The sequence below is a fragment of the Schistocerca americana genome, chromosome 9, assembly GCF_021461395.2.
Source record: "Schistocerca americana isolate TAMUIC-IGC-003095 chromosome 9, iqSchAmer2.1, whole genome shotgun sequence".
NCBI lineage: Eukaryota > Metazoa > Arthropoda > Insecta > Orthoptera > Acrididae > Schistocerca > Schistocerca americana.
Genome location: NC_060127.1, coordinates 81,624,903 through 81,769,081, shown reverse-complemented (window position 1 = coordinate 81,769,081; position 144,179 = coordinate 81,624,903). Strand labels below are relative to the sequence as shown.

At 40.9% G+C, this 144,179-nt stretch overlaps 1 protein-coding gene across 1 annotated transcript; it reads left to right on the top strand.

Annotated features, from left to right (window-relative positions):
• The first annotated feature begins 49,642 nt into the window (after window positions 1–49,642).
• On the top strand, window positions 49,643–138,652 carry LOC124550676 (forkhead box protein N3). The gene is made up of 10 exons (XM_047125400.1): window positions 49,643–49,681; window positions 52,168–52,264; window positions 84,106–84,392; window positions 88,587–88,799; window positions 96,143–96,267; window positions 105,772–105,916; window positions 106,091–106,289; window positions 120,058–120,143; window positions 127,897–128,093; window positions 135,745–138,652. Exons 1-10 carry the CDS (start codon window positions 49,643–49,645, stop codon window positions 136,196–136,198), a joined length of 1,842 nt encoding a protein of 613 aa, XP_046981356.1. The 3' UTR covers window positions 136,199–138,652.
• Window positions 138,653–144,179: the final 5,527 nt, after the last annotated feature.

Here is a 144,179-nt window from a genome sequence, read left to right as displayed (position 1 = left end):
TCCCGGGGGAATTTAGCTGCTGAAACATGGAATAAATCTCTCCAGATAATTAGTGATGGTTAAGACACATATTCAATAAGATAACTCATTTTAACCGAATATTAAACATTATTATTCACAATTAAATCAAAATTACGGAAATGATGAGCTTATGTTTATACGAGATAGAAGAAGAATTGGGTAGAAAGAAGGATCCAAAGAGAGCCCTTTTTTTAGTTTTTGCAAAACAGCAATGTAGTTATTCCATAGACTCTGACATTTAGAGTCCAAGGATATACGTACTTCTCAGTATGCAACTTAATAACACGATAAAGTCAGGAGTCTTTGTCGTTAACATATAAGAATGTAGTAGCGCTTCGTGTAACAATTGACATCGAACGCATGTCTTCCGCGTGCAAATTTATACCGTGAGTGCACGAAGTGCGACGTTTGACAACTCAAATGATGTCTACTTCAGCGTTTTCAGTGACCAAGTACAGCGCCGCCTCCTTGCTCATGCTCACGAGTACAACAGGAGCCGTGTGCAAGCGGCTGCACGCGTGCGTTACTGATCTGATGAAAATACAGGCGCACTATTCCACTTCAACTGGCTCCCCAAATCACCCGATATTAATTACAGGGGAAATTCCTGGACATATTTGGAACAGCGGGTAGCAATGTACATACCCGCAGTTTGACAACTGGACAAGATCTAATGATTAAGGGGTGCCCCAGTTTGATACTGAGTTCATGAAGAAACTTCTGGGCTGTGTTTCTTTCAGAATTGCGGCTACGGTTGACTAAACACAGTGTTAGCATGATGATAAAGAGCTCCAGATGGTAACGCAGTTCTAAGCAAAGAAGGGAAAGCAGAAAGGTGGAAGGAATGCATAGAGGGTCTATACAAGGGCAATGTACTTGAGGACGATATTATGGAAATGGGAGGGAATGTAGATGAAGATGAAATGGGAGATATGGTACTGCGTGAAGAGTTTGACAGAGCTCTGAAAGACCTAAGTCGAAACAAGGCCCCGGTAGTAGACAACATTCCATTAGAACTACTGATAGCCTCGAGAGAGCCAGCCCTGACAAAACTCTACCATCTGGTGAGCAAGATGTATGAGACTGGCGAAATACCGTCAGACTTCAAGAAGAATATAATAATTCCAATCCAAAAGAAGGCGGGTGCTGTCAGATGTGAAACTTACCGAACTATCAGTTTAATAAGTCACGGCTGCAAAATACTAACGCGAATTCTTTACAGACGAATGGAAAAACTAGTAGAAGCTGACCTCGGTGAAGATCAGTTTTGATTCCGCAGAAATGTTGGAACACATGACGCAACACTGACCCTACGACTTATCTTAGAAAATAGATTAAGGAAAGGCAAACCGACGTTCCTAGCATTTGTAGAGTTAGAGAAAGATTTTGACAATGTTGTCTGGAATACTCTCTTTCAAATTCTGAAGGTGGCAGGGGTAAAATACAGGGAGCGAAAGGCCATTTACAATTTGTACAGAGACCACATGGCAGTTACAAGAGTCGAGGGGCATGAAAGGGAAGCAGTGGTTGGGAAGGGAGTGAGACAGGGTTGTAGCCTATCCCCGATGTTATTCAATCTGTATATTGAGCAAGCAGTGAAGGAAACAAAAGAAAATTTTGGAGTAGGAATTAAAATCCATGGAGAAGAAATAAAAACTTTCAGGTTCGCCAATGACATTGTAATTCTGTCAGAGACAGAAAAGGACCTGGAAGAGCAGCTGAACGGAATGGACAGTGTCTTGAAAGAACGATATAAGATGAACATCAACAAAAGCAAAACGAGGATAATGGAATGTAGTCGGATTAAATCGGCTGATGCTGAGGGTATTAGAATAGGAAATGAGACGCTTAAAGTAGTAAATGAGTTTTGCTATTTGGGGAGCAAAATAACTGATCATGGTCGAAGTAGAGAGGATATAAAATGTAGACTGGCAATGGCAAGGAAAGCGTTTCTGAAGAAGAGAAATTTGTTAACATCGAGTATAGATTTAAGTGTCAGGATGTTGTTTCTGAAAGTATTTGTATGGAATGTAGCCATGTATGGAAATGAAACATGGACGATAAATAGTTTGGAGAAGAACAGAATAGAAGGTTTTGAAGTGAGGTGCTACGGAAGTGTGCTGAAGATTAGATGGGTAGATAAGGAAACTAATGAGGAGGTACTGGATAGAATTGGGGGGAAGGGAAATTTGTAGCACAACTTGACTAGAAGAAGGGATCAGTTGGCAGGACATGTTATGAGACATCAAGGGATCACCAATTTAGTGTTGGAGGGCAGCGTGCAGGGTAAAAATCGTAGAGGGAGATCAAGAGATTAACACACTAAGCAGATTAAGAAGGATGTAGGTTTTAGTAGTTACTTGGATATGCAAAAGCTTGTACGGGATGAGTAGCATGGAGATCTGCATCAAACCAGTCTCTGGACTGAAGTCCAAAACAACAACAACGTCGTATCGCAGACACTGTAGATTTCCGATGTATGTTTAGTAGGATTACTTTGAGTGCCAGGAATTACCCGATTCGTATTTATGCCAGTTCTCTTAGTCCATCTTCTCTTCCCTGCTCTCTCTCTCTCTCTGTGCGTCTGCTTCTTCCCTTCGCCATTCTCTATCTCATTGTGCTCCCCTCTCTCTCTCCATCTGCTCTGTGCATCTCCTCCTCCACTCTCCCTCTCTCCCTTAACCCATCTCTACCCTCCTCGTCTCTCTGTGCATCTCATCTTCGCTTTATATGTCAATCTGCTTCAGTTCCTTTCCTCTGTTTATCACTTCCTCTCCCCCATACTCAATCTCCTTTTTCCCTCCCCCAGTTTCTCCCCCATCGTATCCCCCTCCCCTCTATCCATCTCCTCCTCGCCACTCACTCTGTCCATCTCCTCCAGCACCCCCCCCCCCCTCTATCTTCCTTCACCCATATCCTCCTTCCGTGTCTCTGTGTATTTCCTCCTCTTGCCTTCCTCTGTCGATCTCCTCCTCTCCCCTCTTTGTCTGCTCTTCCCTCTCCCCCCCCCCCCCTTTTCTCTCCAAGATTACCTCCACCCCAACAAGAGGTTGGTGGTTTTTACCCCCACAGTACACCTTTCCAGACAATGATACGTGTACCAAGTGGTTGAAATCGATGCATAGGTTTAGGAGGACCTTATTATCCGCGTATTTGCCCACATATACACCTGCCACTTATGACATACATCTAAGATATTTCACACACATCTCATTTGTATCTCTAGAGAATTTCGCTCTACGGTATCGTTTTCATACAGTCCAGTGTTTATGATGTCATGTATTCTGAACTAAGTGTTGTACAATGACACAATTTTGTAGGCACTCTCAGTGGTGTATGAGCATACTGTCCGCAAAGTGTGTCGTGAATAAACCTAGTGATAAATTAAAACGTCATGCTTCATGTGGTAATTTTACTATACGAACAGCAAAAATGTAGTACGGGATAAACTACTCTTTTTTTAATCATTTTCTGGGGGTTATCAGCGAGAAAAAGTTTCGTAAAGTTCGAAATTATTTGTGAACTTTGCTCCAAGTCGCTAAGAGCTCTCTAAGATTCAGGGATCGGTTGGTAGAGGACGTGTTCTAAGGCATCAAGGGATCACCAATTTAGTACTGGAGGGTTGCGTGGAGGGTAAAAATCGTAGAGGGAGTTCAAGAGATTAACACACACTAAGCAGATTAAGAAGGATGTAGGCTGTAGTAGTTACTTGGAGATGAGAAAGCTTGCACAGGATAGAGTAGCATGGAGAGCTGCATCAAACCAGTCTCTGGATTAAAGACCATAACAACAGCAGCATGCTGGCTCCTTTCAGTGATTAATTTTTTGCCCGGCGCGCTTATCCAGACAGTCATCTGATGACTCCGCAGCCAGTCCTCCGTGCTTAATCAGGGGCAAGCCGTGGCTTTGTCCCGGCGCGCCCGTGCGGTTGTCGGCGCCAGCGGTGGGGCCTCGGCACGCAATATCCGCATGAGAACGGGCACGGCGAGCAGCCGGTGCTGTTAGCTGAACTTCCGCACGCGTTGCGTATGCCGCTGGCGCGCCTGCCTTCTGCTTGCCGGGCAGCCGCCCGCCGCCCGCCGCGTGCTGACTCCACGGCTCACGGGAAGGCCCCTATAACCTCAGCTTAACTGTCCGCCATGTTTTCCCCAAAGTATAGAATATTCATACTTGTTTACATACATCTACATCCATACTCCGCAAACCACCTGACGGTGTGTGGCGGAGGGTACCTTGAGTACCTCTATCGGTTCTCCCTTCTATTCCAGTCTCGTATTGTCCGTGAAAAGAAAGACTGTCGGTATGCCTCTGTGTGGGCTCTAATCTCTCTGATTTTATACTCACGGTCTCTTCGCGAGATACACGTAGGAGGGAGCAATATACTGCTTGACTCGTCGGTGAAGGTGTGTTCTCGAAACTTCAACTAAAGCCCGTACCGAGTTACTGAGCGTCTCTCTTGCAGAGTCTTCCACTGGAGTTTATCTATCATCTCCGTGGCGCTTTTGCGATTACTAAATGATTCTGTAACGAAGCGCGCTGCTCTCCGTTGGATCTTCTCTATCTCTTCTATCAACCCTGTCTGGTACGGATCTCACACTGGTGAGCAGTATTCAAGCAGTGGGCGAACAAGTGTACTGTAACCTACTTCCTTTGTTTTCGGAGTGCATTTCCTTAGGATTCTTCCAATGAATCTCAGTCTGGCATCTGCTTTACCGACGATCAGCTTTATATGATCATTCCATTTTAAATCACTCCTAATGCGTACTCTCAGATAATTTATGGAATTAACTGCTTCCAGTTGCTGACCTGTTATATTGTAGCTAAATGATAAGGGATCTTTCTTTCTATGTATTCGCAGCACATTACACTTGTATACATTGAGATTCAATTTCCATTCCCTGCACCAAGCGTCAATTCGTTGAAAATCCTCCTGCATTTCTGTAAAATTTTCCATTGTTACAACCTCTCGATATACTACAGCATCATCCGCAAAAAGCCTCAGTGAACTTCCGATGTCATCCGCAAGGTCATTTATGTATATTGTGAATAGCAACGGTCCTACGACACTACCCTGCGGCACACCTGAAATCACTCTCACTTTGGAAGACTTCTCTCAATTGAGAATGACATGCTGAGTTCTGTTATCTAGGAACTCTTCAATCCAATCACACAATTGGTCTTATAGTCCATATGCTCTTACTTTGTTCATTAAATGACTGTGGGGAACTGTATCGAACGCCTTTCGGAAGTCAAGAAACACGGCATCTACCTGTGAACCCGTGTCTATGGTGCTCTGAGTCTCGTGGACGAATAGCGCGAGCTGGGTTTCACACGATAGTCTTTTTCGAAACCCATGCTGATTCCTACAGAGTAGATTCCTAGTTTCCAGAAAAGTCATTATACTCGAACGTAATACGTGTTCCAAAATTCTACACCTGTTCGACGTTAGAGATATAGGTATATAGTTCTGCACATCTGTTATACGTCCCTTCTTGAAAACGGGGATGACCTGTGCCCTTTTCCAATCCTTTGGAACGCTACGCTCTTCTAGAGACCTACGGTACACCGCTGGAAGAAGGGGGGCAAGTTCCTTCGCGTACTCTGTGTAAAATCGAACTGGTATCCCATCAGGTCCAGCGGCCTTTCCTCTTTTGAGCGATTTTAATTGTTTCTCTATCCCTCTGTCGTCTATTTCGATATCTACCATTTTGTCATCTGTGCGACAGTCTAGAGAAGGAGTCCAATGCGAGTGCTGATTTCTAATTAAGTGTATTGAAGAATTCGTCGTAAATGTGGGTGGCTGCTCAGCTGCGAAAACTGCACTGTTACAGAATTGTTTTCCGCATGTTTAGATTTCCTAGCGACCCAGAATGAAGAAAAAGATCAGCCATAGTGTGTCGGAGAAAAAATTGGGAACCACCCGGCGCTCAGTTGTGTATTGTAAATATACGTTAATAAAGGTAGTTACATGCATGAAACCAGTTTCTTCACAGTCTAAAGCTGTACTGAAGCACTTCATCTCAAAATTTTTCGATTCCTGTGATATTTTCGCAACTGAAAAAGTAGGAGGAATATTTTTGACGTATAATACATCTTATCATAAACATACATACAAAAAGTGCAAAGCGATTTAGAAAATATTGCTGTATGATGTGGCAGGTGGCAGTTGACGCTAAATAACGAAAAGTGTGCGGTGATCCACATGAGTTCCATAAGAAATCCGTTGGAATTCGATTACTCGATAAATAGTAAAATTCTCAAGACTGTCAATTCAACTAAGTACCTGGGTATAAAAATTACGAACTACTTCAGTTGGAAAGACCACATAGACAATATTGTGGGGAAGGCGAGCCAGAGGTTGCGTTTCATTGGCAGCACACTTAGAAGATGCAACAAGTCCACTAAAGAGACAGCTTACACTACACTCGTTCGTCCTCTGTTAGAATATTGCTGCGCGGTGTGGGATCCTTACCAGGTGGGATTGACGGAGGACATCGAAAGGATGCAAAAAAGGGCAGCTCGTTTTGTGTTATCTCGTAATAGGGGAGAGAGTGTGGCAGATATGATACGCGAGTTGGGATGGAAGTAATTAAAGCAAAGACGTTTTTCGTCGCGGCGGGATCTATTTACGATATTTCAGCCACCAACTTTCTCTTCCGAATGCGAAAATATTTTGTTGAGCCCAACCTACATAGGTGGAATGATCATCAAAATAAAATAAGAGAAATCAGAGCTCGAACAGAAAGGTTTAGGTGTTCATATTTCCCGCGCGCTGTTCGGGAGTGGAATGGTAGAGAGATAGTATGATTGTGGTCCGATGAACCCTCTGCCAAGCACTTAAATGTGAATTGCAGAGTAATCATGTAGATGTAGATGTAGAAGTGAATAATACTTAACCGCATTTCTTACTAGGGTAATGCCAAAAGTAAGGTCTCCTATTTTTTTTGTAAGTACATGGGCCTGTTTATTTCTACAATGGTTTACATCAGTTTACAGCTTGAACATTTAGCTATTTTTCGACATAATCACCATTTCTGTCGATGTATTTTTGTAGACGCTGTGGCAGTTTTTGTATGCCCATGTCATAACAGCTCGCCGCCATGCTGTTCAGAAAGTTTTGAACCTCTTCTTTCACCTCGCCGTCGAAGCTGAATCGCTGGGACCACAATTAACGCTGACAGGTACTGTGAGACTCTGAAAAAACTCAAATGGCCATTTCAGAACCGGAGAAGAGGAATATTCGAGCAAGGGCGTACACATTCTCGATGACAAGGAACGCCCACACATCTCTTGGCAAACCGTTGCTGTCCTGCAACAATGTCAATGGAACATAATCACCCACCCACCCTATAGTCCTGACTTGGCGCCCAGTGACTATCACCTGTTCCCTAGGTTAAAAGAACATTTGGCCGGAAAGCGATTCAGCTCCGACGACGAGGTGAAAGAAGAGGTTCATAACTTTCTGAACAGCATGGCGGCGAGCTGGTATGACATGGGCATACAAAAACTGCCACAGTGTCTACAAATATCCATCGACAGAAATGGCGATCATGTCGAAAAATGTTCAAGCTGTAAACTGATGTAAACCATAGTAGAAATGAAGAGGTCTATGTACTCATAAAAAATAGGAAACTTTACTTTTGGGATTACCCTCTTATATAGGCACGGTAGAACGAGTAATAATTCAAATATTGCTATAGCGGTTTGTGAGGAGACCTAGACAAGTACCACAACCTCCAAAGAATAAAGTTTTTGCAGCAACTCAACAAGCAACAAACCTATCATGTAGTACGTAAAATAATACTGGTTAAATGATGCTTGAAAGTATTAATAAAAATTCGTTTCACTTAAGATAAAACTGTACTTTCCCCCACCTCTGTACAATAAAAATCCGGCATTTCTTAAAGTACCTCCATTTGAACAAAAAATAAACACCTCTTTTACAAGGGGCTATATACTGGTAAAACTGATAAAAAGCCACAGGTTGTTACTGCATAATACCCATATCTGAACACACTGGTGCCGATTTCTTAACTCATTGCATTTAATATTTACAAACTATCACGCAAGTTCCAGCCTGCGTTTCTGTAGCTGTATAATATTATAAGGGGCGTTCTAAAAGAAACTAGCCGGAGGCATAATTACAGAAACCAGCACCTCTGTGTTGGATGTATAGACCTTGGCTGTTGAGACACCTGTCCCACTGTGACACAAGGCGGTGAATGGCTGTCTCATAAAATTCCCGGGGCTGCGATGTTAACCAATTCCGCACGTACAGCTGGACGTCGTCGTCAGAGGCGAATCGTTGGCCCCTGTGCTGACGTTCATCTTTGACAAAGATGGCCCCCCTTCTGATTCACTTCCTGCAGCACGGGACAACAGTGAATGCCCAGTGTTACTCGCAAACCTTGACCACCCTTCGCCAAGCGATCAAAACAAAACGACCAGGCAATCTCGCCCGTGGGGTCATTCTGCTCCACGACAATGCAAATCCTCTTACGGCCAATACAGTCGCGGCACTCTGCAGAAATTCAAATGGGAGGTTCTCGGCCACGCTGTATACAGTCCGGACCTCTCTCCCTGTGATTACGCCATTTTTGGTCCCCTTAAAAAGGCTTTGAGGGGCAAATGATTCACCTCGGACGACGACGTCCAGCTGTACGTGTGGAACTGGTTAACATCGCAACCCCGGGAATTTTATGGGACAGCCATTCACCGCCTTGTGTCACTGTGGGACAAGTGTCTCAACAGCCAGGATCAGTACTTCAAACACACAGGTGCTGGTTTCTGTAATTCTGCCTCCAACTCGTTCTTTTTGAACGCCCCTTATACATTTCAATTTTTATGTTATATGAAAACGACATTCTAAATGTCTCTCTAAGCATTAATTATTGTTGGTTCACTTCATACATGCTATATGAAATATATAAGAAATATGTAAAAAGTTGCGTGAATGGGTTAACCACCCACAAGGTAAACACTGCTGAATCCTCAGAGACGGGGAAAACATGGCGGACGATTCAGCCTGTTACATAGGAGCTCTATGTCATAGCTCGCCTCTGTTCTGGCACTTCGGGAACTTGCAGACCAATATATGAAAGGGTTGCAACTTTAATAGTGGCAACTATTTATTTACAGCTCGTAAAAAATAGATACGTGTTTGAAAGTTGTTATGACCTTCAAAGTAGTCACCAGCATTGTGTATAACCCGTTGCCAGTGATGTGGAAGTCCTAGGATGCTCTTAGCAGTGCCAGTTGTCTTGACAGTTCGAGCGCCGCGGTCTGTTGCCCGACGAATTTGTAGCAGTTCCGAAGCGAATGCCGTGAAGTGTTTCCTTCGGTTAAGAAATCGGATTGAACTTAAGAGGGCTTAAGTCAGGGGAGTGCAGCAGGTGGTATAGCACTTTGCAGCTCCATGAGTCAAACAAATCAGTAACACCTTTCACTGTACGTGCTTGAGCATTGTCCTGCAAAATGATGGTCAGGTCCTGCAGAAAGTGTCTTCACTTCTGTCTCTAAGCTGGTCGTAGGTCGTGTTCCAAAAATGAACAGCATGGAGACAGAAGTGATGACACTTTCTGCAGGACCTGACCATCATTTTGGAGGCCAATGCTCAAGCACGTACAGTGAAAGGTGTAACTGATTTGTCTGACTGATGGGGCTGCTAAGCGCTATACCACTTACTTCACTCCCCTGACTTAAGCCCTCGTAAGTTCAACTCGATTTCTAAACTGAAGGTAACACAACACGGCATTCGCTTCAGAACTGCCACAAATTCGTCGGGCAATAGATTCTTTTATATACATAAATGATCTGACGGACAGAGTCAACAGCAATTTACGGCTGTTTGCTGATGATGCTGCGGTGTGCGGAAAGGTACTTTCGTTGAGCGACTGTAGGAATGTTAAAGATGACTTGCACAAAATTTCTAGTTGGTATCATGATTGGCAGGTTGCTCCAAATGTAGAAAAGTGTAAGTTAATACCGATGAGTAGCAAAAAGAAAACCCATTATGTTAGACTAAAGCAATAAGGTGTATTTAAGTGCTAGCAGTAACATAGTAAAGCGATATGAAATGAAACGAGCACGAAAGGACGGTAGCAGGGAAGGCTTCTGTTTGTTGACAGAATTTCAGGATAATGTAGATCAGCAGTAAAGAAGGCCGTGTATACAACAGTAGTGCGACACATTCATGAGTAATGTTCAGGATTTGCACCATGTCCGATTAAAGGAAGATATAGAAGTAATTCAGAGGCGGGCTGCTAGATTTGTTACCGATAGGTTTCACAAACACACAAGTGTTACGGAGATGCGTGGGCAACCGAGATGGGAATCCCCGGAGGAAACGCGAAGTTCCTTTCGAGGAACACTGTCGAGAAAATTTAGGGAGGTGGCATTTATCGCGAATCTCTTGCCCAACGTAAAGTCACGAGCGACTGGAAAAAAGCGCAGGTGACGCCTGTATATAAGAAGTGTAGAAGGACGGAATTACAGACTAATTACGGAATTACAGACCAATATCCTTAACATCGGTTCGTTGCAGGATTCTCGAACATAATTCTCAGTTCGAATATAATGAATTTCCTTGAGACAGAGAAGTTGCTGTCCATGCATCAGCACGGCTTCAGAAAGCATCGCCCTTTTTCTCACGTGATATCTTGCGAACCATGGATGAAGGCTATCAGACGGATGCCATATTTCTTGACCTCTGGAAAGCGTTTGACTCGGTGTCCCACTGCAGACTCCTAAGGTACGAGCATATGGGATTGGTTCCCAAGTATGTGAGTGGCTCGAAGACTTCTTAAATAATAGAACCCATTACGTTTACCTCGATGGTGAGTGTTCATCGGAGGTGAGGGTATCATCTGGACTGCCCCAGGGAAGTGTGGTAGGTCCGCTGTTGTTTTCTATCTATATAAATGATCTTTTGGATAGGGTGGATACCAATGTGCGGCTGTTTGCTGATGATGCTGTGGTGTACGGAGAGGTGTCGTCGTTGAGTGACTGTAGGAGGATACAAGATGACTTGGACAGGATTTGTGATTGGTGTAAAGAATGGCAGCTAACTCTAAATTTAGATAAATGTAAATTAATGCAGATGAATAGGAAAAAGAATCCCGTATTGTTTGAATACTCCATTAGTAGTGTAGCGCTTGACATAGTCACGTCGACTAAATATTTGGGCGTAACATTGCAGAGCGATATAAAGTGTGACAAGCATGTAATGGGAGTTGTGGGGAAGGCGGATAGTCGTCTTCGGTTCATTGGTAGAATTTTGGGAAGATGTGGTTCATCTGTAAAGGAGACCGCTCATAAAACACTAATATGACCTATTCTTGAGTACTGCTCGACTGTCTGGGATTCCTATCAGGTCGGGTTGAGGGAGGACATAGAAGCAATTCAGAGGCGGGCTGCTAGATTTGTTACTGGTAGGTTTGATCATCACGCGGGTGTTACGGAAATGCTTCAGGAACTCGGGTGGGAGTCTCTAGAGGAAAGGATGCGTTCTTTTCGTGAATCGCTACTGAGGCAATTTAGAGAACCAGCATTTGAGGCTGACTGCCGTACAATTTTACTGCCGCCAGCTTACATTTCGCGGAAAGACCACAAGGATAAGATAAGAGAGATTAGGGCTTGTACAGAGGCATATAGGCAGTCATTTTTCCCTCGTTCTGTTTGGGAGTGGAACAGGGAGAGAAGATGCTAGTTGTGGTACGAGGTACCCTCCGCCACGCACCGTATGGTGGATTGCGGAGTATTTATATAGATGTAGATTTGAAGATTACTGTAGACCGCTCCTACTGCCGCCAACGTACGTTTCGCATTAAGGACCACGAACTTAAATTAGGGCTCGTAGATACTCCATTTCCCGTCGCTGTATTTGCAAGTGAAAACGGGGAGGAAATGACAAGTAGAGGTATAACGTATCTTCCGCCACATACCGTACGGTGGCGTGTAGACTACAGATATAGATGTACGAGAAGTGCCCACCGCCACGCACTGGTGGCTTGAGGAGTACAGGTGCGGACGTAGACGTTGCTGAGGGACCGGTTCGTTGTTCGTTATAAGAGCGCACCGCGACCAACAGAAAACTGTCTGGCTCAAGGTAGCCAGTGAGACAGTTGGCTTGCGCAGTCTCTACTGATAGGCCTGAACCAGTATGGTTGTAAACTGTACCAATACTACAGTTCCCGGTAATTTAAGTCGTCGTGAGGCTGGAATGTAGCGGGATAGCTGGGACGCCAGAGAAGGTACTCTGGGGATGCGAAGCGGTGCTGTTGCCGCTACCGCATCTAACCCCGCTGGCGACGTAACCGGGGCGTTGCCATGACGACGCGCTGCCGCGTCATTCCCCCTACCACGGCGCCCGCCGGCTGCAGCCGGACACTGCCTCTAGCCCCCCTCCCTCTCACGCTCTCTCTCTCTCTCTCTCTCTCTCTCTCTCTCTCTCTCTCTCTCTCTCTTCCATTTATTTCTCTCTTTTTCCTCCTTTTCATGCTTTCGCAACCACACCCGTGCCTCATCTGCTCAGCAACGCACTGCAAAATCCGCGAAACAGTGGGCACTTGTTGCTGTTGTAACACTATTGAACGCACTTCCCGTTCCTTCCTATTCGTCCCAAAGTCTGCAGTGTTGCAAGGAACGGTCAATAATTAACTGGACAGATTCCACTAGTTTGGGAAACCACTGAATATTATTAAAAGCAACTCCGTGTCCGCCGAATTGACGAAATCGGGGAAGAATCACTCCAGTTCACTGAATGAAAAAGATGCAAATATAACCTGTTTTACGTACAGTAATGGCTTTAACTCGACATCATGATGTAAATATTTCTCGCCTTCCTCAATGCTTACTTGGTTCGTTTGTCCCAGAGCGTGCTGGAAAGTAATACCTCCGAATTTATATGTGAAAACTCTTAAAGCTTTTTAAATAAATCGAACGCTTTTAACATTCTACACCACTATTTTGCATCTCTGCGTAGTTGCAGCCCTCTGCCGCGAGATGGCTCCGAATTGTAGCGTGTAAGATGGCGGTGTGTGACGAACTATGTTGGTAGGTGAGAAATAGCGTGATGTGTCGTGTTTGGAATTCAGAGCTCGTCCAGTCATGGAGCAGCCTCCCCTCCATCAAGATAATGCCAAGCATCACACAAGCGCTGTGAAATCTACAACAATCCGACGCCTTGGGTTCAGTGCCATCGATCACCCTCGATACTGTCTCGACTTGGCCCCATCCGATTTTCATCTGTTTCCAGAACTTAAAGAACACATTTGAGGACTTCTTTAGCGATGAAGCGGTACATGCAGAAGTGAGGTTGCAGCTCCGTCAACAAAGTCAAACATTCTGCAGCGACAGTACCAACAAACTGTGCCCTCGCTGGGAGAAATTTGTTAGTCGCTATGGTGACTAATTATAAGAAATAAATATGTAGACATGAAGAATAAAAATGTGGAATGTTAACATGGTTATTTTTTTTGAAAAAAGGTTTAGCACTTTTCACATAAAAAATTCGGTGACTTTACTTTTCAGCACGCCATAGTACAGCTTGCCACAGTTGTGCGTCCCCTACAGTGCGTTTAACATTTATTAAATGTACACTACTGGCCAGTAAAATTGCTACACCAAGAAGAAATGCAGATGATAAACGGGTATTCATTGGACAAATATATTATACTAGAACTGACATGTGATTACATTTTCACGCAATTTGGGTGCATACATCCTGAGAAATTAGTACCCACAACAACCACCTCTGGCCGTAATAACGGCCTTGATACGCCTGGGCATTGAGTCAAACAGAGCTTGGATGGCGTGTACAGGTACAGCTACCCATGCAGCTTCAACACGATACCACAGTTCATCAAGAGTAGTGACTGGCGTATTGTGACGAGCCAGTTGCTCGGCCACCATTGACCAGGGCAGCAGTCGAACATTTTCTGTATCCAGAAAGGCCCGTACAGGACCTGTGACATGCGGTCGTGCATTATGTAGGGTTTCGCAGGGTAGAGCCACGGGTCGTAACACATCTGAAATGTAACGTCCACTGTTGAAAGTGCCGTCAATGCGAACAAGAGGTGACCGAAACGTGTAACCACTGGCACCCCATACCATCACGCCGGGTGATACGCCAGTATGGCGATGACGAATACACGCTTCCAATGTGCGTTTACCGCGATGTAGCCAAACACGGATGCGACCATCATGATGCTGTAGACAGAACCTGGATTCATCCGAAAAAATGACATTTTGCCATTCGTACACCGAGATTCGTCGTTGAGTACACCATCGCAGGCGCTCCTGTCTGTGATGCAGCGTCAAGGGTAACCGCGGCCGTGGTCTCCGAGCTGATAGTCCATGCTGCTGCAAACGTCGTCGATCTGTTCGTGCAGATGGTTGTCGTCTTGCAAACATCCCCAGCTGTTGACTCAGGGATCGAGACGTGGCTGCACGATCCGTTACAGCCATGCGGATAAGATGCCTGTCATCTCGACTGCTAGTGATACGAGGCCGTTGGGATCCAGCACGGTGTTCCGTATTACCCTCCTGAACCCACCGATTCCATATTCTGCTAACACACATTGGATCTCGACCATCGCGAGCAGCAATGTCGCGATACGATAAACCGCAATCGCGATAGGCTACAATCCGACCTTTATCAAAGTCGGAAACGTGATGGTACGCATTTCTCGTCGTTACACGAGACATCACAACAACGTTTAACCAGGCAACGGCGGTCAACTGTTGTTTGCGTATGAGAAATCGGTTGGAAACTGTCCTCATGTCAGCACGTTGTAGATGTCGCCACCGGCGCCAACCTTGTGTGAATGCTCTGAAAAGCTAATCATTTGCGTATCACAGCATCATCTTCCTGTCGGTTAAATTTCGGGTCTGTAACACGTCATCTTCGTGGTGTAGCAATTTTAATGGCCAGTAACGAATCGCTAGGCGATCCGAAACTGGTCGTGGTAAATAAAAATTGGAAGCGTCACAGAAGGCGATTGGTTTCATCACAGTCGTAGAATTTCTCATCCATAATAGATAAAAGTTTCGCATCCACGTGTTTTGCAGAGGGTTCACATAGTCATATTATTTCTCGATCGTTCCACTCTCGGACAGCACGCGGAAAATGTCCACATCTAAATGTTTCCATTCGCAGTAAGACGACGCGAAAAGCGGTAAATCAGTGGGAATACAAATACCTGTAAAATACCAGAGTCTGCTTCCGGAGCAACTTAGAAGGGAACTACCGCATCAAAGCAGTTGTATGCAAGACAGGCGCCAGACTGAAATCCACTGCATGAGTCGTCAGGAAATTTAATTCTCGCAAGGAGGAGACCTCTCACAAAACCCTTGACCGACAACTTCTAGAGTCGGTTTAGGAAACTTTCCAGGCAACATTGATGGATGACACAACGGTGAAGTGCGTAAAATTACCTAATTTTGCATATAAAATTCCACACTTTTATTTCACAGTCGGTGATTTACACATGCTGGGTTGATATTCATCGTAAAAGCGTGGGAAGTATAAATTGCTTCGACATTTTGGACACGGATATAAACGTCGCATTTTTAGAGTTACAGCGTTGTTTTAAAGTTTAGCCGCGCGGGATTAGCCGAGGCGCTGCGGTCATGGACTGTGCGGCTGGTACCGGCGGAGGTTCGAGTCCTCCCTCGGGCATGTGTGTGTGTGTGTGTGTGTGTGTGTGTGTGTGTGTGTGTGTATGTGTGTGTGTCCTTAGGATAATTTAGGTTAAGTGGAGTGTAAGCTTAGGGACTGATGACCTTAGCAGTTAAGTCCCATAAGATTTCACACACATTTGAACTTTTTTTGTTTTAAAGTTTCTGCTGAAGGGAAACTTGGTTTGTATTCATAAAAGGTCCTCCCTCATCGAGCAGTCTGGCAGCAAACCATGCGTAAACAGTCATTTCCCTAAATATTGGCGAGGATAGCTGGTGGTGTGCAGTGGGATGTATTTTGATGCCGTCTTCTGGCTATGTCATTTCTTGTTTTCTCCCGACGAGCCGATTTTAACTACATCGCCGGGAACCTGTTCTTCGTAGGCAGCTGCCGAGCGCTGTTCGAAAGTCAAAATGAAACTAACAGCATACCTAATCCAGGACGCTTTAGTTACAGTCCTGCTTGGAAACCTATTTGCAGAGTCCTCGTGGACGCTATTGGCGAATATTTCAGTTTATTTGCACCACAGGTAAAGTAAATATTGGAAAGAAGAATAGTTTCTGCCCAGGATTATCATATTGTAGTCTCCCGTTGCACCAGCCGCTGCCCGGTAACTGTGGTAACATAAATACCTCATGCTTCTCCCGACACGCGTCAGAATTTTTGTAAGCTTTGTACATCTGTAGTTTCCACGTATGCCACTCTCATTTCTGCCCAAGCCCTGCATATACCATAAATCTGGACGAAATCGCTGATGACGTGTAGGCGCGGCGCCTTCGTAAGTCATTCTTCTCGCGCACTTGCGGTTGGAACGGTACCGAAACTACCCTCCACCATTCACCGTAAAATAGTTTGCAGAGTACAGGTGTAGATGTACGCGAGTGTGTGAACGTTTTGGCTTTCTTCCGTTTCGGTGAACGTAGTGCTTCTCTCACGGGATACTTGGTAGAAGTTGTGGTTTAAATCAGGTCTCCAAACTGCGGCCCGTGGGCCGAAACCGGCCCGCGAGGGCCGGTAAACCGGCCCGCGTTAGCTGGCCGGACATCCCCGGTATCCGGCTCGCCAAATATTTGAGGTGGTACCTATACTGCCAACAACTGAGTTTCGAGGCCTACCGCGACCAATACACCGCGACATTGACGGAGCTCTATCTTTGCAAAGCGGAAGGTCGTGGTTAAACTTGGGGCTATCCACAATAAACAGACAGACCACTCTCCGTGCGATAGTGGAAAAAAAAGGTTAACAGACTAGTTTGGCGAAAACATTTTAAGCAAAAAAATTCTTTGCATTTTATTCTACTCAAGAGGCTGGTGCAAGTCTTTCAAATGGACGCCACTTCGGCGACTAGCCTTAGTAATCAATCATTATGGAAGACGCTTCTTAAGCGAGGTTTCACTTTCTTTACGTATTTCGATTTTCAGTTTTTCCTTGCCTCTTCGAATTCAAACCTACTAGTACAGCGCATAAAACACTAAAAAACTCGTGAGACACTCGCAACATTGATACAATCACGCAACAGAACTATCAAATATATGCTCTGGCTCTGCTACTCGCTACAAGACTACATAAGTAAACTTATTGTTGCGCTGCTTGAAATAACAATGCGTTGACATACTCTAGCTCTGTTACGTCTTGTAGTAATAGTGTTGCTAATAGTGATTTTGAGATTTCCTTAATTTTGCAGGACGCTTTCGTGAAGAATGTGCAGTGACATACTTTTTTGTCGGTGAAATTCGAAAGAATAAAATATGCCAGAAATTCGGTCAGGTACGTCCACCAATCAAAATTATGTATTTAAATAAGAATGGTAGTTCGTTTCAGTGCTAGCTATTCCCACAGCCTTAGATTTTTGCGATTTCATCTTTCCTTTAGCCTTACATTACGGTGATCATGGAATGCTAGGGTTCTTTAATCCCACTAGGTAGATATTGGCCCTTATGACTTCGTGGAGGAATCAATGTGGCCCGCAGACTAAAACGTTTGGAGACCCCTGGTTTCAATAGTCACGTCGAATCTGCTACACAAATAAGTCAGCGTCCGGAAATGCCTGTCTCGCATCCACCCTCCGAAACTTGGTGTGTGTAGACGAAGCGGAAGCGACGCTGCCTCCGTGCGGTATGCGACTGATCCGAAATACACCGCCGCCCTTCTCGACGTCTCACGGTTCTCCACGGCATACCGTCGGCCCCATGTTCCTGATTTCAGCCCGGAAACTGACATTCGGGAACTTGATCTTTTCTTCAGTCATTTTCGGTCGTATTTCCCACTCTTCTGTTTTCCAGCTATCTAATCTACACTGTTTTTATAAAGAGACAATTCGTTTAAAGTTGTTTCCAAAAATCTCGAGAAGTTCGTGATTGATGAAGGGGAAGGCGGGGCAAGATGGGGAAGCTAACTTTAAACCCATAAAAAAAGGGACAAAAATAAACAAATTCAAGTAGGTTTGATTATCATTTGTTTACTTAACCATTGAATTACAATAGCATGCAAAGAAACCTGCAAACGTGTTGCATTTAGTTAGAAATATCTCGATTTGAAACATAAACTACCAATTCCCCGTCTTGCCCAATATGCGGGGTAAGATGGGGAACTAGCATGAATTCATCTCTAAAGCTTAAATAAGGACTGGAATAACGAAATCATATGACAGGCGAAATACCCACAGACTTCAAGAAGAATATAATAATTCCAATCCCAAAGAAAGCAGGTGTTGACAGATGTGAAAATTACCGAACTATCAGTTTAATAAGTCACAGCTGCAAAATACTAACGCGAATTCTTTACAGACGAATGGAAAAACTAGTAGAAGTGGACCTCGGGGAAGATCAGTTTGGATTCCGTAGAAATGTTGGAACACGTGAGGCAATACTAACCTTACGACTTATCTTAGAAGAAAGATTAAGAAAAGGCAAACCTACGTTTCTAGCATTTGTAGACTTAGAGAAAGCTTTTGACAACGTTAACTGGAATACTCTCTTTCAAATTGTGAAGGTGGCAGGGGTCAAATACAGGGAGCGAGAGGCTATTTACAATTTGTACAGAAACCAGATGGCAGTTATAAGAGTCGAGGGGCATGAAAGGGAAGCAGTGGTTGGGAAAGGAGTGAGACAGGGTTGTAGCCTCTTCCCGATGTTATTCAATCTGTATATTGAGCAAGCAGTAAAGGAAACAAAAGAAAAATTCGGAGTAGGTATTAAAATTCATGGAGAAGAAGTAAAAACTTTGAGGTTCGCCGATGACATTGTAATTCTGTCAGAGACAGCAAAGGACTTGGAAGAGCAGTTGAACGGAATGGACAGTGTCTTGAAAGGAGGATATAAGATGAACATCAACAAAAGCAAAACGAGGATCATGGAATGTAGTCAAATTAAGTCGGGTGATGCTGAGGGTATTAGATTAGGAAATGAGACAATTAACGTAGTAAAGGAGTTTTGCTATTTAGGGAGTAAAATAACTGATGATGGTCGAAGTAGAGAGGATTTGTAGACTAGCAATGGCACGGAAAGCGTTTCTGAAGAAGAGAAATTTGTTAACATCGAGTATAGATTTAAGTGTCAGGAAGTCGTTTCTGAAAGTATTTGTATGGAGTGTAGCCATGTATGGAAGTGAAACATGGACGATAACCAGTTTGGACAAGAAGAGAATAGAAGCTTTCGAAATGTGGTGCTACAGAAGAATGCTGAAGATAAGGTGGGTAGATCACGTAACTAATGAGGAGGTATTGAATAGGATTGGGGAGAAGAGAAGTTTGTGGCACAACTTGACTAGAAGAAGGGATCGGTTGGTAGGACATGTTTTGAGGCATCAAGGGATCACAAATTTAGCATTGGAGGGCAGCGTGGAGAGTAAAAATCAATAAACTAAGCAGATTCAGAAGGATGTAGGTTGCAGTAGGTACTGGGAGATGAAGAAGCTTGCACAGGATAGAGTAGCATGGAGAGCTGCATCAAACCAATCTCAGGACTGAAGACCACAACAACAACAACAATGACGATAAGGTTTTGAAACACGGTTCTGCGAATTGTAGACTCAGGTATTACGTTTTATTTAGGCCTCTTACTTTCACATAGTACACAAGTGTGGACAGCCTCGTCATCATCACTTTCTGTCCCTGCACAAGTGTCGTGGGCCCAGCGTCCGCAGCTAAAACACCGTATCCAGCCTCCTTCAGAGAAGTCATAGCTGTACAAACCTTCTTCACTCTCTTCCTCGTTGTCATTCGACCTCAGTTTATTATCCCTTGAGCATGAAGGGGTGGTTAAGACGTCAGTAACGTTCGTCACTTTTTCGTTGTCATTGTGTCCTTTTGGTGGTATTCCAGGTTTATTAAACGTCTTTGAGAAGAGTTTTCGTTTACATACAGCACGTTTGACGACTCCTTTTCGTTTAATTTCTTCAGATAGTTCACTCCTATAAGGAGATTCGGTTAAAACGACGGGTTTTCCACGCCTGTTAGATGGTAAACACACTAGTGATTGGTCCTAATTTTATTTACAACTGTATAGCCAGGATTAGCACGTTTCTTTGACACATGTCGTTCAATCGTTGTCTGTGGCACGTTGAACTGTCGAGCAGCCCTGAAAGAGCCCATATGACTTTCTATAACAGCATTTACAGCGCCTTCCATTGACTCCAATCACCAATCTTGCCTAGACGCTTGTCGCCGATACTTGCGAACCATCTGGAACGTACTATTGAGTCAGATCATTCCTGGTAATCTATATTATATAGTAAATACCATATTTCCAATAGTCAGTCGTTAAAGCATAGCAAGAATACTGACTTTGCACGTTTTATGTATTTTTATTCACCATATAGCCTAAGGCATAAACGTTGGGATAACGAATACCATTCTATTTACCATTGTATTCAACGTATAATGTACGTGTTCAGAACCCGCAGCGAGGTAAACACATGAGACGATAAGAACGTAATGGTTGGACAAATAGTAGGGGCAAGACGTGGAAGCTCCCCATCTTGCCCCACCCCGTCTTGCGCCCCTACCATGCTGTCAGGTTATGTTACGCCTACATGAACACTATTTAGTGAACATTGACCAGTGACACAGCAGTTTACTGTTAATAAGACGTGCTATTCAGTGCTATATATACAGTCTGGACAAATGTTCACGAAACACATGTTTTAGGACCTCGAAAGGTGTTAAAACATTGCAAATCAGTACAACAGTTGTACGTACCTTGCAAAGCTCACAGAAACCGCCGCGAAACTAAGGTTCAGCAATGTCAACACACTGGGACCTGTGTATTGTTGATGTTGACGTAGCTATCCACAGATGGCAGCACCCTAACTGTAGATTATAGCCCTTCCCAGTCTTATCCCACCTCCCCGTCTTGTCCCGCCCTCCCCCACTTAAAGCTTTTGCACAATATTCCAATACCGTTCTGTTCCAAAAGTCTCTCCGCAGTGCCGTATGATTGCTAGCCGCGCGTGCCGTATGCCGCAGTGAATATACCGAAATGAAACTCGGTGAAATACAAGTTATTAATTTATTGAATATTCATTTTTAGTTACAAATTTTCACATTAAATGTTGAATTGTGTATTCAACAACAGGGGGGGGGGGGGGGACACTTTCAGTTCGTCTAATCATGTTTCCAAACACAAGCTGTAACATTTCTTCTGTAACAGAAGCAGTGAAAGTGGATTTTGCAGTTCTCAATTCATCGATGGATTTTGGACGGTTTTTATAGACAGTTGCTTTCGCTGCACCCCAGAAGAAGAAATCAGGTGGTGTTAAGTCAGACGATCGTGACGGCCAAAGTCCCAGTGATATTGAGACGCGAGCTGTATGCGCGGTTGCACCATCTTGTTGAAAATAACCGTTCAGTATTTCACGTAACAGGAGTTGTTCTATTTATTTATTTATTCGTATGGTTAGGGCCCTCCGTCGGGCAGACCGTTCGCCGGGTGCCGGTCTTTCAATGTGACGCCACTTCGGCGACCTGCAGTCGATGAGGATGATAGGATGATGATGAGGACAGCACACCACCCAGTCTCTGGCGGAGAAAGTTCCCCGACCCATCCGGGAATCGAATCAGGGCCCAGAGGATTGACACTACATCACGCTGACCATTCATCTACCGGGTGTGGACGAAGTTCTCCTATGAATGAATGGGTACAGAATATCCTTGCAGTATCGTTGTGCAGACGAACAATCACACGGCACGCTCGGCGGCTAACAATCATACGGCACTGTGGAGAGACTTTTTGAACACCCCTATACACAGGGTGAGTCACCTAACGTTACCACTGGATATATTTCGTAAACCACATCAAATACTGACGAACCGATTCCACAGACCGAACGTGAGGAGAGGGGCTAGTGTAATTGTTTAATACAAACCATACAAAAATGCACGGAAGTATGTTTCTTTAACACAAACCTACGTTTTTTTTTAAATGGAACCCCGTTGGTTTTGTTAGCACATCTGAACATATAAACAAATACGTAATCAGTGCCGTTTGTTGCATTGTAAAATGTTAATTACATTCGGAGATATTGTAAACTAAAGTTGACGCTTGAGTACCACTCCTCCGCTGTTCGATCGTGTGTATCGGAGAGCACCGAATTACGTAGGGATCCAAAGGGAACGGTGATGGACCTTAGTTACAGAAGAGACTGGAACAGCACATTACGTCCACATGCGAACACCTTTTTATTGGTCTTTTTCACTGACGCACATGTACGTTACCATAGGACGTGGAGGACGCATAAATTGGCCAGCCCGTTCTCCTGATCTTACACATCTGGACTTCTTTCTGTGGGGTACGTTAAAGGAAAATGTGTACCGTGATGTGCCTACAACCCCAGAGGATATGAAACAACGTATTGTGGCAGCCTGCGGCGACATTACACCAGATGTACTGCGACGTGTACGACATTTATTACGCCAGAGATTGCAATTGTGTGCAGCAAATGATGACCACCACATTGTACATCTATTGGCCTGACATGTCGGGACACACTCTATTCCACTCCGTAATTGAAAACGGAAACCACGTGTGTGCGTGTAGCTCACCCCTCATGGTAATGTACATGTGCGTCAGTGAAAAAGACCAATAAAAAGGTGTTAGCATGTGGACGTAATGTGCTGTTCCAGTCTCTTCTGTACCTAAGGTCCATCACCGTTCCCTTTGGATCCCTACGTAATTCGGTGCTCTCCGATACACACGATCGAACAGCGGAGGAGTGGTACTCAAGCGTCAACTTTAGTTTACAATATCTCCGGATGTAATTAACATTTTACAATGCAACATACGGCACTGATTACGTATTTGTTTGTATGTTCAGATGTGCTAACAAAACTAACGGGGTTCCATTTAAAAAAAACGTAGGTTTGTGTTGAAAACATACTTCAGTGCATATTTTTATGGTTTGTATTAACCAATTACATTAGCCCCTCTCCTCACGTTCGGTCTGTGGAATCGATTCGTCAGTATTTGATGTGGTTTACGAAATATATCCAGCGGTACTGTTAGGTGACAAACCCTGTATGCCGAGTGATCAAAAAGTCAGTATAAATTTGAAAACTTAATAAACCACGGAGTAATGTAGATAGATAGGTAAAAATTGACACACAAGCTTGGAGTGACGTGGGGTTTTATTAGAACCACCCTATATTGCTAGACGCGTGTCAGATCTCTTGCGCGCGTCGTTTGGTGATGATCGTGTGCTCAGCCGCCACTTTCGTCATGCTCTCTATCTACATTATTCCGTGATTATTCAGTTTTCAAATTTATACTGACTTTTTGATCACCCGGTATATTCGGCACTGCGGAGAGACTTTTTGAACACCCCGTGTGTGTGTGTGTGTGTGTGTGCGTGTGTATATATTAAACGACATCGTACAGGTTTTATGTTAAAATCGACTACGAGGAAGAAAACTTCTGGGTGAAAATGTGCGGTTTCGATTTTTTTCTCTCTCCTCATAGTCAATTTCACTTACAGACAGGAAGGGATGTAAACCATTACTCAGAATGCTTGTCCCATTTTATTCTGTCTCCCTGTACAAATTTTTTTAAAAACTGTACGCGCGACAATGTGCTGACTTGTTTTCTTCCTCGCCATAACAATGTCGCATTCAGGTGATTCATGGGAACAGGTTTGCAAGTGGCAGTTCCGCAGTTCCGCCAGTGCAGCACCCTTTTATACAGTGTGCACGCGGCACCAACGCCATCTCTATATCGCTATCCCACGGCTTTCGTCACCTCATTGTACCTCACAGTCTTCTGAGAAAAACACTTTCCTCTTTCAAATAGAGGATAGAGACTCGGACATTTTCCCACAAGCCGGATGGCATTTTTACATGTCATTTTCACCCATTTCACTTACGAATGAAAGTTCAAATGCGTTTAACTTCAAATCATTCTTCATATGTCTTTGTAACGTCGACTATGGAAACCACATTTCGTGTGATCGTTTACGGATAGACTGTTTTGGCAAAGTTCGACAGATGCTACAGCCTCCAGAGGCGTTGGTGGTCGTCCTGAGAGGGGTTATCTTTTATGTAACGAACTGCAAAGAGCTTTTTCTCTCACCGTAACATTGTTGGTTTTGGTGGGGAAGGTTTCTGAAACCTTACAGTGGAAAATCATGCTGAATATTTCTCATCGATTTTCCTCTATAGGGTCGTTCGTGAGCTCACATGGTGATTGCGATTCGTTCCCCCATGGTGTAAGTGGGCTCATCAGCCATGATCATATGTACAGCAGCACACTAAGACAGAACGATTCACTAACATCTGTATAAAACATAAGGGGCAATAGGTTTCAATGATAATGCTCTATCTAGAGACGCATGGCGTAAAACATCGGAAAATCAGAGCGTTGCCAGGTGCAGTCCTTTTTCTCGAAATGACAATTAGCTACTGACAGGATTAAAAGTTTTCTCATAATTCAAATGAAAGTGCTGGCCGGAATTCGCTACAGTTATGGATGAATTAAATATACAAATGTGTGTAAATATACTCAGGGCGATTCACCTCCCCCGACCATGGGTTTTATGCAACCCGCTACTTTTCAAAAACGACGGGCGAGATTTTCGCAGTCTCTCGTTAGCTACGTGTAAACTATTAGTACTACAGGGAAAATGAAGAGGGCATTTTAATGTAATTGAAGGTTGTACTGGGATTCGTTTTCGATGGAGGCAACGGTTTTCTGGTTGTTCAAGAAAAATGCGTTAGAAGATCACTGCGGTAAGTTACAAGGGAACCTTCCCATCGCACCCCCCTCAGATTTAGTTATAGGTTGACACAGTGGATAGGCCTTCAAAAACTGAACACACGTCAATCGAGAAAACAGGAAGAAGTTGTGTGTGGAACTATGAAAAAATAAGCAAAATATACAAACCGAGTAGTCCATGCGCAAATAGACAACATCAAGGATAGTCTGAACTCAGGCGCGCCGTGGTCCTGTGGTTAGCGTGAGCAGCTGCGGAACGAGAGGTTCTTGGTTCAAGTCTTCCCTCGAGTGAAAAGTTTACTTTCTTTATTTTCCCAAAGTTATGATCTGTCCGTTCGTTCATTGACGTCTCTGTTCACTATGATAAGTTTAGTGTCTGTGTTTTGCGACCGCACCGCAAAACCGTGCGATTAGTAGACGAAAGGACGTGCCTCTCCAATGGGAACCGAAAACATTTGATCGCAAGGTCATACGACAACCGTTTCCTCCACAGGAAAACACGTCTGATATATTCTATACGACATTGGTGACGGCATGTGCGTCACATGACAGGAATATGTTGACGACCCACCTAACTTGTACACTTGGCGAATGGGTAAAAAGATTCTTCTACCTTGCCCGATTTAGGTTTTCTTGTGGATGTGATAATCACTCCCAAAATAGTGATGAAAACATGAGTTTGTCATACAAACTGCAACAAATGAATGCAACAGTTTCACAGTCGCACAGTTTTCCCTGTGCTCTGTCAAAACATATGTTTTTGACGTTTTCAAATTTTTCCGTGTGTAGACCGTCAAATCCTGCATATATCCAAGCAAATCTGAACATGTCCTGGAATTTTGGAGAGCGAAGTTGATTATGTGTGAGTACCTGAACTTTGATAATTGTCTGAAAATTAAAAGTTAAACTTTTCACTCGAGAGAAGACATGAACCAAGGACCTCTCGTTCCGGAGCTGCTCACGCTAACCACGGGATCACGGCGCTCCTGAGCTCACAGTATCCTTGATGTTGCCTATCTTGGGCATGACTACTCAGTTTGTATATTTTGCTTATTTGTTCATAGTTCCACACAACTTCTTCCTGTTTTCACGATTGATCTGTGTTCAGTTTTTCAAGGCCTATCCACTGTGCCAACTTATAACTAAATCTGAGGGGGGTGCGATGGGGAGGTTCCCTTGTTAGACCGCGCGGCTTGATTTTATGTCTTTAACATACATTGTTGGACACACAACGTGTTGTCAAGCTTAAAGTTGGCCATAAATTAAGAAAAAGTAATCGCATTTCGTGGGGATGTGACGGTCCTTGGTATGCGGTGACGCAGGAGTGTCATACCGTCACGGCTAGGTGATTTACGCTTGCGAGAAGGATCAGTAGCGACACCTCAGCTGAATACGGCGTTCCCGCACACATAATGGGTTGCGTGTGTCCTGTTGGTCCTCTGCCATGTGTGCTATGTCGGCTGACTGTGTCTAAATATTTGTGTTGGCGTTCACTTCTATCGGAGCTCGTTCGTTCGGTCGTGCGTGTCGCCGTCATCCCCGCACAGCAGAGTGGCTGCGATGGAAACGTACGGTTAAGCACTGAGCTTGTAAGCGATGTTGAACTACTGCTGTCCGTGTCAGAGAAATAACCCCACCCAACTTCAGAAGCCCATTTTCACTAGCTGCTGCTGTAGTTCTTATTTGCATCACCGTATTGCACTTACGGACGCATATGAAAGATGTAGCACAGAATAAACGAAACTGCTGCCCCAAATTTGTCTGCTTACCTAGCACGTTCAGCTAGTGGGAGTAACCTACGTGGGGCGTTTGAAAAGTCCGTGCAAAAATAAAAGCTACTTACGTGTTTGGGGTAAACCTTTTGTATTTTTCGACATAGTCTCTTTTAGACTTATAGTCCGCAGCTCGTGGTCGTGCGGTAGCGTTCTCGCTTCCCGCGCCCGGGTTCCCGGGTTCGATTCCCGGCGGGGTCAGGGATTTTCTCTGCCACGTGATGACTGGGTGTTGTGTGATGTCCTTAGGTTAGTTAGGTTTAAGTAATTCTAAGTTCTAGGGGACTGATGACCATAGATGTTAAGTCCCATAGTGCTCAGAGCCATTTGAACCATTTAGACTTATACACTTCGTCCAATCCTGTTGTAATTTGTTGATCCCTTCCGAATAATAGGAATTGCCAAGTCTGCAGAATAGCTATTAGTTGCTGCAGTCACCTCCTCGTTTGAATAAAATCTTTGTCCCGCCAGCCATTTCTTAAAATTGGGGAACAAATAGCAGTCCGAGAGAGCCAAGTCTGGAGAGTAGGGGGGATGTGAAACGATTTGGAATCCTGTTTCTATTAATTTTTCGACCACAACTGCTGAGGTGTATGCTGGTGCATTGTCGCGATGGAAAAGGACTTTTTTGCGGTCCAATCGCCGGCGTTTTTCTTGCAGCTCGGTTTTCAAACGCTCCAATAACGATGCATAATATGCACCTGTAATAGTTTTACCCTTTCCCAGATAGACGATGAGTATTATCCCTTGCGAATCCCAAAAGACACTCGCCATAACCTTTCCGGCCGAAGGGATGGTCTTCGCCTTTCTTGGTACAGATTCTCCCTTGGTAACCCATTGTTTAGATTGTTGTTTGGTCTCAGGAGTATGGTAAGGTATCCATGTTTCATCCACAGCGACGAAACGACGCATAAAGTCCTGCGGATTCTTCCTGAGCAGCTGCAAACCATCCTTACAACATTTCACACGGTTCCGTTTTTCGTCAAGCGTGAGTAATCGCGGAACCTATCTTACGGATAGCTTTCTCATGCCCACATGTTTATGCAAAATATGTACCCGTTCATTCGAGGTACCCACAGCACTAGCTATCTCACGCACCTTAACTCTTCTGTCATCCACCACCATATCATGGATTTTATCAATTATTTATGGAGTCGTAACCTCCGCAGGGCGTCCAGAGCGTTCAGCATCACTTGTGCCCATATGGCCTCTCCGAAAATTTTGAAACAACTTATTAACTGTTCTAATCGAAGGTGCAGAGTCACCGTAATGTTTATCAAGCTTCTCTTTGGTCTCCTGAGGCGTTTTGCCTTTCATAATGTTTAATCACCACATGAAATTCTTTTTCGTCCATTTTTTGACAATCACTAACGCAAAGAAATAGACCAATATGGCTGAAACTTACTGTGCGTTCTTTCCAAAGATGCTACTAAGTATGACCTCGATTGCGCCGGTGTTGCCATCTCGGACTTTGCAAGGACTTCTCAGACGCTCGTCATATGAAGTAATTTTGCACTTGTCTGCACATTCCTCTCTTCCACCGCTCAAAGCATTCTAGCCTTTTGTTGTCTTCACTTCTCCATCTCTGTAGTAAATACCATCATTCCCCCTCCTATGCTCGTCATATCCTTTTGTATGAATTTCCGTTCTTTCGAAAGTCTCCGGAAACTTCCATGCCTTCCGTTCTGCGCTCACACAAATTGTGTGTAACACAGTTCCCCACAGTCGTTTAATGAGCAAAGTAAGAGCATATGGACTATAAGACCAGTAGTGTGATTGGATTGAAGAGTTCCTAGATAACAGAACGCAGCATGTCATTCTCAAAGGAGAGAAGTCTTCCGAAGTGATTTCAGGTGTGCCTCAGGGGAGTGTCGTAGGACCGTTGCTATTCACAATATATGTAAATGACCTTGTGAATAACATCGGAAGTTCACTGAGGCTTTTTGCGGATGATGCTGTAGTACATCGAGAGGTTGTAACAATGGAAAATTGTGCTGAAATGCAGGAGGATCTGCAACGAATTGACGCATGGTGCAGGGAGTGGCACTTGAGTCTCAATGTAGACAAGTGTAATGTGCTGCTAATACAGAGGAAGAAAGATCCTTTATCATTTAGCTACAATATAGCAGGTCAGCAACTGGAAGCAGTTAATTCCATAAATTATCTGGGAGTAGGCATCAGGAGTGATTTAAAATGGAATGACCATGCCGGCCAGAGTGTCCGAGCGGTTCTAGACGCGACCGCTACGGTCGCAGGTTCGAATCCTGCCTCGGGCATTGGTGTGTGTGATGTCCTTAGGTTAGTTAGGTTTAAGTAGTTGTAAGTTCTAGGGGCCTGATGACCTCAGAAGTTAAGTCCCATAGTGCTCAGAGCCATTTGAATGCCCATATAAAATTAATCATCGGTAAAGCAGATGCCAGACTGAGATTCATTGCAAGAATCCTAAGGAAATGCAGTCCGAAAACAGAGTTAGGTTACAGTACACTTGTTCGCCCACTGATGGAGTACTGCTCACTAGCGTGAGATCCTTACCAGATAGGGTTGATAGAAGAGATAGAGAAGATCCAACGGAGAGCAGCGCGCCTCGTTACAGGATCATTTAGTAATCGCAAAAGCGCCACGGAGATGATAGATAAACTCCAGTGGAAGACTCTGCAAGAGAGACGCTCAGTAGCTCGGTAAGGGCTTTTGTTGAAGTTTCGAGAACATACCTTCACCGATGAGTCAAGCAGTATATTGCTCCCTCCTACGTGTATCTCGCGAAGAGACCATGAGGATAAAATCAGAGAGATTAGAGCCCACACTGAGGGTACCGACAATCTTTCTTTCCACAAACAATTCGAGACTGGAATAGAAGGGATAACCGATAGAGGTACTCAAGGCACCCTCCACCACACACCGTCAGGTGGCTTGCGGAGTATGGATGTAGATGTAGACTATATTATTACCATATTTAGAAACAGCTCAACATTTGACTGTAACTGGCGAATAAACAATCCCTGGAGCAAGAGTGCAAATGGCACGACACGCCGCGAACGAGTAAAAAGGGACGACAGGTTCAGCACCCGCGCGCTTCCTGCTAATTCGCACCAGAGCGATGTTCATAGGTCTCGAGGTGCGTGCTAGGATAAGCTAACATGTTGCACGAAGCTGAAACTATTGGCTTGGAAGCCTTGGGAGTTGGAAGTCTCGAAATCTTTGAATGGTGCTAGTAGGCAGTCATTATACCTGACTTCCATTTCAAGGGGATCTACACTCGTCACATCGAAACTATTGGACGACCGTTAATTTTAAGTTTAGATGCGCCATATTTCGTGGCAGCAATTGACCGCAATGGTGTTGCTGTCAACAATGCTGCAGTGTGGCTGCAATAGACGGCAGTTCTGCGGTATGGCTGTATAATATTGCTAATATATAGTTGGTAGTTGCCAACATATGCCGAGGTGTTGCTAGTGTTGGGTGGAGAACAAATCCTGCTACATCTACATTTATACTCCGCAAGCCACCCAACGGTGTGTGGCGGAGGGCACCTTACGTGCCACTGTCATTACCTCCCTTTTCTGTTCCAGTCGCTTATGGTTCGCGGGAAAAACGACTGCCGGAAAGCCTCTGTGCGCGCTCGAATCTCTCTAATTTTACATTTGTGATATCCCCGGGAGGTATAAGTAGGGGGAATCAATATATTCGATACCTCATCCAGAAACGCACCCTCTCGAAACCTGGACAGCAAGCTACACCGCGATGCAGAGCGCCTCTCTTGCAGCGTCTGCCACTTGAATTTGGTAAACATCTCCGTAACGCTATCACGCTTACCAAATAACCCTGTGACGAAACAGTATCTCTGCCCGTTTCTGAAAATGGGTGGCATTCATCTCACGCGAGGTGAGGAGAACCCTACGTCATAGTGACGTAACACTACGTCATCGTGAAGTAAATAACCTAAATCGACTACATGAATGCGTTTATCGATCTTTGCAGTTGTACCGATATCGTCAAAGCTAAATATAAATACATTTGTACAAACTAAGTGACATGAGTTATCTGTTACGCTCATCCCAGTTGAATGAATTATTAAGCTGTAATCCCAACAATTTGAGATGGGATTGTGTGTTTCATGAACGTAATGAATGTCTGAACGAAGGAACCATAACGAAAGTAAAAAAAAGCTTTGTCATTTAAAAAAAAAATCCGATGAGTCATGCATAAAGCGTGTGGATAGAAACGTGAAATAATTAGTTATTAAGCTGCAATCCAAAGAATGTGGGATGTTATTGTGTGTTTCATGAACATAACGAGTATCTTAATGAAGGAATCAGATCCATAACGAAAGTATCTAGGCATTTTTTAGTCCGATTAATCGTGCATAAATTATGTGGATAAAAACGTGAAATAGGGAGAAATTAAAGTGTTTCGTATTTTTATAAAAGCCAATGAATTGTACATAATTCATGTGGGCAGAAACGTTAAACTGAGTAACTGAAATTCGAAATAATTCCGAATGTTGCTGGAAATATTAAGCCATCTAGTTCCACTTAATTTTGCCTTCATGTTGTAAATCAACTAAGAACAATGAACAGTGCAGATTCAAGACGCACACAGCAGTCGATAGGACAACTCGTGAAACTCACGATGACGTGTGCCTACGTCACGTTGACGTAGGGATCTCCCCACCTAGCGTGAAATGAATGCTACCCTCTGAAAATGATTCTTCTCCTAGCACCTTTCTTTCCCACTTCTCTCACTGACAGCGCTGCAGTTCCGTAAGTGAGCGAAACCAACATCGTTTAGCTTTTGTTCGAAAGTTTGCACCACTCGTATTGTTGCTATTTGTTGTATGATGAAATGGAGACGTGGACAAACGAGAGAACTATGAATTTTATATCTATGGTTAATCTGTGACCACAGCTGTGGCAACTCGGGAGTAACGTATACAAAGCCGCAATCACAAAAACAGAACCGCAGGAGCTGGTGCAGTGGTTAGCATGCTGGACTCGCATTTGGGAGGACAACGGTTCAAAGCCGCGCCCGACCATCGTCATTTAGGTTTCCCGTGATTGCCCTAAATCGCTTCAGGCAAATGCCGGGACGGTTCCTTTGAAAACCGCACGACCGACTTGCTTCCCCATCCTTCTCTAATCCCATGGGACCGATGACCTCGCTGTTTGGTACCCTACCCCAAATCAACCAACCAAGCAACAAAACCGGTGGCAAGCTGTTGCTGATGAACTTATTAAGCGTTCAAAAATTCCGATGTCTTCGGACCTATGCGAAATACTATGTAAAATGTTGCATCGGATAAACGAAAGCGCAGGTGGATCTTCATTCACATGGTTTGCATTTGATGCCATCAGTTACATACTATCTCGAGACGTACCAGAAGTGTATAGTGGTGTGTGTGCTGGACAACAAAAATAAAATAAAAACTGTTCTCTTATTTCAGACTTTACTGACTTTAAATCTTTCAGTCCTCTTACCAAAGCATTGCATACCTCTGGTACCAAGAGGTTTATTGACGATTAGTGTACATAGAAGTGAGAAACATTGAACTAATGTACGTTATCACCAGTAGATAAAAACCGAGGGGTGATCGCCAACCAGATTGTAACTGGTGTACACTCTCCCGTTTGAATGGGTTTTAGCTCCCAGACCAACTGCTTGTACGGAGACACTTGAAATCGTGTGTCGCCTTTCTGGTAAAATTCTGGTACAGTTACGAATCCAGCATCAGTTCACTACTTAAATTATGTGAAGCACTCCGCTTAATTAAAAAACAACGCGTCCACAAAACTGCGATTTCTCTCCCGGTCTCTAAATTTTTCCGTGTGTGATGTGAAAGATTAGAGCCGCACTCACTTCTACTAGCTCGCAATCGTCCAGATCGTGGCATTATGGCCCCTTGTAAAGACTTCTGGCCGGAAATTTGTTAAAACATTGCCGGTCAGTAGTGATCGGAAGTGTTACAGCCCAGGATGCTGCAATTCCTAAGGCCGCAATGTTCTCAGATAACTTTCTCCAGACGTGTCAGAAATAAGGAGTCCGTCGGAGTCTACTCATGTAATGCGGTACATAATAAGGCTCTCTCTCTCTCTCTGTCTGTCTGTCTGTCTGTCTCGTCCATGCCTCTCTCCTTCCTTTAGAGAGGTCGTATCTTCATACAAAATATCGGCTTAGTTCATCGCGTAAGTTGAGATGTAAGCTCTAACAGTGAGACAAGACATTCCACACGTCACCTCTTGCGTGGCTCGTTCAAAGCCGTGCCAGAAGTATCTAATGTATACGGCAAAGGCCACAGTTCTACAGAAGAGATAACAATGAAGACTTTCTCGGTGGGCAGATTTCCAGCGGTAATAATGATCGTTTACAGTGATAACTTTTTCTATGGTAAGAGTGCATGAATACAAAGCAAAATTCGCTCTCTTGGGTTATGCGAAACGGGGAATGACCGGTAGTACGAAAAGCTGAGTATACTGACAAAAGTCAAACTCGTATATTATGCCGTTGGAGTGGTTAGTGTGGTTCAAATGGCTGTGAGCATTATGGGACTTAACATCTAAGATCATCAGTCCCCTAGACTGAGAACTACTTAAACCTAGCTAACCTAAGGACATCACACCATCCATGCCCGAGGCAGGATTCGATTCTGCGACCGTAGGGGTCGCGCGGTTCCAGACTGAACCGCCTAGAACCGCTCGCCCACCCCCTCCGGCTGCGCGCCAGGTACATATAGTTTGCGGCCGCGAGCTCGGCTCCAGTTCACCACCAGCAGTGGAGGGTGAAGCTTCGAGAATGCCAACCACTCGTGCTGGCGAAGCGTCAGAAAAATCAGCAGATGAAAGTCGGCTGAAGAGCCCGAGACGGAAGGTAACAGGCAGTTTGTCAACAAGCGGCCACGACAGTCTTAACAATTTTGTATCTTGTGGTTAGTGCCACATTACATTGGGGTCTACACCTACATCCACATGATTACTCCGCAATTCACATTTAAGTGCTTGGCAGAGGGTTCATCGAACCACAGTCATACTATCTCTCTACCATCCCACTCCCGAACAGCGCGCGGGAAAAACGAACACCTAAACCTTTCTGTTCGAGCTCTGATTTCTCTTATTTTATTTTGATGATCATTCCTATCTATGTAGGTTGGGCTCAACAAAATATTTTCGCATTCGGAAGAGAAAGTTGGTGACTGAAATTTCGTAAATAGATCTCGCCGCGACGAGAAACGTATTTGCTTTAATGACTTCCATCCCAACTCGCGTATCATATCTGCCACACTCTCTCCCCTATTACGTGATAATACAAAACGAGCTGACCTTTTTTGCACCCTTTCGATGTCCTCCGTCAATCCCACCTGGTAAGGATCCCACACCGCGCAGCAATATTCTAACAGAGGACGAACGAGTGTAGTGTAAGCTGTCTCTTTAGTGGACTTGTTGCATCTTCTAAGTGTCCTGCCAATGAAACGCAACCTTTGGCTCGCCTTCCCCACAATATTATCTATGTGGTCTTTCCAACTGAAGTTGTTCGTAATTTTTACACCCAGGTACTTAGTTGAATTGACAGTCTTGAGAATTGTACTATTTATCGAGTAATCGAATTCCAACGGATTTCTTTTGGAACTCATATGGATCACCCCACACTTGTCGTTATTTAGCGTCAACTGCCACCTGCCACACCATACAGCAATCTTTTCTAAATCGCTTTGCAACTGATACTGGTCTTCGGATGACCTTACTAGACGGTAAGTTACAGCATCATCTGCGAACAACCTAAGAGAACTGCTCAGATTGTCACCCAGGTCATTTATATAGATCAGGAACAGCAGAGGTCCCAGGACGCTTCCCTGGGGAACACCTGATATCACTTCAGTTTTACTCGATGATTTGCCGTCTGTTACTACGAACTGCGACCTTCCTGACAGGAAAGCACGAATCCAGTCGCACAACTGAAACGATACCCCATAGGCCCGCAGCTTGATTAGAAGTCGCTTGTGAGGAACGGTGTCAAAAGCTTTCCGGAAATCTAGAAATACGGAATCAACTTGAGATCCCCTGTCGATAGCGGGGTGTGTGCATAGTTTTGATCAGTAGTGTCTTTTCAGCGCAGTACAGATACAAAGATAAACGTTTGATGGTGGGGGGGTTAAGAAAGGAAACGCAGTACTTTTAGTATGCAACAAAACACTGGAGACCACGGCTCCTATACAGAAAATATCATTTAACAATGTCCGAAGTTTTACCGTTCACCCAGTAAATGCGTGCAGGTACGCTCGAACATTATTCCTGCTCACTCCGGTGGAGATGGAAAGGGGGGAGAAGGGAGCGTAGTACTAAAATAAGGTATCATCCATAACGCTTCACCATGAAGCGTACAGGGTAAGAATTTAGGTGTTAAATGCAAGATCTACTATCCGCCCTGTGCCTGCACTTCTTTCGTGTAGGTCAGTATGCGAAGTGTGCTCCTAGGGACTGAACCCTCAGACCAAGCTTATGATCCCAAACTCGGCGCATTTGAATAAAATGAGATAGCGAAACCGTCTGGCAATGCGCGCCACAGCGACTCTGTTGAAACTTCTCCGCGCGTACCAGGCGTTTATCACCAGCGTTGCTTTAATGGCTGCCTTTAAAACGTTTATACCGCTCATAAAGTCGTGTACGGCTCGTAGAATACGCCTGCTGCCGCACGGTCTATGTGTACTTTCCGAGTATTGGTTTCTACTCCATTTTTGCCGAATCACCGTTCATCAGCGTAAAATTTTTCATAACCACGGGACGCGCATTTGTATAGGAACCTACTGTTATTTTTTTCTGCACCATTTGTTCCGCTGTATCTGAGTAGCTTCGTAGTCTCCATGTTGCACGATGTTGTGCTATTCCGGGCTGAAGTTGAGTAAACTTTCAGTAGTAACTGTGTCCACTGTGACTGTCTGGCATCATACTTAGCCTACACCTTCTGCACAGATCATAGGCCGGTACCGTCCTAGGCAGTCTGCTCATAATCAAGCTGCGCGTACCTGTTTATCGCGTTGAACGTCGCCATGTCAAAGCGACGAATGACGAACATCTAAAACATACGAGGCTTGCCCAGAAAGTAATGCACCAAATTTTTCTTTTCTTCAACAATACTTTACTGGACATAACGAGAATTATATACACAAAAGAATGGTGTTTTATCTCTACGCTCTTTTTCCACGTAATCTCCATCCCCTTCTATGACCTTCCTCCAGAAATTTGTTCGTCGCTATGGTGACTTAATTGTAAGAAATAAATATGTAGACATGAAGAATAAAAATGTGGAAAGTTAGCAAAGTGAGGTTTTTTTTTTTTTTTTAAAAAAAAAAGCTTAAACACTTTTCACATAAAAAATTCGGTGGCTTTACTTTTCAGCACGCCGTGGTACAGCTTGCCACAGTTGTGCGACCCCTACAGTGCGTTTAACATTTATTAAATGCACACTACTGGCAATTAAAATTGCTACACCAAGAAGAAATGCAGATGATAAACGGGTATTCATTGGACAAATATATTATACTAGAACTGACATGTGATTACATTTTCACGCAATTTGGGTGCATAGATCCTGAGAAATCAGTACCCAGAACAACCACCTCTAGCCGTAAAAACGGCCTTGATACGCCTGGGCATTGAATCAGAGCTTGGATGGCGTGTACAGGTACAGCTGCCCATGCAACTTCAACACAATACCACAGTTCATCAAGAGTAGTGACTGGCGTATTGTGACGAGCCAATTACTCGGCCACCATTGACCAGACGTTTTCAATTGGTGAGAGATCTGGAAAATGTGCTGGCCAGGGTAGCAGTCGAACATTTTCTGTATACAGAAAGGTCCATACAGGACCTGCAACATGCGGTCGTGCATTACCTTGCTGAAATGTAGGGTTTCGCAGGGATCGAATGAAGGGTAGAGCCACGGGTCGTAACACATCTGAAATGTAACGTCCACTGTTCAAAGTGCCGTCAATACGAACAAGAGGTGACCGAGACGTGTAACCAGTGGCACCCTATACCATCACGCCGGGTGATAGGCCAGTATGGCGATGACGAATACACACTTCCAATGTGCGTTCACCGCGATGTCGCTAAACACGGATGGAACCATCACGATGCTGTAAACAGAACCTGGATTCATCCTAAAAAATGACATTTTGCCATTCGTGCACCCAGGTTCGTCGTTGAGTACACGATCGCAGGCGCTCTTGTCTGTGATGCGGCGTCATAGGTAACTGCAGCCATGGTCTCCGAGCTGATAGTCCATGCTGCTGCAAACGTCGTCGAACTGTTCGTGCAGATGGTTGTCGTCTTGCAAACGTCCACATCTGTTGATTCGGGGATCGAGATGTGGCTGCACGATTTGTTACAGCCATGGGGAGAAGATTCCTGTCATCTCGACTGCTAGTGATACGAGGCCGTTGGGATCCAGCACGGCGTTCCGTATTACTCTTTTGAACCCACCGATTCGATAGTCTGCCAACAGTCAGTGGATCTCGACCTACGCGAGCAGCAATGTCGCGATACGATGAACCGCAATCGCGATACGCTACAATCCGACCTTTATCAAAGTCGGAAACGTGATGGTACGCATTTCTCCTCCTCACACGAGGCATCACAACAACGTTTGACCAGGCAACGCCGGTCCACTACTGTTTGTGTATGAGAAATCGGTTGGAAACTTTCCTCGTGTCAGCACGTCGTAGGTGTCGCCACCGGCGCCAACCTTGTGTGGATGCCCTGAAAAGCTAATCATTTGCATATCACAGCATCTTCTTCCTGTCGGTTAAATTTCGGGTCTGTAACACGTCATCTTCGTGGTGTAGCAATTTTAATGGCCAGTAGTGTAAATTTAAACGTCATGCAAGATGCAGCAGTTCTTCGCGCACCCCTTGTTTATGATGTCATATCTCCTGAACTGTGATAGGTAGTTGATTCGCACCCCCACAGCCATTGTCGCCTTACAGTAAGGGCTATGTGTACCAAATTTAGTTGAAATCGGTCCAGTGGTTTAAGAGGAGATGTGGAACATACACGCATACATTTTGTAATACGCACGGATTACGAGGTCTTGAAAATACTGCATGTCAGTGAAAACGTAGATTCAGTCGTCCTCGATTCCAAAAGACATTGGACACTGAAGCGCATAGTCGCCAGATGAACAATATTCGATCACACACAGCAGTATAATAAGGAATACAGAGTGATGGCATATTGAGAAACCCCACAAGTCTGTTTTTTTCCCAAAATTGAGTTATCGATGGTTTTGTACGTTTGACATATAAGCCGATTATAATATAGAGAAACCCCCAAATGTTCTGGGTTTTCTATCTTGTTATTTAGCCATTGTATCACCTAAACTGAAGAGGAAACCTCACATGTACAAAATTTTAAGTAGTCGGCACTGTTTTAAACAGAGGGAACAATCTCTATTGCCTCTTAATCTTTTGTTTGATCTATTTATATTGTTGTTGGTGGTAAAATGTCAGTCATTGGTGGTGCTTATGACAAAGTCAGGATGTGATGAAGAAGAGGAAGAATGCAGTGAAGTTTCCCAAATATACAGCCGTAAAACGAGCAAGAGTAAAAAATAAAGCATATATATATCGGAAAGGAGTCAGAGTGCAACCAAAACAACATGGTTATGACTGCAAGTGAGCTCTAACCTGAATCTTAATATTGCTTCAGAATTAAGGTTCAGTTACCACTGCTTCTAGGGCAGTCGCGGTAATGCTGCATAACAGGCGTACTGATAAATTCTTCAAGAACATACATGAGGTTAAAGAGATAAATGAAACAGATACTGCCACCCCAAGCCTTTCGATTGATTTTGTGCAGAACCTGCAGTTGCTTCGTATACCTGTTCAAGGTAGGTTTTACTTGCGTGTACTTTCAGTAAATGTCTTTAATGTGCCCGATTTACGCAGTAGAAGCGTCAGGTTTTACCTCGATAATAACACGTAGGAGTCCAATGAAGTCTGTTCATACAAATGAAAATGTTGGACAACACGTTAAACACCTTAACTTGTTCTCCAGCCCCTCTGGATGCTAAAATAAAAACCATTCGGCAGTGAGATTTTGTTTAATGCTTGTGGCACAGGGAGATTTCAGGTAATCACGCATTATTTGTTTGATAGGGATTTCAGCATGAACCATTGACCTTGCCGTTGGTGGGGAGGCTTGCGTGCCTCAGCGATACAGATAGCCGTACCGTAGGTGCAACCACAACGGAGGGGTATCTGTTGAGAGGCCAGACAAACGTGTGGTTCCTGAAGAGGGGCAGCAGCCTTTTCAGTAGTAGCTGGGGCAGCAGTCTGGATGATTGACTGATCTGGCCTTGTAACATTAAGCAAAACGGCCTTGCTGTGCTGGTACTGCGAACGGTTGAAAGCAAGGGGAAACTACAGCCGTAATTTTTCCCGAGGGCATGCAGCTTTACTGTATGGTTAAATGATGATGGCGTTCTCTTGGGTAAAACATTCCGGAGGTAAAATAGTCCACCATTCGGATCTCCGGGCGGGGACTACTCAGGAGGACGTCGTCATCAGGAGAAACAAAACTGGCGTTCTACGGATCGGAGCATGCAATGTCAGATCCCTTAATCGAGCAGGTAGGTTAGAAAATTTAAAAAGGGAAATCGATAGGTTAAAGTTATAGTGGGAATTAGCGAAGTTCGGTGGCAGGAAGAACTTGACTTCTGGTCAGGTGAATATAGGATTATAAATACAAAACCAAACGGGCATTGCAGGAGTAGGTTTAATAACGAATAAAAAAAATAGGAGCGCGGATAAGCTACTACGAACAGCATAGTCAACGCACTCTTGTAGCCAAGATAGACACGAAACCCATGCCTACCACAGTAGTACAAGTTTACATGCCAACTAGCTCCGCAGATGACGAAGAGATTGATGAAATGTATGATGAGAAAAAAGAAATTATTCAGACAGTGAAGGGAGGCGAAAATTTAATAGTCATGGGGGACTGGAATTCGATAGTAGGAAAAGGAAGAGAAAGAGAAGTAGTAGTTGAAAATGAAATGGGGGTAAGGAATCAAAGAGGAAGCCGAAGCATAACTTAATCATAGCTAATACTTGGTTTAAAAATCGTGAAAGAAGGTTGTATACGTGGAAGAGGCATGGAGACACCGAAAGGTTTCAGATAGATTATGTAATGGTAAGACAGAGATTTAGGAACCAGGTTTTAAATTGTAAGACATTTCTAGGGGCAGATGTGGACTCTGATCACAATTTATTGCTTATGAACTATAGACTAAAACTGAAGAAACTGCAAAGTTGTGGAAAATTTAGGAGATGGGACTTGGATAAACTGAAAGAAACAGAGTTTGCAGAAAGTTTCAGAGAGAGCATTAGGGAACGATTGACAAGAACGGGGGAAAGAAGTACAGTAGAAGAATGGGTAGCTTTGAAAGATGAAATAGTGAAGGCAGCAGATGATCAAGTTGGTGAAAATACGACGGCTAGTTGAAATCCTTGTGTAACAGAAGAGATATTGTATTTAATTGATGAAAGGAGAAAATATAAAATTGCAGTTAATGAAGCAGGTGAAAAGAAATACAAACGTCTCAAAAAATGAGATCCATAGGAAGTGCAAAATGGCTAAGCAGTGATGGCTAGATAACATGTAAGATGTAGAGGCATATCTCTCTAGTGGTAAGATAGATACTGCCTACAGGGAAATTAGAGAGGTCTTTAGAGAAAAGAGAACCACTTGTTTCAATATCAAGAGCCCAGATGGAAACCCAGTTCTAAGCAAAGAGGAGAAAGGTGGAAGGAATACGTAGAGGATCTATACTAGGGCTATATATTGGAGGGCAATATTGTGGAAATGAGGTAGATGAAGATGAAATGGGAGATATGATACTGCGTGAAGAGTTTGACAGAGCACTGAAAGACCTAAGGCAAAAAAAAGGCCCCAGGAGTAGACAACATTTCATTAGAACTACTGATAGGCTTGGGAGAGCCAGCCATTACAAAAGTCTGACCATTTGGTGAGCAAGATGGAGGAGACAGGCGATATACCCTCAGACTTCAACAAGAATATAATAATTCCGATCCCAAATAAAACAGGTGTTGACAAGTGTGAAAATTACCGAACTATCCGTTTAAAAAGTCACGGTTGCAAAATACTTAACACGAATTCTTTATCGACGAATGGAATAACTGGTAGAGGCCGACCTTGGGGAAGATCAGTTTGGATTCCGTAGAAATGTTGGAACACGTGAGGCAATACTGACCCTACGACTTATCTTAGAAAATAGATTAAGAAAAGGCATACCTACGTTTCTAGCATTTGTAGACTTACAGAAATCTTTTGACAATGTTGACTGGAATACTCTCTTTCAAACTCTGAAGGTGGCAGGGGTAAAATACAGGGAGCGAAAGGCTCTTTACAATTTGTACAGAAACCAGATGGCAGTTATAAGCGTCGAGGGGCATGGAAGGGAAGCAGTGGCTGGGAAGGGAGTGGGACAGGGTTGTAGCCTATCTCCGATGTTGTTCAATCTGTATATTGAGCAAGCAGTAAAGGAAACAAAAGAAAAATTCGGAGTAGGTATTAAAATCCATGGAGAAGAAGTAAAAACTTTGAGGTTCGCCGATGACATTGTAATTCTGTCAGAGACAGCAAAGGACTTGGAAGAGCAGTTGAACGGAATGGACAGTGTCTTGAAAGGAGGATGTAAGATGAACATCAACAAAAGCAAAACGAGGATAATGGAATGTAGTCAAATTAAATTGGGTGATGCTGAGGGGATTAGATTAGGAAATGAGACACTTAAAGTAGTAAATGAGTTTTGCTATTTAGGGAGTAAAATAACTGATGATGGTCGATGTAGAGAGGATATAAAATGTAGACTGGCAATGGCAAGGAAATCGTTTCTGAAGAAGAGAAATTTGTTAACATCGAGTATAGATTTAAGTGTCAGGAAGACGTTTCTGAAAGTATTTGTATGGAGTGTAGCCATGTATGGAAGTGAAACATGGACGATAACCAGTTTGGACAAGAAGAGAATAGAAGCTTTCGAAATGTGGTGCTACAGAAGAATGCTGAAGATAAGGTGGGTAGATCACGTAACTAATGAGGAGGTATTGAATAGGATTGGGGAGAAGAGAAGTTTGTGGCACAACTTGACTAGAAGAAGGGATCGGTTGGTAGGACATGTTTTGAGGCATCAAGGGATCACAAATTTAGCATTGGAGGGCAGCGTGGAGGGTAAAAATCGTAGAGGGAGACCAAGAGATCAATACACTAAGCAGATTCAGAAGGATGTAGGCTACAGTAGGTACCGTACTTCGAGATGAAGAAGCTTGTACGGGATATGGTAGCAGGAAGAGCTACATCAAAACAGTATCTGGACTGAAGACCACAACAACAACAACAAGGAAAACTAGAAATGTGGATAGGATATATTTTCTGAAAGGATATTAATTATAGAGTCCACCACAAAGATGAAATTTGAATTGAAAATACAAGAAACAGAAGAGGTTCTAAATTTTAAGGAATAGCCTCCTAAGTTCAACCGAAAGAAGGCTATTTCCCTTGAAAATTAAGGAAGTGGTCCACAAAGAAATAGCAAACAGGGCTTAACATGTAACATAGTTCGTGCAGTTCTGCTATTCTCATGAGTCTCTTCATTGTTAAACTTGCGCCATTTACTGATGGTGCACAACACACATTCCAGGTGGTTGATCCATTTGTAATTCCATCAAGCTCTGTAGGTCAGGCTGATTAAGATCATATGCCTGTAAGTGAGAACAAAATACATGACTTGCGCCCACTTCTAGCATTCGCACCAGAAGAAGGAATCATCTAGAACTTCTACTCTGACATAAACAAGAGGTCAACACATGTTAAAGATTGAACGTCAGTGGAGCACAGTGCCAAAGAGAATGGAAAATAGGCATGGTCTGTTAATTTTTGCCCATATTATTAATAAAGTATGATTTATACTTATATGTTGCAAAATATTGAGAAAGCCCACATGTTTACTGCATAAATTTTAATTTAATGCGAAGAAAATTTATCAAGATAGTCTACAGCACATTGACAATCTTCCCTCTACATTCATTTTAACGAAAAATGAGAGGAAAAACGTAATTTCATCATAATTTTGAGATCTGGAATTTTTTGTTTTGTATTTCCTGAAAAGTTTAGTTCTTTTGGACATCTGGGACTTTTCAGTATTCCCGTTCAAACAGAGCGCATGGTTTGTAATATTTGCTGTTTATATACCGTATAGTATCCGATGAGACCTTAACGAAAAAATATTTAATCAAGCTTTGGTGTAGCAAAAAAGATTTTTAAGCAAAGGAGCACGTATTTACTTCGACGCAAAGTACACACACACACACACACACACACACACATACACACACAGAGAGAGAGAGAGAGAGAGAGAGAGAGAGAGAGAGAGAGAGAACTCTTGTCAACGCCAGACAGTGCCTTTTTCCTGATGAACACTCGCGCCATCCAAGTAAAGTCGCCCTTCCATTAGCGAAATATCGCGCGAGATGAGTTGTGTTTCATTTTAGCGACTCACGCCCTACTATATTTTTGCAGTTATTTTCTGTGAGAAGCTTTTTGCCATCACGAACGTAACAACGTTAGAGCTTTAAATACGATTATTACAAGTTTACGAATTAATCTATAATAATTTTGACCATCTGTTATTATAAAAGGGAGTGACTTTGACCCTTCTACCATTCACTTGCGACTGATTCAGTTACTTCGTACCTGTCCATCCGGTAACGAACGTCTGAGGTAAGCAACAATGCTGCTATCAGAGCATAGCGACACATCATTATCTGACATTTACTAACGGTCAGAGAGAGCAAAGGAAGTCGATTTATCGATCTATAGTGCTCCTGTTAACCTCAAAAGTTCACTGTACAGCTCTCATTCATTTGCAGCAAATGTTCGCAAGATCGTGGTAGAAAGCTTCATCATCTCCGAATGACTAGTGCAGCCTAGATCCCTTTGAATCTGCTTCCTGTATTCATCTCCTGGTCTGCCTCTACGATTTTTACCTCCTCTCACTTCCCTCCAATACTAGATAGGTGATCCCTCGATGTTTCAGAATTTTTCCTGTTAACCGAGCCCTTCTTTTAGTCAAGCTGTGCCTCAAATTTCTTTTCTCCCTGATTATGTTAAGTAACTCCTCATTACGTACCTGATCTACCCGTCTAATTACCTGCACTATCAGCAAAACGTATATTCAGTTAAGACACCGTTCGGCACCTTTTCGTCTTAGTTTCTTTTTTTCATGTTTGTAACATAAAATTCTTAATTGCCTCTTCGAAACGGTCCTACTTTAAGCTGCGAGTCGCAATTTAAAATAATCTGTGATATTCCGTGTTTCACAGAGTAGCAGGGAGTGGTGAATCACTACTTGTAAACACATTTTGGTAAAATTTTAAAATAAAGTGCTGTTACATTCGTGTTTAACAATAGCGTGGAAACCCTCCGATCCTATTTATTACGTTGTAACCGCCCTTAATAGCACGCAAGCAAGATACAATTGAATTCACTTGACTGGACAAGTCAGAGGAAATTTTCGTCAAAGCGGTCTTTTTCATTGCTGGTTAAACAGCTGAAAGCAGGGGAGGGGGGGGGGGGGAGGAACAAGCAGAAATGTAATGAAACAATATTTTCACCATTAGTAGAATGTCAGGTTGCATATGGACTGCAGAATGTGACTAGGAACCTGTCTTGTCATTTCAGTTTCTTCCCGTATCTGTTATTATTTCAGTCGTTATTCTTTATCTTTCCACAAAAAAAAAACAGTGGGTAAGTAACTAAAATTGTGTAAAGAATGATGCTCCCATCAATCACAGCACCGAGTGTCAACTCAGATACTTAGCGCCTTATGTTCAGAAACGGCTGTTTCTCGAAATAGCATATTTGAAACTTTAATGAAACAAAGAAGGGCGCGGTGTCAGTTCCTGATATGTTTTGACACGTATCAAGCAAAATGATTCAGTTTGTCGCCTATGTATGCTAACTTGCTTAGTGATCGAACCCATAACTGAAAACTCAGCGAATGAACGGTAGCTAATAATAAAAATAAGGCAAGTGCTGGGAACCATTTCGAATGCAGACAACGTAACCGTGACAACTGGTTTGTTTGACGTCATACTATTTACGTCGTTTTTGGAGCACATTGATAAAGCTATTACCAATCGTTCCGAATTGTTATGCAACAGAATTTTACATCATTTCGATTCGGATTAAAGTATTTAGAGCTAGATGCACATTTTAACAAGAAGTCTCTTCTTGTTGGATGTATGACTAGATTCTTACCGTATTCGAGAACATAGTATATGCTTACAAAGGTGCTTTGGCAATGGGAAAACTGAGGGATTTGACGTACGAGTTGTTCATCGGATTTGCTTTCCTCTCTCACCTGTCTTCATACTGATATGTTAGGAAAATTGTGGCTGGAATACATTTTGAGTGTGAGTAAGATCTCTCAATAGTCTGTCATTGGAACGATATAACACCAAAAATTATTGTCGTGAGCAAGGACGCTTAATGTGTCAAGACATTGCACGCAGAGAGAATACTAGAAGCAGTTTGGCTAGATGTTTGGTAGCATACTAGGCTGACGGTCCTAACATTTGTACATTTACACTCTGTTATTGTTTGAATTAAATCTGTGCGAAAGATACGCAGGTTTTCGTGAGAGACGCTGATCCAGGCGCCGGCAGCTGTGACGTAACAGTACACTGAGTGTGACGTCACGAAATGACGCGAGAGACTACCGCCTGTGACGCCGCAGCGTATCGTATCGACACACGCCAGAGGACCTCCGGTGTTGGTTTCGTGAGGAAGGGGTGGTGGGGGCACAGCACAGCCGCTTTGCGGAGAACATTCGGAGGAGAGGGGAGAGCTCCCGGGGCCGTCTCCATAGCAACGCACCCCCAGCATCCGTGTGGGTGACGCTATTTATAGTGCCAAGCGCTGAGGGGAAAACAAAAGAGGAGACGTTTACTGAGCCGTACATACAGACAAGAAAAGCGGGGGAAGAGGTTACACATACTTTCCACGCCTCTGCTTGCGTTTCTGCAGAAAACTACCTCAGTGACGCCTCCACATACTGCATAGCTGCCCGTGGAAGTGAATAGTATTGTCTTTCGAAGTGGAGATCTTTGGCAAGACCAGGCGCGGGTCGGAGAAAAATGTGTTGCGATTACAGTGGGTTTATAGAAATATAATAAAAAGTCTAATGTTTTGTTACAATGCCTTGGCAATATCGGTGCATTTGGGCAGGGTTATTTACTGTCGTTTGGCGAAATAATTCTTGAGAGAAAGTGTTCAGTATTATTGCAAAAGAAAAGCGTTGATAGACATATGTATAGCTGTGTGAGAGCAGTATAAATTTGTTCGTGTATTTTGATACGATTAGTATCTCAAACGGAGTGGGCGATGTGTGATGGATTATTCATTGCAGAGACAAACGTACAAGTCATGGCTTTCCGCAGGTCTCTCCTAGCGTCAACTGCAACGTACCATCGCAGTTTCAAAGGTTAACAGTACGTTGCAAACAGAACTTAAAATGACATAACGTTGCAGTGGATTGTCACATTGTCTTTGCTGCGAAACATAACTGTTAGCATGGAATTTTGATACAGTGAGGCAAATAGTTGATATTAAATTAATATGAGGGTTTCCTGCGGACTCGATGACAGATTTCTGTACCTGACTTCCAAGGTTCGTTTGTGTGAGAGAGAGGTACTTACCAAAAAATAGTGCACGAGTCACCCCTTCCTACTTTGGTTGCTAGGCAAGCTGCACAGTAAAAATGGAAAAAGTTTAGGTGAACACTGACCTAAAATTTTCCATCATGTTTTGTGGAAGCATTTTTAGAGATTTGTAATGCATCAGAATAAATCCCAGCTGTCATCTGTTTCCTGTACTTCAAAGGAATATGCAGCTGTTATGTGCAGATACGTTCTTTTATAATAAATTGTTTCTACTTTTGGTTCACAGCAAGTAAATAGTGTTCGCCCATCTGCACAGACAGTACATATACAGTGTGTGATGTTAAATGTTAGACTTCCACAGGCCTGTGTGTTCTGTAACATATTTTATAGCCTGTTGGATGATTATAAACAAATAAGTGATGATCACATACATATAGCCTACTTAATGCATAATAGACTGCTTTTGAGACTTTGTGGTGGCATAACTTGTGATGTGTTTACTCATTGAAATATTGAGTTAATTTGGAAAATGAACTTAAAGCACATTCGAAGTTCATGTAGTTACAATTTACAATAACCAGTCTGTAACAGTATCAGTGCTCAGGCAGTTCTGTTTGTAATTCAGGCTTATCCATCTGTAACTTTTTCTCCTCTTCTATGCTCTGTTTACCCCTCCCCTGCCCCCATCAAGCTTTGTTCAATTTATATATTCATTCCTGTAATTCTGTAGCCAAGTGAAGGCCTTGCTCCATCTGATTTTAATGTGTATGTTACAACTTGAGCATTTTCTTTAATTTCTTAATTACCTTCTCTTCTCTTTTTACTTGTTTTTAAGAAGGGTTGTGAACTGTGTGGTCTTACAAAAACTAATATGGGATGATATTCTGTGCTTTTGTTTTACTCGATTTTACTTCCCTGCTGCTACTTTCAGATATTACAGTGTACGCCTGGATTTATTCCATTTTGGGGGCTACTTTTATATGGTTTATAGCTATAGTTTACATACTTGATAATGTTATATGTACAAAAATGCCAGATTTCAGGAAAATTAGCCCACAAACCTGAAAGAGCCTGGAAAGAGGATATAGTTTAATGAAGCTCACAATATGTCTGTGAGGTAGTGCATTAAAAGCTTAGTCAGTGCGATAGTTGAAATTGAAATTGTAAAGTCAAATGTTCTGCGGAAGTGGATATATACTAGTTCTTTATTGTGGTATGGTAGCATGTTAAGTAAATTATTACTATTTCATGATCTTTGTTGCCATGAACTCTTGTAGAAAAGGAGGTTCCTTCTTCTGTTTGTGTCTTGCAGTTGATGGCAACTTAATGAAACAAATACCAGCTAATATCCCAGTAGGGTCTTCTAATGGTTGCAGCATATATTGACACACATTTGTCAATCCCAGAATTTTGTTTTAATGATTATCTTGTTGTGGCATGAAATACTCTTGACACCTACAAGGGTTAGACTAAACCATAAGAACTGCCTGGTATGAAAACTTCAATTTATTGTATTTAACAGAAGCATACTTACATTGCTTTATTCTCCTCTTGGTAGATATCTAGAGCTTAATCCATGTTAGTCTGCATTCATGATAGCACCAATTAAGATTAAGCATTATATTAACCTTACAAATATGACTCTGATGAGTTATGTAGTAAAAGAGGAAAAAAATTGTCAGTGCCCATTCAGTCTGTGTACTCACTACAACCCTTGCAAATGTGCTTCAGGGCACATTAAACTCCGTCTAGTGTCAAGAGTGTATACAGAACCCATTGGAAAATCATCTCTCTCAAGCACAATAGTGGGAGAAGTGCTAAATCTGCTGAAAGGGACAGAAGAACATTGTTGAGGATTATTGCTTCTTGTAGAATCACTACTGCGGAAAAAATTGCTGAACTTAAGTTAGCCTAGAGGACAGTATAACAGAGTGCCACAAGTACTGGTAGCTTGAAATTTGGGTGACTGCAAATGAATTTGGTGCATGGGCACAAAAGCTGGACTACCAACCAATGGAAACATCTAATATGACCTCTCAGGCCTACTTTGTTTGTGGAATGGAGAACACCCGGGGAAACAGCCCAAGTTTCTTCTTAAATCTGTAGAGGCACCTATAGGAAAGGTTACTCAAATATTTTGTTAAACAATTTAGGTGCACCTGTACATTCCATGACACAAACACAATTTATATCAGAGGAATGCAGCTTCCAAGTTAATTGTGCCAACTCTGTCACCAGAAATGCTCGGTACTGATTTTGGAGAGCGTGGTGATCAAATTACACATATCTAACCCTTGTAATTAGCACCTGGGACTATTATTAATTCTTTGTAGCTGCTTTGGAAAAACAGTTTAAAGGTCTCATATCTTCCAGCACCTTCTGTTTCTAACTGCCTTTATGTCGAAGGGAAATGAAGCTCAAATCTTTTACACCTTTCGAAAAATCTTCAAAAACTTGGAATAGTGTTTGTAGTGAGTAACAATATAATTTCTGAATACTGGGCAGTGTAAGTGTAATAGAGAGTATGTGTCCTATTATCTTATTCCAAGGCTTAAAGGAATAATTAATTTTACAAGGGAGGGACTTGAAGGGGGGGGGGGGGGGAATAAAAATTGTAAACAGAGAACTTGTCTTCACTACAGCATACAGGTTAAAGTGCAGTAGTTACACAAAGATGACGGGACTTCCACTATGTGTGCTAGCATGATGAGCTGCATGATGAGTCTTTGAGTTGAAGGTGACATCACCAATGGTATTCAGGATTTGTAGGCTATGTACCGACTTTTAGAGGATTTAGGCTGTTCGTAGCTGGCCTTTTGTATATTAGATTGATGCTCATATAATTTTTCTGAACTTTAGTTCTATAGTGAACAATTAATTGTAAGTAAATGGCTTCTGTTTTTGATGCCGTCACACTTCTGCTGCCACCTGGTCTGATAAAATTCATGAAATTTACTGGTTGTAAGCTGGACTTTTAAGCAATACACAGAGGATCGGACTAGAGTAAGGCAGCCCCGCACATTGCCTGCTGTTGTAGGACTGACTCCGCTTACCTGTTGTCTCTCAACCGATGAAGTACGCTAGCGAAGATGGGTGGCACAGTTCCCAGCCACAGTCTAGCCCGACACTTCTGCATCAGTCGTCAAGTCAGCACTGTGGGGCAGGGGCATGGGTCAGCAGAGCTAGAGTGGGAGGGGAGATTGGGGGGGCAGTAGTCACGACACCCAGACTGGCCACTGTCGAAATGACAAGACTGGAATCGGAGCGCATCGAAATTCTCGAGGTGAGGTTCAGGTTCAGATTAATCTCCATGACACTCTGTACTTTAGGCCAGAATAATAGCTGTTTGTTTTCGTAGCATTAACGTTCTGAAGTATTTTCTCTCTGATCAACTGTTTGCCACATGCCCCATTAGACTGCATGTCCATTTTCTCCACAGTGGTGTTGACTTTTACTTCTGTTTCTTTATAGAGTGGCCTTGCAATGTGAATATACTATTTCATAAACAAAGATATTGGCAACTGGTAGGTGTGTGTGTGTGTGTGTGTGTGTGTGTGTGTGTGTGTGTGTGTGTGTGTGTGTGTGTGTTACAGAAAGCACTATATTGAGTACAAATATAAATAGATATTAGCAGACAAGGCACTAACACTGAGAACAAAGAAAAAGAGAAAAAGTAATAGAGATGTATGGATATTTGTGCAGCATAGAGCTTGAAATGATTATTTTAAAGTAACATTAACTCAAGATGTAATAATTTATTACAGACAGTGACAGTGTCTGTAACAGTTCTGGTTAAAGAGGATGTGTTACCTTACTTTGACAGAACAGGAGAGTGAAGTTGTACTTTACTGGCAGACTCCAGCTCCGCACTTGCAGTGCATCTCCCAGCTATTGTCGTGAAATATTCCATTGCCGATATTAACAAGTACTATGTCATTGTACTGCTATTAGAGATATTTATTGTTACATCTAAAAAGAAATAATAAACATGCGTCAAACCTGTCTTTGGACTGAAGACCACAATAATATGATTTGTTACAACCCTTCTCTTTAGATATTGGACCATTTATGAAATATGAGAGCCATCTGTGTTAACAAGGGACACACTGTATGTATACCACCTATGTTTAAAATTTTAACTTTTGAAAAGTGTTTTATTATCTCTGACTACGTGATTTTTTTTTAATAACTGCGCTCATTTATGGGATACACAGTCTGATATAGCATTGCGTGTTATGTTTGTCTGCTAACCAAAGATTTTATGGGTACATTTTTATTAGTGTATTATATGATTTAAAAGAAATGTAAATCACACTATTGATGCTTCAACGAATTATTAGGTGGCTTTTTATCACAGTGGTTTAGTATGTGAAACTTTCCTACCATTACATTCAGTGACTATGAGAAATGTAAAAATTCAAAGTGAATAAAGAATAACACATGCACCTAATTGTATACACCTGTTCCCATCATTATGCAGCAGTATGACAGATGATTGTACCTTTCCTTATAATGAGATGTATATTATCCCGTTTTAGAAATTGTAACTAATTTTTTGTTACATCATTTACAAACATCTGTTTTATAAATAATGAGACATGAAATAGTGTAGTCGTCCAGAATGACTAGGATGTATTTATATGTTGAAAACCTTTCTTCAATTCTTCCCAATGTCATCATTATTTCAGAAAACTTACATTTTCTCAACTGTTATATAACACTTTTATTTTCTTTGTGTACTGGAATCTCTTAATGGTGTTAAACTTGACAATGTGTTTCAAGAGAGATTAACATCTGTAATAATGAGTTAAGAATCAGTTCAGATTACATTGTCATACAGTGTATTGCTGTATTTTGTCATTTATAATAGTTTATAATTTGAATATATATGTATATAATACAACATTTCTATCAACCAAGGAATACTAAAGCGGAAGTAATATTTTAGTTGAGCTTGAACGGGCATTTTGCATGGCTTATGAAAAAATATAACAATAAAGAAAGAAAATTTATTTCAAGATGCAACAAAAGCTTTGGACAACTCAGCTTGCTGTCTGCTGTCTGGAAGTGGGGACTGTCTTAAATTTTATATAAAATTATTTAGACTAGAAAATTTCTTCTTTTGTGGCTAGTGTAGGACTGAATTAATTGCCCTTTTGAATTAAACAGATTAAACACTAAAGTCTTTTTAATATGTTCGCTTCGCAGAGCAATAACTTTGCTTATTTCGACAGGAGGACGTTGCTCTTTCAAGGTAGAGATATGTGACTTGTTGCTACTATAACACTTTTTGAGTAATGTAGGCACTTGCAGTAGTACTAGGTAGATTTTGTGGCAGTGGGAATGATGCATCAGAATGTAGAAACTTATCACAACCATCATAACACTTTGCATGGCATCTCATTGCTCCACGGCATGTGAAGTATCTCGAGTCTGTTTTCATAATTTTCTTCCAACGTAGTGTGCATTACTCTGTCTTGGAAAGGCTGTAGTGTTTGCTGCTGGGTGACCACATCCTTCTTCGTACAGCACAAGGGAGTTCACCCCCCGCTTTCACTCGTAGTAGAGCCCTCCGTCCTCGGCCCTCGGGAAAAGGGCCGAGAGACGCGATAAAGCTGTAGAATTCAGAGCCTTATTGAACTTGTTCTTCAACTTCTATTCTGAAGTGACTGTACCTTCATCTTCTCTGTATCAGAGGCTGTAGCGTATTTTTGAATGCTCTTCACTCTCGTTCATGCCCTTTGACAGTGCAGTTAATTTTTGCCTCAGGGCGGTGAGGGTATGGTGAAAGCAGAGAAGCCAGCTGGCCCTGACGACGATGACCTCACTTCCCTCACGTGGCTGCAAGACAAGAACCTCCTCAAGGGTGAGCACAGCTTTTGCCGCTTTCCCCGTGTGTCCCACGGCACGTAGGAGGAAAACCGGCTCGATCGATAGATAGTTATTACTACTGGTTGTAGGCACTTTTTCTACAAACCCCAGCTGCAGTTGAGTGCATTGTACAGACTTATTTAAACTGACATTTGTGACTTTTTTGTGTCGACTGAAAACTGCAGGGTGTATCAAAATGACACTGACAACATTCCGACAGCGTCATGTGGGATAGCAAACAGGTTATTTCCAACAGGGAACCCTTGTCCAGAAAAGCGCGGTTAGAGTGCAGCAGGGTTTTGTGATATGGCTGTTGCTACGTATTAATTTCTTCAGGAAACCGAACAATAGTAGTAAATTATTAATTAAATTACAATATGCATTAAAGACTTTGACCACCTAGTTGACTGCAGAATGTGCACTGGTGCTGCAAAGGTATGCCCGCACACACACAAGTGGTTAAATATATGCAATTGTGCTCGCAGGGTTTTAGTCAATGTGTGGATTTGTGAGGTGCTCTGGTGTTACAGGAGTAGCACTTCCCAGATTCCTTACACTGCTCTACAGAAAACAATAAGTTATAATATCTGGTAGTTATGTTGGCAATAAAATGCCCCCTTAAACTAATTTGTCAGTTTGTGTGCAAAACATTCAGACAGTGCTGATGATTTACGTCCAAGTATGATGTGTATTGGTGTCATACTCCTGTGAAAATATTGGTGTACTGGTACACAACACAGGTTGCCCGTTTATGATGAGAACTGTGGACCATGTGGAGCTAAGGTGCATGTGGAAGAAAGCTACAGGACACAGTCCGTGCAACAGTCTTGTGCCAATGATATCTAGGTTGCCATTATTATGAAACCAACTGCAGTCCAAAGATACTTTAATGCCACAATTCTCAAACATTGACATTTGACAGCCCCAAACTGCGCATTTCCTAGCAAGAGTTTCCTCTTGACAAGTTATCAGTTTGCCAACCTGCACAGCACACTAATCATTGTCGAAGTTGTTTTGATACATCCAGTATTGTCACTATTTTTTTGTGAAATTTTCAGAGTGTTATATTAAGTTTAACACTTGTTTTGTCTAATGATATTTAAATCCCATTTTTTTGCCTTTTGAATGACAGTGAAGGAAATGTGGAGTGAGCCTCTTACAGAGTCAGGCCAGAGAGTCATCACTTATGAAAGACGATAGCTATAATCGAGAGTTATGGCACTGTAAATAGGACAGTCTCGTTTTCTTGGCCTAGCCTGTGGCTGCAGTGTCTCCATTTTCCAGTTGTCATTCCATCTTTCTTACTCTTTTTCACAGTCTCTTTCTTACTGTAATAAGCATCTATCCATCTCGGTTCATCTTCTACGCTAACTGTGTAACACCCAGATTGACTACCCTCTTCTGTCTTTTCATCCCATGCTGAATGCTATTACTACTTGAAATTTCCTTCCAGTGCATTTGCATTAGTGTCACTAACATTCTGCTCACATCCTGTCACCTAGTCACTGTTGCCCATAAGCAAGGCTGAAGGATTACTGTACTGGCACACTGTTTGCAAAGTTTTTGCTATCATCTGCCATTGTTTTTGATTTGTGATGCCTCTCTGTTCCAGCCTTCACAGTGTTATTTTCTTTTTGGTGTAATTAGTATGTATTGTTTCTTTACATGCTCATAATCAGAAATCACACTGAAAAATATTATTTATTTTTGTTTGTTATTAATCCAGTTTTATTTTGGACAGTAGTTTGTAGCTAATTTGAACAGAAAAAAATTATAGTGGAAAAAATTTTAGTGTTCTCTTAATTGAAGAACAAAGTCTTAAAGAGTGATTTTGGCAGTCTCCCATTGAGTTCATTACATCTTCTTCTACTGTGTAATTGCGTAATAAAACTAATATGGTCAGTGTAGACGGCAGAATGACTTTCATCGTTGATAGCAGTCTGTGTGTGTGTGTGTGTGTGTGTGTGTGTGTGTGTGTGTGTGTGTGTGTGTAGTAGATCCTGGGGAAGACTGTTGGGCACATTCCCATTGCAGGTATTAAAGAGCAGTGGTGTAAAAATGTGTACATTTCATCAGTTGCCTGCAGTTCCCTAAAGCTACTGTAGCATTTGTTGTGGTATTTGCCATTTTCTTTTGTCCAGTTGATTGCCATTAGCAGGACTGAATTTTTATGTTCTTTGCTGGCAAGAGTTTCAAAGAAAATTAAGACCACCTTGTAAGGTATTGGGAGAGAGGTGCACAAAGGAAGCAGGGTAGTATATGGAAAGGGAAGGCAGAGTAGAAGATTATACAAACCTCATCATGTAATATGAATGGTGGGTTCCATGTGGTTTCCAAGTTGTGCAGCGGCTGTAAACCATAAAATTACCAAATAAGCAGCAACCAGTCACAAAATCATGTTTTATTTATTCATTTTTGCAAATCGATTTCAACTGATTAGCAGCCATCATCGGTGCTTTCAACGAATATGGGCCCTGAGTAGTAAATACAAACATAAAGTTATTTTTGACCTCTGCTTAAGACAGTATTTACTACTCAGGGCCCATATTTGTTGAACACACCGATGATGGCTGTTAATCAGTTGAAATCGATTAGCAAAAGTGAATAAATAAAACATGATTTTGCGACTGGTTGCTGTTTATTTGGTAATTTCATCATGTAATAGTTTGTAAGAAGATACTAATGTGACACAATCTTACAGAGACAGATATTGTGAAGTAAATGCATACATCATTTAAAAAAAAGTATTGCAGTTGTGGCATTGATTATGTTATGAGTGTAACATATGTTTGAACCCAAGGAGTTAGTGCTGTTTCTGTACAAAGAGTTTACAGAGAGCATGTTAGGAACTGCTGTGAAAGAGAAATTGAGGTCTGTGCTTTTGAGATCATGAATGCCTGCCAGTGACACTCAAATCAGATTGTTGTGTTATTTGAGGACTAAATTGTGAGTCATGGCAACTTCAGTCTCATACATAAGGGGCTTCTCATCCACTTGAACAAGAATATTTGCGGCTATCATTCATTGTAACTGTAAGACAGGCATTGACCAAATATCCTTGTCAGTGTGGCAAAGCTTGTATTTGGCACAAATTACTGGCATCGTCAAAGCATCAGTGATGTACCAGGGTTTTACTAAAATTTGGTCAGCGTCATCTTTCTGAGACTGAATTATGAAGGGAGCTCAGCACAGATGGTTGGCAGATGTAAAAACTTTCTATCTGTACGAATTGTGACCCTTTCCCCCATTCGTCATTGCTGTGTAGTCATATTCAAAAATGACTTGCATCTTATTATTATGCCAAAAATACACTCTTTGCTTTCAAAGTGGCGTATGATTTGCAGTACAGTCACACCTGTCATATGTGACTAAAAGTGTATAATGTTTAAATTTACACTAAAATGATAGTATTTGAATCACTTTGAAGCTGTCTGGAAGATATGCAGCTGACATGCTCAATTCACTGGCAAGTCTTCTTGTAAAATTTAGGATAGTGTCAACATGGAAATGAGAATGTACACAGGCTATTCTTTTCAGTTCTTGACCCATCTTCTGTCAGTGTTTATGTACAGTGGACAAATCAAGTGTTTACATGTTTCATTGTGGTTGAGCTATTGCAGTAAAAGTTGATGGGTTCTACCCAGCGTGCATCAGTACGGTAGTTCAAGATGTCATTGACTGATGCTAACCATTGTCAAGAATGTTCCTGCTGCTAAGGTGTGGAAATTTCCTTTTATGATCACAGTTCAGAGAGAAATTGTTATGTAGATGGGCTGATAGTTCAAAGAATACTTCTCACATTTTCAGCTAGTCACTTCTGCACACAGAGCCCACCTGCTGACAGTGTTCAGTAGTGTCCGACACAGGTTTTCAAACACATGTACTGAGCCGGTTATCGTGCCACGTGTTTCGTAGTACTAGTGGCTGAATTTGATGAATGAGGGAACAACAGTTTTCCACCACCTACTTGGATTAGTTATCATTTCTACATCAACTCACTTCTTGTTCATAGCTTTTAGATAAATTACATATTTTTCAAGAAAATTTACTTTGTCGTTATGTTACAAACATCAACATTTATCTTATATTTGACGCCGATTAGTATGCCATTCAGACTGACCGTACAATAGTAAGCATTTATTGTTTACTTACTTTCTTATTCAATCAGTACCTTGTGTAGTTCCCTTTTCATTTCCCCCTTTTCTATCTATCCCTTTTTGTCCCTGTATGATGCTTTCTGAAACACTTTGACCAAACTGAAGAACTGCTACTTTACATTGCTCTCCTCGCAGAAATTCTCACTTCCTTCATAATTTTTGTCTCATTATCACAGAGGTAAAGCAGTAAAGTGACAACCAGCTTGGGTGATTGGCGTGCATTCTACTCGCAGCTGATAGGACTGAACTGCCATGCTGCAATATCCTCTACCCCACTTTAAAACACCCAAATTGCTGTATTCTGACAGTTGTTAAGCATTAACAATCAACCCATCGGTTTAACTTTTTGAAATATTCAACCCAATTGTCTCGTCTCTCTCCCCCTCCCCCCCACTTTCTCTCTCTCCCCCCTCCCCCTCTCCCCTTAGGCATACTAATATTAGCACATGTATAGCTCTAGGCATATATAGCAAGCCTTGTTTTCAAACAGTTGATGTGATACATTTGCCATGACTTATGAAGCAGCCATTGTATATTTTAAGTGCATTTCTTTAAGGTGAGGGGAAAATAAGTGAACTGTAAATGCTTTACAGCTTCCCAGTGAACAAAACAAAGAATAGTGGATGATGGGAGACATTGAAAAGTATGTGATGTGTATACCCAGCTAACATTGAGAAGACTATTTAATTTCAGATGAGTAAAGGCCTCTGATACTGAAGTTTGTCATATTTTTGGCAACATCTGTGGTATGTATTTCTGATGATGCTTCGTAGTTCATCAGATACATACTCATCTCCTGCTGAAATATAATTGCAACGTGGTTCAGTTGTACAGATTTTTAACATTTCTTGAAAGTATTTAGTATGTAAATCCGCCACTAAGATCTTCTGTAGTCTGTCGTTCAGAGCTATGCTTAGTACATTTCACTGCGTGCAATACATCATATCAGCAGCTTCTGTCACTGAACTGTTCCAACATGCTGAGCACTTCACACACAGCAGCACTGCTTAAGATTCACTTCCCAGTACTATCTGGTTTGCCAGTTAAGAGCATCACATAGTATCTTCAGAAACTGTCTACTTGCTTCAGATTGCATTTTGTGCCCATCATTAGAACATGTGGTGTATATTGAGAGAATGTTAAGAAGTTGTATTGTTCAGGAAAACTGTTGGCCATAATAATTTTTAAATGAAGAGAAAGATTAGAACTGATGCAATGATAATTGTGTATGTATTATATGTTGCTAAGAGGCAACTGACCTCCGATTTTCTCATACATCATCTACTTTGATCTGTATGCGAGCGTGTGTGCGCATGCACTAAATACGTATCATTAATTTGGTTTGCTACATTAGTAACAAATCACATTAATAGTATGGTACATTTGCTTAAAATAGTTTTTGATGAAAATTATAATCAGAAGAGGAGCTGTTTACTTTGAAGGAAAAAAGCTTCCCTGTTATAGTTCACTGTTTTGCTGCAGCTTGTCTGCCACAGCTAACTCTGGAAAGTGGATTGATTAAGGAAAACAGGCCAGAGTGTAAAGGAAGCATAGAACACAGGATAGCCACAAAAACTAGGAGTTGAACTTTACAGCTCAGATTTCAAACCTGCATCCATCTATAGAATGCAAATAACTTTTACATCTGTGGGTAGTTTTTAAGAAATTAATTTTTAGAATATAGATTTCGACCACAAAGTACACATAACAGTTCAGATTCTGCGTGGAATTTATTTTTGTATATTGAACAAGATTACCTTAGACAAACCTTTTCGTTACGGTGGTAAAGGTTGTTAATGAGTACATTTTTTGGCATCCGATTCTGAGAACTACAATTATTGAAGACCTCTTAGGCAATTCAGTTTTGTGTGTTATCTGTTCCATGGGTCATTACTACAATATATTGTAATGATATTGACTTGGCATTGGAAAATAAATGATCATACCAACATTACCCCATAAATTTATCTTATTATTTGGAGTGTGTAAAATGTGAGAGTTTCTTCGTCTGGAGCTCAAGAGCAACATCTCCACATTTTTCCCTATTTACTACTTTTTATTTCACTGGACCCATCTAATAATGTGATTATCTGTTCTTTACTATGGAAATAAGGCACTGACAAAAGCATGTGGTATGTCATTTATACAAGAACAATGTGGTTTACAAGTGAGTGTTTGATATTCAGTCAAACACAAGGGCATGATCATATGAAATACAGAGTGGGCCATTTTTTCTTGTTCAGATCTGTTGAAAATTCACAGTTTTATTAAAATCCAGATTTATCTGTAAAGCAGTCCTTCTGCATGCTAAACTTGGACTTCATTATAAATTGATGTTTGTAAGATACACAATATTTTATCATATTATACATCTTCCTTAAAAAAAAAAAAGTGGTGGGGGCGGGGCAGAGGGTACAAATTTTAACACGTCAGGGACTACATCTCAAATCATTGGCGTATCGAACGGAAGGCTGAAGAATGTTACCTGTCAAGTCACAAAATAACTTAAACGCTTTTGTATATGCATCTTCAGATCTGGAAGATTACTGCTTTACAATGATAAAACAATATTTTTAATCCACGTAGAAGTTGTTTCTCTGAAACGTATTGTGGTTCTTGGCATCTTCTTAACAAGTGTGTTTGAAGCTATGGGTTTCTTTGAACCATACACCAGTCCGTTTATAGTTGGCACACTGAGAAAACTAAGTTAAGTATTCCATGTAATCAAACCTAGAAATATTTAAAGGGTCCTGTATTGTGCCTGCCCTGTGTAGTGCGTGCTACAGAGCAGAAATTGCTTTGTCACTTGGGGTAGCCTGATGTACAATACCAATGAAATATTACATTCAACAATTGCACTCTGGTTCCTATGGCTCCACATTAGTGTTGTGGCTGTGAAGGTTGGCTTGAGTCATAGCAACTGTGCTGGAGGAGTTGTTTTGTTAGTTTTGATTGCTCAGTTCTAGGAACTGAACAATAGACGAAAAGGTTTGGCGGAAATACATATGTGCATAGAGGAAGGTGATAATATTCTAAGGATGCGCAAAATGGTGCCCCCTGGGAAACAAAATAAACTGAACTGACTGCAGTTATCCAAGGAACACCACAGTTACTGTGTCAGCCCTTAAAATCTTATCAGTTAAAAGGTCATCAAAGAGAGCTCAATTGTATACTTTGACGACTTCATTGTGGAAAAGTCCTCATTTGTTTGTCTTTTAAAACTACATGACATTGTAGCATTACTTACACTTCATCACTGCAGAGCACTTGCATATCTAATATGATAACTGCAGAGTCAAAGTGGAACATGAACGATGGTGCGCACACAGCTATACCCTCGTGAGAGGGGCAGGGCCACACTGCTGTTAGCAGTTTGAAGAAGAATGCATCTTTGAAAGCTCAAATAAAATTTTCCATTGCTTGTTAATGTGAGAGTCCATCTCTCAATGCCATGAGTGATTGCCTTATGCCCTCCAAGTTATGGTCAAATCGCAGTGTAACTTTGTACATATACACATTGTTAGCAGGTATGTAAATTTATTAGAATGGCAATTCTCTGTGGCACATAGAAGAATCACAAGAGTGAATTAGTGTAGTTCATGTTTAATGTTGTTACCAGAGCTGGTAGTGTATATAAGGATTGTGAACAGCACCAGATGTTGAGTGATCACTGTGCAAGACACGGATTACAAGAAGACATTGAAGCAATTCAGAGGTGGGCTTCTAGATTGGTTACCAGTAGGTCTGAAGAACGTACAAGTGTTACGGAGGTGCTTAGGGAGCTCAAATGGGAATCGGTGGAGGGAAGGTGACATTCATTGCGAGGAACACTATTGAGAAAATTTAGAGAACTGGCATTTGAAGCTGACTGCACAATTATCCTACTTTGCCAACATACATTTCCCATAAGGACCACGAAGATAAGAGACGAGAAATTAAGGCCCATACGGAGGCGTATAGACAGTTGTTTTTCCCTTGCTCTTTCTGCGAGTTGAACAGGAAATGAAACAACTAGTAGTGGTACAGGGTACCCCTCCACCACCCACTGTACGGTGGCTTGCTGAGTATGTATGTAGATGTAGAGGTAGAGATGACGATTACTCATGTGAGACAGAGTTAGCAGCACCTAACAGAGTTTGTACGGTCCTCATTTTGGGCCACTATGTGCCCAATTGGTCAAATCGTGCAACATCCAGACTAGGAAATTTGGATTTCACAGTAGCTTATTATTGGATTGCAAAGGAACAAGAGGGCAGGCGTACTTATTGTGAAGGTTCTAGTCAACTGTGTCTGACCAACAAGAGGGAGAATCATTGTATGTACTCCAGGCACATCACGACCCCTTTGCATCTGTACCTGCGGTACAAGAACAAGTAATGGGCTCTGGAAGCTTCCGTGTCATTCCGCATCTGTGGCCAGAACTAGCAGCAGAAGGACTGTGGAATTACTGTCTCGCAACCAGACTAAGGAATTATTGTCTCGTGTGTGATTGCCATTAACACCGCAACAGCTGCATTTGGAGTGGTGCTGTGACTGAGAAGAATGATGAGTGATGGCATATTGCATCCAGCAATGAAATTCTTCACTTCCCCCGCTGACTATTGGTGACAACCTGGGGAGATGTACTATTTTTTTCAGTGTTTTGTAGAGGCACAGTGATGGTACTCCTAGCATTAAGGGGGGGGGGAGTGGATGGCATCGAGTATGTATTAAGGTTACAGCTGGTACTGATTGAGGGAACTTATGACAGCACAGCAGTAACTCACAGATATTTTGTCTCTCCATGTGAAAGTAGGATGGTGTCATTTTCTGACACGTCAATGCTCGTTCCCACATGGCGTGCCTCTCCATAAATTGTATTTGTGATGTCAAGGTACTCCCATGGCCAGCAAGAGCCTCGGATCTGTCCCTGATAGAACGTGTGGGACCAGCTTCAGTGTAAACTTTGTCCCAGTGCCAGTATCCAAGATATGAAGGAACAATTACAACAGTTGCGGGACAGTTTGTATCAGAAAATGATGCAGTGGCTTATCCAATGGCGTCAGTACAATCATCCCAGCCAGGTGGCTTGAAACATCGTACTGCCAAATTATTTATAAATGTTACTCGATTTTGTAATCACTGAAATAACTTTCCATGTTCTCTCCACCAGTGATATTTCATTGTTTTTCCTCTTATTCTTCAGAACGTTTCGCTTTATTTGTTAATTTGCCAAATTGTGGGAACAATGGACCCTGTTCATCAGGAGAAATGCAAGAAAGCAGAGGTTAAGGAGAATGCCTGGACAATTCCTTTACAAGCCATGTTCCTATACAAGCCATGTGTTGTCTGATCAGAGATTTTGCTCAGTTTTCAGTGACTCTGTCATTGACATGGCATCTAATCTTCCTTCCTGTGTGTAAATATTGTTTTATTTTTGATTACTAAGTGGTTTCTTTTGGTTATTCATTTATGCAATAATAATAATAATAATAATAGTAAGTTTATCAAGCAACATACAGATGACAGTTTTATGGTGCACTTTTGACCTCTGGAGAATGTATTGCATTGACTTGACACTTCTTCATGAGGGCAGTGATGTCTGTAATGTGACTATCATCTTGTGTATCTTCTTTTATTTTGTAAACTTATCTTCATCCAACCCTGTGGTGTCTGTTCTGTCACATACATTTAATACATACAGTTCTGTAAGAGCGTGATGGCTCCTTGACGTTTCAGTGTGGACGTCCTAGCATTGTCCGAACTCCTACGGGAACCAATAATTTTTGGGTAGGGGATTAACAGACAATGGATTCTGCATTGCAGCTTGCAAAGAGTTGAGAATTTGGGTCGGACAGGAAATGTGTCTGGATTGCCGATTGATGCTAGAGTCCTGGTCCGGCACAAATTTTCAACTTCGCTGTTGCATCACCACAATGCCCTGCACAGTTGGAAGTGGAGAGTTTCTTACCCATTCTTTCCCTTTCTTTCCCCATCCTCTGTTTCATGTAATTAAATATAAAGACCGGCACCATTCAGCCGAACAACCCTGAGATCTCCCCAGATCAATAGTGCCATACCAATTTGTGTGTGTGTGTGTGTGTGTGTGTGTGTGTGTGTGTGTGTGTGTGGCAGGAAAATTGGAATATTCACAATTTAACACAAACTAAAGTAAGTGAAATTCCTCCTCAAAAATATTTGTTTTGTGGCTCTCTGAATTCAGTTCCTATAAAGAGATTAGGCCATTGAAAAAGCACTATTGAAATTGTGTGTTGATATATATCCATCTTTGAGCTTTCTGCACACTGTCTGAGACTTAAAAACATATTTCATAGAAGGCTGAAAAACAATAAAAACATCTGTTTATAAGCTAAAATAACCTATAAATAGAGTCCAGCCTTTCTTTCTTTTTTTGTATTCTAATTCTGGAGAAAGAAAAACTTGCCTGAATACATGCAGTCTTATCAAACAACAGATTTGTAATTGCATTTGATTTTTATCAGCATGGAGGTTAATCCATAGAAAAAGCTTAACTTTAATGCACTGATGAAGATTCGACAGAACTAGAATGTTTATCCACATGTAATTTCCTCTGACCTTGCCTAGGCACAGATAGTAAAGCTCATATCATCTTACTCAGAAAGTGCTGTGTCATGGTACTGTTGGTACCAGAAATCCATTGTTTGTGTGTTACTACCATAAAATCTAACAGAAGATGACATTAGCATGTGTATCAAATGAAATAAGTTACCACAAAATGTGGAAAAATTGAATGTGCTGTGCCTCGGAGCATGGTAGATCATTTGGTATTGTATAGAATGCAAGTGCCAGTGGCGTTAGTGTGTTTGTTGATGATACAAACATGCTAGTTTCCAGTCTTTAATATATCCTTGTAATGTAGTTTCAAGTAATTAACAATGGCCTGCAGATAACAGTAAATGCTGTTAATAGGTCAACAGTAAATGACAGTCTGTGTGTAAGATTCCTTCTTGTCCAAATGAATAACAAAATGAACACACCAATAACTTACTAAAAAAAATTATAGTTTGATTGTTCTACATTTAGAAATACTATTGATTGTGTTTTGTGAGACTACGTTTTGCATACTTATGTCATACATGGTTATTTCCTGGGATATTGTTAAAAGAGTCTGTCAGTGTGCTTATTTTTCTATGTCTACAGCTCATCGTCTAGTGGTGGACTATTTAAGAGACCAGAGATTTCTAAAGTTATTATTGTATTTATCATTAGAAGGAGAATATGATAATAAAATGGTCTTTCATTAGTAAAGATATTTAACAGACAAGAAACTGATAATTATAAATGTAAAAAAAATTAAAATGTTTTGCTGTACACATTGCCATAAATTGCGGTATTTTGCTATGGAAAATTTCTCTAGGTACTCAAGAATGACTGAAATAGTAAGATAATAATTTTTCTTTACATAGTAAAGGTAACCATTTCCCACCAGTGAGGAATTTTAATCATATATAAAATAATTATACACATAGGCATGTAAATAGCAGTGCAACAACATAACTGGCAAATTGATAGCTTTTTCCCTTTTAAATACTGTTGTTCCTGTTAATTACTATATTGCTTGAAAAGGAAAACTGAATGTAGAAAATAGTTAAATGAACAAAATGACTTGTTGATCCAGCATCCTCTCTCCACTCCATTGCTCCATTCATCCATCTCATTTCCTCTCAGAAAAGCAGTATGTGCACTACTGGCCATTAAAATTGCTACACCACAAAGATAACGTGCTACAGATGCGAAATTCAACTGACAGGAAGAAGATGCTGTGATATGCAAGTGATTAGCTTTTCAGAGCATTCACACAAGGATGTCGCCGGTGGCGACACCTACAACGTGCTGACATCAGGAAAGTTTCCAACCGATTTCTCATGCACAAACAGCAGTTGACCGGCGTTGCCTGGTGAAACGTTGTTGTGATGCCTCGTGTAAGGAGGAGAAATGCGTACCATCGCATTTCAGACTTTGATAAAGGTCGGATTGTAGCGTATCGCGATTGTGGTTTATCGTATCGCGACATTGCTGCTCGCGTTGGTCGAGATACAATGACTGTTAGCAGAATATGGAATCGGTGTGTTCAGGAGGGTAATACGGAACGTCATGCTGGATCCCAACGGCCTCGTATCACTAGCAGTCGAGATGACCGGCATCTTATCCACATGGCTGTAATGGATCATGCAGCCACGTCTCGATCCCTGAGCCAACAGATGGGGATGTTTGCAAGACAACAACCATCTGCACGAACAGGTCGACAACGTTTGCAGCAGCATGGACTATTAGCTCGAAGACCATGGCTGCGGTTACCCTTGACGCCGCATCACAGACAGGAGTGCCTGCGATGGTGTACTCAATGACGAACCTGGGTGCACGAATGGCAAAACGTCATTTTTTCGGAATAATCCAGGTTCTGTTTACAGCATCATGATGGTCGCAACCGTGTTTGGCGACATCGCGGAGGATGCACATTGGAAGTGTATATTCGTCATCGCCATACTGGCATATCACCCAGCATAATGGTATGGGGTGCCGTTGGTTACACGTCTCGGTCACCTTTTGTTCGCATTGACAGCACTTTGAACAGTGGATGTTACATTTTAGATGTGTTATGACCCGTGGCCCTAACCATCATTCGATCCCTGCAAAACCCTACATTTCAGCAGGATAATGTACAACCGTATGTTGCAGGTCCTGTACAGGCCTTTCTGGATACAGAAAATGTTCGACTGGGCAGCACATTCTTCAGATCTCTCATTAATTGAAAAGTCTGGTCAATGGTGGCCGAGCAACTGGCTCGTCACAATGTGCCAGTCACTACTCTTGATGAACTGCGTTATTGTGTTGAAGCTGCGTGGTCAGCTGTACCTGTACACGCCATCCAAGCTCTGTTTGACTCAATGCCCTGGCGTATCAAGGCTGTTATTACGGCCAGAGGTGGTTGTTCTGGGTACTGATTTCTCAGGATCTATGCACCCAAACTGCGTGAAAATGTAATCACATGTCAGTTCTAGTATAATATATATGTCCAATGAATACCCATTTATCATCTGCATTTCTTCTTGGTGTAGCAATTTTAATGGCCAGTAGTGTAGTTCTCAAAGTAGGGATAGCTTCCATTTGCTTTCATATCCAGTACGTATTTTTACTCTGCAGCAGAGTGTTTAATGACTTGAAGTGAAATGTCGTGGTATATTAAAAATTTGTACTGGACTGGACCCGAACCTAGGATCTCCGCCTTTCATTGGCAAGTGCCGTGTAGACTGAGCTATCTAAGCATGACTTGTGATTCATCCTCACACTTTTACTTCTACCAGTACCTCAGTGCCTACCTTCTAAACTTCACGGGATTTCTCTTTAATAACTTGCGGCCTAGCACTACTGGGAGAAAGGACTCTGTTTTGAATCCCAGCCCAGTACGCAGTTTTAATCTGCCAGGAAGTTCCTATTTTTGTGTGTTTCTGTTGGAATTATTGAAAGTTGTACCTTTTAAAGGAAAATACTGATAGTCCCACCTGTTTTTGCTAATGTTTATTTATTTGATAACATTTACAGGGTAGCGAGTTCAGCAATTCTGTGATCAAATGTTATGAGCTCTGCCTTTGTTGGCTCTTTCTTCTACAATTTACAGAATGTTGAGCAAGTTGGGAAATTATTTAAGCTGTATGTGTGCTCCTCAGTGAAGTTTTACCTTTCAGTGCAAGTGCTGCATTGATTGTTTCTCTAGAGCTGTGACTGGACCCTTTGTTCTGCCATTGCAAAGTTTTTCGGAAAATTTAATTTTTATATATTGCCCAGTAGCTCTTCTTGAAAGCTGACCGAATGAGGTGACATGGTTTACACACTCTAGATTCTTATTTTTTCGGTATAAGATTCGAATCCTGACCCAACAATTCTCGTTTGAATTTCTGTTGCCTTCTCAAAATCATGTTAGTTGGTTAGTTCCTTCAGTGTGTCCCCCTCCCCTCTTTCACTATTGTCATAGTGATTGCATGAACTAGTGGCCTGTTCCTTTCAATATGACATTAGACTTACTTCCTTCTTCTGTAGTCCTCTACAGAGATAAAAACTAAAGGAATTGTTATCATGATGTAGATACTCAGTGTGTACAGGTTGGTACCCCATGTTGTTTGTACTGTGGATCATGTGATGCACCTCCATGTTTCATAACTTGTGTCCAGTTTACATGAACCTCTTGAAAGATCTGTTGATGATGTAATAAGGATAAACATCACGAAATTTTGTACATTTCAGAACTTCTGTGGTGGTCGTCATGTTGTTTTAAAAATATTGTTGAATTTTTACAGAAGTGATGATTTGGAAACAGTTTTAATGTGACTATTGATTAACAGTGTAGGTCCAACAGTTAAATATAAAATTTGCATAAGTCACTTTGGGATAACATAGTGAGACATGTAGGCAATGGAAGCATGTGTTGTCATCTCCCTTCAGAAAATTCGAAGCTTCACCCTCGGCAGGCAAGGTGATGCCATCTTTTTTGATGTCAGAGGTCCAATACCCATTGAATTTCTCGAGCACAAAAAACCATTAACAGTGACGTGTAATGTGAGACATACTGTATCCTACACAAGCTTTGCCCCGCAGGCAAGGTGATGCCCACCATCTTTTTTAATATCAGACGTCCAGTACCCAACGAATTTCTCGGAACACATAAACCGTTAACAGTGACGTGTAATGTGAGACATACTGTATATTACGCAACTCTGTCAGGAGCAAACAGTCTGGGCTGCTTACAGAAGGAGTGATTCTGCTCCATGATAAAATGTTTCCACATGTCTCTGAGGTCACACAAAGTGTAATGGCAAAGTTCAAGTGGGACCAGATTGAGCACATGCCATTCAGCCTGAACATGTTGCCCAGTGATTTTTACGTTTGCAGCCACCAAAAAAAAAACTTCTCAGAGGGAAGTGCATTAACTCGCACAACAAACTAAAGGTCACAGTGGAGGACTGGCTCCTGTCACAGCCACAGGAATTCTGAGAACAGGGAATCCTTTGGCTCATGAAACGGGAGGACAGTTGTGCTCAGGCATGTGGTGATCACTTCAGTTATACACACCATTGTTGTATCCTACCTTTTCTTTTGAACACCTGTCATTGATGCACCAAAGAAAGTCCAGTGTGAATATAAATATTTATTTGAGGATAAATAACTAGTTACCAGATAGAAGAGGAATTAAGCAGCAGACAAACATCTAGAAAAATTGTGATATGCAGTTTATGTCTGGACAAAGTTCATGAGAGATAAATGTACACATGTGCATGCTCTCTCTCTCTCTCTCTCTCTCTCTCTCTCTCTCTCTCTCTCTCTCTCTCTCACACACACACACACACACACACACACACACACACACACACACACACACAGAGAGAGAGAGAGAGAGAGAGAGAGAGAGAGAGAGAGAGAATGTGCGGACACTCAACTCACTTGAAGCAGAACAACTTGCTCAGCACCACTTAAGAAAACTGAAAAGAAAGATAGTGCACAAAAATAAAAATAATAATCACTATAGTGACTAATTTTCACTCCCACATTTAACTTTCCGGTATGTACAATTGAAGCACATTGGTCGACTTATTCCTCTTCTCTATTTTGTGACATGTTAACCATAAAATATGGTTCTGAATTTCCTGTTATTCATACAAGTTTTTCCTTTATTTCTTTTATGTTTTATTCCTTAGAATCAGGGTAACACTGTCACACAATTGTGGGACCTGTCACGTCATTAAATTATTATTATTATTATTATTATACAGGTAGGTATACCAAATTCCCATCACAGTAACAATGTTTCCCAAATTCTGTTACCTTTAAAAAGTTATTAGTGGAACAATCGCAGTTGAAATGGCCTCTGGTATTGTTATAAATGAGAGTACTTTGCAAAGAGAAACCTTCAGCGTGGGGCTTAAAAAAATAATGATTGTCATTGATAACCTTAAAATTGCATAACTGTGAAGGAACCATCACAACATAGTGGAAGCTGTGGAAATTGTGATGCAAGGCGTGCAAATTTTTGGTTTATGTGTGTGTGTGTGTGTGTGTGTGTGTGTGTGTGTGTGTACATCACTGCTGTGTTATTCATCCGCTTCAACGTCAAAGGGCTGTTTAGCCTTACATTTGTTCACACCACATTCAGTCCAACATGAATTTTATTCTAGATGTTGACAAGTGAAATGTCCCTGAGCCACACTGTGTGCACTGTACAAGGCGAGGACTGCGACAGGCTTGTCATGTCGAGGCTGCAGTTGTCGTGCCTCTTTGTGGAAACCCCTACTGGAAACTCTACTGCTTCCTGGCAGTGCCTGTTGTGGTGAGCACCTAGTTCCACATTGTATTGTGGACTGTTCCAGTATCACTGTAACTGTGGAAAGAAGCTCTTACAAGGTGATGCTAGATGGAACATGATTTTTTGGGGTGGTGATCTTCCTCGATTGCTTCTCTTTTGTACTGACTTCTGGCACAGGAAGCCAGATCTCTGTGAAAGAAATTGCGTTGGAAGCCTACAAACAGGCACAGGAACTATTTAGCGGAGATTGCTCATGTGGAACTAGGCGGTTAACTTTTTATTTATTGTCAGTAGGTTCCAGTAGAACAGTGTTGAAAATGGATTATAATGTCCACTATTAGGTGTTGCTATTTGTGTGGGGGATTGCAGGCAAGTGTTACAAATTAAGAAGTCCCTCTAGCTTGATTTATTGATGTCTACGTGTATAGTGCACTTGGATAATGGCATGAAGATTGGCAGTTGAGCCGGTGTTACCGGTTGGGAGACCCCTCTGGGGTTGTTCAGCCACATAGTGCAAGTCTTTCTGTTTGACACCACTTTGTTGACTTGCACATTGATGACGATGAGATGAAATGATTAGAACAATACAAACACCCAGTCCCAGGATGAAGAAACTCGGTATGTCCTGTTTGTGGGGTGACTCCATTTCAATAAAGGTGATAACTGCACATTTAACTTGTACTGTGGTGTCATTTCACAGTAGACTTTTTGTACCATCATATTAACATATTGGAATCGTTGTGTGGGGTGTGTGAATATTATCATTACTACCCTCCCTTCAGAATATTTTGGAAACCATATTTAATCAAGAAAACATGGAGACACTTAGTGTAAATATTTAAAAAAAAGATGTTCTTCACTAGTGTGACCATTTGCCAAACCTTCTGCCACCTGCTGTGTATGAAACCCCAAAAAGAGGAAAGAGAAAAAGTAAGCAATCATTTAGATGAAGTGGGGTTTTACCAGAAACCATAATTGTGCCGACTGTGTATTCTCTGCATTCAATAGGCACTCAATTCTAATATAATAAGAAGCAGTGCATGAGACACACACACAATATCTGCCTATTGCCTTCTTTCATCATAAGAAGAGGCCCTCCATAAAGTTCAAAGATACCATTGGGACCCCATTTTTCAGGGTAGAATTTTTGGAAACAGTCAAGCTGTCCAGACACTGAGTATAGTCTCAGTGACATGTGTCACCAAATGTTGTCATTTCAAGGCTTTAGAAATAATCAGAAGTTTTTCAAACCTTTTACACACAATGTTCTTTAAATCCCATAATGGAAAGGTAAGACATACGTGGAACAACTCAAGTTATATACCAACAGGCAGAAGCAGCACTGCAGGTTACTTCTGTTAAGTATGCCAACAACAAATTAGGACTGGTGTCAATCTAATCATTGATAATCATGAGAATTACTTTATATACAGTGTGAGTCAGGAGGAAAAGTGAGGGGTGATAGTAATTCTGGACAAAAATCTTCATGTGGACACACGCTCTGCCCCAAATGGTTTCAAAGACAGAACATATTTACTGTACATTGTTATTTATTTTGTGTATTATTCAAACACTGTCAGTGTTTATGATGTACAGCAGTAGTGTAGAGGAAGTCGATATGAAAAGTTTTGTATAGGACACTTGTGGTCTATCAAGTCAGGAAACTACCTCAAATTGGGATACAACTGCCGAAGCTAAAGCACATGCACAATTTTCAATATTCTCACTCTCTCTTCATGCAAACTATTTGTCAAAGAGAAAAAATTAATAAGACCTTGCATTTAGAAAATTTAATCTAGTTTAATTTTGTATTGCCACACACTTTCACTGGAGAGTGCAATTTTAAAGTTATTCAAGAAAAGCATCCAGAAGTGATATTAACTGTGATCCATGTCAGAAATCATTTGAAATAGGGCATATGTCCTAATGAAGTCACCCCTCGAAGAATGTACCTTTCTTCCCGACTCGACCTGTATGTGTATAAAACTCCTGCTTTATAAAACAGCGTCACCTCCTCTTCTTAACGTGCGGTTGCCTTCCCCCAATACGTTAAGTGAAATATGTTAATTTTACACAGAACACTGTCAGCTGTCTACATGCTGTCAGAGTCAAAACTGTTTGTATTAAACATAAGATTTAAGTGGAATTTACATTCCTGAGTCAAAGTATTTGGTTAAATTACAGGTTGAGTGGCTAGTGAGGAATGCTTTACTTTGTTGTTTAATATATGTGGATTTTCAATTTATTGCCTAATGACTACCAGCAGCCTGGTACAGAATTTTCTATCAGAGAATAAAATTCCCTTCTGAATCCTAGTTAGGGATCCATAGCCTACATGGAAGTTATGTTCTCTTGATTTATGGTTGTGAATTGTATGATTAATCCTGAATTAAATCTTCTTATTAACTTGAAGTATCATTAGGGAGGACACAAAGAGGCTTGTAAATGTAAGAATCCGAAGGTCACTGAGCAGATTTTGCAAGATATCCAGTTATCAGAGCAACACAATATTCCTACTGCATACTTGTGTAGAACCAACGTTTTTTGATCTTATTGCATTGTCCCAGAAGATTGTCCTGCATAGCTCTGCCATGTGAAAGTATGCTAGAATCTTGTCTTCAGGGAGATTTCTAAGTGCAGAGCAGGCAGAACAGAGGATTTTGTTGACGTTATTCACATGCTTGGGCCAACACAGTTTCATACTTCTGATATCTGTGAGTAATTTTGTTTATCAAGACACAGGAAATGTTGGTCACAGGCCAATAAAGGTTGCTTTTTTATGCACTATGATATTTGTGATCTCTCAGATTTTCTTTGAGCAACTGATTAATAGTGAGCTTCCACTGAGATGACCTCCTATAACTGACCCAGCTGTCTTATTCAAGTGCTGCGAGTTTTGCCTGGACTCCAACGAGACAGGGTTATTGTTGGTCTCACACGACTATTTGTAACTGAACTGGATTCCCAACGTCCACTGCTCTCTTTGGTGCTCTCGTTTTACAGATACTCAATGAAATACAAACTCCTCAGTGTTTTCCAACACTGATGGATGCGATGGTGAGCAAGATTTTAGTAAATTTAGTGCCTGAACCCAAGCATTATTTAAATTCTTTTTTTAGGTTTTTGATATATCCTTTTTTTGCAGTAGACTCCTTAGTATGCTGTCTTTGAAACTTGGTGTTTGCAACATAATACTGATCTCATTGTTATAATTTCACAATTATATTCGAAGCAGTGCTCGGTGACAGGTGATTGGCTCAGCTGTTTCGGTTGAGTTTGTGACTGATGTTCCCTGCATCTCTCCTCAACTGTTCAGACAGTCTGCGCAACATAAGACGTGCCGCATTCACGTGGAATGCGATGGTATGCAATGCACACCTGGCTTTTACATCTAGGGCTCACCCGACTAAAACAACCAAGCAAATCAGTTGTTGCTGAGCTCTGCCTTGAATGTAATCATAAATTGAAATAAGGTGAGACCAGTATTCTGACGCAAATGACAAGTTTCTGGAACAGCATAGTTAAGTAGTCTATCAAAATACAGATGTCAGAAAACCTAATAAACAGGGATGGAGGTTTCAATTAAATAATGCTTGGGGTCCAGCTCTCAATTTATTAAAATCTCACAAACAAAAGAGCATCATAGGTCACAGTGGACGCTGGGAATGGAACTCGGCTATAAATAGTGGCGTGAGATGACCCATAGTCCACAGTCTCGTGTAGTCGAGGCAGCAAGTACACGTAATCGCAGAACTCGCAGCACGTGATGGGTGGGTCAGTCGTTGCAATATTGTGCAAAAAATGGAAATAACAATTCACCTGAACATACACAAACTCACTGTTACTATGAAATGGGTTGGAGCCTGTGAGGCAATTATGCGGGGAACTGGTACTACCCTCAGAATATCAATACAAGAGGTGGTGGTGCTTATGTCAAAGAGTGGGAGGCATCATGTTGGATAGGAATCCAGAGTCTCACACCTTTGTTTATAGTCAGAGGAACACCGTTAGCAGCCAGAGGTGCAGATATGAGCTGCTCCAACTACAAGTAAGACTTTCCAGGGATGCAGTTAAGTGTAACACCCTGTTTGTGGACAGTAATGATGGTCTGCTTTGAACTACCGTATTCAATGAATTTCTCACAGGCTGACGTACCCATCACCTGGTTTTGTCAGTGAGGTGTCTGAATATGAGTGTATAGAGCAGCTCTTAGATGCATTGAATGTAGCTCAAGTGCAGCTCATCAGTGGCTGCCAGGGACTCTACCTTGATTTCCTTACAGCTCTTTCTCTGGGATGGAATCCTCTGCCATTAGTGCTCCTGAGCCACCTTGCAGAGAGCACACCACTTACTGTTGTTTACTGAAACCGTTAGAGGAGACAAATGTTTTTAAAGGGAGGCAGTAGGTGAGAAAGAATGAGGCAGGGATGTATCTTGTTATGTTGTTCAATCAATGAGAAACTTGAGGACGTCATTAAAGTTCAGTGAGAAAAACAAAAACTTTGAGGTTTAGTTGATAACATTGTAATTCTGTCAGAGACAGCAAAGGACTTAGAAGAAAATTGAATAGAATGGATAGACTCATGAGAAACAGTTAATAATAGGAACATCCGAAAAAGTAAAATGATGGTGGGGAAGTGTAGTGTAGTTTAATTAAATCGGACAGTTTTGAGGGAATTAGATTAAGAAATGGAAAACTGAAGTTATTCCCCCTTTCTGTTTGGGCAAAAAAATAACTGACTGTGCCAGAAAGAGAAAGCATATAAAAAAACAAATTGTCTGTAGCACAAAAAGCATTTCTGGAGAAAGAGCTACATGTTAACATCCAATGTAAATGTTAAATGTTAGGTCACTGCTGAAGTTTTTTGTCTAATGTGTAGCCTTGCACTGAAGTGAAGTGAAATGTGGCCATTAAACAATACATGCAAGAACAGAATAGAACTTTTTCGGATGTGGTGCTACATAAGAATGCTGAAGATTATATGGGTAGACAAAATAACTAATGAAGAGGTACTGAAGTGGAGTGGGAAGAAAAGAAATTTGATACAATTTGACTCAAAGAAGGGGTAGATTGGTGCCATATACTGGGGCATTAGAGAATAGTTAATTTGGTAATTTTTTGGGGGGAGAGGGGGGGGGGGGGGGAGGGAAGAGAAAGGCTTGGTTAATATTGTAAGAAAGTTCAAGTGGGTATAAGGTGCAGTACCTACGTAGACATAAACAAACTTGCACAATATGTACTAGTGTGGAGAGCTGTATAAGATCAGTCTATCGACTGATTATAAATGTAATATAATGCGCATACATAGGGGCAGAAATCCATTCCAATACGATTATGCCATAGGTGGTAAATCATTGGAAGCGGTAACGACCGTAAAATACTTAGGAGTTACTATCCGGAGCGATCTGAAGTGGAATGATCACATAAAACAAATAGTGGGAAAAGCAGGCGCCAGGTTGAGATTCATAGGAAGAATTCTAAGAAAATGTGACTCATCGACGAAAGAAGTAGCTTACAAAACGCTTGTTCGTCCGATTCTTGAGTATTGCTCATCAGTATGGGACCCTTACCAGCTTGGATTAATAGAAGAGATAGACATGATCCAGCGAAAAGCAGCGCGATTCGTCATGGGGACATTTAGTCAGTGCGAGAGCGTTACGGAGATGCTGAACAAGCTCCAGTGGCGGACACTTCAAGAAAGGCGTTACGCAATACGGAGAGGTTTATTATCGAAATTACGAGAGAGCACATTCCGGGAAGAGATGGGCAACATATTACTACCGCCCACATATATCTCGCGTAATGATCACAACGAAAAGATCCGAGAAATTAGAGCAAATACGGAGACTTACAAGCAGTCGTTCTTCCCACGCACAATTCGTGAATGGAACAGGGAAGGGGGGATCAGATAGTGGTACAATAAGTACCCTCCGCCACACACCGTAAGGTGGCTCGCGGAGTATAGATGTAGATGTAGATGTAGAAGACTAAAACAGCAGCAGCTGTTCTTTTTTCAAGGATTCATATCTTTAATACCAGAACATCCCTAATTACATGTTTTTAAACCTACTGCATACAGTACTTCACATGGTTAAGTCCTAATCATGTAGGCATCATAAACATTTGGACACTATTTTACCTCAGTACTAATTTACACGGAAGAGCCAAAGAAATTGGTACACCTGCCTTATGTCATATAGAGCCCCTGCAAGCACTCAGAAGTGCCTTAACATGATGTGACTTGAATAATGTCTGAAGTAGTGCTGGAGGGAATTGGCACCATGAGTCCTGCAGGGCTGTCCATAAATCCAGAAGAGTACAAGTGGTTGGAGATCTGTTTTGAACAGCATGTTGAAATGCTTCCCAGATATGCCCAGTAGTGTTCATGTCTGGGGAGTTTGGTGGCCAGTGGAAGTGTTTAAACTCAGAATAGTGTTCCTGGAGCCACTCTGTAGCAGTTCTGTATGTGTGGGGTGTCGTATTTAGACAGGATGCTTACATGTCATCTGTCAGAGTCCTGTCTAGACGTATCAGGGTCCTGTATCACTCCAACTGCACACACCCCACACCATTACAGAGCCTCCACCAGCTTGAACAGTCCCCTGCTGATATGCAGGGTCCATGGATTCATGTTTCCAGTCATCAACAGTCCAATGTCGATGTTGACAGGCCCAGTTGAATCATAAAGCCTTGCGTCACACAGTCATCAAGGGTACGTGAGTGGGGCTTCAACCCTGGAAGCTCATATTGATGATGTTTTGTTGAATGGTTCACATGCTGACACTTGTTGATGGCCCAGCATTGAAACCCGCATTGATTTGCGGAAGGGTTGCACTTATATCATGTTGAACGATTCTCTTCAGTCATTGTTGGTCCCATTCTTGCGATGATATTGGAGATTCGATGTCTTACTAGATTCTTGATATTCACAGTACACTTGTGAAATGGTTGTACGGGCAAACCCCCACTTCATCACTACCTTGGAGATGTTGTGTTCCATAGCTCGTGTGCTGACTTTACATCTAAACTCACTTAAATCTTGATAACCTGCCATTGTAGCAGCAATAACCGGTCTAACAATTGCACCAGACACTTGTCTTGTATGCACTGCATTGGAATATGCCTGCGTATACCAGTTTCTTTGGCAATTCAATGTATTACCAACATTGTCTAAAACATACTGATAGCTACCCCATCAAATATGTGTCCTGTGTCTAGTTGATTTTTTTCACTGTAGGTGATAGCAGAGGAAATGTAGGAAAAGGGAAGTTAATAGCTGGGTGGAAGAGAGAATGGCCATATAGTGTGGTGAGAATTACAGAGATTTGGGTAGTTTCATAAAACATCTGAAAGGGGACAGAAAAGCAAGAAATGTTTCTTGTTAGCCCCTTTGAGCTGGACAAAATCAAAGATACAAGCAACAGTAATTAGGATGAAGGAAGTAAGAAGTGTTGTGATCGAAGCAGCTGCTGTGCTTATACAAAGGATGGTAGTCCAGAATGACTATTGTCATTCAGGAAGGAAGAGGAGATACCAAAATATTGAATTCAGATTATATTTATTTAGTGTCATAATGAGGACAGATATCATAAACTATGTAATTGCTGAGATAGTAGACTTACAGCCCATGGGGTGAACTTGACAGGGAGAGTAACTGCATACAGATGAATAATTAGTGTAAAACCATAGCAACTACAGCCAGTCCCCTGGTTTCTTGAGGAGATATGAAATACAAGCACTGTACAAAATGAAGAAATTTGATGCTGATATGGAGGACAGGAAAACATGTGGTTGTCAAAAGGAGGAGATGTTATTTTAGAATATGTTTCAACTTGATGCCTACCAACATTATTAAGTAGCAGTATTGCAATTCTGTGTGAACTCTTTCAAAACTCTGAATATTCCAAATGGTTAAACAGAGTGGCCAACTTGGCACACTTTGTTCATTGCTGTGATCGACTGGACAATGAAACTTGCTACACAGCTCAACAACTACAAACAAGTGTTCCAGGAGTTCGACTTTATGAATGACAGGTTTAATGTTGGGCTACGTGGAATGTGATAGCTGACAGAAATTGACATTTGAAGCTAATTAATCTGGTATAAAACTAAATGTAACACAGACAACTTTCCCACCCTCCAGTGCAAGGGAGGGGTGGGGGAGGGCTAATAGGGCATGAGAAAATTCCAAATTTTAAATCTCTAGGTAATAATAAGTAGCTACAAGAACATTTCTGAGAATTTTTTGTCAAACCCCCCCCCCCCCCCCCCCCCACATGTAGTTTGTAAACTTAATGGTTAGGTTCTCAACAAGTCTGCTTACATGAATATTACAGTCTATCTATCCCGCCTTGAAGAACATTAGGGTATGTGGAACAAATATGTAAAGAATATATTGTGACATTCACTATTAACTGTTGGTATTTGTGCGGCATGTTAACTATTAGAAAAATATTAACAACATTATTAGTTCCAAAATTTGAAAAAAATAGCCATTGTTGTTCTATATTCATTCTTACACCTAACAGTAGAGGTCTTCCCTTATGGATAGAAAAGCTCCTACTTTCAAACACGTTATTTCTTTTGCAATTACATTTCTTAAACAACTGTTTAGTGTGAGCTGCTACCAAAGTAATACAAGCAGACATGTTTAGTTTGATGTAAATGAAAATAACAATTTGTGAGTTACCCCACAATGTACAATCTAGCAGAGGTTGTTAACCGTGATTCCCAACTATAGAATCCAGAGATTCGGGAACTTACAATGGTGGTGATTTAACAGATGCGTCTTAACGCTTATTATGATGAGAATAGTGATTTGTATATAGTGACAAGCTGTTGCTGATATCTGTGCAACAGTATCATGTTTCCTTTTGAATTTAGAACAAGTCTATGAACATTGTTTTGTCATGTACTGCAGTTGCATATTTACCATTTCGTCTGAAATTTGTTCTTATTGTTGACCATAACAGCTTTGAACAGCTAATTTTCTGAAGACCACTGTAGAAAACATTAAAATTAGCCTACATTACATTCAGTAGTAACATTTCAGGTCATGCATATTGCTGATTGTAGTAGCATAGTTATTTTAATCAAATTAGCCACATTAGTCTCAGAAATTCTGACTTAACTTGAATTAAAATATGCAAAATTTGCTGCTATCCTTGTGTTTGTGGTGATATAGGGAAAGATGTGTACAAATATCAAGTATGGTCACAGTAATTTCAGCTACAGTCTGTAGAAATATTCTGAAGAATAAGTAGTGGAATGAAGTTAAAATAGAAAATAATAAATACAGGAAGTTTTACAGTAGCATGTATTGTTCACACATAAAAGTCATATCCTCACAGAATAAGTCTGCATAAGTAAACGTGAAAGACTTACGATTAAAATTAATACCAAAGTCTTCTGTAGTCAAAATCAAAAGCTCAATTTTCAAAGGCAGTTATGGCAGTAGTATCTATTAACATTGAAAGCATATGTGCATGAAGGAAACTGTACTGTCAAACATTTATGTGAGATGAACTACGGCTATCTATCAGAGCTCCAAAGAACGAGATAATTTGGGGACCAAGATAAATGGTCTGCAGTAGTCACTTGTAGGCCAAATGTGCAGTATTAGCTAAACTGGGACTTAACTTCATATCAAGAGGCTTGATATCTGATGAAATTGAAAATATGGTCAATGAGTGTCAGCCTGTTTTCAAGTAGGAGGTAGTGGCCTATAGACTCATAGTAATTCGGACTAGCAGGCTGAAGGTACACCTAGAACAAGGACACTGTGTGGGATTGAATGTCCAGTACATTTAAGTCTGTTGGACCAAATAGAAATGAGCAAGAGATACTTACTGATGGATGTAATAACGTTAGTATGAAATTATAATCATTTGTTTGGGGCGTTGAGTCAGATGTAAGTAAAATTTTATTCTTTACATGCTTATTCTTTCTTGATGTAACAACCAGAAAAAATGTATGTATTCATTTGAAAAACTTTGGTCACAATCTAGAAATACGTGCTAGTGACCTCTTTAGTGTTTGTAGCTTGTTGTCCATGTGCTCTCCTTTGTCTTATTTTTGTTTTATGAAGGCAGTCAGCTGTTCCATTATTTTAATATACACCCCCCCCCCCCCCTCCCCCCAAATTCTTCTTGATATGTTCATATATCATTCTCCAGTTGTCTCAGCAGGACAGTGGCTTAAAAACAGATTTTACATCATAACTAGTTGCAGTGTAATACAGTATCTGTATACTACTTGTTTCAAGTTTAGGTTCCTCATCTGGTGCAGATGTGGATTCTGACCACAATCTATTGGTTATGAACTGCAGATTGAAACTGAAGAAACTGCAAAAAGGTGGGAATTTAAGGAGATGGGACCTGAATAAACTGAAAGAACCAGAGGTTGTAGAGAGTTTCAGGGAGAGCATAAGGGAACAATTGACAGGAATGGGGAAAAGAAATACAGTAGAAGAAGAATGGGTAGCTCTGAGGGATGAAGTAGTGAAGGCAGCAGACGATCAAGTAGGTAAAAAGACGAGGGCTAATAGAAATCCTTGGGTAACAGAAGAAATATTGAATTTAATTGATGAAAGGAGAAAATATAAAAATGCAGTAAATGAAGCAGGCAAAAAGGAATACAAACGTCTCAAAAATGACATCGACAGGAAGTGCAAAATGGCTAAGCAGGGATGGCTAGAGGACAAATGTAAGGATGTAGAGGCTTGTCTCACTAGGGGTAAGATAGATACTGCCTACAGGAAAATTAAAGAGACCTTTGGAGAGAAGAGAACCACTTGTATGAATATCAAGAGCTCAGATGGCAACCCAGTTCTAAGCAAAGAAGGGAAGGCAGAAAGGTGGAAGGAGTATATAGAGGGTTTATACAAGGGCGATGTACTTGAGGACAATATTATGGAAATGGAAGAGGATGTAGATGAAGACGAAATGGGAGATAAGATACTGCGTGAAGAGTTCGACAGAGCACTGAAAGACCTGAGTCGAAACAAGGCCCCGGGAGTAGACAACATTCCATTAGAACTACTGATGGCCTCGGGAGAGCCAGTCATGACAAAACTCTACCATCTGGTGAGCACGATGTATGAGACAGGCGAAGTACCCTCAGACTTCAAGAAGAATATAATAATTCCAATCCCAAAGAAAGCAGGTGTTGACAGATGTGAAAATTACCGAACTATCAGTTTAATAAGTCACAGCTGCAAAATACTAACGCGAATTCTTCACAGACGAATGGAAAAACTGGTAGAAGCCGACCTCGGGGAAGATCAGTTTGGATTCCGTAGAAATGTTGGAGCACGTGAGGCAATACTGACCTTACGACTTATCTTAGAAGAAAGATTAAGAAAAGGCAAACCTACGTTTCTAGCATTTGTAGACTTAGAGAAAGCTTTTGACAGTGTTAACTGGAATACTCTCTTTCAAATTCTGAAGGTGGCAGGTGTAAAATACAGGGAGCGAAAGGCTATTTGCAATTTGTACAGAAACCAGATGGCAGTTATAAGAGTCGAGGGGCATGAAAGGGAAGCAGTGGTTGGGAAAGGAGTGAGACAGGGTTGTAGCCTCTCCCCGATGTTATTCAATCTGTATATTGAGCAAGCAGTAAAGGAAACAAAAGAAAATTTCGGAGTAGGTATTAAAATTCATGGACAAGAAGTAAAAACTTTTTAGGTTCGCCGATGACATTGTAATTCTGTCGGAGACAGCAAAGGACTTGAAAGAGCAGTTGAACGGAATGGACAGTGTCTTGAAAGGAGGATATAAGATTATCGTCAACAAAAGCAAAACGAGGATAATGGAATGTAGTCAAATTAAGTCGGGTGGTGCTAAGGGAATTAGATTAGGAAATGAGACACTTAAAGTAGTAAAGGAGTTTTGCTATTTAGGGAGTAAAATAACTGATGATGGTCGAAGTAGAGAGGATATAAAATGTAGGCTGGCAATGGCAAGGAAAGCGTTTCTCAAGAAGAGAAATTTGTTAACATTGAGTATAGATTTAAGTGTCAGGAAGTCGTTTCTGAAAGTATTTGTATGGAGTGTAGCCATGTATGGAAGTGAAACATGGACGATAACTAGTTTGGACAAGAAGAGAATAGAAGCTTTCGAAATGTGGTGCTACAGAAGAATGCTGAAGATAAGGTGGGTAGATCACGTAACTAATGAGGAGGTATTGAATAGGATTGGGGAGAAGAGAAGTTTGTGGCACAACTTGACTAGAAGAAGGGATCGGTTGGTAGGACATGTTTTGAGGCATCAAGGGATCACAAATTTAGCATTGGAGGGCAGCGTGGAGGGTAAAAATCGTAGAGGGAGACCAAGAGATGAATACACTAAGCAGATTCAGAAGGATGTAGGTTGCAGTAGGTACTGGGAGATGAAGAAGCTTGCACAGGATAGAGTAGCATGGTGAGCTGCATCAAACCAGTCTCAGGACTGAAGACCACAACAACAACAACAACAACAACAACAACAACATCATTGGATACATGTCTTTTACATCTCATCATTTGATGTGTTTGTTTTACTTACTCTTATTTTGAAATTGTAATTGTCAAGGGAGGGGACAATAAACAAATACACCAGTAACATTGCTCCAACACACTAAAATGCATCATGATGTACTGTGTTTAAAATAACTTTGTGATAACAATAATGGAAACTCCTGAATGGAATAATACATAAAATAAAATAAAGGAAAGGCAACCAATAAATCCATAACTGACTGATATCTAGCACATAGAAATACACAACAGTAAACAGTGTGTTTACTAGCTTTCGAGCTCTTGCCCTTTCTCTAGAAGTAGTACACACATTCACACACAGACATGCAAATGCACAGAGCTAAGCTGTGATAAGTGTGTCAGCAAGTAGAGTGGTAGGTGCCAGCCAATCGCAGTTCTTTTTTTCTAGCACAATGCTTTCACTGTGTTGCTCAATTTGGTTACCTCAGAAACAGATTCAGTTTCCACTTTCCCCATCATCTTCAGTGTCATTCTAGAGCACATCATCTTCATTGCTATCCAGAATATTTGAAATACAACATTTCTTGAATGATTTTACAATTATTAATGTTTTGGTGTTTTTTCAGGCAGCTGAAACGCAGTGTGTAATAATGTGGGTTGCAGCACGCTTAATTTTTCCTGTTGAAGTCAGTTCACAGTTTGGTTTGCGAAACCATTTTTCTTACTGTTCCTGAGTGTAACATTTGAAAGGCTTATTTATACTAATGTCCAGTAGTTGTAACACGGAAACCATTCCTCCAGGAATAACAGCAAGGTCACTGGCTAGGTTTGTATCTTTTGCGGTGTCTGTGAGATGACCACAAGATGCACTGATAAAAAACATTGATGGTAGCTTGGAAAGCCCACCGGGATGAAATTTTCATATTTTCTGGAGCCAGTCAAGCATTAAAATTTCAGTCACCCATCACTTCTCTTGATTTTGAACTATGATATAATTGCGGAACAGCTTTTTATGTTTAGGTGTTTGAGGGTTGTTTCCTGCTTGAAGAGTAAGAAAGGGGGAAATTTGCATCCATCTGCTGTGATTTGCCAGCATTATAGTCAGCACTGTTTTTGCGCCCTGATGTTTTGATGGTTACTTTTCTTGTCACCATCTCATCAGTCGTGCAATTATGTTGCATACCAAATCAAATTGGCATCTCATCAGCATTACCTATTTGGCCCATCGAAAAATTCTTCTCTTTCTGAAGTTTGATGACATACAGCTGAAATTCTTAAACTTTTTATTCAGAATCCTGTGTAAACTTTTGTCATAACTGTTTTACCACATTTTAAAGATAAGCCTGACCATATTATAAAGTGAACAACCCATCCACAGATAGCCTTAAACTCTTGCCATGGTATATTTAGAACACCAGCCACCTGTTTTGCTTTGTTTGTCATGGTGTCACTAGTCACAGGATGCCCGTTCTTCTTCCTTTCATGTATGAATTCCAAAACTTTTACTTCAGTGTCAGGATGTCTTCTCCTGTGGAGGTTCAGTGAATATCTTTCTAATAGCGGTAGAAACAAATAATGCCAATGTCTGTTTCTTTCATAAATGAGCATTACTCTCAGTTCTACTGAACTCTCGTCCCACCATCTTATTACCATATTTTTCAGCATAAAGAATTACTTTATGCTTGAAAGTAGCATCATATACCGTTTTTTCTCTGTTTGCCTTCCATTTCATGACAACCTAATGCAAACATACTACACATTAATTGACCAACAATAATGTAGCAAAGTTCAGAATTAAAGCAATGAATTTTAACATAAGGAACAATACTTAAATTTGATTGATGTTGTTGGTGAACAATGGATTCCAGTTTGTACAAGAATGTAATGCACCATTGAATCTTATGTGCATCCAAATTTTGAATACTGCACATAGTGAAAAAGTGCACCCTAGATTTGCATAATAATAAATTATAGCATACACAGATGTGTTTAAGCAGTCATTCTTCCCATGCTCCAAATGTAAATGTAACAGGAAGAAACCCAATACGTGGTACAACGGGAAGTACCCTCTTCCATCCACTCCACAGTGGTTAACATTGTAACATGTTAATTCCATTTTGTTCTGTTTTCATGGATTTTGTTTCCCAATTTATATGTGTTCACTTCATTCCTAATGTCATCATTTTCAGTTCACTCTAATGTAGTATGTCATTTTATTACTTTGAAGGATCTCATTTCTGCAGCCTGAATTCTCCTCTCTTGTTTATGTCTGATCCATAACTTATTTCTGTACAAAGAAGTAGGAGTAGACACGGTTTTACAGAATTTTAATTCTCTATCTTTCCATGTTTTTGTTTATGGGCACCAGTTAATTGTTCCCCATATATTTCAGAATTCTGCTTGTTTGATCTCTCTGGCTCTGTCACATTCATACATCATATTCTGTATAATTCAAGTATTTCACTTGCAGTAACATTTCGTTATCAATAGCAGTTTTTGATCTTTTGTTGTCTTCTTCCTTATAAGCCACGTTTTTTAATTATTATTTACCTTTTTATATTTCAAGGTTGGATTCTTTACATATTCTGCTCAACAAATAAATTCCCTTTCATAGGTCATCTGCTTTGGAGAAAAGTGTGGGACTGTCTGCACAATAAAAGCTAAAATAATTTGTTGGCTATACTGGAATATTTGCTTTTTGAAAATGTCTACTGACTAGTTCACCTGTGTATTTGTGAATTTATCAAATATCTGACGGAGATTTTCCTTTTTATACAGTGACATACTGCTTTGTAGCTTTAGAGAGAAGTAGCGAGGAGCGGCTAGGCTTACAGATGCATGCACAGTGCTGCTTAAAGGCCGTGACACGTGTTGGGATGCCCAGCAGGAATGAACCTGCGTACGGCGAGCAATGCCGGGGCGCAGGGCTCCCCGACGAGCGACTACGTGGACGAGGGCAGCTGCTGCTCGACCGGAGAGCCCCCTGCCAGCGACTCGAGCGGCTGCTCCTCCAGTGGGCGCTCGCCTGCCAGTCCCGGCTCCGCCATTGCTGTAGCTGCCACCGCCACTGCCACGGGCACCACCCCCGGCACCACGCCCGTAACTGGTGCAGCCGCTGTCGCTGTGATGGCTGCCCGCGGCAAGCATCCACAGCATGTCCCCTATGACCCTCTGGTAAGTGTGGGCTTAGTTTTGTAATCTCTCGCCCTTATCGGTTGTACATGTAATTGGGGGAGAGGGTGGAAAATAAAGCAGCAGAATTACAAGACTGGTTTGATAAACTTGGAGGGAAAAAAAATTGTTCCATAAACAGCTCACTTTACCTCTAGCCATAGTCTATTTTGAGGAAAATATACTTGGTCCATCAATTCTGCAGGTTTTTCATCATGTCAGAAAAAATGGTTCTGTCAAAATGCAAAATACTCATTGATTGCAACCATCGCTTCCTCATTTGATGAAAATTTCTTCCCAGCAATCCGAAGTTTCAAGTTATAAAATATGAGGAAGTACCTTGAGGCTAAGTCTGGTGAATAGGGTGGATGAGGAGCCAATTCAAACCCCAATTCATGCACTTCCACCAATATTATCAGTAATGTTTGGGGTGGTGCAGTGGTTTGCAATTAAATATCACCAGACATTGTGTTGAAATTTTGTGCCAGATGAGTTTTTTGTCAATTGTGAGCAATCTTAACACCCACCTCACGCACAGTTTCTTCTTAGCCAGTTCTCTGTGTGGGATATTATGCACACACTCATCTGATGTGCCTACAGTCTCGGCAATCTCATGAATTTTATTTGGTGGTCTTGTATTACTATATCATGGATTTTGTCAGTGGTTTCCTTTGTGGTGCCTACAGTTGGGCAGCTGGAGTGTGCTTCAGTGCTTGTCTGACCATGTTTAAACTCTAATCCAAAAGTGAATGGTCTTCAATGATGGTACAGTGTGTGAACTTAACCCAATTCTACTTTGATTTTTGTGGCAGTCAAAGCCTTCAAATACAAATGTTTAATAACAGCACAGAACTCGGTTATCTCGATTTTCAATTGCAATTGACACCCTGACCAATTCAGGCAGGTGTATGATGTAAATTGTTGAAATTTTTTACATGACCCTCCGAATAATCGAGCTTACCAACCGTGAGGGCGCAACAAAAACATACCATTCTTTCATGGAAATTTGTTAGACTCATCAGACCACCCCCGTACGAATTTGAAAATTGCACAGATGAGTCTTCCATATGGTACACAATTTTACTCGGTCCACTGTGTGTTCTAAGGGTTGAATCATTTTCATTGGTTGAATTACATTCCATTTATTTCTGCATTTTTAAGCACACATTAATTATCACAAATTAAAAGTGAATATAACAGTACCTCATAAACTTGTCACAAACCCAATGAAAGAGATAAGGTGCAAACTCATAGTGTCACAGTGTCTTGGCACATTCAGTTTTAATGCCACCATGCACCTGTGTTTTATTACAGAATGTGGTTCATCATATGGTTTCAGATCTGAAACTTCACTCTTTCTTATCATCTCCAATATACCATCTCCAATATTCAATAGACTTTATTTGTTCAATAACATAATTAACTTTCACCACCATGAACATGGCTGTCACATTTATTAGATGTAACAGCAGTTGCAGTAAGTATAGAAATTGAGACCCTCACAATCCGTTGTCAGCTCTAAAACTTGTAGATAACTATTTGAGTATCACATGTCCAATAAGTTAAATATATCAGTTACATTATGACAACACAGTACATTTACCTTTTCTATTTTCGTTCATTATGTCATATTGCATCACTTTCTGTGTGCAAAAGTGTTTGTTGCACCTAGGTGTGTAATTAGGAGAATGTGTGGTGTCCATATTAGAAACTCGTGTTGACAGCTCTCCAAACAGTGGGGCATATTGACAGCTGCCCTGCAGTACATTTATTTCCTTCTGGAATTTATTGTCAACAGTCAGTCACAATCTGGAAACGTTGCAACATATATAAATATAATTCTAGAAACGTGGAAGGTATAGCGAATAGATCTGGTCTCCAAATTTCATCTGAAAAGACAAAATTAATGACAAATATAAAAAATGCACTGAAACGTGAAGAAATACAAATAGGTAAAACAGAATGAGTTAGCAAATTTAAATACCTTGGAGAAACTACTCAGCAGAATGGCCTAGAAAAATTTGCAATAGATGTAAGAGTAAATAAAATGGCAGGAGCATATGGTTTTTCCAAAAATTATCAACAACAAGTAATGTGTAAAATGGTGTAAACATTGGTGAGACGAGAATGTTTATGAACATGTTAATGTTTAAAAGTGAATTATAAGCTGGGGACAAAGTAAAGGTACTTGAAAGACAGAAGAAATGAACCGAAAGAAGTATCAACAAACAACTGGAAATAACAGAATGAAACTTTTTAAAGAATAAAATACTAAATTTAGAGTACTTTCAATGCAGAAGAAATAAGAAATCTCTAATATGGACAGAAGAAAGGAAAATGAAGCCTGGGGAGAAGATCAAGGAACATGGGAAAAATTGGAAAAAGCAGAGGAACTGCAGTGGTCGTAGTAGGTCAAGAAACAGGAAGGAGAAATGACTTACACTGTCCATCACTCAGCATAAGTGAGGCACAGAATGGAGGGATATTTTTAGTGGTAATAGATACTTCACATTACTGGGTAAGTGATCAATACTTAATACACAATAAAATTATTTCAGTTTTTGTTTGAAGTTAATGTCTTCCTGACAGCTACTCCTGCTCGGTAGGATATGGTCTGGTCACATCAATGGGACCACCACCTATGTTCAACATAGGCGTATGTAACAACTGATGGACTGCAGGTGACAGCACTAACAGGGGGAGAGTGTATAAAGCTAGTTGAGAGGGATATGGAGAACAGAGCGGTCACTGCCGTAGTGTGGAATCGGAGATATTTATCTGACATCCAAAACGGTATGATCATTGGATTTCGGGTCAAGTGTGGAAGCTGTTTCTCAAGCAGTTAAGTTTGTAAACCGTTTACATGTTGCTGTGGTTAAAGTGTACCATGCACAGTAGAATGGTGCAATCCAAAACCATCACTGAGGCAACTGTGGTACACAATAGGCTGTAGATGACAGGGGTGAATGACCAGTTGAGAATCTGTGGGACCACCTTGACGTGGCTGTTCACACCCTGGATCTTGAACTGAGAAACCTAGTGCAGCTGGACATGGCACTGGAGTCAACATGGCTCCACATCCCTGTCAGTAGCTTCCAGAACATCACTGACTCTCTTCTCGCAGATCCATGCTGCAGTGATTATTTAGGCTTTTAACAGGTGGTCACAGTCACGTTAATGTGACTGGACCATGTGGGAAGTGAGACACTAAAAGTGATAGCTGAGTGCTGCTATTTGCACAGCAAAATAACTGGTGCCGCAGAAGTAAAGAAGGTATAAAATGCAGACTTTGATTAGCAAGTAAAGCTGTTGTAAAAAAAGAAAAGAAAGAAATGAGAGAGACCCACTAGCATTAAATATACACTGAAGTGCCAAAGAAACTGGTATAAGCATACATATTCAAATACAGAGATATGTAAACAGGCAGAATACGGTGCTGTGGTGTACAATGCTTATATAAGACAACAAGTGTCTGGTGCAGTTGTTAGGTTGGTTACTGCTGCTACAATGGCAGGTTATCAAGATTTAAGTTAGTCCGAACGGGCTGGCCGAGCGGTTCTAGGCGCTACAGTCTGGAACCGTTCTAAGTTCTAGGGGACTGATGGCCTCAGAAGTTAAGTCCCATAGTGCTCAAAGCCATTTGAACCATTTTAGTCTGAACGTGGTGTTATAGTCAGTGCACAAGTGATGAGAGACAGCATCTCTGAGGTAGCGATGAAGCGGGTTTTTTCCCATGCGAACATTTTGTGAGTGTACCGTGAATATCAGGAATCTGCACCCAGAAAAAGATCCTGTGACAATGGGAGCATTTGTGGTGAGTTAAAATTTTGTTCCACCCTTGACTGAGAATATAGGTGTCTGCTTTTCTGTGGGTGTCTGGGTGGTGACCTATAAAGTTTGGTTATAGGAGGGAGGTACCAGCAAAAGTGACACTGTGAGGGCAGTACCTGAGTCCTTTCCAGATAGCTTAGTCGTAAGAGCACTACCTGTGAAATGCGATGAAATGTGAGACTTCAGCTTAGAGACACACTTTGGTTCACAGTTTTAACATGCGGGGAAGTTTCAAGATGTTAAAGACACCACTGTGATGTGAGTGAGTGACTGTGGGAACCTCAAAGTTATTTCAATTTTTTTGGTAGCATTAGTGTTTGTTTCCTAGGAGCTCCTACATGTATGCACTTATTATCCTTATTACAGGTTCACGTTAATTCCAAACCCCCTTATTCCTTTTCCTGCCTCATCTTCATGGCGATCGAGGACTCTCCGGGCCACGCGCTACCGGTGAAGGAGATCTATGCTTGGATACTGGATCACTTCCCGTACTTCAAGAATGCACCCACTGGATGGAAGAATAGTGTGCGGCACAATCTCTCTCTCAACAAGTGCTTCCGGAAGGTCGAGAAGGCCCCAGTGAGTAACATAATTTATTTGTTCCTGGTTCAGCACTGATGTTTTACATTTACAGTATCTCTTTTGAGAGCTAGAAGACAGGTATTTTAAATAATGTAACTGTATGCTACAGAATGTTCTATTGAAGTAATTACACAAATATGTGTAATATTTAATGACAAATGAAACAAGGTCACATCTCATCTAAGAAATAAGCAAACGCTGGATGAGTGATGAACCGAATGTTGTTGTTCTTTATAACATGACAACCAGTTTCACAGTTTATAGCTGCATTTTCAACTTAAAATGAAGGTAAGGTTCTTCAAATTTACGGTTTCTTTTGGTTAGTCTGTTTCTCTATATCTGATCCCTCCAACATGTCTTTATCGGCTATTAATGCTCTATTGTTATGTTTAAGGTTTCCTATTGTGGTTGTTACCTGATCTACTTTTCTGCCTGCATGCCGCTATATGCTACTGCTACACAAGTCTATTCCACATGCTTTCCCAGTGTTGAGTTTATGTTATTATTTTCCTATCAGTTCTGTTGGTTTTCACTTGCTATTTGGGATGGTTGACTGCATCATTCTGCCAGTTGTATTACCCGCCTACCGTTCTTTCAATGAAATTTTTATTTTGATTTGACGAAGAATGATAGGCTGTCCATTGCATCCCAGTCTGGATTTTATAGGAATTGATTGAGAGTACTGTTATTGTTATTTACTACATTATTTTGTAACTTTGGGTAAAGATAATACTGCTTGCTATATTTTTCCCATTTTTTTTCTACTCAGATGTGTACGTGAAGACTCAGCTATGAGCTGTGAAACTGGTCGTCACAGACAGCTGTGGTTGTCCAGAGATAGTGTTCCTCTTTTTTTTTTTAAATTGTAGAATTGACATTCCTTGTCACATTTTAATTTGTTTAAACAGATAATTGGTTTTTGCATCACACCCATTTCCAGATTGTGCTTCGGAAACTTGGCTGAGGTTGAATTCTACAGTGTACTTAAATATAGGTGTTATTGTTCTCCTTTGAAGCTCAAAGTGACGTGATTTTGTGTTACTGTTTTTTCTTTGTCAAGGAGTTTCAGGCACATGAGAGTTGTATGCTTTTAATCACTTGGCCTCTATGAAGGGGTAAATATAACTTAAAAACCTGCCATTCTTTATGCCTCAAGTCTTCAGCCATTACTATTCACTGTAGATAATCAGCAAAAAGGCCATATTTTTAAACCAGAGTCTAAGGAACACCCGACACATTTGTTCATACCCTGCAAGTCACCTTACCAGTGTGAGGTAGAAGGTATAGCGTGTACTGGTTTCACTTCACATCCATTTCTCATGTTCAGTTTATGAACTGTGCACAGGAAGATTAACTGTTGGTGAGCCTCTATATCGACTTGAACTTAGATTTTTATAGTCGTGATAATATTGTGAGATGCAGATAGGAGGAAGTAGCGTCTTTTGACTCTTCTTAGAATATACATTCTCAGTGTTGAACAAAAAAACCTCTCCATGATACACAGTGCCTTTCTCAGATAAGCTATGTTATTTGTGTATGAATTACTTTCGCATAGCATTCTTCTAATAAAGCTGACAGACAGCTGCCTTCCTTAAATTAGCTTTGAGCTGTGATTTCGCCTTAAATCAATACACACAAGTACCTCCAGGTCCTAGAAATGTCACACTTCAGACTGTTCCCTATTATATAGACCTTCTGGTGACAAACAGACCCGAACTATTTGAAAAAGTTAACGCAGAACAGGGAATCAGCGATCATAAAGCGGTTACGGCATCGATGATTTCAGCCGTAAATAGGAATATTAAAAAGGGTAGGAAGATTTTTCTGTTTAGAAAAAGTGACAAAAAGCAGATTTCAGAGTACCTGTTGGCTCAACACAAAAGTTTTGTCTCAAGTACAGATAGTGTTGAGGATCAGTGGACAAAGTTCAAAACCGTCGTACATAATGCGTTAGATAAGTATGTGCCAAGCAAGATCGTAAGAGATGGAAAAGAGCCACCGTGGTACAACAACCGAGTTAGAAAACTGCTGCGGAAGCAAAGGGAACTTCACAGCAAACATAAACATAGCCAAATCCTTGCAGACAAACAAAAATTACGCGAAGCGAAATGTATTGTGAGGAGGGCTATGCGAGAGGCGTTCAATGAATTCGAAAGTAAAGTTCTATGTACTGACTTGGCAGAAAATCCTAAGAAATTTTGGTCTTATGTCAAAGCGGTAGGTGGATCAAAACAAAATGTCCAGACACTCTGTGACCAAAATGGTACTGAAACAGAGGATGACAGACTAAAGGCCGAAATACTAAATGTCTTTTTCCAAAGTTGTTTCACAGAGGAAGATTGCACTGTAGTTCCTTCTCTAGATTGTCGCACAGATGACAAAATGGTGGATATCGAAATAGACGACAGAGGGATAGAGAAACAATTAAAATCGCTCAAAAGAGGAAAGGCCTCTGGACCTGATGGGATACCAGTTCAATTTTACACAGAGTACGCGAAGGAACTTGCCCCCCTTCTTGCAGCGGTGTACCGTAGGTCTCTAGAAGAGCGTAGCGTTCCAAAGGATTGGAAAAGGGGACAGGTCATCCACCTTTTCAAGAAGGGACGTCGAGCAGATGTGCAGAACTATAGACCTATATCTCTAACGTCGATCAGTTGTAGAATTTTGGAACACGTAGTGTGTTCGAGTATAATGACTTTTCTGGAGACTAGAAATCTACTCTGTAGGAATCAGCATGGGTTTCGAAAAAGACGATCGTGTGAAACCCAGCTCGCGCTATTCGTCCACGAGACTCAGAGCACCATAGACACGGGTTCACAGGTAGATGCCGTGTTTCTTGACTTCTGCAAGGCGTTCGATACAGTTCCCCACAGTTGTTTAATGAACAAAGTAAGAGCATATGGACTATCAGACCAATTGTGTGATTGGATTGAGGAGTTCCTAGATAACAGGACGCAGCATGTCATTCTCAATGGAGAGAAGTCTTCCGAAGTAAGAGTGATTTCAGGTGTGCCGCAGGGGAGTGTCATAGGACCGTTGCTATTCACAATATACATAAATGACCTTGTGGATGACATCGGAAGTTCACGCGGATGATGCTGTGGTGTATCGAGAGGTTGTAACAATGGAAAATTGTACTGAAATGCAGGAGGATCTGTAGCGAATTGACGCATAGTGCAGGGAATGGCAATTGAATCTCAATGTAGACAAGTGTAATGTGCTGCAAATACACAGAAAGATAGATCCTTTATCATTTAGCTACAAAATAGCAGGTCAGCAACTGGAAGCAGTTAATACCATAAATTATCTGGGAGTACGCATTAGGAGTGATTTAAAATGGAATGATCATATAATGTTGATCGTCGGTAAAGCAGATGCCAGACTGAGATTCATTGGAAGAATCCTAAGGAAATGCAATCCGAAAACAAAGGAAGTAGGTTACAGTACGCTTTTTCGCCCACTGCTTGAATACTGCTCAGCAGTGTGGGATCCGTACCAGATAGGGTTGATAGAAGATATAGAGAAGATCCAACGGAGAGCAGCGCGCTTCATTACAGGATCATTTAGTAATCGCGAAAGCGTTACGGAGATGATAGATAAACTCCAGTGGAAGACTCTCCAGGAGAGACGCTCAGTAGCTCGGTACAGGCTTTTGTCAAAGTTTCGAGAACATACCTTCACCGAAGAGTCAAGCAGTATATTGCTCCCTCCTACGTATATCTCGCGAAGAGACCATGAGGATGAAATCAGAGAGATTAGAGCCCACACAGAGGCATACTGACAATCCTTCTTTCCACGGACAATACGAGACTGGAATAGAAGGGAGAACCGATAGAGGTACTCAAGGTACCCTCCGCCACACACCGTCAGGTGGCTTGCGGAGTATGGATGTAGATGTAGATGTAGATGTAGATGTAGATGTAGATAATCACCAATGGTGCAAACAGTAATGACTCTTGCTGTCCGTTCACATTCAGTATGTTACCTGTGTCTGCATTAACGATCAACTGTCAGTTGCTGCACCAAGTGACAATACTCTGTGGGTCTTGCAGCATTAAACTTTATTTTCCTGGAATTATAATTTCAGTAAATAATAACCCCTGTGAGGACCATCATTTAGTCTTCTCATGTCAATCTGGTTTATTTTATGTATTTTATGAACATAATAATAAAGTGACATACCCTGTAAGTATATTTGAAATTATTTCAGCATGTGATGTCCATTCAAGTGTTATTGTGGCTGTTATAACTCGTCAAAATGTATGTAATTTAGAAAATATTGATCATATAATGAGAAATCAGGATTGTTACCTGGCCCAGTGATGATCAGATTTTCATCACCCCTCCCCCCCCCCCCCCCCCCCCCCCCCCAAAAAAAAAAGAAAAAAAACAAAAAAAAAAAAGTATTCTGGAGAAATAGCAGAATGATTCTTAAAATGTGACAGCTGTAATTTTCAGACAGTACACAGGAGGAGCCAGAGCGCTGCCTTAGACACAGGCTACAGTACCTTGTCTGTGAAAATGGAAAAGTCATCCAGAAAGCAAGTTCTCTCAGGAGTTCTGCAGGAGTTAGTTCTTGTCCCACTGTTACTCTCCTTGTATATCAGTGACATCAGTTCTATCCTCCTGTAAATATTGTTTCTGTGTTAATGACTTCTGGCTCAACTGCAGTCTCAGATGTAAAGATATCAATACCATCATTGTCCAGACAAATGGTGATATGTCTTTGGTATTAAACCTGGGACAAATCCAGATGCAAAGAAAACTGAAATAATTTCAGTATTTCATTATAAAATAGGAAATTAATTTGTTCTTAATTATGTGAACATTTGCTTCCTGGGTATTCCAATACTGTATCAAAAAAAGGTGAAGAACTTGGGTGTAACTTTGTATGACAACCTCATCTGGGCAGAAAATACCACTGGCATGTGCAGAAAGACTTCTGCTTGTCTCTCTGCCTTCCAGAACTGATAAGAGTTGTCGAGGTCAGAAAATTTGGTCGTATTCCTTGTAGAGATTCCTATCATTCTAAGCTTGTCCGCTTGTGACTTGCCCATGGCAGTTATCAATTGCAGCTTTATTAATGAAGCCACCTGTTTAGGATGATTAATCATGTTCATCCATTTTAATGTGGACAATTACGAACTCATGGCAAAGGATAAGCCACCAACCTTCAATTTTATGTGGATTGTAACACAAGCTATTACCTCATAAGCTGTTGCAAGTCAGATGTAGCATGTCAGTGTTACATAATGGGTTGTATGTACATAAAGAGAGAGAGAGAGAGAGAGAGAGAGAGAGAGAGAGAGAGAGAGAGAGAGAGAGAGAGAGATCATTCTCTGGAGAAGATTCTCAGAGCAAAAGTTCTCAATTTGATGCGAATAAAAAATTCAGAGGACCTTATCTGACGGGAGAGTTCTTTCTCACAAGCTCTCCTCCTTCTTGAGAATTTTCTCAGTTTGCTTCGTCCATCGTCTCCAGCACAGAACACTTGCGTGATTGTACTTTTCATTCAGCTTGCTCAAACAATGGAACTAGTCAGTGTTAAAGTATGGAACCAGCATCAGTGTGTTCTGAAACAGTCACACTACATTTCTATTTTGGTTTTACATGCAACAACAGACAGTTGGTGAAAATGCGTTTTCTGATTGTGCTTCTGAATTTTCTGTGTATGTGGAAACTTTATTACCAAAAAGTTAGGAAAACACATTATGTGAACAAAGTCTACGCCAAACTGGAAATGTATTAGGGTTTCCTAACACAAGAAAGTTTAGGTTCAAAATGACGCATAATGGTCTACTCGTGCATCAAGTACTTCAGCAGTTGCCCATGTGGTTTCTTTACCAAAAGCAGCAATACTAGCTGTGTGATAAACTGGTTATTCATTTTACCTATCCGCCTACTTATTTTTGTTATTATTACTATTATTATTAAACTTTATAAACTTCTACAGTTTTTCTCATCAGCATTTCTTCAGGTTACATCACTTCTCTCTCTCTCTCTCTCTCTCTCTCTCTCTCTCTCTCTCTCTCTCTCTCTCTCTCTTTTTCTTTCAAGTAACATCAATTCTACCATTTTATTTAAAAAACCTCGATAAAACTTAGCTTCAACAGAACTTGCCCAGCTATGCTACAGAGCTCATTAAAAAAAAAAAAAAAAAAAAAAAAAAACTGAGCATGTTTTCCACTTGTGGAAAACTTATCTAGATTTGTGTATATGAAATTAGAGACCATTCACACTGAGTAACTTCCCTCCACCAATGTACTCAACCTGAGAACATTCTCAACCGAAGTGTATTCTCTGTCTCACTTTATTTCTGCAAATCTGAGAATGTGCTCCAAAATTCTGAGTATAAAGTACATTCTCTGTTAATCCCCCCCCCCCCCCCCCCCTTCCCCAATAACCGGGAAGCTTAGTGTCAAGAGTGTCAGCCAACGGTGCGGCATGTAGAGTTTTTATAGTTTGCGTGTGCTGTGCTCCATTCTCAGTGAATGGGCTATAGGTACAGAGTGTCCTAGTTACTGTGAAATATCGCCGCAGTGATTTTGAGGTGCAGTAATTTAGAAGGTAATGCCTTTTGCCGTGGGCCATGTAAAATTGCAAGCTGATTTCTTTATGTTCGGCATGTATTTGTTTTGTCCACACTGAAATGACTAAAAAAAGGTAAATAATCTTCCAAAACTGGTAGCATTATTGGTAAAGGACGTTATAGCAGAGCTGGATTTTTAATTCACTGTGCTGTTATCGTGTTCAGTCCGCCTCCACAGCTGAGTGGGGAACATGGCTGACTGCCATGTTAGGGACCTGGGTTCTATTTCCAGTACTGCTGGGGATTTTCCCTTTGTGGGAGGACTATTGCAGCATGCACTTAGCCCCGTGATGCCAGTGGAGGAGCTACTCGATTGAGAAGTACCGGCTCCAAGTCTGCTGACCTGACTACAGCTGGGAGAGCAGTGCATGACCCCAGGCCACTCCGTACTGCATCTCCGTGACACCGTCAGCTGAGGATGACACGTCGGTTGTCCAGGCTCGGTTAGCCTGTCTGTGACTAAAAGGGCAGTTATTTCTTGCTCTGTTTCCATTGTGTATGCCTTGCTTGTCATAAGAATTTGTTTTGTCAACTCTTTTTTTTATCCACTATTTAACAAGTGTTCAGTGAGAATTAAAATGATCTAGAACAGAAAAGTTTCCAGCTATTAATTATACTAGTTATTTATTTAGTCTTAATAAAAAAATAACTAATGGTATTGGTTTTGGTAGCCGGGGAACAGTGATATGGATTGTTTCCACCATCGGTGAGCATACTGAGATTTCTTTGACATTGTGCTTCTGGCTTTCAGCAGAATTTGGGTAAAGGTTCCCTGTGGATGGTTGACCCGATGTACCGACCGAACCTCGTGCAGGCACTTGCGAAGTCGCCCTTCCATCCGTACAGCACCATTGTCAGCAGAACTGCTTCTGTGAAGTAAGTATCCACTGAGGAACACATTACCATTTTGTGCTGTTCCTTCTGATGTATATGCTACCTTTGTGTGTTGTTTCTAATTTCTGAAGGCAAAGTTTAATGTATACTACTAAATGGCTAACCTGAGGCCCAGTTGCAGGTTGCCTGTGTAATGTCTTGCAGAGGCAACAAAAATTTGATTTTTTTAGTATTTCATACAGTATTGCTGAATTTAAATGCTGTCATAATCTATTCATTAAGAGCTTTAATTTTACTTTAAAGATTTAACACAGTATGTCAAGTACTAAAGCAGAAACTGTGTGTGTGTTTTGAGTCTGTGTAACTCGTGGCATGCAAATTACCCAGATTATATTCATCCAGTATTTGAGAATGAGAGCACTTAGTGACTTCCAAAAAAAACTTTGCGCAAAATTTGAAGCATTTATGAAACTTTTTCTTGCTGACACAAAAAAAAAGGTTGAAAGAATGGGCATGGTGGTTTACTGGTAGACTGTAAAGCTTGCCCTCCCTATTCCTTGGGCTGTGGGCACAAGATTGAGGGTGTACTCTGTGAGAGGCAGAAGCGACAGATGCCTCTCCCAGCCTCCTCCTACACCCCACCCCACCTCGCCCAGAAACAAAAAAAACTTTACAAACTGGACTCACATCCTGCTCCCACTGTAAAGGCTGAAGTACCAGTACCAGTTAAAAGAAAGTTAGAATATGTAATGAGTATTGACTAGTAGCAAGTGTGTCCTGAGTATTTTTTTGCAAACGTTCACAACTGTTCACCATTCATTCTGAAGTTATCATCATCTCTGAAGTGTAAAAAGAAAATTTGCTTGCCTCTTCCCTAAACTACAAAACAAAAAGATCACCCTCAGGGGCTCGGCATTCGTTTGCTGAGTATGGGCTTGGCAACCCCGTGGTTACTGGGCGGGGAGCTGGTAAATACCGCCAGTCCCATGTTACCGTAAGCTCTGGGCTTGCTTCAGCAACCACCGCTGTATGGTGCAACAGTGGAACGGGAATGGGGATCTTGGCATAACTAGCTAGATCACGACGGTGGTAAAAACCTGTATAAAAATAAAAAATAAAACCCTTGATATCAAGGTGTGCTGTGCACTGTTGAGTTGGAACAGTTACTAGCGGGCAACCTCTGTGGAATCTGCCACGCCTCAGTTGTATAAGCACATGGGGCTCCGAGTAGGTGGACTTTTAGATCCCTGGCTGCTCATGGGATCAAGACGGATCCTTCAAAGTCTTCTCTTTCATCTCCCAGCGGAATGGATGGGCCGTTGGTAGGTAACAATGGGTAACAACACCCAACCAAATAAGAGTCCTCCTGACTCTGTCATTTGTAACAGAACACATGCTGTTTCTCAGAATATGTTTCTAATAGTTAAAAGAAAAAAGGGCAGTTTTCAAAAACTTCTACCATTTTAAGTACAAAAAAGATTGGAGGGCATTGCTGGAACATCAAAATCTGTCAAGCGATTGCGAAACGGGACTATGTTGGTCAACACCCAATTACCAACAAGTAAAGAATGCTCAACAAGTTCAATGCCTCAGGGAGTATGCAATTGAAACTGAACTGTACACCACCTTGAACTACAGCAAAGATGTTGTGTCTTGCAGAAACCTGGTTGACATTCCCTCAGAAGAACTGAAAGCTGAATGGTTCCGGTAAGGCATTATTGATGTGCAGAACATTATAAAAAGAGTGGATGGCAGTCTAGTGAAATCGGACTCATTTATACCGATGTTCAGCAGCATGAAACTTCCAGGGCACGTTAAGGCTGGCTTCCTATGTCTTAGAATACGGCCTTATTTCTCAAACCTGATGCACTGTTTTAAGTGCCAGCACTTTGGGCACACTATTTTCATATGTAAGGGAGAAGCCACGTGTGGCAAATGTGGGAAGGGCGCCCATGAAGTAGTTGGCTGTGTAACCTCCCCCTCACTTATCGACCTTAATGACAGTGAAAAATTAAACTGCGTGTACCTAATGGAAATTTGGGAAAAGCAATTGTCACCGAAGTTAATCTGTCAGTAAAGAGGGAGGAAAGGGTTACATCTAAATGAAAGGAAAAATGCAAATGAAATTGGTGGAAATTTATTTTGAAAAAGGGTACAGTTAATGAAGAAAGTAAATGTGCGGTCGTTACATTAACAATTAACTGGCATTAATTAGATATTTGAGATTTGGGAAAATTACGGTCGCCAGTCCTATGGACAACTACTATAATAACTGAAAAAGAAAGGTTAATGCACATATAATTAGCACTAAAAGCATGGCAACTGAAAGTTGACACATTTTGTGTGAAAACTGAATGTTTGTCAGAAGTAATTAATTTCGCTACACTCTGATTTAATTTAGCAAAAGAATTAATAAAACCGGAAAATTGAAAGTTAATTTAGTGACTGAAATTAATAGTGAACTTTGCTTCTGAAGCACTACAAAACCAAATAAAATAAGGTTAGTCTTGGGCTACCTCAAAAATCTTCTCAAAAGCTACTTGAATCTATGCAATTTAGAAATAATAGATTTAACTTTGAACTTGAATTAAATGATTTTGAACAATTAACAATAGTAAAAATTTAGAACGTTCCAAGCTGAGCTGCAGTCGCAGGTAAGCTAAAATATGGTAACAAAACTTGCACTCTTAATTTGTGCTTCTGTAATCTAAATATTGTAGCCAGCTATGAATACTTTAACTGAACTTTGAAATTAAAGTAGTGAAATGGAATGATATTACTTTAATGCTGGCATTTGAATTTCAGTGACACTCGGGTTCATTTCGGAAAAGGAAGGGACCCTGCTTGGTAATGCAATTGGGACAATGAACAACAACGGTTCATGCTAAGTTGCTGTATTTTAGTGATGCAGATGGAACAGTTTGAAAAACTGAGGGCTGCCATACAGTTCTAAAACTTTACGTGCTTTCAGTCTTCCTTGTTGGTTGATTGAAGGTTTGAAGTCGTCGATCGAGGAGGTGGCGACAATCACTTATTGTCGGCTGTCGCTGTTGCAGAAGCTGGATGTTGGTGCACCTTCTTCTCCCACTTGTTTCTGTGCTGCAACTGGGCCATTGACATCTCTCTCTCTCTCTCTCTCTCTCTCTCTCTCTCTCTCTCTCTGGTCTCCAGTCCTTGCAGTCTGTGTTCAGTGGGACGTCATTGATGACCTTCAGTCGAGTGGCCACTTCCCACTCCGCATTCAGTTACTGGACGGAGCACTACCTGAAGAGAAGCCACCAAAGTGGATGGTCAGCAGGGATAACTGGATGCTGTTCAGCAAGCTGGCTGTATTTGAACATTGCAACAGTGCCCAAGAATGGGTGGACCACATCACATGCATGATCCATCATGCCACTGACTTCTCCATCTCACATCTTCCAGTCATCTTAGGAGGCAACATGTTCCTTGGTGGGCAGATGAGTGCCGCGTTCAGCAATCCTGGACAGGCACGCGACTCTTTGACATTTTAAATGCAGGCCAACAGCAGAAAACCTCGGGATCTTTTGAGTCGCCACAGCCAAGGCTCAGCGCGTCATTAGGGAGAGTAAGAAAAGGTCATGGCAAGCGTTCTTGGACTCCATAAACTGTTCCACTTCTTCCACAAAAGTGTGGGAAGCCATCCAGAGGATTTCTGGTAAACACAGTCGTTTACTAATAGTAGCAGTACTGAAATGAGGTGTCTCCAAACAACACCTGAAGACATTGGCCAGGTATTTTGCTATAACTACTGCCAATGCCAGCCAGGATCTGGAGTTGCGTCGCTACAGTGCGACTGTAGAGGGGGGAAATTTGGACTTCAGATCCAACAATTCTGAGACTTAAAAGTACCATTTCTCCATGTGGGATTGGAAATCAGCTCTATCTGAGACTTGTGATACTGCTCCTATCCACGATCAAATCCGGTGCTGCATGCTTCAGTATTTGACAATGGCATCAAAGGAAATTCTCCTCGAATGCTTTAATCTCATATGGCAGACAGGTAATGTTCCCAGCTCGTGGAGAGAGGCATTTTTGATATCTCTCCTCAGACCACAAAAGGACCAAATATATCCCAGTAGTTATTGGAGTATTGCCTTAATGAGCGTGTAGGAAAAACGTTGGAGTGAATGGTTAACTGTCATGTGGTCTGGTTGTCAGAGACCAGGCAACTCCTTAGCTGCTTTCAATGTGGATTCTGGACATTTTAGTCCACACTCGACAACCTCACCTCTGCTAGAGATGGCTATTCAGCAGGCTTTCCTATGTAAACATCACTGTATCAGCATATACTTAGATATCAGTAACAATACCAGAGAAGGAAAGTTGCTACTCACCATATAGCGGAGATGCTGAGTCGCGATAGGCACAACAAAAAGATTCACACAATTAAAGCTTTCGGCCATTAACGCCTCTGTTGGCAGTACACACACACACACACACACACGTAAACGCAACTTGCACACATAACTGCAGTCTCAGAGAGCTGAAACCACAGTAAAGCATAAGATACTACTTGGTGTCACTTTATTCTCAAACAACTGCATCAGTTGACTCCAAAATGTCGTGATTGCCACACCTGAGAGATCTGAAAGCCAGAACCCTCAAGGCACTGATCATCACAATGTACCTTAGCCGCAGGGCATGTCTGCTCCAGTTTTAAAGGGCTGTCGTGCTCTCACGGCTCTCACGGCTGGACTACATGTGCACAGTGTATGGATCAGCAAGGCCTTTTTATTTGAAGATCATTGATGCTATCCACCATGAGGTGATTCGGCTGGCCACGGTTGCCTATAGGACCAATCCCATGCCCAATCTCTGTGCTGAGGCTGGGGAACCGCCAATCACAATACGACGGCAGCTCCTCATGGTGTGTCGGGCATGTAAGTTCCTTGCAGCTCTGACTTCACCTGCATACCAAACTGTTGCTCGTCTACCTATACAATGCCTTTTCTCTTGAGCCACAATACCTTTCGGGATCCATGTGCAGTATGTGTTGGAGTCACTTGGTGTGGAGCCAGTACAACCCCAAATCCAGGGTTTTAACTGCCTGCCACCCTAGTTACTGCAGAGGCCCAGAATCATTTTAGATTTAGTCCAGTACTGGAGAGATTGCACCTTCGTTTCTGTTTTTAATTTGATATTTTCTGACATTTTATATGAGCACCACAAGTATGTAGGTGTCTTTACGGATGGGTCTAAGCAGGAGGACTCTGTTGCTTGCTCTGTCATACTCCTGGGCCGTGTCCTCAAGGTCCAGCTGCCGCAAGAATGTACTGTCTTTGACACAGAATTATATGCAATCTTGCGGGCGCTGGAGCATATGCGACGTTCTTTCGGTTCTAAATATCTTGTCTGTTCCAATTCTCTTAGTACCCTTCACTCTCCGCAACATTAGTACCCAGCAGATACAGTAGCTCAGAATATCCAGGATGCCCTCCACCAATTACAATGACTGGGGAAGGAGATTTCTTTCTGCTGGGTACCAGGGCACATGGGTACTGCAAGGAATGAAAGGGTGGATCTAGCAGATAAGGAGGCGATTCATGATCCTCAGGCTGTTTAGTGTGCCATCCCCCTACATGTTGTCACCTCACTGTTTAGGTACAAAGGCATCCATCAATGGGGAGGTGAGTGTCTGGAAGTGACTGACAACAAGCTCCATGTTGCAAAGGCCACAACTCGGCTGTGGCTTACTTCCTTCCAGCCATGTTGATGGGATGAAGTACTTCTTACTCGTCTTTGCATAGACCAAAGCCCTATGATGCATGGCTTCTTACTCTGGCAAGAGGACCCTTCAATGTGTGCTGCTTGTGGTGTGCTGATCATTGTTTGCCACATTTTATTGGACTGCGTTTAATTTTCTGATGAGCAGGTGGTGTTGTATTTGCCAATGGATGTGCTATCTATTTTAGGTAATGTTCAAGTGAATGTGGTTCAAGTTTTAAAGTTTTGTGAATCCATTGTTTTTAACAAGATTTTAGGGAGATGTATTAAATTTGTTAACAGGGTGACTGGCTCACCCAAGTTTCTTGTAAGTGGTCAGCCAGTCAAATTTACCTGTGCATTTCTTTTAGCTCTTCTGTGTTTTGTTTTCTACATGTTTTAATTTCATGTGTAGCTACTTTCCCTCTTTTTAATTTGTTTTAATGCATGCAAGATAGAATGACTATGCAGTCACTTTGAGTGCGTGAGTGTGCAACAAGTTTAGAGTTTATCTCCACATTTGTTTGTTTTGATAGATGTATGGGCACTGATGACTTCTATGTTGAGTGCCTGTAAGGTCCAAACACACACAAAACAAAAAGATCATCACTTGAAAGTGTTTTATAAATAAGGTGACAGTGTGATCTCTAATCTGTGACCAGGCAAGAGAAAATGCAGATTGTGTCCAAAAAAACAAATAGCGGCAAGAAGTCTTCCATCTGGTTTGATGTGATGTGCCACAAATTCCTCTCCTGTGCCAATCTTTTTGTCGCAGGGTGGCACGTTCGGCCTATGTCCTCAATTGTTTGCTGGATATATATTCCAATCTGTGTTTTCCTCCACAGTTTTTACATTCTACAGCTCCCTCTGTATCATGGAAGATATTCCCTGACATCTTAACATATGTCATATCATCCTGTCCCCTCTTCTCGTCACTGTTTTCCTCCTCCCTTACCTTATCCATCCACCTAATTTCCAATGTTTTTCTGTGGCACCACATCTCAAACACTTTGATTCTTTTCTCTTCTGATTTTCCAGCAGTCCATGTTTCACAACCATACAATGCTGCGCTCCTAACATACATTCCCAGACGTTTATTGCTCAATAATAATACTAGTAGTAGTAGTAGTAGTAGTAGTAAAATGTTTTTTATTCCAGTCTTTGATCACAATATCAATTCATTCATCAAAGGAATTGATATTGTGGTCAAAGACTGGAATAAAAAAACATTTGACAGTATTGGATCACTGTTCATATTTGTGACTATATCGCAGCTGGTGAAAGAAGTAGTAGTAGTAGTAGTAGTAGTAGTGTAAAAATTTTGACTTAAATTGTTTTCTAGTCCATAAGTATCATGTTTAAAAACAAAACTGTATCATTCCATATTAAAGCCACTGAACATGTCTTAATGTAAGAGGCAAAATGCTTTGGGAACATAAAGAAATGTGGATTGCACCAAGATAAAAGAATTTCATTCTATAAAACAAATACACACACACACACACACACACACACACACACACACTTGCTGTGGACAATGGCCATGTCAACAAACTTATTATACCTACCATATCATATCACATCACTTGACTTGTCTTACATCTCACTATGTGTATGTACCACAGGTGTCCATAAGGGTGGTTAGTAGGAGGGCAAGTCCCTCTCCTGCAATCTAGGTTACAGGCTTTTTATACGCTACAGAATTCTCGTATGTTTCCATGTACAATTTCTGTGATTCTATTGTAGCGTTGATATAAAATTACTGAGTCTATCAGAATTCTGTGACATTAGCAGTCAATATATAATTTGGGCTTGTTCGGTTGACAAGCTATTCATGCCAGATTGTGCATCTTCTGTGTCACAGCAGTGATTTCATAGCTGTCCTGCAGTCAAGGCCAATGTGAAGATATACAAAACATTGACAGAATAGATTAGTGAATCTATTCCCTGTCCTTTACTTGAACAGCCCGTACCAGGCTGTAGCACGTAGGCTCTGGAACCTATTCCAGTGCACAATATACCTACCTGACTTGTGTCTCGAATTCCCACAAAGAAAATCTTTTCTCCTGTTGCACAACTTCACTCACAATTTAGTTTACCACCTGTCTGTGATGAAAGAAGATCCATGAAGGAGTGCTAAGACCATATTCATTTTCACAAGCACAGAGCAATCGTAATAACCTCAAAAGAATACAGTATTGCTACACTGCAAGTGTGTTGTTCTGTACTTCATCTATGGACCCAAATTCGACAATTGAAAAGAAAACATAACATTTTCTGTGCTGGAAGAGAAGGAAAAAGGCCAAATTTCAAGATAAAGATCTTTATTCTAGGTATTGGAAACTTCTCAGACTGCTTGAGAGCAACACAACAGAACACAACACAACACAGCCAGTCACAGAATTATGAATTGTGTAATCCAGGTGACATGGTTATCAACAGTGTGTGAACATAGAGAAACATAGGACATTTTGGTTCAGTCATAGGATGTTGAGAGTGGCTTGTAGTGGCTATGTGAGGTTGTTTTGGGAGATTTCCCACATTCATCTTGTAGAATGATGGTCCAGGTTACAATTTATGCAAACAACCAAAAAAAATTTAGTTTTCAAAATGCATTTTGTTTAACTTTAGTTACGCCAGTCAGCCTCAAATAAATAGATGGCATGAAAATATTGCAATAAATCCAATAACATGCTCAGAGGTAAATTTTTGTGAGCAAACAGTTTTACATGTGGTATCAAAGTTGAGCAACCTTTTTTAAAGCTTATTTCCTGTTCCTCCTCCTGGAGAAGTATTAATCAGTGGAAATTTTTTTTTTTTTTTTTATTCAGATTTCTGATTTTCAGGGTCAACATAACGTTATTGGTACATGAACAAAAAAACCTTCTGTGAATGTTTTCTAGCTTTATTTCCTAACTTGGTGGATACACTGGATTTAGTCATACAGGGATTAAATTCCAAATCATTAAATCAAAGAGTAGTAATAGTAACTTTGATTATAAAAAGGGTATACTTTGCTTATGCTAATGATGTTTGGTTACTTGGTAGTTACCACAATAATCAACCTTAAAAAATATTAAGTTTAGTGTACAATACATTTTGTGACTTACTGTTAAATTTAGTTCTGGATATAACACATTCTCAAACTCATTGGCTCAGTTATATAAAAAAAATGATCCTCCGTGGATAAATTTCTGCCGAAAATTATGCTACGTACATAAAAATTTGAAAGAGAACTCATAAAGTGCTATGCTATAGAATAATTTAATTCTTCAATAGAAATAAGTAGTTAGTTACAAACCTGTTCAAATGACTTAAAAGATTGGAACTGTGTGACATTTTTGACAACCATCAGTATTTCGACAGGTAAACATAAAGTCATTCTCAAGGCACAAATACAAGAATTAAAGCACTGCGAAAAGAAATTTAAGCCCTCAATTGATGGGGCTACACTGACAAAGAATCGCAATACAGTATCTGCATAAAGCGATACTACTTCATGGCACGTGTGTCGTCTTTCTGCATATATGCCATGTTGCGGTTCTCAGTTGGCATAGCCATATCTACCGTAGGTTTCAATTTTTTCTCACTGTGCTCTCTCGCATTTGCACCTCGAAAATGACAGGATGTTCACCTGTTGAAATATTGGCGGTTGTTGCAGGTGCTGGCCAGCTGCATTCCTGCAAGTTGTTTCAACGTGTAGCCGTAAAAATATTTTTTAAATGTTCTCCGTATAGTCTTTCGCTCGAGTGACACTTCCCAGATTTATTGCGAATTTGATCTTCGACCGACGGAACTAACGGAGTGCGTGTGCTTTGACAGTAGCAGTCCGGGCTCCGGTTCGCTGCCGAGCACCCCCGCGAAGGCACCGCCGTCCCCCGGCAGTGCGGCTCGTCAGCAGTCTCCCCCGGCCACTGCCGCAAGTAGCAGTGGGAATGGCAGTGGCGGCGGCAGCAGTGGCGGCAGCAGCAACAGCAGCAGTGTCAGCACTGGCAGCGCCAACAGCAACAACAACAACAACAGCACCAGCACCAACAGCAACAGCAGCACCACCAGCAATACCAGCACCAGCGTCAGCCCGGCCAGTGCCAACAACAACAACAACAACAATAATAACAGCAGCAGCAACAACAACAATAACAACAACAACAACGTTCCCGACCCGACGCTTTTCCCGTTTCTCAGTCGTCGACTCGCACTGAGCACCACCCCACAGTCGGGATCCCCTCCGCCGTCGCAACCCTCCGCCCAAGTGAGCCGCGACGACAGCCTCGATGATGTGGATGCTGCGGCGGCGATGCTAGCTCTGAAGCACGCGCACCTCCGTATACCACGCAGAGGTGAGACTCTACAGTTGTAACACTGTTTCAAACATTACGTTTGAGGTCCGAAGTTGCGATGTTGTTGCCGCAAGAACTGTCTGCGGGCAGCGTCACAGTCCCCTGCTCTGTATAGTAACAGAAAATTGAGAATAAGTTATCATTTTCTGGCAGATTAAAACTGTTTGCCAAACTGTGGCTCAAACTCGGAAACATTACCTTTTGCAGGCAAGTGCTCTTTCAACTTAAGCTACCCGGTTGTGACTAATGACCCACTCTCACCACTTCACGTCTGTAAATACCACTTCTCTTGTGGTCCAAACTTCACAGAATTGCTCCTGCATACATTGGTGGACTAGCAGTGCTTTTGTCAATTGAATAATGCTAAGTGCAATTAAATTGGCATTGATAGACTTGAGGCTCCTGGATCTTTCTTAGAGTTCTTTACACGAAGAAGTTCAATTAAATTCAAAAGCATAAGAATCTTGAAAAGAGCTTTAACTTTCGTAGCTAGTATAGTAACGTATTTTTGTCTCGATTAAATATGTTAAACGACAAAAATTTTAGTGCAGTTATGGTACATCGATGAAGCTACAAATTCTAGCAAGAACGAAACAGGCAACTTTGTGATTGCAAGGCTCGTGTTCTACACACTCTGCTAAATGTGACTCTGTTTAAATGGATTAAATGTTTGCTACTTGACAGTGCTTGTAAATCTTCAGAGGTGATTTTTCAGTTTTATAACTCTTACTATACCCCATCAGAACAAATAGTCCTGTCACGGGGAAAGCTAAATATAAACCCTATACTGCATTGCATATTATATCAACATACAATGTGTATTACCAAATGTGGTATTACAATGCAGTAAATGTTACCCTCTGGGAGGATTTAGGTAAAATTGACCACGAGTTACCTAATGGGTTTGGCTTATCGAATCTGAATTCAGTGCTACAGAAGAAACCAGAAAGCTAAAGATTGAAATTTGGAAAATGTTTTAAGTAACCAAGTTTACGTAAATAAAATAAAAATCGGTCGCCAGCCTAATTAGGCATAGTGATGCTGAAACATTGCTTTTATATAATCTGTATAGAGTTATGATAAAGGAAAGCTACTATTACTTCTTTCTCAAAGTAGTGCAATGAACTCTACCATAATGAGACAAATGGTACAGTAATGCTGGCAGTTATAAATAGTTTATTCAAGTTCTCACAGGAACAGTTACAGCTTATTTCTTCTCAGTAGTAATTGTTGTGGTTGTTGTTGTGGTCTTCAGTCCTGAAACTGGTTTGATGCAACTCTCCTTGCTACTCTATCCTGTGCAAGCTTCTTCATCTCCCAGTACTTACTGCAACCTACGTCCTTCTGAATCTGCTTAGTGTATTCATCTCTTGGTCTCCCTCTATGATTTTTACCCTCCACATTGCCCTCCAATGCTAAATTTGTGATCCCTTGATATCTCAGAACATGTCCTACCAACCGGTCCCTTCTTCTTGTCAAGTTGTGCCACAAACTCCTCTTCTCCCCAATTCTATTCAATACCTCCTCATTAGTTATGTGATCTACCCATCTAATCTTCAGCATTCTTCTGTAGCACCACATTTCGAAAGCTTCTATTCTCTTCTTGTCCAAACTATTTATCGTCCGTGTTTCACTTCCATACATGGCTACACTCCATACAAAAACTTTCAAAAATGACTTGCTGACACTTAAATCTATACTTGATGTTAACAAATTTCTCTTCTTCAGAAACGCTTTTCTTGCCATTGCCAGTCTACATTTTATATCCTCTCTACTTCGACCATCATCAGTTATTTTGCTCCCCAAATAGCAAAACTCCTTTACTACTTTCTCATTTCCTAATCTAATTCCCTCAGCTTCACCCGACTTAATTCAACTACATTCCATTATCCTCTTTTGCTTTTGTTGATGTTCATCTTATACCCTCCTTTCAAGACACTGTCCATTCCGTTCAACTGCTCTTCCAAGTCCTTTGCTGTCTCTGACAGAATTACAATGTCATCGGCGAACCTCAAAGTTTTTATTTCTTCTCCATGGATTTTAATACCTACTCCAAATTTTTCTTTTGTTTCCTTCACTGCTTGCTCAATATACAGATTGAATAACATCGGGGATAGGCTACAACCCTGGATCACTCCCTTCCCAACCACTGCTTTCCTCTCATGCCCCTCGACTCTTATAACTGCCATCTGGTTTCTGTACAAATTGTAAATAGGCTTTCGCTCCCTGTATTTTACCCCTGCCACCTTTAGAATTTGAAAGAGAGTATTCCAGTCAACATTGTCAAAAGCTTTCTCTAAGTCTACAAATGCTAGAAACGTAGGTTTGCCTTTCCTTAATCTTTCCTCTAAGATAAGTCGTAAGGTCGGTATTACCTCACGTATTCCATTATTTCTATGGAATCCAAACTGATCTTCGCCAAGGTTGGCTTCTTCTAGTTTTTCCATTCGTCTGTAAAGAATTTGCGTTAGTGTTTTGCAGCTGTGGCTTACTAAACTGATTGTTCGGTAATTTTCACATCTGTCAACACCTGCTTTCTTTGGGATTTGAATTATTATATTCTTCTTGAAGTCTGAGGGTATATCGCCTGTCTCATAAATCTTGCTCACCAGATGGTAGAGTTTTATCAGGACTGGCTTTCCCAAGGCCGTCAGTAGTTCTAATGGAATGTTTTCTACTCCCGGGGCCTTGTTTTGACTCAGGTCTTTCAGTGCTCTGTCGAACTCTTCACGCAGTATCTTATCTCCCATTTCGTCTTCATCTACATCCTCTTCCATTTCCATAATATTGTCCTCAAGTACATCGCCCTTGTATAGACCCTCTATATACTCCTTCCACCTTTCTGCTTTCCCTTCTTTGCTTAGAACTGGGTTTCCATCTGAGCTCTTGATATTCATACAAGTGGTTCTCTTTTCTCCAAAGGTCTCTTTAATTTTCCTGTAGGCAGTATCTATCTTAACCTAGTGAGATGAGCCTCTACATCCTTACATTTGTCCTCTAGCCATCCCTGCTGTCGATCTCATTTTTGAGACGTTTGTATTCCTTTTTGCCTGCTTCATTTACTGCATTTTTATATTTTCTCCTTTCATCAATTAAATTCAATATTTCTTCTTTTACCCAAGGATTTCTACTAGCCCTCGTCTTTTTACCTACTTGATCCTCTGCTGCCTTCACTATTTCATCCCAGTAGTAATTAATTTGTTACATATGAATTGTGTGTTCACCAAAAGTTATGAAAGTCAATACTGAACCAGAAATGGACATGGGCTTAGTCCTATTTCAATAGTTACGTTCCAGATAGTACAAATATAATTATGTCACTTGCAATAGGATTTTTACACTCATTAAGAAGTAATATTGTTTCTATTTTTATGGATAAGAGCAATTAAAATGACTTTAAGTTCAATGAGCAAAATTCTTGTTGGGGCTCTCAAACTGACTTTCCAATTTTCATCACACAAAGTACACAAAAGAATTTTACTTCTACTGCAGTTAATATATTCATTATTCAAGTAGGTTTATTCATTTTGAGCAACTCAGAATTGGAGACTCTTAAACTGATCTTTAGCATAAAGCAAACTAAACACACTTTTCTGAGACAGTTTGTAAGGTGCAAATTTTGGTATTATTCTTTTATTCATTTCACTCACATTGCATAGCTTTTAAAACAGTTAATGCTGGCAATTTTCTCTATATAATTTTAAGTAAGACTTAAAGTGCATTTACAGTCTAACTTCAAGACAACATGTTGTCTTAATGCCATTAGTACAACCAGTAATTTTCACTAACAGAATTCAATGCAGTTTATCTTTAAAGCACAAACACTTTGAAATAAAACAAATTAATCACTATGGAGGTTTTCATAAATGAAACACTAACTTCCTCCCTTAACTTCAATTGAAACCACAGTATCTTTAGATATCTTTTTGCATTCAGAATTGTGCAAATAATCAACAATTTATTTTCATTAGATTTTAACACACAGGATACTCGGATGTCAGTAGTTTTGTGGAGTGGGTCCTAAGAGGTATCGTGAGAGGAACCAAATCAAGGATTGGACACAAGTTTCACATAATTTACCTGATTATTGCAAATTAAACAACACTTAAATGTACTGGTTCATACTTTGACAGAATTGTGACCTCTTATAACTGCCGAAGTGATTGCGCAATATCGGTGACGAATACATAACGGATACTGGTCTCTTCTCTGGGTGTAATTGCCTCTATTATCCTCTTCTTGGAAATGACATTTCCAACATTAGAGCCTTTTCCATTAATAGAGCACCATTTTATAGCCGTACACACATCTGAGGCCTTTCCATATTACATCCATGTACTGGAAGCCTCACCCGGCACCTGTGCAGTCCACTCTGTTGCTGCTCAGACCAAAACTATCCAGTAGCTAGCTGCCAACTGACTGTGCTCTCTCACTTGGTGCCCAGACTGAGCGCCACATTCATCTTTTCTTAGTGCGCCAACTCATTTCTGTTGTAGATGGGAAGTACTGTTGCTTTTCATTTTATACAAGTCCCTAGGTATGAACCAGCTTATACATAGTTGTAAACAGACATCTTTTAAAAATCTTAATATTTAAATATATTAACATGTCAATACAAAAGCCACATAATTATATAACATTTTCCTCCAATTAACACAAAGAATGTAAATAGTAAAGAGAGAGAATTTTTTGCAACTTTCCACTTCATTACAATAGGTCAGGGACATTACATAGTGAAAAATACTTACTTGACATTGACCAGAATTAATCAGTACAAATATGTACAGTATTAATTATGGTGTTAAAAGTTCTTGCTTCATTTTTTTTTCTCTTCCTTTCTTTTTGGCATCTGTAGCTGACAAATTTTCAGTTACAATAGAATGCTGGAATAATCTATAAAGATAGTAAATTTGCATTGATCACTCCCAGCTGTAGCAGATGATATATATATAAATCAGGAACAGTAAAATAAATGACCCAGGACAGAACCTTTAAGCACTTAATGGAGAATAGTCTACTCTTTATTGCAACAACTACTCTCTATTTGCATTTCATAGCATCCAAGATTACTTTCTTGTTTCCTGCTGCTAAGGTAGAATTTATGCAGGTTACTTATGAAACCAATACTCACATTTGAATGGTATTGGAATTGAGGCATGTTTTAACATATTTTTCATATTTTGAAGGATTTGAATGAAGTTACTAAACTAATAATGACAGAAATGAGATTGAAATGTTTTTTGCAAAATCACAGTTCTTTATTTTTAGAATTAATTGTGAAAAAAGTTGAGGAAAGCAGATGCGATTTGAATGGTGTCGAAGTGTTGAAAGTGAGTAAATTAATAAATAACAGTAAAAATGGAATTTGTGTGTGTTTGCAAAAATATAACTGCTCATTAAAAAAAACAAGTTGATTCCATAGCTATCATTATTTCTGCAAACACATTTACTGGAATAAAGTAAGATCCAAAAGGAACAATAATTAGTAGTTCACTGGACTGTATAATATAGGCAGCTTGTCTTTCTGGGATTGGATTGTTTTTACTTATTGATAAACGTCTATTCTCAAGATTAATGATATGAATATAATAGGGAAACATTCCACGCGGGAAAAATATATTTAAAAAGAAAGATGATGTGACTTACCATACGAAAGCACTGGCAGGTCGATAGAAAAACAAACAAACACATGCATGACACAAAATACTAGCTTTCGCAACCAATGGTTGCTTCGTCAGGAAAGAGGGAAGGAGAGGGAAAGACGAAAGGATGTGGGTTTTAAGGGAGAGGGTAAGGAGTCATTCCAATCCCGGGAGCGGAAAGACTTACCTTAGGGGGAAAAAAGGACAGGTATACACACACACACACACACACACACACACACACACACACACACACACATATCCATCCGCACATACACAGACACAAGCAGACATTTGTAAAGGCAAAGAGTTTGGGCAGAGATGTCAGTCGAGGCGGAAATACAGAGGCAAAGATGATTTTGAAAGACAGGTGAAGTATGAGCAGCGGCAAATTGAAATTAGAAATTAGCGGAGATTGAGGCCTGGCGGATAACGAGAAGAGAGGATATACTGAAGGGCAAGTTCCAATCTCTGGAGTTCTGACAGGTTGGTGTTAGTGGGAAGTATCCAGATAACCCGGACGGTGTAACACTGTGCCAAGATGTGCTGACTGTGCACCAAGGCATGTTTAGCCACAGGGTGATCCTCATTACCAACAAACACTGTCTGCCTGTGTCCATTCATGCGAATGGACAGTTTGTTGCTGGTCATTCCCACATAGAAAGCTTCACAGTGTAGGCAGGTCAGTTGGTAAATCACGTGGGTGCTTTCACATGTGGCTCTGCCTTTGATCGTGTACACCTTCCGGGTTACAGGACTGGAGTAGGTGGTGGTGGGAAGGTGCATTGGACAGGTTTTACACCGGGGGCGGTTACAAGGGTAGGAGCCAGAGGGTAAGGAAGGTGGTTTGGGGATTTCATAGGGATGAACTAAGAGGTTACGAAGGTTAGGTGGATGGCGGAAAGACACTCTTGGTGGAGTGGGGAGGATTTCATGAAGGATGGATCTCATTTCAGGGCAGGATTTGAGGAAGTCGTATCCCTGCTGGAGAGCCACATTCAGAGTCTGATCCAGTCCCGGAAAGTATCCTGTCACAAGTGGGGCACTTTTGTGATCTTCTGTGGGAGGTTCTGGGTTTGAGGGTATGAGGAAGTGGCTCTGGTTATTTGCTTCTGTACCAGGTCGGGAGGGTAGTTGCGGGATGTGAAAGCTGTTTTCAGGTTGTTGGTGTAATGGTTCAGGGATTCCGGACTGGAGCAGATTCATTTGCCACGAAGACCTAGGCTGTAGGGAAGGGACCGTTTGATGTGGAATGGGTGGCAGCTGTCATAATGGAGGTACTGTTGCTTGTTGGTGGGTTTGATGTGGACGGACGTGTGAAGCTGGCCATTGGACAGATGGAGGTCAACGTCAAGGAAAGTGGCATGGGATTTGGAGTAGGACCAGGTGAATCTGCTGAAACCAAAGGAGTTGAGGTTGGAGAGGAAATTCTGGAGTTCTTCTTCACTGTGAGTCCAGATCATGAAGATGTCATCAATAAATCTGTACCAAACTTTGGGTTGGCAGGCCTGGGTAACCAAGAAGGCTTCCTCTAAGTGACCCATGAATAGGTTGGCGTACGAGGGGGCCATCCTGGTACCCATGGCTGTTCCCTTTAATTGTTGGTATGTCTGGCCTTCAAAAGTGAAGAAGTTGTGTGTCAGGATGAAGCTGGCTAAGGTAATGAGGAAAGAGGTTTTAGGTAGGGTGGTAGGTGATCGGCGTGAAAGGAAGTGCTCCATCGCAGTGAGGCCCTGGACGTGCGGAATATTTGTGTATAAGGAAGTGGCATCAATGGTTACAAGGATGGTTTCTGGGGGTAATAGATTGGGTAAGGATTCCAGGCGTTCGAGAAAGTGGTTGGTGTCTTTGATGAAGGATGGGAGACTGCATGTAATGGGTTGAAGGTGTTGATCTACGTAGGCAGAGATACTTTCTGTGGGGGCTTGGTAACCAGCTACAATGGGGCGGCCAGGATTATTGGGTTTGTGAATTTTAGGAAGAAGGTAGAAGGTAGGGGTGTGGGATGTCGGTGGTGTCAGGAGGTTGATGGAGTCAGGTGAAAGGTTTTGTAGGGGGCATAAGGTTCTGAGGATTCCTTGAAGCTCCGCCTGGACATCAGGAATGGGATTACCTTGGCAAACTTTGTATGTGGTGTTGTCTGAAAGCTGACGCAGTCCCTCAGCCATATACTCCCGACGATCAAGTACCACGGCCGTGGAACCCTTGTCCGCCGGAAGAATGACGATGGATCGGTCAGCTTTCAGATCATGAATAGCTTGGGCTTCAGCAGTGGTGATGTTGGGAGTAGGATTAAGGTTTTTTAAGAAGGATTGAGAAGCAAGGCTGAAAGTCAGAAATTCCTGGAAGGTTTGGAGAGGGTGATTTTGAGGAAGAGGAGGTGGGTCCCACTGTGACAAAGGACGGAACTGTTCCAGGCAGGATTCAATTTAGATAGTGTCTTGGGGAGTTGGATCATTAGGAGTAGGATTAGGACCATTTTTCTTCGTGGCAAAGTGATATTTCCAGCAGAGAGTACGAGTGTAGGACAGTAAATCTTTGATGAGGGCTGTTTGGTTGAATGTGGGAGTGGGGCTGAAGGTGAGGCCTTTGGATAGGACAGAGGTTTCGGATTGGGAGAGAGGTTTGGAGGAAAGGTTAACTACTGAATTGGGGTGTTGTGGTTCCAGATTGCGTTGATTGGAATTTTGAGGTTTTGGAGGGAGTGGAGCTGGAAGTGGGAGATTGAGTAGATGGGAGAGACTGGGTTTGTGTGCAATGAGAGGAGGTTGAGGTTTGCTGGAAAGCTTGTGAAGGGTGAGTGAGTTGCCTTTCCGGAGGTGGGAAACCAGAAGATTGGATAATTTTTTGAGGTGGAGGGTGGCATGCTGTTCTAATTTGTGGTTGGCCTGTAGGAGGATGCTTTGAACAACCGGCATGGATGCGGGAGAGGAAAGATTGAGGACTTTTATTAAGGATAGGAGTTGACGGGTGTGTTCATTGGCCGAGTTGATGTGTAGGTGAAGGATTAGGTGGGTGACGGCAATGGATTGTTCAGTTTGGAACTGGTATAGGGACTGATGGAAAGAAGGGTTGCAGCCAGAGACAAGAACTTTAAGTGTGAGGCCTTTGGGGGTAATGCCAAATGTCAGACAAGCCTGAGAAAATAAAATATGGGAGCGTAATCTGGTTAGGGCGAAGGCATGTTTGCGGAGGGAATGTAAATAAAACTTAATGGGGTCGTTGTGGGGGTGTTGTGAGGGTGACATGGTATTAGAAGGTGGAAAGTGTAACATGAGGCTGAAATGAAAATGAAAAAAATATATATATATGGGGAGAGATAAAGGTGAACTAGAAAGCAACTGGAGATCTGGTGTGAAAAAAGGCGAAAAAGTGTTGGTTAAAGCTGGGCTGTGTCGATCTGGTGGTGAACTTGGGTTGGTAGACAACGATGTGCATAAAGGTTAGGTGGTAGTGTTGCCACCAAAACACGTTAAAAGGTGGAGAAATTTGGGAAAATTGCGAAAAAACTCCGTGTAAATGTATTAAAAGGAGTGGTTTTGTGGTGGCAGATTATGAGAATGAGGCTAACGGTTGTCTGACGAAGAAATAATAACGTTAAAACCTGTGGGAAGCGGCTAAAAATGATCAATGATGTGTGAAAAAACAGAAATGGAAATGAAGGGAAAGTTATTAGAAGTAGCCGAAATGGTTGTTTAATAGGTGAAAGGAACTGTTTGTGAACTAGAAACGGTAGATTTTATGCGGCGGTAGTGTTGAAAGCGGAAAAAAAAAATGAATTTTTGGTTATGGTTTGGAAGTGGGTTACGTATTATTACGTATTACGTATTATTGAGTATATATCGGTGGGATAAAATTGTATAGTAGATTACGGTAAAAAGGAGAAGGTGAATACAAAGTGAAACTACTGGCAAAAAACAGAAAGAGAAAATAAGACGACAGAAAAGATTTAGAAATGCAACAGTGACAATAACAAACGTAATTGTTGGGTTCAAATTAATGATATGAATATAATAGGGAAACATTCCACGTGGAAAAAAATATATTTAAAAAGAAAGATGATGTGACTTACCATGCGAAAGCGCTGGCAGGTCGATAGAAAAACAAACAAACACATACATGACACAAAATACTAGCTTTCGCGACCAATGGTTGCTTTGTCAGGAAAGAGGGAAGGAGAGGGAAAGACGAAAGGATGTGGGTTTTAAGGGGGAGGGTAAGGAGTCATTCCAATCCCGGGAGCGGAAAGATTTACCTTAGGGGGAAAAAAGGACAGGTATACACTCGCGCGCGCGCGCGCGCGCGCGCGCACACACACACACACACACACACACACACACACACACACACACACACACATCCATCCGCACATACACAGACACAAGCAGACATTTGTAAGGGCAAAGAGTGTGGGCAGAGATGTCAGTCGAGGCGGAAGTAAAGAGGCAAAGATGTTGTTGAAAGACAGGTGAGGTATGAGCAGCGGCAACTTGAAATTAGCGGAGGTTGAGGCCTGGCGGATAACGAGAAGAGAGGATATACTGAAGGGCAAGTTCCCATCTCCGGAGTTCTGACAGGTTGGTGTTAGTGGGAAGTATCCAGATAACCCGGACGGTGTAACACTGTGCCAAGATGTGCTGGCCGTGCACCAAGGCATGTTTAGCCATAGGGTGATCCTCATTACCAACAAACACTGTCTGCCTGTGTCCATTCATGCGAATGGACAGTTTGTTGCTGGTCATTCCCACATAGAAAGCTTCACAGTGTAGGCAGGTCAGTTGGTAAATCACGTGGGTGCTTTCACACGTGGCTCTGCCTTTGATCGTGTACACCTTCCGGGTTACAGGACTGGAGTAGGTGGTGGTGGGAAGGTGCATTGGACAGGTTTTACACCGGGGGCGGTTACAAGGGTAGGAGCCAGAGGGTAAGGAAGGTGGTTTGGGGATTTCATAGGGATGAACTAAGAGGTTACGAAGGTTAGGTGGATGGCGGAAAGACACTCTTGGTGGAGTGGGGAGGATTTCATGAAGGATGGATCTCATTTCAGGGCAGGATTTGAGGAAGTCGTATCCCTGCTGGAGAGCCACATTCAGAGTCTGATCCAGTCCCGGAAAGTATCCTGTCACAAGTGGGGCACTTTTGTGGTACATCATCTTTCTTTTTAAATATATTCTCAAGATTATCTATTTCAAGTTTCTGCTACCAGTCACTTTTTATTTTATGCTTAATCTAACATAATGCAACGCATTTCGAACATGTTTTGTTCATCTTCAAGCATTTGTACATACATATATACATCGATAAATGTTACTTAAAAATAAACAGTCTTTAATCTAGAAAACTTTGTTTTTTACTGTGGCTGCTGATGTGGCGTTTGGGGGGAAGGAGGGGGCAGTGTATATCTAGAAATCGAAGTCAGTGATGTCTTCTGCTGGTTTTTCTTCTTTGTTGTTGACTATGTATATCACAGCCTGTATCAGATGCAGATAGATTTGCATCAGTTATGTGTTATGAAAATAGATTCACGAAATGTCAATGTAAATAATCGACTATAACCAGGAATATCTATACAAAACCTCGATAATCGATACAGACTCACATGCTACAGTCCGCCATCTCGTGTTGTGTGTATAACATCGAAGCAATTTGTGCAGTGGCAATCAGTGACAAAATATAATGTGCAATAGCGTAATGTCAATCAACAACTCTGCCATTACACCAGTGATGCAAGTGAAGCAGCAAGAGGATGTAACTGTAAGTGATCAACTGTCACATAAAAGCCTTTCACACTATTTTCGTAACACATAACTGATGCAAATGTATCTGCATCCGATACAGGCTGTGATATACATAGTCAACAACAAAGAAGAAAACAAGCAGAAGACATCACTGACTTCGATTTCTAGATATACACTGCCCCCCTCCTTCCCCCCCCCCCCCCCCCCCCCCCCACCACCACCAAAAAATGCCACATCAGCAGCCACATAAAAAACAAAGTGTTCTAGATTAAAGACTGTTTATTTTTAAGTAACGTTTATCGATGTATACGTGTATGTACAAACGCCTGAAGATGAACAAAACATGTTCGAAACGCGTTGCATTATGTTAGATTAAGCATAAAATGAAAAGTGACTGGTAGCACAAACTTGAAATAAATAATTTTCCCACACAGTCACGGTTTACAAACATAGCCATTATGGCTGAAAATAATTATTCTCAAGATGTTAATAATCACGTGTAAATGCAAACCATTAACACTTAAGATGATAATAGTGGTCACTGGAGTAAAACAATGTTTACCCATTCTCTCCATGCACTTGAAACAGTTTCTCTCATAAGTAGACTAAAAAAGTTACTGCACTTGTTTATTATGCTATATTGTTGAGGAATATTGCCGATGCAGACGCCAGTATTGTGTAGATGAGTAGTTGCAGTTGCCACAGTTCCACCATTGACAGCTCTGTGTGTAATCATAAGTGGGGTTGTTGAATTAATCCTCCAGCTGCAGGTGATGCAGATGTGGGCATTCAGATCTTTGCGGGCAATTTTGCAGGGCCCGCGATTATAATAATTTCTGCTGTGTTTGCACAGTGGAAGTTGCAGTTTTCCCATTGAATACTTTTCTATTGCTTTGGAACATCATAGGCTGCTACTTATCAACTAAATCTTTTTCCGTTACTCTGGAACATTGGAGGTTGCTGTTTTCCCATCTAAAACATTTAGAATCGCCTTTTCACATTCTCCAGTCTCTCTCGTATACTTACACATATACCTTCTTGTGACAGCATTTTTGTATCCATATTCCCGAGCTTGTCTATGGAACCTTGCTGGAAGATATACAACATCAAGAAAACTTATCAAGAAATTTTTTCTGCTTGTAAACGTTGAACTTGATATTCACGTTTCCCACATTATTTACATCTACATCTACACCTAAATCAACATGCATACTCTGCAATCCACCATACGGTGCGTGGCGGAGGGTACCTCGTACCACAACTAGCGTCTTCTCTCCCTGTTCCATTCCCAAACAGAATGAGGGAAAACTGACTGCCTATATGCCTCTGTACGAGCCCTAATCTCTCTTATCTTATCTTTGTGGTCTTTCTGAGAAATGTAAGTTGGCGGCAGTAAAATTGTACTGCAGTCAGCCTCAAATGCTGGTTCTCTAAATTTCCTCAGTAGCGATTCACGAAAAGAAAGAATTAAAAATAAACTCGAAAGTAATTTTTTGGTTTCTTTTTACGTTCCTATAATTCTACCCTTACAGCCATTTTAATTATCGAGTGAATATATCCCGTGATTTTGTATAGAAAATCACCTACTGTTAGAGGGTTAACTGCAATAGCTTCATTGCCTGACTTATAAGTGGCTATAATCAATTTCACTTCCAGAAGTTCACCTCTAGTTTTCATTGGTAAATACATGAAATTGTCTCACTGGACTCAGATTTGAGGGGAAGTCCAGTTATGCAGAATTAGATTTTTTGTGATTTTCCTAAATACAGAGGACTTCAGAAGATAAGTTGCACATGCTGTCCTACCCTGTGTGTAGTGCATTGTCAAAAGAGAGTACATGTTCAGGGTTTCGTGCAGATACAGTAGTGTCGTTACCTGTGTCAATTTGAAGTGTACTGCAGCATTCAAGAAAAGTTACTTGGCCTGTCTGATAATGTGTTACTTAAACGTTTTGAAGTACGTTTATAGCTTTGTCCTTCCCCAATCTGAACTTGTGGTCATTCTCAAATGACCTCATCGATAAGGTATTAAACCCTAATCTCCCCCCCCCCCCTTTTTTTTTTGTTGATACACTGTTTAAAAAATTAGGATGATAAATATACAATTTTCTGAAACTGAACAATTTTATTTAGAGTTGTTTTTCTTTACTGTTGTAATGAACAGCTTTATTCACTTTTTCTTCAGCTGTGCATTATAAATGAGGCAGAAAATCTGGTAATGGTTTACAGAGTCACACCAATCATGTTAAATAAAATGAACCTCTTTGATCCAGACAGTGGGAAATACTTAAAGAAAAAAAGGCAACTGGTTAATTTTGATCACTAAATGTGTGATAAAACTTCCCACCATTGTGTAAACTGTACTGTAGTCATAAATGTCATGTTACAGATGACTGGTACAAAAGGCTGCGTGAAGAAACCTCTGAAGCTGTAGGACTTCGCAAGAAAATGAGAGTATCATCTAGACCTGGCCAGGTAAGGAACATTGAGCTATTGGAAAGTTAGTGGAGACTGCTGTGAATGTTTGTGTGACCTCAAAAAGGACTCAACGTTGCCAAAATAATTTAATTTTCCGGAATGGAAATTTTGGCATAACATAAGAGACAAATATGTTGGCTTGTCTCTACGATGGAGGGAAGTGTGTGACCACCATCTGGCACTTACCAACACTCAGTTTTATGCCCCCCCCCCCCCCCCCCCCCCTTATTCCCACTACCACCATCCCCTTCACCCTGTTGCATCCTCAGAACACAACTTAATCCTTAACACAGCTCTACTGCGCTTGGACATGGTACACACATGTAATATTTGTTCTTTACCCACTTAATTTAATAATAATTACTTTTATAATATTGAAAGACTATTTTTAATATTCTGCGGGTTTTTCCATCCTCTGTGGCGTGGAAACTATTAATCCTAGAGCAAAAATGAATGGAATCTTTTTTGTAGGAAATTTGATGTAGTTTAATTTTCTACTGGGAAACATTTCTGCGGGAAACTGCAGTTTTCAAGTTATTAGAGAAATGGCAGTAGTGTACCACCTCCAAGAAGAGCTTGACATGTGAAAATCTGTGGCAGTCAAATGAACCTATTGGTCAGTTTGCCCTTATGACAGTGGTAAAGAACTTTTGTTGGGCACTTTAGATGATTAATTTAACTTCAAAACAAATAAGCTTTTTGGTTAAGTATCAAACTAATGTGGCCAAATTTCAGCCAAGGCGTACCTTAAGGGAAAAAAATGCATGTTTACTGTTCAATGTATGCATGTAACTGTTAGAGGGGGACTCTTTCAAACACTCCCAGATCATTTTGTCAATCCTAAAAAGTTCGTACAATTTTCTGTTGCAGTTCTTCAGTTGTACCAATGGAAGAGCTGTACACTTCACTTTTGAGACGGGTGAAATTTGAGCCCAATTAGGTGGACTTCATCAAAAAGTTTACATTTCAGTTACATTTGAAATAACCAGCACAATATTTGATACCAAAGTCAGTGGCAGTTCGTAACCACACTTCTGTTTTTATCCCAGTGAAGTCTCATTTGTGAATCTATGTTTACCGGATTGTTTCTGCTTTTGTTATCATGTACTCTCACATGTGTCAGTTGTGGCCAATAATTGTGATTCATCACACGCACAGAATGTCGCAAATTGCGTTAAATAGAAATGAATTGTTTCTTCTCTTAATATTTAGTGACAGATAAGATTGAGAAATTTATTTCTGTTGCAGGAGAATGGCTGTCATACTTATTTTAAAAGAAAAAGCAGTAAATTAGCACAACCATTACATTTAGATTTGCTTTTAAAGGTCGCACCAAAAGCCCAAGGTGAACCAAATAATGTCTGAGGGAGGGGGAGACAACGCCAAATGATATGTTGCTTGTGTGGAAAAAATGTTCTCGAAACATCTCTAGTTCAAACACCAACTAAAGAAAATTCAAATGAGGAGACTGATAAGTTATGAGAGAGAATGATCAAGGTTGCTAGACAAAAAAGAAAGAAAAAAAATCACCTAAGTATGAATATTAGCTGTAAGACTTGCTGCTTAAGTAGACACATACAGTGCAAACTGCTTTTGTCCGTCCCTTAAGAGGTTGCCTGCATTCGGAAACTTCTGGTTTCACGCATGCTGAGTGCGAATTGGAGGTAAAAAGCAATACTCACATTTGATTTGTAAACGGATGGCCCCAAATGCCATATATAGAGGCCTTCAAACGTCAAGCAGGGCAGAGTCCAGCAATCTGAAGTGTTCTTGCCTTGGATGACTAATAGCCTACAGTAGAGTGAGATTATCTTCATTTAATCTTGTATACTTAGAAGGACTTGGAAAATGCTTGCCTATATATACCTCTGGACTAGGATTATTGGTTTCCATTGTACATTTGTCTGCATATAGTTATGTCTGTGTGTCATTTGTGATAAGTACTTGAACTTAAGGGTTCAATTAAAGCAATAAAATGTGGCACTTCCATGGTTTGTGGCCTGTAGTACCAGACATTACTGTGTTTACCCAAATCTTAGTAAAGTTATAGGACAGGGTGGCCTTTTATTCTGGTAATTTATTGGAGAATCTAGTAAGCCTCATCTATGTCTGTGCTCTTCCACATTTTCATTGCTTGCACATGAAGAAGCAATAAAAAGCAGAGCAGTAAACCAGCCCAAAGTGTTATTTCCCCTATCATCTCCATATCTACCTTCTTAGCCTAACATCCAAGCCCTTCTATACAGTCGCAATCTACAGAGACCAGGAAAATCTCAGCCTGACACCATCTCTGTTTCATTTTTGTATGCATCTGCTTCTGTACCAAGAAAAGTGTGTCCTTAAATTCCACATCGCCTCTGACTACGACAGTTGCCATTTTTAAAAATACCGGGAATCCGGTATATCAATATTTAAAAAAATGTTGTTATTGGCCTTTGATAGATCAAAAAAAGTGTAGATATATTGACAGAAAAAATTATAGACATACGTACCCATAAAAATATCGGCTGCACATTGTAAATGTATTGCCAGTTTTAGAGCTGTATATTTAAGTACGATGGTAATCCCAAAAGTAAGGTCTCCTGTCTTTTTATAGGTACATAGATCTGTTTATTTCTACAATGGTTTACATGAGTTTACAGCTTGAACGTTTAGCTATTTTTTGACGTAATCACCATTTCTGTCAATGCATTTTTGTAGACGCTGTGGCAGTTTATGTATGTCCATGTCATACCAGCTCGCCGCCATGCTGTGCAGAAAGTTATGAACCTCTCCTTTCACCTCGTCGTTGGAGCTGAATTGCTGGGAGGTACTGTGAGACTCTGAAAAAACTCGAATGGGCAGTTCAGAACCGGAGAAGAGGAATGTTGAGCAAGGGCGTACACGTTCTCCATGACAACGCTCGCCCACACATCGCTCGGCAAACCGTTGCTCCCCTGCAACAGTTTCGGTGGAACATAACCACCTACCCACCTTATAGTCCTGACTTTGCGTCCAGTGACTATCACCTGTTCCCTAGGTTAAAAGAACATTTCGCTGGAAAGCGATTCAGCTCCGATGACGAGGTGAAAGAAGAGATTCATAACTTTCTAAACAGCATGGTGGCGACCTGGTATGACATGGGCATACAAAAACTGCCACATCGTGTACAAAAATGCATCGACAGAGATGGTGACTATGTTGAAAAATAGCTAAATGTTCAAGCTGTTAACTGATGGAAACCATTGTAGAAATAAACAGGTCTATGTACTTTTACTTTTGGGATTACCCTTGTATTAATATATTATTAGATATTCCGTACATCAGTAAGCTAGCAGCCTGCTCATCCCCCTTAGAGCAAGAATTGAAAGTAAAATCTTGCATGTTCACACTTGGTGATAACCACATTGATAAGAATGGTAACTGCAGGTAAGTGTCACAATAAAAGGTGTCCAGTTGGTCCATTGTTTGGTTCTGTCACATATTGGATTTGTCCAGGAAGACTTCATGTTGATTTCTCTGTTTTTTCACTTCTGCCATCAGCGACCTAGCAGCTGCTGATTGTGGAGTCTAGAAGATTTGTAGTGTTAATTTTGTGTCCGTTTCATTTGTCATATGACTGGAGTACATAGTCGGCCGTGGAAGACGGTCATAGTAGGTGGTATACCAGTTGAAGTTTATTTGTGCCGTGTGCTTTATTTCTCTGTACTGTGTTTGTTTTCTACATTAGAATGTTTGAAACTGGCACTGAAAGTGATAGGGCTCTAAACAGAGCTTATTGCAGCAGACTAATGGAGAACATGTGAATGTGTTCAAGAACAGGATTACACAACTCTCACTATTGCATTAAGCATGCAGGTAATGTCAGGCATTGCCTCCCCATGGTGCTCAACAACTCTAGGCTGTTGATCAGTTTGTTATTGTGAGCCAGGTTTAAACACATCCATTTGTTGTTAAAACAATCTTATTCACTATTGTTAACAGGCTCGTTCATAGGTGTGGGACAGGCCCTACAAAAGAAAATTTTATAATAATTAACTCACAAAAACACCATTTTAGAAAAAAAATCTGTAACATAATGTTCAAGATTTGTTATTTAATTCTATAAAATCTTACAGTACATATTTGTTTACATGCCCATCTCCCACAGTCAGTAAGTTAGTATTGGTTTTTCCATATTAAGCTTAATACTGTTAAAGAGTACTTTCCACCAGACACATTTTGCATTTTATTTATAAAGCACCTTTTGTGGTACTTCTGGAAACCTGGGCACATATGTATCTACATTTTGGTATAATAAACTTACTGCACCTAGCTGCCCTACCTTCTCCCCCACCTCGTCCCTATGTGTTCCCACAAGCGGCACTTTATTGTCCCCCAACCCTACCCTGCATCCCTCCCCCTTCCTGCCACAGCCGCCTCCTTACCCCCACCATCCTTGTCGCTTCTCCCATCTGGTGCATATGTTCGCAGTCTGGCACTCTACAGTGGTGTGTGTGTGTGTGTGTGTGTGTGTGTGTGTGTGTGTGTGATGGGAAAAACACCTGTGCAGCACAAGAAAAAGGTAGATTCAAAAAAAGCAAATAATTGTCAAAAGTGAATGTACAAGGTATGTTCCAAATGCTTCAGGAAGTTTTATTTTCTAGAAATAATTTTATTTATGTGTCTGCATTATTGTTATCTCCTTCCAGTTAGTCCCCATTAGGCGTTACGCACTTTTGCCAGTGCATCATCAAATCTCTGTAACACTTCTGGAACTCAGTCTTCGGCATATCTCTTAGCTCTTTTAATCTCATCTAAGGTTGCAAAATGGCAACTCTTTAAGGTCCTCTTTATTTTTGTTAACAGGAAAAAGTCACATGGGGCCATATCTGAGGAATATGGAGGTTAAAGCGCCATTACAATGTTGCTTTTTTTGCCAGAAATGGCACAAAGAAGCAATGAAGCATACCCAAGTCTAATGTTTCACCACATATCTGGCAATTTTGTTTTGTTTTGTTTTGTTTTGTTTTGTTTCTGATTGCTTCCCATAAATGTCTTTGAGCTTGTAAGTAATATTCCTTATCGATTGATTGACCTTTTGACAAGAACTCGTGATGCACTGTGCCATTAAAGTCGAAGAAAACAGTGAGCTGAACCTTCATATCTGACCACATTTGCAGAACTGTTTTGGTCTTGATGATCCAGAGTGCCTCCTCGATGTCATGCCCATACACCCATGTTGCATCACCTGTTAGCTCTTTTAATCTCATCTAAGGTTGCAAAATGGCAACTCTTTAGGGTTTCAGTAGTTCTGCATCGTTGTTTCCTTCATTTAGTGACTTGTGAGCAACTTCCATTCACCACTGTTTTTGTTCGAAATTCAATACGTTTGCTGTTGCATGTTTCATACTTACAACACCCAAAAAGATTTCTTGGCATCAGCCAGTTGATATGCCATCATCAGCGGCAGCATCTTCTGTTATTGTGATTCGGTGATTGTTCATTATAACTTTTTCACTTTTTTCCATGTTTTCATCGATTGTTGGCTGGAGCAACCAGAATGTTTATCAACTTCAACTTCTTCATGGACATCTTGGAAACGCATGTACCACTCGTAAACCCTTGTTTTCCTAATAGTAGACTCACCAAAAGCATTATTCATCATTTCTAAAACTCTGTTAAATTTATTCCATTTTACAGCAAAATTTATTGCAAATCCTTTGCCCCATTTTTAAAACAAGTTGATAATAATCACTCATAAACACACGTGTAACCTTCTGGACATCTGACAAGACACTAAACATCTGATATAGCCATGAGTCTAAAGAGAGGTTTTAGACATATTTACCAATACAGCAAAAAACATTACACAAATAGGACTAATACAACCCACAAAATTAGAAAATTTCTGATACTTTTTGAACACACCTTGTACAACAAAGTTCCTTTCAATGTCAACCTCTGCTAACAACAAAGGGAAAAGCAGTGGCTTATGGAATTGTGAGCAAGAGACAAAAATGCCATTTCACTCGAGGCAGCCGCACGAAGCACACAGCCATGCCGAACAGGAGGAGGAGATATACAAGAAGATCAAGAATGCCTGTGTACAAGACTGTCGACACTTTTTCGATCACTCCAAATAATGTAGCACAAGAAGAGTTATTGACAGGCCCAATTACTTTTGTTGGAGCCAAGATTAATTTTTCTTGTACAACAACTGAGGTTGTTACTGGTAATAGTTGGTTGACAATAGCTTTTGTAAGAGGTAGTGATAAACCTTTGGAAGGTTTGGAGGCCTACTATGACAGAAATATTGTTGCTTATCGTACCTTCTCTATAGGAGTTAAGGGCAATAGGAATTATGGTACTGCTGTTGTATTAACCCATAAGCCATTTTCATTGTACACCAGGAACAGAACACGTGTTAATGCTAATGAGAAGATTAATATATGGATCAAGATCGATGGTGTTTTGACAAAATATATTAAGGTTCAAGGTGATGTTACTGTATATTATCATCCTTAATAATACGGTTTTTAATGTATAAACACCAATATGTAGTGATATACTACGCATCCATATCCCCAGAACGATGACAAAAGGTGCTTTATAAAAAAAAGGCAAAGTGGGTCTTTTGAAATATACTCCTTAATTGCAATAAGCTTAAAATGGTAAAAAGCATTAATAATTGATTTTCCAGTAAAATTTATTATTTTTATGATTTGGTGAGATTGAAAAAAATAAAAGAATTGAACTCATAAAAGTATTCAATACATTTTATCAACATCATTATGACTAGCTATATTTTTGTTAGGAAACAAAAGAAAGAACCAACAATAATTTCCTTGTAAAAAATCTATGTTTCGGCTTCAAAAATAATATAAACTGAGTATAAGCAATCATATTTGTTAGGCAAATGTCAGAAATCAAAAGTAATGTATCAACTAAGCAAATTTTACCTACAATTCCCAGTGAAACGGTCTTAAGATGAAAGTTTTAAATAATCTTATTGGTTAATTGGTTTGTGTTTACACTTCATACTAATGAAGCTAATTAAAAGATCCTCACAACAAAGATATTTTAAAATATTACTTTTAGCACTGATTGGCTCCAAAATATTGAGCTTGTGTTCTAAGGTACCAGTTTGAAGCCTCTTTACGATAAACTTCCTTTTGAAAGACCACCTCCCCTGCCATCTGTGCTTGTAAGTGTCAGATACATTCTTAGAGTGATCTCGATATCAGAAAAATACCTTTGTTGTTTTATGGGTCTTGGTTTGGAGTCTATCCTACATGAAAAAGATAGGTTTTTATGAAATGTAACTCATTTAAAACTGCCAAATGCCCATTGGTCATTCTTTTGAAGATGTGAGCGGTTCTGCAAACTGAAATGCACGTTTGAGCTGGAGCCAGTGGGAATTCCACACTAGGTGATGTGAAATTTGAGAGGTTAATACTGACTTAATTCATATTGCTTGCCCACTGAAAAACTTACCTGAATAAATCTACAAAAAAATAATTTTTTGTATGCTGTTGACAAGTATAAAGCACACAATATTAAAAGTAAAATATTTTAATCAAATTAAGTTATTGTGGTGTGGGCATTTTGTGGTGTAGCTTGACTAGATTGCAGTGTAAGTACAGACCTGATCATTAAATGTTTCTCAATGTGGAACATCGGCCACAGTTTTTAATCCTAAAGAAAAACTGTATTTGTTTGTCATACAATATTATCTCTCTCACCCTGGTAAAACTCATTTACAAAGCTTGTACCTGCCGATTGTGCACAGACGGAAGAGCGAATGGTGATCACGACGTCGCCGAGTGAGGACCACACGTACAGTGCCGCCCTCAACCTCTCGGCCCGCTCCTCTGGAATTGTCGCCGTGTCGACTACGCCTGCAGGCCCTCACGGGCCCCACGCCCCGCCTTCCACGACTTCCTCGCCGGACGAGGCTTTCGAGGAAGGTTCTGACTCGGATGACGGGTGAGTGATGAGGTTGTGGTCTGTGTGACTGGGCAAAGCCACATTTTTAAGCATGTCACATAAATACGTACGAATAAATCTTTCACTCTTCAATGGAGTTTACGCTAATTGAAACACCTTGTTCTTGTGATCTTCAGTCTGAAGCCTGGTTTGATGCAACTGTCCGTGCTACTCTATCGTGTGCAAGTCTCTTCATCTCTGAATAACTACTGCAACTTGCATCTTTCTGGATCTACTTACTGTATTCCTCCCTTGGTGTCCCTCAACAGTTTTCACCCCCCCCCCCCTTTAATTCCCTCCATTACCAACCTGCCAATTCCGTGATGCCTCAGGATGTGCCCTATTTTCAGGTCTGCTTGTGCCATAATTTTTTTTATTTGTTATTATTTGCAATTCGGTTCAGTACCTCCTCATTACTTTCTCAATCTACCCATCCAATCTTCAGCATTCTTCTGTAGTACCACATTTCAAAAGCTGCTATTCTGTTTTGTCTGAATTGTTTTTATTACCCATGTTCCACCTCCGTATGAACTGCACTCCAAGTAAATATTTTTATGAATGACTTCCTAATTCTTAAATTTCTATTTGATGGTAACCTTTCACTGCTGCAGTCGTGCTCTCCGCATTCTGTGCTGTGGGTGACTTGTGTTACAGCTGTACTGCTTGCCAAATGCTGATACCTGTGCTGCTTATCATCTGATTTTAAGAAAACTGTTAGGTGGAAAAATTTGATTTTTACACATCTTACAGTTGATTCATCGCTCAATGAAGGACCAAATTTTTTCATGTTATTTATCATAGTTACTGTGCTGCATCAAATTGAGTAAAACATATTTTGAAATTTTAAAGATTTTGCAGAGGTAAAAATGCATCGCGTAAACTACTTGTGGTTGATTTTAATTCATTCATTACAGTCAATGAAATGTAGGTGAAATATTATTGTTTAAAACTGAGAACAGAGTGATATCTCATTTCGTTCTCAAGTTACCGAGTTTTATATGCAAAGAATGGTCGCATGTGACACACCCGTTCACGTCTTTGTGCATTGCTAATCGTGTAGTAACAACAGTCGTCATATCTCGTAAATGGTGCAAGGTATCAAAATGAGATTTTTTGCAAGTTATAGCAAGCAATGAGGCACATATGTTGTATGATAAATATTAGAAACTACTTTTATTCACTGAGCTATGGAAGTAACTTGCTGTAACAGTGTGGGCCAGTGACTTGGGAAACATCCAGACATCCATATCACTGTAGGAAAACAAAGTGACATGCATATACATGTCCACAGCACCTGGGGAATGGCATAGCAGGATTTATCCACACATTCACAGCAGCTAAAGGCTTAACAAATTTCTGTTTTCCAAAAATACTATCCTTGCTACTGCTAGTCTACATTTTATATCCTCTCTACTTTGGCTATCTTCAGTTATTTTGCTCCCCAAATAGCAAGACTACTAGTGTTTCATTTTAGTAAGTGGATTCTGTTAGCATTGCCCGATTTAATTTGACTACATTCCATACCCTTGTTTTTCATTTGTTAATGTTCACCTCAAGCCCACTTTTCAAGACAGTATTGTATTTACCATACATAGTTTAATTCTTAATTTCTTTGCGTGTTTTTGGTACTTGCATTGTTTAATTCATAAATTTCGGGCATATTATAGTATTTGAGAGTGTAGCATCGCGTTTTAGTACCTGAATAGTGTAAATTCGCGTAGTCTCCTTCCGCCGCCGAGCAGTGTCAGCAGTGCGCAAGTAGCAGCATTACTGCATTTACTAGGCAATCTTGTATTTTAATAACCGTTTAAATTTTGTCGATTTGTTTGCGCTCTCTGTAGATTAGTTCAGACATTCTTTGCAAAACAGTTTTTAGCATGGATAGGGACTGCAACTGCTGTGTTCGGATGCAGGCTGAGTTGGCATCCCTTCGCTCCCAGCTTCAGGCAGTGTTGGCTTCGGTCACACAGCTTGAGGCTGTTGCCAATGGGCATCACTGTGGGGTTCCGGATGGGGGTTTGTCGGGGACGGCCAGCTCGTCCCACGCATCCCCTGATCGGACTACGACTGTGGTTGCCCGGGATACTGCCCGCATTGAGGCTGATCCCTCACCTGTGGTAGAGAGGGAGGTCGTCTCAAGGTGTGGCAGGGGGCGAAAGACATTCCGGAGGGCTGAACGGAAAGCCTCTCCAGTTTGTCTGACGAACCGGTTTCAGGCTCTGTCTCAGGCTCTGATACTGATCTTCGGCCTGACATGACTGCTTGTCCTGTTCCAGAGGTTGCCCCCCAGTCTGCAAGATCTGGGCAGTCGCAGAGGGTGGGCTTACTGGTAGTTGGGAGCTCCAACGTCAGGCGCGTAATGGAGCCCCTTAGGGAAATGGCAGCAAGAGAGGGGAAGAAAACCAATGTGCACTCCGTGTGCATACCGGGGGGAGTCATTCCAGATGTGGAAAGGGTCCTTCCGGATGCCATGAAGGGTACAGGGTGCACCCATCTGCAGGTGGTCGCTCATGTCGGCACCAATGATGTGTGTCGCTATGGATCGGAGGAAATCCTCTCTGGCTTCCGGCGGCTATCTGATTTGGTGAAGACTGCCAGTCTCGCTAGCAGGATGAAAGCAGAGCTCACCATCTGCAGCATCGTCGACAGGACTGACTGCGGACCTTTGGTACAGAGCCGAGTGGAGGGTCTGAATCAGAGGCTGAGACGGTTCTGTGACCGTGTGGGCTGCAGATTCCTCGACTTGCGCCATAGGGTGGTGGGGTTTTGGGTTCCGCTGGATAGGTCAGGAGTCCACTACACGCAACAAGCGGCTACACGGGTAGCAGGGGTTGTGTGGCGTGGGCTGGGCGGTTTTTTAGGTTAGATGGCCTTGGGCAAGTACAGAAAGGGCAACAGCCTCAACAGGTGCGGGGCAAAGTCAGGACATGCGGGGACCAAGCAGCAATCGGTATTGTAATTGTCAACTGTCGAAGCTGCGTTGGTAAAGTACCAGAACTTCAAGCGCTGATAGAAAGCACCGAAGCTGAAATCGTTATAGGTACAGAAAGCTGGCTTAAGCCAGAGATAAATTCTGCCGAAATTTTTACAAAGGCACAGACGGTGTTTAGAAAGGATAGATTGCATGCAACCGGTGGTGGGGTGTTCGTCGCTGTTAGTAGTAGTTTATCCTGTAGTGAAGTAGAAGTGGATAGTTCCTGTGAATTATTATGGGTGGAGGTTACACTCAACAACCGAACTAGGTTAATAATTGGCTCCTTTTACCGACCTCCCGACTCAGCAGCATTAGTGGCAGAACAACTGAGAGAAAATTTGGAATACATTTCACATAAATTTTCTCAGCATGTTATAGTCTTAGGTGGAGATTTCAATTTACCAGATATAGACTGGGACACTCAGATGTTTAGGATGGGTGGTAGGGACAGAGCATCGAGTGACATTATACTGAGTGCACTATCCGAAAATTACCTCGAGCAATTAAACAGAGAACCGACTCGTGGAGATAACATCTTGGACCTACTGATAACAAACAGACCCGAACTTTTCGACTCTGTATGTACAGAACAGGGAATCAGTAATCATAAGGCTGTTGCAGCATCCCTGAATATGGAAGTTAATAGGAATATAAAAAAAGGGAGGAAGGTTTATCTGTTTAGCAAGAGTAATAGAAGGCTGATTTCAGACTACCTAACAGATCAAAACGAAAATTTCTGTTCCGACACTGACAATGTTGAGTGTTTATGGAAAAAGTTCAAGGCATTCGTAAAATGCGTTTTAGACAGGTACGTGCCGAGTAAAACTGTGAGGGACGGCAAAAACCCACCGTGGTACAACAACAAAGTTAGGAAACTACTGCGAAAGCAAAGAGAGCTCCACTCCAAGTTTAAACGCAGCCAAAACCTCTCAGACAAACAGAAGCTAAACGATGTCAAAGTTAGCGTAAGGAGGGCTATGCGTGAAGCGTTCAGTGAATTCGAAAGTAAAATTCTATGTACCGACTTGACAGAAAATCCTAGGAAGTTCTGGTCTTACGTTAAATCAGTATGTGGCTCGAAACAGCATATCCAGACACTACGGGATGATGATGTCATTGAAACAGAGGATGATACGCGTAAAGCTGAAATACTAAACACCTTTTTCCAAAGCTGTTTCACAGAGGAAGACCGCACTGCAGTTCCTTCTCTATATCCTCGCACAAACGAAAAAATGGCTGACATCGAAATAAGTGTCCAAGGAATAGAAAAGCAACTGGAATCACTCAATAGAGGAAAGTCCACTGGACCTGACGGGATACCAATTCGATTCTACACACAGTACGCGAAAGAACTTGCCCCCCTTCTAACAGCCGTGTACAACAAGTCTCTAGAGGAACGGAGGGTTCCAAATGATTGGAAAAGAGCACAGATAGTCCCAGTCTTCAAGAAGGGTCGTCGAGCAGATGCACAAAACTATAGACCTATATCTCTGACGTCGATCTGTTGTAGAATTTTAGAACATGTTTTTTGCTCGAGTATCATGTCGTTTTTGGAAACCCAGAATCTACTATGTAGGAATCAACATGGATTCCGGAAACAGCGATCGTGTGAGACCCAACTCGCTTTATTTGTTCATGAGACCCAGAAAATATTAGATACAGGCTCCCAGGTAGATGCTATTTTTCTTGACTTCCGGAAGGCGTTCGATACAGTTCCGCACTGTCGCCTGATAAACAAAGTAAGAGCCTACGGAATATCAGACCAGCTGTGTGGCTGGATTGAAGATTTTTTAGCAAACAGAACACAGCATGTTGTTATCAATGGAGAGACGTCTACAGACGTTAAAGTAACCTCTGGCGTGCCACAGGGGAGTGTTATGGGACCATTGCTTTTCACAATATATATAAATGACCTAGTAGATAGTGTCGGAAGTTCCATGCGGCTTTTCGCGGATGATGCTGTAGTATAGAGAGAAGTTGCAGCATTAGAAAATTGTAGCGAAATGCAGGAAGATCTGCAGCAGATAGGCACTTGGTGCAGGGAGTGGCAACTGACCCTTAACATAGACAAATATAATGTATTGCGAATACATAGAAAGAAGGATCCTTTATTGTATGATTATATGATAGCGGAACAAACACTGGTAGCAGTTACTTCTGTAAAATATCTGGGAGTATGCGTGCGGAACGATTTGAAGTGGAATGATCATATAAAATTAATTGTTGGTAAGGCGGGTACCAGGTTGAGATTCATTGGGAGAGTGCTTAGAAAATGTAGTCCATCAACAAAGAAGGTGGCTTACAAAACACTCATTCGACCTATACTTGAGTATTGCTCATCAGTGTGGGAACCGTACCAGATCGGTTTGACGGAGGAGATAGAGAAGATCCAAAGAAGAGCGGCGCGTTTCGTCAAATGGTTATTTGGTAACCGTGATAGCGTTACGGAGATGTTTAATAAACTCAAGTGGCAGACTCTGCAAGAGAGGCGCTCTGCATCGCGGTGCAGCTTGCCCGCCAGGTTTCGAGAGGGTGCGTTTCTGGATGAGGTATCAAATATAATGCTTCCCCCTACTTATACCTCCCGAGGAGATCACGAATGTAAAATTAGAGAGATTAGAGCGCGCACGGAGGCTTTCAGACAGTCGTTCTTCCCGCGAACCATACGCGACTGGAACAGGAAAGGGAGGTAATGACAGTGGCACGTAAAGTGCCCTCCGCCACACACCGTTGGGTGGCTTGCGGAGTATAAATGTAAGTGTAGATGTAGATGTAGATGTAGAGGCTCCTTGAGAAAATTTTATTTTTTAACATATGGCTAATCAGAATAGCAAACTTTTATTGATATAAGATATCTGCTTAAAAAGCTAACATTACACTTACTCTAAACTTGTCGTTTATTGACTGTCTACATTTTGATGATACAAGGAGAAATAAAATAAACAAAAAGAAATTGTTTACATTAATTTTTTTGTATTTTCACTGCCTTTTTTGTTTACTTAGTCAGTTGCATGTGATATCACTATTCTTAACCGATATTGTCATCATGCTAACAGGACAGCTGTGAAACTTGCAACAAATATTTGGCTGTTGCAGTTTCTGAGATTGTGGTTATAGTGCAACTTCAGAATACAGCTGGTTTTTTTTCTGAACACACAGTGGATTTTGGTTCTCTACTGGTGTGAGAATTTTACGATGCCTTTTGCTTCCAAATGTATCGTCTACCTGCCGCTCTCTCATTGGCTACGTAGAACCAGCAGCTGTAACACCCCATATGGTTTCCACCTGCCTTGAGATGACTGGGTGTTTATGTTGTCCTCATCATTTCATCATCATTCATTAAAGTAACAAGATTGGACTGAGCAAGAAGTTGGGATTTTGTACGGGCACTGATAACCGCACAGTTGAGCGCCACACAAACCAATCATCATCATCTTCATCATCATCATCATCACCATCATCATCCCCCCATATAGTTCCCACTAAACCTCACGGTGAATGTCAACAGCATTGCTGCGCAAAACGTGTAAATACACCACTGGCCCCATCTCTTGCAGAAATGCATACTATTGTTGAATATGTCCAGTTTTAAAGTCAGTTTGATTCAGAGTAAAATGGATTTGGGCAAACTGAAGCTTAAACATGGTAGATGTTCATAAAAAGCCAAAGTACACAGTATACATTCCCATGGTTGGCTACACAATGAAATTTCTGCCTGCTTAATATGCAATTAAGGTAAATTGAAGAGTATTACAGAATTTGTCTGCAAATGGATGCTGCTACTAGCCAGCTCAATGATGTACTTCAAAATAACACCACCACTTATGCTCTATATCATCTCTGGTCCAAGTTTTATTTACCCATTATAATATAGAGAGATAAAGAAAGGTTTGTTAATTAACTCGTACATGCCGCTACTGTACGTAAACGGGTTTGGCTGACATATGATTGTTGCTTTGCAAACGGTGTGTGTGTGTGTGTGTGTGTGTGTGTGTGTGTGTGTGTGTGTGTGTGTGTGTTGGGGTGGGGGGGTCGGGGTTTTTTTTTTTTGTACACACTTATAAAAAATGTTAACCAAAAAATTTAAAAGAAAAAAAACATATTCTGCCACTCTCTTCATTCCTGTTGTTTCACTGGCCACCACACACTTTATTCTGAAGGCTGCACACCATGCACTTCCATTTCATTTCCTTTATTTAAGTCAGTCAGTTATATTTTGGAACTAACAATGATGTTAGAAAAAGACAACCATTTACCTGAAACTTCCTGGCAGATTAAAACTGTGTGCCCAACCGAGACTCGAACTCGGGACCTTTGCCTTTCGCGGGCAAGTGCTCTACCATCTGAGCTACCGAAGCACGACTCACGCCCTGTCCTCACAGCTTTACTTCTGCCAGTACCTCGTCTCCTACCTTCCAAACTTTACAGAAGCTCTCCTGCGAACCTTGCAGAACTAGCACTCCTGAAAGAAAGGATACTGCAGAGACATTTACCTATTAATTGGCACTGTGGAGCAGGAGAAATAAGTATGAAAGTGAACATTGTAACTCAACTTTAAAACAGTGCTTATATGCTTACCTGATGCCAAATACTTTGCTTTTTCAGTGAATGATTGCCTTTCCTCATACCACTATTTATATCTCACCTAGTAACTTCTGTTATATTAATTTGCTACAGAACTGACGGAAAAAACACTCGACTGGGTCGCGGAGCGACTGTCGACACCGTACCGTCAGTGACGTCTGCGCACCGCATCCTCTACAACCACCAGGATCGAGGGGACACCTCGGACGAGGAGCGGCGCAAGATCGCGGAAGGTGCTGATGCCCTCCTCAACTTGGCCGGAATTCGCACTGATGGAGGAGCGCTCTCCCCTCCCACCTCACTCGTGGCACCGAGCCCTGCTCCACTGCCACTGCAGAACCCAGCTCCGGCACCACAGACGACTCAGCCTCCGCCTTCTTCAGTGTATTCTGGCCCGAGGAGCAGGCGCCGCAAGAAACCGCCTCCGCCATCATCACGGGCCATTGCGACCCAGAAGTACCAGCACCACCGTTCCTCGTCGGGACACGGGAGTGGTTCGCACGGAGAGAAGAGGGGTAGTGGCTCATCCACCACTTCGCGGAGGTAGGGCCACTCGCACCGTGGCTATAGTGCGGTAGTGGCCACTCAGAGTGGCATGTCGGCTCCCTGGGCGTTTTGAGAAAGTTCGCGTATAGCGAGTTGGAACCACCTGGGTCGTACACGGACCGAGGGAGAAAAATGTGAGTCCACTTTTTTTGTGGTTGTGTGGGGGCTTGACCGGTCTTTCTAATTTTGTTTTAATACATGCCTTCTCGTAATCTGCCGTCTCTTCTTTCTCAGAAAAATACTGCTTATTGGCTTGTGTTACGCTGCATACAACTTTAGCAGAATAAAGCAATTCATAACACCTTGACTTAATGGGATTTGCTCATTCAGTTAACTCTTAACCAAAGAATTTGGTTGCCCTGTTTAAAATTTGGCTTTCTTTAAGTCATCGAAGGTCTTCCTTACCTCTGTTCTTGTGTAATGCATTTATCTCATGCATTCAAAACAGTAATGAGAGTCCCATTCAATTAATATATGAGGAATATAATGGCTTTCAGTTAGTGGATTGATACAAGGTTTCCTAGTATCACAAAACAAAATAATTTTGTCTCAATTGTTTTCAGAACATACTTCCAATTGGTTTAATAACTTTCTTGTACACATGCATGTGCAGTTAGATGCCAGTTACATATATGCATTTTACTTTTTTATGTTGCTAGGAAAGCTTCTGTTTCCTTTTTGGTTAGCTCCAGAATTTTTTTTAAGGTAAGCTTTAGGAATACTGTCAATAATCTTCCAAGGAAAATGATGTTAATAAAGTTCTGAGTCCTGTTTTGCCAGCAATTACAAAATTGTGGAATTATCTCTGTTGTATTTTCCTTCTGTAGCTTATGTTATTAACACGTTCCTGTAGCATTACAAAACTGTAATCCTGGAAAATTTATCTGTGTGGAAATTTTGAAAAAGATCAGAGTTCTACTGAATCACAGTCAGAGTAATGTTTGTATGGGAAAGAAAGAGTAAACACATTTCGTGAATGATGACAAATGCTCCATCAATTAATGAAATATAGGATCTTGTACTCCTATTGTAATTGTATTTTAGTGAATTGTTTGCCAAAAAACATTGCTTTTTGTCTTGCATTGCATGGCGGTTATCCATTTGTGCTTGGAAAATTTTGTGAAGAGGGATGAAGGCTGTTGGACAGAATTTGAGACAGTCTACAAATGCCCCATGCTTTTTGTGGTATAATTTGTTAGTCTGTGAACTTTCTCAAAAAGCTCTTGAGTTCCCTCTCCTCTCCCCTAAACTGTGAATGCTTTGGGGCATTGTTTGGAAAAGATAGGAACTAAATCTTGAATCCAACACTAAAGCTGTACACCATAGAGATCTGTACAGTGCACGTAAACTTCTAGGATAAACAGTGTTTAACTAAAGTGGGACCACAAAAAATTGAACCCAGCATGTGATAAAATTGTAAAACTACAAATTCATTCACGCTTGTTTATTTAAAAAAAGTTGATGGCAGTGTTGTTACTCTAAAGCAGTGTACTTTATGTAATACCACTTTATGGAAGACCTGTTGAATCCTTTTAGCAATAATGAATTAATTGCATGAAGCCTTTTCCAAACTTATTTCTTTTGTTAAAATGACAAGGAAAATGAAATAATCTGTAATAATAATTTTTTTTAGAACATGTCTGAATTTTAACATTGTACATTTTTTAAAATTTTAATGAACGTAATTTTTTTGGGTTGCTCCTCACAACTGTACATTCTGTTATTTTCCCATCCACGCAAATATGTCGCAGTGACATTGTTGGCAGTTGATGTTCTCAACTGTGTTAAGATGAGCAAAGTTCTTCTAGTATTTTCTCAAGCCATTATGTTCCAGCAATGTGGATGTTATTTATTCTTTCCAGCACACTGTATGGGAATTTTACAGTTGTTTTACACAACTGAAAATGTGACAAAAATCAGACTTTTCGTGCAGAGCAATATTTTAATGAAAACTTGTATCTCTTTATGAAAAACTTAGTATGATTATTTATGGAAGTGAAGAACTTGTGTTTCTTACTATTGTAATTATATTATTATTACAATTATTATGTTATCGTTACTACTATATCAGTGTTGTTTAGCAGGGTAGCTTACCAACATTTTGGAGGATTTTTCCTCCTGTTAATGATTTAGTTTGTATTAAGACTCGATGAACTCGAGTTAATATATTTTATCAACAGAATGGAAGTGACACTAGATATTTGTTACTTTTGGAACGTAGACTTCCAGCTAAATGTTGGGATCAGAAATTATGGAATCAGTTTATTGGATGCAGCAGTTTTATAGCCTCCTTTGTTCCATGCTGGTAGGTAATTGTGCTGTTGCACCTGGTGTTGAAATTGTACATTTCACTGAGTTTTAAACACTCTTTTCCCTATTGCATATGAAGAGTAAGTTTAAAGATCTGGGTTGTGGTTATCTACAGAATATTGCTAATATATTTTAAGATATTATAGACACCAACTGCTATTCTTAAAGTCTTCATTGAATTGGTCATTCTGTTTAATTGTGGTGACATTATTATTATTATTATTATTATTATTATTATTATTATTATTATTATTATCATCACTATTATTATTGTTGTTGTTATTATTATATTATTGTTATTATTATTTGTGCTTAATTTAATGCTTTTCCTTATTCAACAGCATCACTTTACACATCATCAGTATACTGTTTTATATTTTTTTAAGCTGCACGACACTAGTTTCTGTCTGTCATACAAAAAGTGTAAGTAGTATTCTTACTTGCTCCAAATTTGTATTCGTTTGATATATTTTCCTTTTTTATACTAAGCAGAAGTTTTACCAACATTCATTGACAGAAAACTGTCAAATCTGTTTCTAATTATGGGAAAAACAGATATGCGGTAGCAATGAATGGACAATTTTGCGTATAGATTTCTGTATCATTACTGATGGAAGGCTGGCCTAAGAAATTCAGCCCTGATACATGTTATAGATGTTGATGAGCACCTCTGAGTATTCGTAATTAACCCTTTTTTTACTACATAACTTATTTTGTGCTGGAGTATTTGCTGCCTGAAAAAAAAAGACACCAGCTGCAAACATTAAATGTAGTGTCCTAATCTGCTTTTGGTTTTGGTTCTTCAAAGACACCAGTGTCAGTCATTGTATTTCCCCCCCACTTCTCTCATTTAGAGCAAAGTCGAAAGTTTGTGCACTCTTCATGGAAATAGAAAATGAAACTCAAAAAGTTACATGCCCCTTCAGATTTAGTTACAATAGGGTGCAGTTTTAAACCTGTGGTGTCAGTGGAACATCAGTTAAGGCTCAAGGCTTTGGCATTTGCAGTGTATTGATTAGTACAAGAAGTCTGTACTGGAGTACATCAGATCAGTGCATATACAGATTTACTACACATTACAGCATTTTTGGCTCTGTGCAAAAATTACAGTATGAGAGACATATTTTGCCTGCAGTAGCATTTAATGGCAATTCAAAACAGATAAAAACACTTACGAAAGATAAACACTGGTTAGTAGGGTAGTGGAGTCCAGAAATAGTTAATGATTTCAGACTTGCAAAAATTTTGAAAACTGCTGAATATAGGTGACAGCTTTGATTCTATATGTTTCAGTGCATCTATTTCTTGTTTATTTTAGAGGTAACCTTTTACAGTTCAAACTATCTGCAAGCCATCATGTGTTACTTAGAGGTGTTCAGTAACTAAAGTGGTGATGATGGAAAAATTCTGTGGAAAGGAGAGATATTAGATAGTTTAATATCTCACCTGGGTAACACTTTTGCTCGTGTGAAGGTTGTTTGTTACAGTCGCTACTATCTTTTCTAAACTCTCAATTTAATACACTTTGGTTTATGCAAGATACACAAGAATATTGTCCTGGGTGCTGAATACTTGTATGTTAAAAAAAAGTCGTCTCCTGTCTGCTTTGTGTTTGCCTCGATTACCTTGCTGTCAGCACTACAGATTATAGCCAAGGAGAGAAAGGAAATGAAATGAATGACTCAAGCAAGCAGTTCTGTGGTACTAAGTAAAGAGATTTGATATTCTAATTGTCTGAAAACACAGGTGATGAAATGTGGATATTAGTGATATTCAGTTACTTGTAATTGTTACTTTTAATGTTGCGAACAAAGCCAAAGAATCACTCTGGGACTGCAGATGTGCTTAGAGGTGCTTGTTTGGGACAGTGTTCTAACCAAAAAGAAGAGAGAGAGATCTTTAAGCACAAGACACAATTTCTGGTGTTATTGAGTTAAGTTAGAGTCCTTATCAAATATATGTCGTGGTTGTGACTGCAAATTTCTCAGGTTGCTTATTTTTGGTACATGCCAATGCCAGAAAACTGTGAATTCTCTCCTTAGTAGTACCTTATCTGCTCAAAGAATTCCCACTGTTGGCCTTCATAAAACTTTTAGTGATCACTGCAGCTGTGGTTGTGACGATTTATCGTCAGTCAAGTCATGGGGGTAGATATTATGATGCTGACATTAAACACTGCTGACACAAAATAGAAATTTAGTAGCTTCATGTAAGTTTGAAAGGGTTATTTTAACCAGTCTCACAGTTGAAATTGCTATTTATTTTGGCTATATTACGATGAAGAGTCAAGCAGTTCCCAATACATAAAAAAACTTTGATGAAAGGATAACAGCTTTCTGGAGGCAAATTTGTGTTGGTGAAATCTGCATTCAACAGCACTAAAACTTCATATGATTGACAACTATACATGATATTGTTGCCTTTATCAATAAAACAAACTCTTTGATCTCCTTAAACTCTTCACCTACACAGAAAAATATTTGACATATAGGATAAAGGTTTAACAAGAATAAAGTGTGGAGCCAGAGCATACAAACCCTCTACCATTCCAGACACCATCCCCATTGTTGACTGCCAGCTCATTTTGAGCACTGTGGTAAATTCTCTTCTACCTTACCATTAAACCATGAGCCTTGTTTGTTTGTGTAATTGAAAATAGCTAGCAAGGACAAAGATTGTACCAAGAAAGTTTCTGTTGCAATACCCTTTCATCTTTTCAACTAAACTTTGAGAAGTCATCACATGTTGAAAAATTTAGCATATGTCGTGAAGTTCAGAACCTATTTCATTGATAATTTATTGTTCTATAGCATTCAGGCTCTCGGTTCACATTGTGTATACAGCATGAAAGTGTTCTCTATCTTCACTTGGCTCCTTTTAAACAAAAGTTTCTTTTTTGTACTTGAAAAGCAGCACTTTTCTTTAAAGAGAATACATCATGATATTCATCCAACTCTGTTTCCTCCTCCTACCTCACTGTATCATTCCCTTTCTGCAAAACAATTTGCATTTGACATGTTCCATTACTTTCTTTATTTCCGCTTCATACTTTAATACCAGATGCACCACAGCCCACTATTGCTGGCATTATCATTTCATTTCATCTTTGTAAAAGAACATTAATTACTAGAAAGTAACTTCAGAATTGTATGCACTTAGTTTGATTACTTCTCCATGTAAAATTAAAAGTGAGTAATGTTTAAAATATAAGCATAATATATTTAGACATTCTTCAGTAGCTCACTCGTGAAACAGTATTAGCATATGTTCCCGAATATGGCTCCCACGGTGTACAGAACTATATTTCATTTCAAATACAACTGAACAAGAGACCAAAATATTTAATTGACGGAGAAGCATTAGGTAAGACATCTCCTCGATTTATAATGAAGCCGCTCTGAAGTTACAAGCTTTGTACAGATGTGTTGCAAGTAACAGTGTCCCATTTGTATATATATTAACAGACAGTTATGTGCGTCAGCACACAATGTCGTTCTTTTTCAAAATACTCTGTAATTGTAACTGTAACGATTACAATATAAGCAAACAACTTATAGGACAATTTTTCTGCAATGAGAGTATTACCCAATATACCAACAATATACCTGTATAAATATATGAAAAATATATGATACATATACATATATATATATATATAAATATATATATTAGTTATAACAGAATACTAAGAGAAATGAAAACTATACTTATGGTACAATTATATATTGAATCAACAAACATGTATATTTTTTCAAAATGTACTATTCTCAGTGATATGCAAGCTCTTCCTATAACAATCATGTGTAATTCTGAAGTATGATTACTCATCTCCTTGTCATCGTCATCTTGTCTGCCGTCACTGAGTAGGTGCATGAATCTTCCACATAGGTCCCATTTTTGTAGCCACTCCAAAGCTTTTTTTTTTTTTAAAAAAAATACTGTGACATGCTGCCTCATTTTCTTTTCCTGTTGTGTTGTCACTAATACTAATGTGAATAACTGAGGCCAAAACACAGGGAAAAACACAAAAGACTGTAGTCACGTAGTACCATTAATTTTTGGAGTATGGGTGAGTAAAGTAGTAGCAGTCTGTACTGGGAGCACCACTTTACTTGAATAAGATCTATGAAGTGACAAAGGCACATTGTAATGAATAAGACAGTCACTTGTTGTCAGTAGTAATAATTAGAATTCAGCTTGCATTATATTGTCATGTTTATTTAGAAAAGGAGTTTCTTTATCTGAATTATTATGTAGAAGGTGCTGTACCATAGAAATAGACTTAAAGTTATCGCACATACCAGTATCATGGACCCAGTGTGTGTGTGTGTGTGTGTGTGTGTGTGTGTGTGTGTGTGTGTGTGTTTAAAAAAAGAAAACAAAAAAAAGACAATGGTGGTGTTATACATTTATAGTTGGATTGCAACCTTAGTCTGATAACGTGGTGCTGCATTTCCTAGTTTTCATACTTCGTGCGGTGTCGTGCTACTGGCTTGGGCCACTAAGACAGAAGTATAAGCTTTCTGCAGTTTCATGCATGTATAGCTGAGTCAGCACTTTTGATGACATACACATAAAACCATTTAATTTAATCTGAAAGCCATTACACTGTTTTGCCTCACCTTGCAGTCACTAAATTAGTCAAGCTCAAGATTTGTGGCAGGTGTCCTGAGCCACTTTTCTGGCCCACAGATAATAAAATGATATCGAGGTAGAATTTTTCAGCTTTATATAGGACTGTGTGGTAGCAGTTGTGGCAGATATTTCATCTGCGAATCTCTTGTGAATGCCTTACTATGTTCCTCCTCTAGAAATAAACAGTTATAACTTTTTGACCAAGACCTCTGCATCAGATGGACTTTGGTAACTGTGATGCAGTAATTTTATCTTTTGCAAATTTACACTTCCAATGCTATCCAAGTAGCATGTAAAAAGTTTATAAACTTCTTCTAGTGTGAAGGCAATCATCTCATTTTTATGAAATAATAAAGTGATGTACATTATCAGTGTGCAGATAGCTACTAGAAATGGATCTTTTACTTTGGAAACATTTAGATTTATTTTTAGATTGTAATCAGGATTTCTAATGAAGTGCTAAGCTTTGATTGGACCCACATTCCTGAAATTTTTGTGCAGTGGTGAAGAGCTACGGTGTAAGAATAATATGCATGTGAAATATATGTAAGCTCCCAGTACAGGTTGCACCTTGTAGGGTCACACTCATCTGTGTAAATTTATATTATGAGGGGGGGAGGGAGGGGGAGGAAGGTTCCTGATAATAATAAAGACTTAAAAATGCAATTCTAAACGTATGTCAGCAATAGGAATGAAGATTCAGTTACAAGGGACCCAATCCTGTATCTGTATTTTCTTTGACACACCCAGAAATTTTCTGGTTGTGTGGAAGTTTACGTGTAAACTTGGAAAGTTCTGGTACACTCACAGCAGTTTGGGAATTCTGTACCATTTTTAGTGTCTTGTAGTCTGTGGAGTAACAAAAGAATTGTGTTGGTGTTGTAGAAAGAATGGAAACTGTCTGCCTGTTATCAGTTTGTCTTTCCCTCTTCAATTATTTCTTTGTTGGGCTGATGTTTGTGTTGCCGTGCTTGCCCTTATCGTGCTAAATTACTTGCTAATACCATTGAGAGAGAATTGTGCAGCACTGATATTTT

Excerpts from the sequence above, each read along its gene's own strand:
- LOC124550676 (XM_047125400.1), top strand. The coding sequence starts at position 49,643 with ATGACAAGACTGGAATCGGAGCGCATCGAAATTCTCGAG. Across the intron at positions 96,268-105,771 it reads AGCAGAACTGCTTCTGTGAA|TAGCAGTCCGGGCTCCGGTT; the intron begins GTAAGTATCCAC and ends GTGCTTTGACAG. Across the intron at positions 128,094-135,744 it reads GGTTCTGACTCGGATGACGG|AACTGACGGAAAAAACACTC; the intron begins GTGAGTGATGAG and ends AATTTGCTACAG.